At 47.9% G+C, this 142,809-nt stretch overlaps 6 protein-coding genes across 6 annotated transcripts in view; 3 read left to right on the top strand and 3 right to left on the bottom strand.

Annotated features, from left to right (window-relative positions):
- The window catches only part of LOC127586012 (nuclear factor 7, brain-like), a 19,800-nt gene extending 8,478 nt beyond the window's left edge, over nt 1-11,322 (top strand). Inside the window, exon 6 of the mRNA XM_052043782.1 lies at nt 7,859-11,322. Coding sequence (XP_051899742.1) covers nt 7,859-8,388 — 530 coding nt within the window. The 3' untranslated portion in view covers nt 8,389-11,322. The remainder of the gene's footprint in view (nt 1-7,858) is intronic.
- A 7,559-nt stretch (nt 11,323-18,881) lies between these two features.
- On the bottom strand, nt 18,882-24,985 carry LOC127586008 (zinc-binding protein A33-like). The gene is made up of 6 exons (XM_052043775.1): nt 23,323-24,985; nt 23,147-23,242; nt 22,475-22,708; nt 21,705-21,727; nt 21,496-21,614; nt 18,882-19,602 (listed from the first exon to the last, which is right to left on the bottom strand). The coding sequence occupies exons 1-6, from the start codon at nt 23,731-23,733 to the stop codon at nt 19,070-19,072; spliced, it is 1,416 nt and encodes a 471-aa protein (XP_051899735.1). The 5' UTR covers nt 23,734-24,985; the 3' UTR covers nt 18,882-19,069.
- LOC127585817 (uncharacterized) lies at nt 24,131-28,326 on the top strand. The gene is made up of 3 exons (XM_052043514.1): nt 24,131-24,486; nt 25,042-25,526; nt 28,258-28,326. The coding sequence occupies exons 1-3, from the start codon at nt 24,131-24,133 to the stop codon at nt 28,281-28,283; spliced, it is 867 nt and encodes a 288-aa protein (XP_051899474.1). The 3' UTR covers nt 28,284-28,326.
- A 3,344-nt stretch (nt 28,327-31,670) lies between these two features.
- LOC127585816 (uncharacterized) lies at nt 31,671-105,347 on the bottom strand. The gene is made up of 18 exons (XM_052043513.1): nt 104,931-105,347; nt 104,756-104,851; nt 104,092-104,325; nt 102,685-102,707; nt 102,470-102,588; nt 87,579-88,109; nt 86,262-86,350; nt 84,760-84,850; nt 74,837-74,929; nt 74,527-74,738; nt 74,365-74,426; nt 65,400-65,848; nt 49,161-49,660; nt 41,710-41,805; nt 41,048-41,281; nt 40,490-40,806; nt 40,275-40,393; nt 31,671-32,292 (listed from the first exon to the last, which is right to left on the bottom strand). Exons 1-18 carry the CDS (start codon nt 105,339-105,341, stop codon nt 31,760-31,762), a joined length of 4,209 nt encoding a protein of 1,402 aa, XP_051899473.1. The 5' UTR covers nt 105,342-105,347; the 3' UTR covers nt 31,671-31,759.
- LOC127586010 (zinc-binding protein A33-like) lies at nt 66,606-74,253 on the top strand. The gene is made up of 6 exons (XM_052043779.1): nt 66,606-67,013; nt 67,088-67,183; nt 67,606-67,839; nt 68,906-68,928; nt 69,027-69,145; nt 73,566-74,253. The coding sequence occupies exons 1-6, from the start codon at nt 66,606-66,608 to the stop codon at nt 74,096-74,098; spliced, it is 1,413 nt and encodes a 470-aa protein (XP_051899739.1). The 3' UTR covers nt 74,099-74,253.
- An 8,700-nt stretch (nt 105,348-114,047) lies between the features above and the next one.
- LOC127586003 (E3 ubiquitin-protein ligase TRIM39-like) lies at nt 114,048-127,406 on the bottom strand. The gene is made up of 6 exons (XM_052043767.1): nt 126,640-127,406; nt 126,465-126,560; nt 125,801-126,034; nt 124,682-124,704; nt 124,467-124,585; nt 114,048-115,401 (listed from the first exon to the last, which is right to left on the bottom strand). The coding sequence occupies exons 1-6, from the start codon at nt 127,372-127,374 to the stop codon at nt 114,872-114,874; spliced, it is 1,737 nt and encodes a 578-aa protein (XP_051899727.1). The 5' UTR covers nt 127,375-127,406; the 3' UTR covers nt 114,048-114,871.
- Between the last annotated feature and the right edge of the window lie 15,403 nt (nt 127,407-142,809).

Raw genomic sequence — 142,809 nt, 5'->3', positions numbered from 1 at the left:
AAAAACTTTGTTTTCCATGTCATCCACACAGATTATTTCATTACGACCGTGCATTGAGGTAGTACTATGGAAAACAATAACAGAATGCAGAAAAAAGTGTGACAGTTACAGAGAAAGTGCAGTGCAGGCAGACAATAAGGTGCAAGACCATAATGAAGCACACAGTGAGGTCAAGAATCCATCTTATCATATAAGGGGGACATTCAATCGTCTTATAACAGTGGGATAGAAGCAGTCCTTGAGCCTGGTGGTGTGTGCTTTCAGGCTTTTGTATCTTCTGCGCGATGGGAGAGGGGAAAAAGAGAGAATGTCTAGGGTGGGTGGGGTCTTTGATTATACTGGCTGCTATAAAGAGGCAGCGAGAAGTACCGACAAGAGTCCATGGAGGGGAGGCTGGTTTCTGTGATGTGCTGAGGTGTGTCCACAACTCTCTGCAGTTTCTTGCGGTCTCAGGCAGAGCAGTTGCCATACCAAGCTTTGATGCATCCAGATGGGATGCTTTTTATGGAGCATCGATAAAAATTAGTGAGGGTCAAATGGGACATGTCAAACATCTTTAGCCTCCTGAGGAATTAGAGGCACTGGTGAGCTTTGTTAGTTGTGGCATCCATGTGACTTGAGCATTACACATTGGTGATGTTCACACCTTGGAACTTGAAGCTCCCAACCCTCTTGAGTTCAGGACCATTGATGTAAATGGGAGCGTGTGCATTAGCTCCCTTCCTCAAATCAATGACCAGCTCTTTTGTTTTGCTGACATTGAGTGAAAGGTTGTTGTCATGACACCATGCCGTGAGGCTATGTAGTCCTTGCATCCCAACTGACAATTTTTTGAGATTCGGCCCACTACGGTGGTGTCAACTGCAAATTTGAAGGTGTAGTTAGAGCAGAATCTGGCCACGCAGTCGTGAGTGTACAGGGCGTAGAGTAGGGACTGAGAACACAGCCTTGTGGGGCACCAGTGTTCAGGATAATCGTGGAGGGGGTGTTGCTGCCTATCCTCACGGATTGTGGTCTGTTGATCAGAAAGTCAAGGATCCAGTTGCAAAGCGAGGTGTTGAGACCCAGATTTAGGAGTTTGGAGATGTGCTTGCTGTGTACAGTTTGGTGTCCTGAACTAAAAAGGACATAGCAGCATTGGAGGCAGTCGGAAGGAGATTCACCAGGCTCATTGCTGGGGTGAGAGGGTTGTCCTATCAGGAGAGGCTGGGCGGATTGGGTCTGTGTTCCATGGAGTTTAGAAGAATGAGGGGTGACCTTATTCAAACATAAAAGATCCAAAGGGGCTTGGCCGGGTAGATGTTGAGATGTTTTCACGAGTGAGAGACTCACGGACAAGGGGGCATATTTACAAGTTAAGGGGCCGGTCATTTAAAACGAAGGTGTGTAGAAATTTCTTCTCTTAGTCGGTGTGGATCTCTGGTGGCGTCACTATATGTTGACAGGCCGACTGGAGGAAATTCCATATTAGATCTAGTATTAGGTAATGAACCATGTCAGGTGACAGATCTCTCGGTGGGCGAGCATTTGGGGGACAGTGACCACTGCTCCCTAACCTTTAGCATTGTCATGGACAAGGATAGGAGCAGACAGGACGGGAAGTTATTTAATTGGGGGAAGGGCAAATTATGAGGCTATAAGGCTATAACTATAAAGCTGGAGTGTAAATTGGGATGACATTTTTGAAGGGAAATGTACGATGCAGATGTGGTCGTTGTTCAGGGATCTCTTGCAGGATGTTAGGGATAAAATTGTCCCGGTGAGTCGGAGAAAGAATGGCAGGGTGAAGGAACCATGGGTGACAAGAGAGGTGGAACAACTAGTTAGGAGGAAGAAGGCAGCATACATAAGGTGTAAGCAGCAAGGATCAGATAGGGCTCATGAGGAATATAGGGTAGAAGGAGGGAACTTAAGAATGGGCTGAGGAGAGCAAGAAGGGGACATGAAAAGCCCTTGGCGAGTAGGGTTAAGGAGAATCCCAAGGCTTTTTTCACGTACGTGAAGAGCAGAAGGATGACGAGAGTAAAGGTAGGACCGATTAGAGACAAAGGTGGGAAGATGTTCCTGGAAGCTGTGGAAGTGGGTGAGGTTCTCAATGAATACTTCTCCTCAGTATTCACCAAAGAGAGGGGCCTTGATGACGCCGAGGACAGTGTTAGTAAGGTTAAGGTTCTGGAACATGAAGTTATCAAGAGAGAGGATGTGTTGGAGTGGTTAGAAAATATTAGGACAGTTAAGTCCCCAGGGCCTGACGGAATATTCCCCAGGCTGCTCCGAGAGGCGAGGGAGGAGATTGCTGAGCCGTTGACTCGGATCTTTGAGTCCTCATTGACCACGGGGATGGTAACGGAGGATTGGAAGGTGGCAAATGTTGTCCCCTTATTCAAAAAAGGTAGTAGGGATAGTCCAGGGGATTACAGACCAGTGATCCTTACGTCTATGATGGGCAAGCTGTTGGAAAGGTTTCTAAGAGATAGGATCTATGAGCATTTAGAGAATCATGGGCTGATTCGGGACAGCCAGCATGGCTTTGTGAAGGGAAGGTCATATCTCACAAGCCTGATAGGGTTCTTTGAGGAGGTGACCAGGAAGATTGATGAGGGTAGTGAGGTAGATGTGGTTGACATGGATTTTAGTAAGGTGTTTGACAAGGTTCCACACGGTAGGCTTCTTCAGAAAGTCAGAGGGCATGCGATGCAGGGGAGCATGGCTGTGCAGATTCAGAATTGGCTGGCCTGTAGAAAGCAGAGGGTTGTGGTTGAGGGAGTGCATTCAGATTGAGGGCTGTGACTAGTTGTGTCCCACAAGGATTGGTTCTGCGACCTCTACGTTTATTAATGACTTGGATGAGGGGGTGGAAGGGTGGGTTAGCAAGTTTGCAGACGACACAAAGGTCGATGGTGTTGTGGATAGTGTGGAGGGCTGTCGGAGTTTGCAGAGGGATATTGATAGGATGCAGATCTGGGCTGAGAAGTGGTAGATCGAGTTCAATCCGGATAAGTGTGAGGTGGTACACTTTGGAAGGACAAACTCCACGGCGGAGTACAAGGTTAATGGCAGGTTACTGGTTAAGTGTGGAGGAGCAGATGGATTTAGGGGTTCATATCCACAGATCACTGAAAGTTGCCCCACAGGTGAAAAGGGTGGTTAAGAAAGCTTATGGGATGTGGGCTTTCATAAGTCCGGGGCTTGAGTTTAAAGAGCCGCAAGGTAATGATGCAGCTCTACAAAACTCTGGTTAGACCACACTTGGAGTACTCTACCAGTTCTGGTCTCCTCATTATAGGAAGGATGTGGAAGCGTTGGAAATGGTGCAAAGGAGATTTACCTGGATGCCTCCTAGATTGGAGAGTATGGATAATGAGGAGAGACTAAGGGAGAAAGGGCCTTATTCTTTGGAGAGGAGGATGAGAGGAGACTTGATAGAGGTATACAAAATATTAAGAGGAGACAGCCAGCGCCTCTTTCCCAGGGCACCGATGCTCAATACAAGAAGGCATGGATTTAAAGTAATGGGTGGGAAGTTCAAGGGAGATATCAGAGGAAGGTTTTTCACTCAGAGAGTGGTTGGTGCATGGAATACAATGCCTGGGGTAGTGGTGGAGGCAGATACGTCAGTCAAGTTCAAGAGATTATTAGATAAGCATATGGAGGAATTTAAAATAGGGGGATATGTGGGAGGAAGGGGTTAGATAGACAGGAGTGGTTTGAAGGACGGCACAACATTGTGGGCCGAAGGGCCTGTATTGTGCTGTATTTTTCTATGGTTTCTATGGTTTCTGGAATCCTCTGCCCCTGAGGGTGGTAGAGGCCTGATTGTTGGATGTATTTAAGGTGGAGATAGAGAAATGTTTATATGATCGAGGAATTGAGGGTTAAGGGGAACTGGCACAGAAGAGGACGATGCCAGCATAGATCAGTCATGGTCATATTGAATGAAGGGGCTGTTCCTGTGCTGTACTGTTCTATGTTCCATGTTCCATGTCTCGAAGAATGAGAGGAGATTTCAGGGAAACACAAAATTCTTTCAGGGCTCAACAAGGGATGCAGGGAGGATGTTTCCCCGATCTGACGAGTCGAGAGTCAGGGGTCACTGTCTAAGAATGGGGTGTACCCTCAGAGGATGGTGTATCTTTGGAATCCTCTGCACCGGAGGGCTGTGGGCCTCAGTCATTCATTGCTTTTAAAGTCTAGAGTCAAAGTCGTACAGCAGAGAAATGGGCCCCTCGACCAACCACTTCTGTGCCGACCTATTTCCCCATCCAAACTCTCCCCAGAATTGAAGTCCTCCGATTTAAACAACATCCTGGGGAATCTCCTCTGCACTCTCTCCAGCACAATCATATCCTTCTCATCGTGTGACGAGGAGAACTGGACGAAATGCACCGGGTGTGACCTAACCAGTGTTTTGTAAAGTTGCAAAATGACGTCCCGACTCCTACATTCTGCACCCCAACCCATGAAGGCTGGAACGTCATAGAGTCACAGAGCAATACAGCATGGAAACAAGCCCTTCGGCCCAATTCATCCATGCCGACCAGGGTACCCACCTGAGCTTGTCCCATTTTTCTGCATTGGGCCCAAATCCTTCCAAACCTTGCCGGTCATCATTTCTCTGCCCCAGGTCTCTTCTGTGCCAGTTCCGCAGAGCCCCCAATTCTCTAATGTTACAAAAGATTATCCACTTCATTTTCTACCACATTACAGAAGAGGAACTGCTGGAAGTCTTAAAATGCAGAAAGGTAGATAAATCCCCAGGGCCTGATCTAGTGTATCCCAGGATATTGTGGGAAGCTCGGGAAGAAATTGAGGGGTCCCATGTGGGGATATTTGTATCATCGATATCCATTGATGAGGTGCAAGAAAACTGGAGGGTGACTCATGTTGTGCCTTTATTGAAGAAAGGCTGCAAGGAAAATCCTGGGATGTACAGAGCGGTCAGCCTAACGTTGGTGGTGGGGACGGTAATGGAGGGGATTCTGAGAGACGAAACCTACATGCACTGGGAAAGGTACGGACTGATTAGGGGTAGTCAGCATAGCTCTCTGCATGGGAAATGTGTTTCGTGAATTTGGTTGAGTTTTTATAAGATATGACCAAGAAGATGGATGAAGGAAGTGCAGTAGACGTTGTCTACATGGACTTTAGCAAGGCCTTTGAAAAGGTACCACATGGTAGTCTAGTCCGGAAAGTTAGATCACATGGGATCCAGGGCGAGCTGGGCAATTGGATACAAAATTGGCTTTGTGGTCGGAGACAGTGGGTTGTGGTGGAGGGTTGTTTTTCTGACTGGAGGCCTGAGGCCTATGACCAGCGGTGCTCTGCAAGGATCGGTGCTGGGTCCGCTGTTGTTCATCATTCAGCATGGTTCATAAGTTTGTGGATGGGACTAAAACTGGTGCTATAGTGGACAGTGAAGTGGGTTATCGAAGATTACAACGGCACCTTGATCATCTGGGCCAGTGGGTCGAGGAATGACAGATGGAGTTTAATTCAAGAGAAATGTGGGGTGTTGCATTTTGGGAAGACAAAGCAGGGCAGGACTTACACAGCAATTGGTAGGGCCCTGGAGAGTGTTGCAGAACATAGAGACCGAGGGGCGCAGGTTCACAGATCCTTGGAAGTGGCGACACAGTTTGACAGGGTGGTGAAGAAGGCATTTAGCACGCTTACCTTCATTGGTCAGAATGTTGGGTACAGGAGCTGGGACATCACGTTACAGCTGTACAAGACTTTGGTCAGACCACGTTCCGAGTCCTGTGTACAAGTCTGGTTACCCTGCAGTAGGAAGGCTGTGATTAAACTGGAAAGGGTGCAAAACAGATTTCCAAGGATTTTACCGGGACTGGAGGGCTTGGTTTATAGGGTGAGGCTGGATAGGCTGGGACTTGTTTCCCTGGAGGCTGGTGGCTGCCAGAGGAAGCTGTAGAGGCGGGTACAGTTACAATGTTTGGAAAGACATTTGGACAGGTACATGGATAGGAAAGGTTTAAAGTGATAAAGGGCCAAACGCAGGCAGTTCAGCAACTTGGTCTGTACAGACGAGCTGGGCTGAAGAGCCTCTTTCGCCGCTGCATAGCTCTCTGATTCCATGATCTCCTCTTTGAATATCTCCAGTAACCACTCAACCCAATCCCCTCCCCTCCCCTCCCATCTGCCTCCCGTCTCCACCACCTCCCAGCAAGAGCTCTCGTTACCACGCCCGACCTCTCCATCCCCACCCACGGTCTCTCCACCCTCCTCACTCTCCCCACTCGCTCTCCCCGTCCCCACGTCGCTGCCCCACTCACTCCTGACATCCCAGGACACTGTCTTTCTACTGACATCTTTTGCAACCCACTGACTCCCACGGTTACCTTGGCTGCATCTCTTCCCACCCTGTCACTTGTAAGGATGTAATTCCCTTCTCTCAGTTCCTCCGTCTCCGCCGCATCTGTTCCCATGATGAGGTTTTCCACTCCAGGACATCCGAGATCTCTTTTTTTCAGAAAACTGGGTTTCTCCTTCACCACCATCAACGCAGCCCTCACCAGCATCTCCTCCATTTCCCGCACGACTGCCCTCACCTCATCCACCCCCACCCCCCGACATAACAGGTACAGGGTTCCCTTGTCCTCACCGACCACCCCAAGAGCCTCTGCTTCCAACACATCATTCTCCGCAACTTCCGCCATTACCAACGGGATCCGACCAGCAGGTGCATCTTCCCCTCCCCTCTCCACTTTCCTCAAGGATCTCTCTCTCTGCGACTCCCTTGTCCGCTCGTCCCTCCCCACTGATCCCCCTCCAGCACTGATCCCTGCAGCCATCCTAAATGTTACACCTGCCCCTACACCTCCTCCCTCACCACCATTCAGGGCCCGAAACAGTCCTTCCGGGTGAGGCAGCGCTTCACATGTGAATCCATCGGGGTCGTTTATTGTATCTGGTGCTCCCGGTGCGGCCTCCTCTCCATCGGTGAGACCCGACGCAGATTGAGGGATCGCTTTGTCGAGCACCTTCGCTCCGTCCGCCGGAACAGTCAGGATCTCCCGGTGACCAGACATTTCGATTCCACTTCCCATTCCCACACTGACATGTCTGTCCACGGCCTCCTCTGCTGCCACGTTGAGGACAGACGCAGATCAGAGGAACACTTCATATTCCGCCTTGGCCGTCTCCAACCTGACGGAAACAACGTCGATTTCTCTAACTTAAGGTAACCACTCCCCTCTACCCCCGTCCTTTGATTTCCCTTCTCCCTCTGGCCCCATTACCCCTAGTCTTTCCCCTGCCCCGCCCCCACGACCTGCCCCTCACCCACACCTTCCTCCCTCTGGTTCCCCACCTCCTTCCCTTTATTCCATGGTCCACTGTCCTCTCCGATCGGATTCCACCTTGTCCAGCCCTTTGCCTCTTCACCCGGTCACCTCCCAGCTTCTCACATCATTCCCACTTCCCCCTCCCCACCCACCTCCCTTCCCCCCTCACCTGGACTCACAGATCACCCGCCAGCTGCTCTCCCTCCCCCACCCTTGTATTCCGGCTTCTCCCCTCCCTTTCCAGTCCTGATGAAGGGTCTCGGCCCTAAACGTCGACTGTTTATTTCCCCTCCACAGACGCTGCGTGACCCGCTGAGTTCCTGCAGCGTTTTGCGTGTGAAACTCCCCGCCCCGTCCCAGGGTAAAAGCCCGGGAAGAAATTGGTTGTCCATCCGGTCTAGTTGGGTGAAATCCCGGGCAAGGTTTGTGTCGGCCGCCCGACAGTCCCTGAGGCCGAGCGGCCTCTCTCCCGGTGCCGGTGCCGCGGTGCCCGAGTCTCCCCCCGACCCCCGGGGACTCTCTAATTCTCTGCTTCTCTCGCCCCCCCCCCCCCCCAGTCTCTGTGATCCTGGATGTGGAAACGGCGCATCGGTGGCTCGATGTGTCTAAGGATCGGAAGAGTGTGAGATTGCCCCGGACCCGGGCGGATCTCCCTGAAACCTGGAAGAGGTTCAACTCCGGGACTCGTGTGCTGGGATCGGAGGGATTCACATCGGGGAGACATTACTGGGAGGTGGAGGTGGCGGGGAATCGGCGCTGGTGTCTGGGAGTCGCCGCAGAGTCTGTGGAGAGGGAGCGATATGTGCAATTGCACCCGGAGACCGGATTCTGGACCATCGGGCGGTTTGGTGACGAGTTTTCTGTGAACACCTCCCCTCCATCCCGTCTCCCTGGCGGTTCCATCCCCGGGAGGGTGGGAGTTTATCTCAGTTACGGGTCCGGGATCGTTTCATTTTACAGTGCGGACACCAAGTCCCATCTCCACACCTTCACTGGGAATAAATTCACGGAGAAACTTTATCCTTTCTTCGGGACTTGCGATGGAAACTGGCTGAGAATCTGCTCCGATTCCGCTCCGGGCCTGTAACAGGGTCGTGTCCCGGGACCGGCGTCAGGAGGAAGTCAGTGTAAATATAAATGTGGGGAGAGTGAAATAAACACGAATTGACATTAGAACTGTCGACCCATTAATTTTAACGCGTTAACTGCATCCGTCAGCTGAACAGAAATACTTCTGTGAAAATACAAAGATTGAGCCGCGGGCGGCGGCTCCCCCGGGTCCTAAAGTCCATTGGGTCAGTGAAAGTGGGAGTCGTCTGCTGGTCGTTGCTGGAGTAACAGCTATTTGCCCTTGCTCCTACTCTTTCAGCCGGGTTTGAAATCCTTCCTTCTCAATCTCAATAATAATTTTAAACGTGATTTTACTTTACTATGACGACAAGGAGTGCGAAAGCTATGGAAACCACTAAGGAAGATGATCCTCCTGTAACTCTGGAATCTATTTTCCGATTGCTTCGAAATCACATGGATGATTCTTCCGAGCAGCTTCGACAGCTTAATTCCAAGTTTGATTGTATTCAATAAACCTTAGATGATCATGACGAACGAATTAAAGTGAATGAAGCGTCTCTCTCGATTTTTGATGGGAAAATTGATGACTTGGAGATCCTTTGTAAAAAGCAAGCAAAATCTATTGAAAAATTAAAGCAGAGAGATTATCGACAGAAAACAGAAGCAGAAGAAACAACCTTCGTATTTTGGGTCTTAAAGAAGCAGTTGAAGGGAACCAGCCTACGGAATTCTTTGCAAATCTTGGCTCAATTATTTCCTACTATATTAAAATCTCAGCCTAAGATTGATCGAGCACACAGATCACCGTTGTACAAACTTCCTACTCAAGACAGACCCAGGTCAGTTATCATCTCACTCCGTGATTTTCAAATTAAGGAGCTTCTAATTCGTGACTCCCGTCAAAGAGGAATGATTAATTACCAAGATTACAAGATCAGAATTGTTGAAGATTACTCACCCGAGGTTATGAATGAACACATTAAATTTAAAAAGGTCATGTTGGAACTTTATCATGAAGCCTTTAAGCCTTCTCTCTATTACCCTGCAAGATGTAGAATTATTCTGAAAAATGGCTCGCAGAAATGGCTTCGTTCGCCCGAATAAGCTCAACATTTTCTGGAAGATGAGGATTGAATGATCTTGTACTTTTTTCCATGAACATTTACTGTTTTTACTCTTGGTAACCCCTTACTCATACTTTGAATGTCTATGTATTTTGATTTTTTGATCTTTTTTTGATATGTTACTTTAAATATATTCTTTGGAGATTTTTTACTAACAAGATTTAATAAGGATACATGTTTTTTCACAATTTTGTAACCACTTTTTTTTCAATTCATTGTTTTGACTGGGGTGGAAATAACTAACCTTGAAACTTAGAGAGCAGAATTGCTTATGTTTAATCTGTCTATAGCATTAGCTGTCGGGGGCCTATTGGCCGGTTTTCTGTCTTTGGGTGGTGGGAGGGGGGCTGGTTTCTCTCTCTGGAAGCTGTTTTGGGCTCTCAGCCAAGTCTGTTGCTTAGTTACCTTATCTGGAAGTCCACAGTTTGGTTTGAATCTACATTCCAGTATGGTTTGTTCATTATCTTTTTTTTTACTTGCATTTAAACAATATTAAAATGGATTCAGTTATTAATTTACTTAGTTTCAACGTGAAAGGGTTAAATCACCCTGTGAAACATAATAAGATTTTTGCCTATATTAAAAAATTTAAGGCTCCTATTATCTTTCTACAAGAAACTCATATACGCAACTGTGATATCTCACACTTCTTTAGTCAATGGAAAGGTTTGCAATTTCATTCCTCTTTCTGAGCTAAATCTAGAGGAGTCTCAATTTTTATAGATAATACAGTTTCATTTGATCAACATTAGGTAATAAGTGATACTAACAGTCGCTTTGATATGGTATCAGGAATAATAGATAATAGATTAATGGTATCTGCCAGTATTTATGCTCCAAACATGGATGACCCAGGATTTTTTGAACGATTTTTTGCACTTTTGCCAGATTTGAATCTTTATTTCCTGGTTTAATTGTTGGTTAGATTCAAGATTAGATAAGTCATCTACTAAACCAGCAGCTCTAAATAAATCAGCTTTATTTTTCAATCGTTTTTAATGAAATCTGGTGTCACTGATGCTTGGCGTTTTTTACATCAAGAAGATATGGAATATTCGTTTTTCTCTCACGTTCACCATACATATTCCAGGATTGACAATTTTTTATTGATAATCAAATGATTCCATCAGTTCGATTCAGTGAATATGAAGAGATTGCTCTTTCAGATCATGCTCATGTGTTTTTATCTTTAAATCTTCCTGGATTCCCTCAAACAAACAGATTTTGGCGTTTTAATCTAACTTTGTTATCTGATAAAGACTTTTTAAAATTTTTGGAGAAACATATTATTCTTTTCTTTAAAGAGAATACACCGGAAGAGACTTCTAGTCTTATTATATGGGATGCTTTTAAGGCTATTAGAGGACAAATTATTCCTTATACGGCAAGCATTAAGAAAAAAGCTAACAGAGAGAGAGTTGATTTAACTAATCAGTTGAAACTGTGAAAGATAGCTGGGAACGCAAGAGTTAACGACTGGCAGTGTGAGGGTTAATAGTATGCTTTTTAGTATGGTTTTCACTGTGAAAGGATTTTCAAGGTAAAGAATGATTTCATTATGGTGTGATTTAGTTATGTCTAGTTTTAATAGCAGGTGCAAGTGGGAAGAAGTAGTTTTTTTTACCTATAGCTTGTTCGAAACTTTATGTAAACAATTGCCTGTGTTAGAGTAGTTTCTTACCTAACGTCCCCATGAAAAAGGGTATAAAAATACGCTGTGGCCAAGCCTTCTTTGAGTGGGTCTCGGTATAGAGTTAGAGTTATATGGTTTACACCGTCTATTTTCCCACTCCCGCTAGCGAAAGCTAATAAAGCATTTATCGTAAGTTCTTTGGTTATGCTGTTGTCTGATTCTTTCCAGAAGCGCGGGTTGGCTTTGACAAAACTATTAGACCAAAAATATGCCTTGGATCCAGATCCTGCTCTATATAAAAGGCGAGTTGAAATTAAGTCTAAATGTGATCTTCTTTTAACATATCTATTTGAAAGTCAACTTTTAAAAGATAAAAGTCAATTTTACACTCATGGAGATAAAACAGGTAAATTACTGGCTAACCAACTAAAAACCTCTATTGCTAGACCACAAATTAAAGAAATTTGCAAAGCCAATGGTGAGAGGACAACTGATCATTTAGAAATAATTGATACTTCTAGAGAATTTTATTCTAACCTTTATAGTTCTGATTTTCCTAAAGATGATACCGTAATGAATATTTTTTGACCAATTAAACGTTCCTACACTCTATTCCAATAACCGAAAATGGTTGGATCAATCTATTCCTTATGAGGAAATCGCCAAGGTTGTACATTCTTTGCACTCTGGAAAGACTTCGGGTTCTGATGGATTTCCTGGAGAATTTTATAAGGCCTTTTCCCCTTTGCTTATACCTCACTTATGTTCTGTTTTTTTTCCGGATTCTTTTAAATTGGGTAGGATACCACAATCTTTTTATGAAGCCTCCATTTCACTCATTCTTAAGAAAAATAAGAACCCAACGGAATGTTCTTCATACAAATCAATTTCTTTACTTAACGTGATTGTTAAAATTTTATCTAAAGTTCTGGCTCACAGATTGAAAAATATTTTACTATCAATTATATCTGATGATCAGACTAGTCTTATTAAAAATCGTTATTATCATGTTAATGTTCATCGTTTACTGAATATTATCTATTCTCCCTCTAAGGAAATATCGGAATGTGTGATATCTCTGGATGCTGAGAAGGCCTTTGATCAGGTTGAATGCAATTTTTTATTTAAAACTTTAGAGAAATTTAACTTTGGGCCCAATTTCATTCAATGGATTAAATTACTTTATTTATCCCCATCTGCTCGTGTTCTTACTAACTTTCAAAATTCTGAACCTTTTAAACTTCAACACGGAACCAGAAAAGGATGCACTTTGAGCCCTTTGCTCTTTGATCTGGCTTTAGAACCTTTGGCAATTGCTTTTTGAGAATCTAGAGATATCATTGGTATCTTTAGAAGAGGTATTACCCACAAAGTTTTGCTCTATTCTGATGATTTATTACTCTTTATTTCTAATGTTGAGACCTCGTTACCGACTTTGCTTTCTCTACTTTCCTGTTTTAGCCAGTTTTCAGGATATAAATGGAATTTACACAAGAGTGAACTTTTCCCTTTGAATAATCTGATATCATTTGATAATAACCTTCTTTTTAAAGTTGTCAGAAATCATTTTACCTATTTGGGCGTAACAATTACTAAAAACTATAAACATATATTTAAAGAAAATTTTCTTACCTTACCGAACTATGTGAAAAGGGTTTTATCAAATTGGTCACCACTCTCTATATCGTTGATTGACCGAATTAATTCTATTAAAATGACTATTCTACCTAAATTTATAGACCTATTTCAGGCCCTACCTGTTTTTATTCCTAAGTCCTTTTTTGATTCTCTTGATTCAATTATATCTTCTTACATATGGAAAAACAAACATCCTAGATTAAATAAAGCTCACCTTCAGAAAGTTAGAAAGCATGGAGGATTAGCCTTACCTAATTTTAGGTTCTATTCCTGGGTAGTCAATATACGAAATCTTACGTTTTGGTTACATTATATTAATCATGAGGCTTGTCCAGTATGAGTTTCTTTGGAAGCTAACTCCGTTAAAATTTTTTCTATTATTTCTTTGCTTGGCTCTTCACTTCCTTTATCATTAAATAAACTAACTGATAATCTGGTAGTTAAACATGCTTTGAGGATTTGTTTATAATTTAGAAAATACTTTGGCTTATCAAGATTTTCTTTGTCTGGTCCCATTTTTTTCTAACTGTTTTTTAAACCTTCTATGACTGATGCTGTGTTTAAAGAGTGGGATAGATTGGGTATTACTTGTTTTCAGGATCTGTTTCTTGGAGGAAATCTTTCTTCATTTGAACAACTGTCAACTAAAATATTTACAAATTAGAGACTTTCTCCGATCTCAATTACACTCATTTCCTCTAACTCCTGATAAGAACTTACTAGACGTAATTTTTAATTTGAAGCCTTTTTATGATGGCTCAATATCCAATATTTATGACAGATTATTAGGAATGAATAAGGCTCCTTTAGATAGAATTAAAGTGCTTGGGAACAAGACTTGCAGATTTCAATTTCTGAGGAAACTTGCAATGAAATTTTTTAATTGGTCAATACTTCATCATTATGCGCCCGTCACTCTCTCCTTCAATTTAAAGTGTTCAGTAGAGCTCACGTGTCCAAAGAGAAGCTATCCTGTTTTTATTCGGATATACTGTATCTTCTCATTGTGATAAATGCGGTGATATATATATCGGGAACAGACGGTCGCCCACCTCTTTGTGGGCTGTGGGTTTGCGAGGAGGGTGTGGCAAAAGACGCGTGGCTCCTTGTCACGTTTCATCCTCAGCAGCAGCGTAACAGAGGATTCTCTGATCTACTGGCTGTTCCCGGGGACACACACACAGAGGGACATCAACTGCTGCTGGAAGGTCATCAACTCGGTGAAAGACGCCCTTTGGTCTGCCCGAAAACTGTTGGTCTCCCAGCACTGCGAGGTGTCCGTAGGGGAATGCTGCTGACTGGCACATTCCAGGCTGCAGGAGTACGTGCTGAGGGACGCACTGAAGCTGGGTGCAGCCAGCGCAAAGGCTCGGTGGGGAAGGCCGACAGTTTAGGGTTCTTCTGCCACAGGAGAAGGAGGGGCCGGGTCAGGCAAGGAAGCCGCTCAAATGTTGTAAATATGGGATTGGGGTATCACCCCAGGGAGCCACACGTGTGCCATCGGTGCTGTGTTTTTTTTTATATATAAAAAGGTAACACTAAGAATTGAACTGTTCACGAATGTAAAGGTTTGAACAGTTTTTTTTACTGTATATAATTTCTTGTATTATGAATAAAGTTTACTTTGATAGAACAATGCAATAACGGACAGGCTTGTTTAATTCACATGTTTTGGACATGTCAGAGTCTCAGAAAATACTGGATAGAGGTATTTCAAACTTTTCTGTGCTTTTTAAAATAAATTTTAAACTTAATCCTTTAACTGCATTAATTGGGATTGTTGGAGAAAAAGATATAAATTTGGAGACTTCTGATCTACACATTTTGGCTTTTCTTACTCTTATAGCCAGGAGGGCTGTGTTGCTTAAGTGGAGGAAGTTCCTCTGCCTACTCATGCTCAATGGTCACTGGATGTTATGTCATACCTAAATTTAGAGAAGATCCGTTGTTCAATTTCTGAATCTAACTTAGACTTTCAAACATTGCGGGGACCTTTTTTGAACTATTTTCAAAACCTTTGATCTGGGTGAAGGGTTTTTCCTTGTCCTTTTTTTCACTCAACAGCTTCGGTCTTCGTAGTGGGTTTAGATTGTTTTTATAACATAATTATTCCAATTTATTCGTTATTAATTAATTATCATTTTTGATTAATAATATAGAGTATTGAGATTTCAAGTACGATTTAACGCAACATATTTAGTAGAATTTTTGTCTTCGTTTTGATCCATGTACTCTGTATTTTCTTTGTGGAATTAATAAAAATATTGGAAATGAAAAAGAGGAAGTGGCGCCGGAGGCGGTGCTGACTGGAAGGGAGGGAGGTAAAGTTGTGGCGGGGGGAGGTGTAAATAGGAGGGAGGGGGTGAGATTGGAAATGACCAGAAGTGAGAGAAAGAAAGCTGAATGCTGGGAGTGTGAGATACAATCATCTGTCTCAATTCAGTGTCGACCCCCGAGGGCTGTCACGTGTCCAGTCAGAAGATGAGGTGCTGTTCCCCGAGCTTTGTGGAGACTCATTGGAAAAGTGCAGGAGACCAGAGGCAGAATTCAGCCTGAGAGCGGGATGGGGAATCAAAGTGACAGCAGCTGGAGGCTCAGGTCCCCCGTGTATTGGTATTGGTTTATTATTGTCACTTGTCCCGATCGTACAGGTCAATTCATTACACAGTGCAGTTACATTGAGTTAGTATAGAGTGCATTGAGGTAGTACAGGTAAAAACAATAACACTACAGAATAAAGTGTCACAGCTACAGAGCAACTGCTGTGCAGGTAGAAAATAAGGTGCAAGGTCACAAGGTAGATCTTGAGGTCAGAGTCCATCTTATCGTATAAGGGAACCATTCAATAGTCTTATCAGAGTGGGATAGAAGCAAGTGGTGTGCGCCCTCAGGCTCCTGTATCTTCGACCTGATGGAAGAGGAGAGAAGAGAGAGTGACCTGGGTGTGTGGGGTCTTTGATTATGCTGTCTACTTCACCAAGGCAGAAAGAGGTAAAGTCCAAGGAGGGGAGGCTGGTTTCCGTGATATGCTGGGCTGTGTCCATAACTCTCTTCAGTTTCTTGTTGTCCTAAGCAGAGTGGTTGCTGTACCAAGCTGTGATACATCCAGATAGGATGCTTTCTATGGTTCATCAATAAATGTTGGTGAGTGTCAAATGGGACAAACCGAATTTCGTTAGCCTCCTGAGGAAGTACAGGCCCTGGTGAGCTTTTTGGCTGTGGCATCTACGTGATTTGACCAGGACAGGCTATTGGTGATGTTCACTCACAGAAACTTGATGCTCTCAACCCTCCCGACCTCAGTGGACTGAAAGGGAGTGTTCTGGAAGGTTGAAGTGGTGAACGAGGGCAGGAAGCAGCACCGATACAGACATGATGTACCTGAGAAAGAGGTGAGGGAAGGGTCTGGCTGCGACTGAAACAAGGAATGTTCCACTCTTCTACAGAGAGGCCGGCAGAGCCTGGATTCCAACCGGTTCCCACATGGAACCAATAATTCGGATTTGCACTCAGTTTTTATGAAATCTGTTCCAAAGGAAAAACGCAGCAGGTCGGGCAGGATCTGTGGAGAGAGAAAAGGAGTCAGCGGTCCACGTCGGTGACGTCTGACGGAACTGATCCCAACGCTGCCTGACCGGCTGCGTATTTCAAGCATTTTCTGTTCGTTTCATTTAGTTTTCCAGCATCTACTTTTACTGAAATGAATCTGATGTTCCACCATTCTGGAAAAATACCGCTGTTGGTTCATCGTTGCTCATGAAGAGCTGGTCGCTGACTTCAGGAGGGGGGGCTGTGTCCATGCACCTGTCTACATCAATGGTGCTGAGGTTGAGAGCTTCAAGTTCCTTGGAGTGATGTCAGCAATAGCTTGTCCTGGTCCAACCACGTAGACGCCATGACCAAGACAGCTCACCAGCTCCTCTACTTCCTCAGGATTTTAAAGAAATTTTGTGTGTCTCCATTGACCCTCTCCAATTTTTATTGATGCACAACAGAAAGCCTCCTATCTGGATGCATCACAGCTTGGTATGGCAACTGATCTGCCTGGGACCGGAAGAAACTGCAGAGAGTCGCGGACACAGCCCAGTGCATCATGGAAACCAACTTCCCCTCCATACACTCTGTCTATACATCTTGCTGCCTTGGTGAAGTAGTCAATATGATCAAAGTCCCCACCACCTGGGTCATTCTCTCTTCTCCCCTTTCCCATCAGGCAGAAGGTACAGGAGCTTGAGGTCACATGCCACCAGGCACAAGGACAGCTTCTATCCCATGGTTATAAGACTACTGAACGGTTCCCTTATACGATGATATTGACTCTTGTCCTCGCAATCTACCTTGTTATGACCTTGTCCCTGCAATGCACTTCCCTGAAGCTGCGACATTTCACTTTGTATTTTGTTATTGTTTTTACCCTGTACTACCTCAATGCACTGTAAAATGAATTGACGTGTATAAACGGTATGCAAGACATGTTTTGCACTGTACAGCAAAAAAACCAGGTTCATTTCAGGAAAAAAAGCAAATGCTGGTAAATCGAAAAAAGAATCAGAAAACGATTGAAATACGCAGCCGGTCAGGCAGCTTGGACGTTACCGACGTGGAACGCGAACTCCGCTTCTCTCCCCACAGATCCTGCCTGACCCGCTGCGTGTTTCCACATTCCCTGTTTTCACAACAGTCTCATTTTCTTCGGAACAGATCTGATGTAAAATGAGTCCGGAACCCACTCTTCCCTTCGGTTTCTCCAGTTCTCTGTCTCCATGTCATGGAAAAAGCGAGTGACCAAAGTCCATGACAAGCCCGCGGTCTCCCTCGGCTGCTTTGACTGCGCTTCCTCCCACCCTGCTTCCTGTCAGGACTCCATTCCATTCTCCCGGGATTTCGGGCCCTGTTGCATCTTTTCTGACGGCACCTTCCCCACCAGTGCCCCCGGCGTGTCCTCCTTTCCCTCATCCCTGCTCCCTCGTCCACCATAGTTGAGCGGACACTCAAACACATCTCTTCTTCGCTCTCTCCGAACCCCCAGCCTCCACTCACCCAGAGCGAGCACAGGATTCCGCCGTCCTCGCCTTCCACCCCACCAGAGTCATGATCCCGCGATGTTGACCATCTCTTTGCCTCCACAGATGCTGCCTGACCCGCTGAGTTCTTCCCGCGTTTTGTTTGTTGCTCCACATTCCGGCATCTGCAGTCTCTCGTGTCTCCACCAGATTCCGCACTCAGTACATCGCCTTCCATAATCTCTGACAGCTCTAAGGTGTTCTCACCGTCAGACACATCGGCCCAACACTCCACTCTCGGCATTGCGAAGGGAACATTCCCTCCGTGATGCTCTGATCCCCTCTTCTCTCTCCACTGACACCCACTCCCTTCCCATTGCGCCTTCCCGTGCAACCGCAGCAGAGGCCACACCCGCACTTTTACCTCCTTCTTTCTCACCATTCAGAGAGCCAAACACTCCCCTGGGTGAAGCAGTGATTTACTTGCACCTCTTCCAATTCCGTGAGCCGCATTTGCTGCTCACAATGCGGTCCGCTCTACACTGGGTTACTGATCGCAGGCTGTGCGACCGCTTTGCAGACACTGCCGTCCGGTTCACACGGGGGAACTGAGCCTCCAGCTGCTGTCACTTTAATTCCCCATCCCACTCTCAGGCTGAATTCTACCTTTGGTCTCCTGCACTTTTCCAACGAGTCTGCACAAAGCTCGGGGAACCTCGCCTTATCTTCTGACTGAGCACGTTCCAGCCCTCGGGACTCAACACTGAATTCAACCGTTTCATATAATTAGCCCTTCCTTGTATCTCACATTTCCAGCACTCAGCTTTCTTTCTCTCACTTCTGGTCATTTCCAGTTTCACCCTCCCTTGTATTCACGTCTCCCGCAGTCACACCTTTACCTCCCTCTTCCAGACAGCGTCACCACTTCTGCCACTTTTCTGATCAGTGGCCTTTAGGACCCCAGGGAGCCGGAGAACTCAGGACCCGCAGCCCGCGGCTGCTGCTGAATCCGCGGAAGGGCGATTGTTTCAATCTTTATATTTTCACAGAAGTATTTCTGTTCCGTTGACGGATGCAGTTAACGCCTTAAAATTAAAGGGTCCAGTTCTAATATCAATTCGTGTTTATTTCATTCTCCCCGCATTTATATTTACACCGGTTTCATTTCCCGGCTCATTGGAGTTTTACAGTGTGGAATTTGGGGATTAAATGGGACCCGTTCAGCGCCAACCTGTTGTCAGCGGGGTTTCTGCCCCACAGCCCCGGAGCTCCTGACGCTGGTCTCGGGATCCGACCTATTTACAGACCCGGAGCGGAACCGCTGCAGATTCTCAGCCACTTGTTTTCATCCCATGTCCAGAAGAAAGGATAAATTTTCCCCGTGAATTTATTCCCAGTGAAGGTGTGGAGATGGGACTTGGTGTCCGCGCTGTAAAATGAAACTGTCCCGGACTCGTAACTGAGATAAACTCCCACCCTCCCGGGGATGGGACCGGCACGGAGACGGGATTCAGGAGAGGTGTTCACATGAAACTTGTCATCCCGTCTCCAGACGATCCAGAATCCATTCTCGGGCATCAGTTTGACATCCCCTTTCCTCTCCACGGACTCTGCGGCGACACCCACCCCCCACCACTGATTCCCCGCCACCTCCACCTCCCAATAATGTCTCCCCGATGTGAATCCCTCCGCTCCCAGTACACAAGACCAGACTGTAAACCTCTTCCCGGTGTCAGGGAGATCCCTCCGTGTCCCGGTCCGTCTCACCCTCTTCCGATCCTCAGACACCTCGAGCCACGGAGCCGCTGTTTCCACATCCAGGGTCACAGAGACTGGGGGGAGAAGCAGAGAAGCCCTTTGAACCTCATCAATAGCACGGCCGACCTGCTGCCTCAGCACATTCTCCCCGCACTGTCCCCTTGTCTCTTCATTCCCCTGATATCCAGAATGTTGTCCGTCCCCGTTTCAGATGAACTGCACGTCCACAGTCCTCCGGTGCAGAGAATTTCAAATATTCTCCAGTCTCTGAGTCCAGAACGTCTCCTTGTATCTGGTTTACGCGGTCTCCATCTGTCCCCACACAGAAAACACAGCATCCCTTTAACTGGTGACGTCAATCTTTGCTGAATTCCCTCTATGCCAAGTGCATCCTTTTATCGATACACAAAAAGATAAGAACACAAGAACATAAGAACAGGAATCGGCCATCTGGCCCCTGAAACCTGCTCCGTCATTCACTATGATCGGGTCTGATCTCCGCTGCCCTCAGCTGCTCTTTTGTGTCACTTCCCCGCCATCCTCAATTCCTGGATCTTTCAAATATTTATCCATCTCCTCCTTCAATATATCGAATGGTCTGGCCTCCTCCACCCCCTGGGGCACAGAATTACAGACATTTATTCTCGAGTGAGAGAAGACATTTCCACACGTATCAGTTTCAAAAGACCGGCACCTCATCTTGTAACTCTGTCCCCTTGTCCGTGACTCTCTCACTAATGAAAACACGAGACGTTGGGGATGTGGGGGAGATGCTGCCATTGGGATCGCAGCTTCTGACTTGTTGTCCTGTTTCTCGACTCGATAAAAGAGCTGCCCGGGGGGGGGGGGGGGGGGGGGGACGAGGATCTGACAACTGCAGAAACACTGGGGATTCAGTGGAGGGAGGTCCCGGCTTCTGAAAGGGCCGAACACTCCACCCACCCGCCTCAGCACGATCGGGTTTGTGGGGAGAGGAGAAATCAAGTGAACTAAATCTGTAACTGGAGCCTCAGTGTCCAACCACAGACTGTTCACAGTTTGATGGCCACAAATAGGTGTTGAAGTCCCTGGGGTTAAATATCCGCCAAACCTCTTTCCAGATCATCGTCCTGAGGAATCTCACCCTGGAGCCTGTCCGCGAACTGATGATGTGACGAGTCAGGTCAGAGGGCAGTTCAGTGCCACATAACAGGCAGACTGGGTAAGGGCGGCAGGTTTAATTCCTGAATGGAAATATGTGTCTGTGTCTCTGACTGTGTGTCCTACTCTGACTGTAAGTCTGTGTGTGTGTGTGTGTGTGTGTGTGTGTGTGTGTGTGTGTGTGTGTGTGTGTGTGTGTGTGTGTGTGTGTGTGTGTGTTGGGGGTGGGTTCCTCAAATCAAGGAATTCAATGAGTCTCAAGAGGATGGATTCGAGGTTATTGAGGGAACTGAGATGGTACATTGTGGAGGCTCTGGCCATAATCTGTCAATCCTTGTGTATGTGTGTGAGGGGATCGTTACCAGATCGGATAGGCTGTGCGTACTTCTCCCGAGATCCAATCTTGGGCTAAGGTCAATGCTCTTCTTCCGGTCTCATTCTTGAAATGCTTCACTGTGGTGGATTGAGAACAATTGAGTCCAACAGGGGGCAGACCTGAGTCAACCAGAGACTGCAGTCAGGGACAGGTCAGGCAGGGTTCGTGGCGCAGCTTTCCTGCTTTGAAGGATCCTGGTTTATTTCCACGACAATCCTCGTTTTTCTTCCCTCTGCTTTCTTTGAATGAATTTTAATTCTCCGACTACTGTGGTGGAATTCAGACTCATGTCTTGCGTTTGCGCAGTGTGCATGGGCTCAGGATGCAGTGGGTTTGGTGGCGGAATAAAACTTCAATTCCCCCTGAGACATTCTTACAGTCAGTCTTTGCATCTAATTATTACTTAATGCTGTATCATCAGCAAGGACAAAGGTAACTGTACAAGTTTTACCTCGCTTAATGGCATGAAACGATTCTCTCAACAATGTTTTCAACGAAAAGAGGTGATCGAATGTTTCAATCGGCAGGGCACCATCGGTCACTGACAGTAGTTGGGCCTCGTCACTCTCGCTGCAAATAGTAAACAGCTGGTTATAAACGGAGCATCAACAATTTTGAATTATTTTGCAATCCATCCATTCAGTCAAGAGTGCGTCCTACCTGCTCGTCCAATGAGCTTCCTCCTGAAATAAATGAAACACAAATCTGAATTGCCTGAGACTGACCGTCCACATCCCGACAGCAGGATATCGATACCATTTTTTTCATAAATGCCATAATAAATACGGTGAAGAGAATGCGGAAGTCACTGCCACGGGTGTAGTTGAAGCAGACAGCAGATATTTGATGCAATGGGGAAGTTGGATAAACACATGTGGGACCATGGAGTTGGGGACACTGTTGATGGATGTAGTGAATAGGTGGGAGGAGGCTTGTGCGGGTCAGTAAAACTGAAGGAGAAGTTGGCCGAATGGCAATGACATAGACTTGAAAAAGAAGACAGTGCAAACTTCCCTGAAGTAATTAATCTCCGCTGGCGAAAGCCGAGTATGGATGATAAATCTGAAGTGTGTGTAACGTTCTAGAATTCAAACTAAGTTCCCTCTAATCGACAGAGAGACCCTCACACCCACGCTCACGGCGTGTGACAGTAACTGGATTTTAATGTGAGTTTCCGGGGATATTATACGTGGGGATCACGGAAACGATCAACCAGCTCAGTGTGAAGATCAGAGTAACTCAGTCCCCGGAAGGTTGAAGACTGTCCTGTGATGCACAGCTATTGTCGGAGGCCGGTTTGGGGACAACAACAGCCCAGAACAGTCAAAATATCTGCCTGGTTTAAATTAGTTTACAACAATTCAAATATATCACTTCCCACTTTGTGACTGTGCACTTTCACTGAACCAAATTGTAATGTTATCTCTCACCTTGAGAAATATCATGCTGTCTTTTTGATCCATCCGTTCCTGTAACTTTGAGATTTCCTCCTGAACAGAATTTAAATTCTCCCGAATTTCTCGAAGATTTGTCTCCATTGGATTTAGAACCCTCTCCTCTTCTTCCCTGAGATCCCTGAGGAAGCGTTGCTCCTTCTTAGTGAGAATCTGGTGCAGTTCAGCAAATTGGGATGTGATGTGGGACTGAAGGTTGTGTGACTGTTCCTGTCAGATGAAAGGTGAAGATCAATTTACTATATTGCGTGCTGTATTTCCTTATGGCAGGGAAAATGACCATTGGGTCCATCGAGGTGTCTGTTCTCAGAGCAATCCCATTAATCCCATTCCCAGCCATTTCCCTCAAACCTATTCTCCATCATATGCCCGTAAAGTCCCACCTGATTCACATACCACCCACCTTCACGGGGTTAATGTACTGGAGTCAATTAACCATTCAACCAGCATATCTTTAAGATGTGGGTGAAAACCGTCGTGTCACCGGGAGAACATCCAAACTCAACGCAAATAGCACCAGAGGTCAGGGTCGAACCCAGGTCAGAAGAGCTGAGAAACAGCAGCACTACCTGCTGTGATACTGTGCTACCATCCATTGAAGGGAACAAAACTACATAAGATCAGAAATTCTGCACAGGGAGGCCTCACCCGAACTCCGGAAATCTTCTCTAACTGTTGCTGCTCCTTTTCCCGGATGTCTGATTTCTTTTTTGTGAGAGATTCTAAGGAAGATTTAACCTGGTCCTGGGAATCAGAGAGTAAAGGAGTTACACAATAAAGCCGAAACAAAGTAAACAGATGAGTAAAAACTGGGTTATTTTTACCTTGTAGATTTTAACAGCTTCTTTAATCGGCAGGAAGCGGTGCTCTCTGTGTTCCTGCGCAACTGCACAGATCACACAGATCAGTTTTTTGTCAGTTTCACAAAACAGCTTCAGTTCTTCCTCATGTTCCTCACAGTGAACTTTCCTTTCCTTCTCTCTCTGCTTCAGGTGTAGTTTTCGAGCTTTCTCGGCCAGTCTTGCTAAGAGCCGACTTGACCTGAGGGTGCGGTCTGCAAACTGCGCTCTACATTCCGGGCAGGAGTTTCTCGCCTCCCTTTCCCAGTAGCGTGTGATGCAGGAGCGGCAGAAGTTGTGCTCACACTGCAGTGACACCGGATCGGTGAAGAAATCCAGGCAGATGGGACAAATTACCTCCTCGGTTAAACTCTCAAAATGTTGTTTCGAAGCCATGTTAACTCCCCGCACCTCGTGATTCACAATCCTTTCACTTTCGAGAAGCAACTGAACCCCTGTAGTACCGCGATTGTCCACTACGTACTCTGCAGTGCTCGGGGAGTGAATGTTGTTTTGCGGCAAGTGTTCAATGTGAAGGTGTCTTGGCCACTTCCAACCAGTCTCAAGTGACGGAGAGATCAGGAAAACGACAAACGGCTCAAAATAAATGAATCCAGAAAGAAAGGCTTGTGACAGTTTGTGGCGGACAGAAAGGAACAGGTCCTCAAAAGAGGCCGACTGGGGTTTAGAACGCTGGTTAAATATCAATTTAGAGTCACTTTTAAAACAATTATTCTGTAAAAAAGAGAATATTGTGTTGCAAGGTGACAGGTACAGTGGCGATTACTGAGATATGGCTGCAGGAAATAAGGACTGGAAATTATGCGTCACAGGGTGGAACGCGTTTAGCTTTTCGGTGATTTCCACTGACATTCGTGAGAAGAAGCTTCCTGACTTCACCTACGTCCGGTCCAGCTCAAATGACACGTCCCGTCTCCCTCGTTCTGGACACGGCCGACAAGTGAAAAGAATTTCCCTCTCCCTGCCCTGGAAATCTCTTCAGTGCCTGAGAGGCGGCACACAGGACTGGATTCCCCACGCCGCCCAGCCTCACACTGATCATCAGGCGGCTTCCACAGCAGCGGTTCGTCCACAAGGTCGGTTCAGCCGGTTGGCAGGAAGCCATTGCATCATTGTCCGTCCAGGACGGTGGGAGATGCTGCGGTTGAACTAACTCTTATTTACCGAATTAAAGGCTCATGCAGATTCTGGAATTCCCGCAGGTTGCTCTTTTCCCCGCATGACAGAGGTCACTGGGAAATGACGGGGCGCTGGTCAGGGAAAGACCAAAAATTCCCCAAGTGGGAAAATAAGATTCACTGCAGCATCGATGTCATCACCTTCCAGTGCTGGGTCAGCTGACAAACTCTTGAAATCCATCTAAAGCATCTGTCCCAAACATCTGTCCGGAAGAGAACTGGGAACAGGTTTCATGCAGAACCTCCTGTCCGCATCTCCGTTCGGAGCCCGGGATCTCTCTCTCTTTCTCTCTTTACCCTTATCCCTATATTTGCCTCTTCGTTCTGGAATATACTCGAGAAAAATACTGTTGATAATAACGCCAAATGATGTGTGTGACCGAGTTTACTAACGTGCGGTTCACATGCAGAGGGCGATAAACGAAGCGAGTGAGAAAGTCGCTGCGGGGAACTCCCTGTGATCCCGGGAACAAACTCGGCAATTCCGTCAGATTGACATCTGCAGCTCACGGAGGCGCCCCGCACCCAGGGACAACCACATCCAATCAGCGATACCGCTGGGGAGCTGTCCCGGCTCTGATTGGTCGGGGACTGATCCCCGCCCAGTGAGTGGGCGGGACGCTAAGCGCCTGGTGCGGAGGGCGGGCCGGGGTTTGGAACAGGGAGCGAGTGGGCCCGGGGAGAGGCCGCAGATCGGGAGCTGCAGCTCGGGCAAAGGCTGCGACACCGGCCGGGGCCGCGAAACCTTTCCGTGCCGGGGGTGCAGAGACTGTGGCGGAGATTCCGTCAGATCTCTCAGCTACACGGAGGGTGAGCGGCCTTTCCCCGCCGTGGATCGGGGCCTGTTGTCTGCAGCTGCTCCTGAACCCGCCTCCTGCTGCTGGGAGCCGGGAGCTGCACCGCAGCGGCTGCTGATGGCGTCTCTGGGCCTCTCACCGCTCCCCTGTGGGATCCGACAGGCTGAAGGCCGAGTGAGAACAAGACGCAAAGGTAAAGTCGCGTTTTAGGAAAATAAGAACCAGGAGCGGGTGTGGGCCATTCGGCCCCTTGCGCCTGCTCTGCCCTTCCCTCAGAACACGGCTGATCTTCTCCCTCAGCGCCACTTTCCTGCACCATCCCCATCATCGTTGTGCCCTTTAATCCAGAAATCTTGTGGAGAGAATTCCAAAGCTTCATCGCACTCTGGGTGGGGAAATTTCTCCTCATCTCAGTCCCGCTGAGGCGACCTCTTATTTTGAGTCTGTGACCCCTGGTTCCACCCCCCAGCCAGGGGAAGCATCATTCCTGCCTCTACCCTGTCAATAGCCTGTCAGACTGTGTCTGTCTCAATCAGACCACGTCCTATTCTTCTAAATTTGAGATCGGCCCAGTCAGTGTAATCTCTCTGATCGCACTGCCCCACCCTCCAAATCAGTCTGGGAATCCTTCTCTTCATTTCCCTTCATCCCATCGACTGACTTTGGGAGGGAGACCAGATCTGTGCACAGTGTTCCATGTGCGGTCTCACCAGGACCACAGGTAACCTGAGAGGAGATCTTTATTCTTGTATTTAAACCTTCCTTCATCTCCAATGTTCTCTGTTTAATATAGAGCTCAAACACTGAACAGAAGAAACACACCCTCACCCATGATTTTTACTGGCAGGTGTTGCATCATGTTTTGCTGCGTACCCGCAGTCATGTATAAAGCAGAGAGAAGGCCACACAATCCTTGGTTAGGTGACCAGTGTCCCAATTTATCATTTGAGTGAGGCTGAGTGACAGATGGAGAGAAAGAGGCACTGGAAGACTGAGAGAAGGAGGGGCAGAAAGAAATCCCCACTGGGAGCAGTCTGTGAAAACCCATGTGGGAGATTTTCTGGTGCTACTGGGAAGGGTTTAAACTAGTGTGGCAGTGGGGTGGGGCCCTCAGCGGGTGAGTGGTTGATGAGAAGTCAGGGGATAAAATTGTTGTCAATGAGAGGAAAATTTAGTCACCAGGATAGACAGGAACACAGTTAAGGGAGAGGAAAGACCATTGGTTTAAAATCAAGAGGCTTGACAGGTAAGGCGGATGAACTCAGGACATTGATTGGGTCTGGGAACTGGGATATCACAGCCATAACAGAGACCTGGCTGAGGTGAGGGCAGAACTGGCAGCTCAATATTCCAGGATACAGATGCTGAAGGTGTGACAGAGGTGCAGGTAGGAGAGGAGGGTGAGTTGCCTTCTTGATTACATTGCAATGGTCATTGGACCCGATTTTTTGGGGGGAGTCATCTATTGATGCCATACTGGTAGAATTTAGAAACTAGAAGGGGATGGTCACACTTATGGGATTGTATTATAGGTTCCCCAATAGTCAGTGGGAATTGGAGGAGCAGATATGTCGAGAGATTGCACCTAGTTGTGAACATGATTGGGTTCTATTAGTGGGAGATTTTAACTTCGCTAATATTGACTGGGGCACCGATAGTGGAAAAGGTTTGTATGAAGTGGAATTTGTGAAGTTGGTCCAAGAAAGCTTCCTTTATCAATATATAGAGGGAACGACTAGAAAGGGTGCAACACAGGACCTCCTTCTGGGAAATGATTTCGGGTATGTGGAGGAAGTGTCTGTTGGCGAGAACTTTGGTTCCAGTGAGCATAATTCTATCAGTTTTAAAATAATTATGGAGAAGGATATGACTCGTTCACAGGTTAAGGACCCGAACTGAGGCAAATTTTGAATCCATCAGGCGGGACCTTTCAGTGGTTGATTGGGTGAGATTGTTTGTGGGGAAAGGAGTGTCTGCCAAGTGGGAGGCTTTCAAAAGTGTGATGTCAAGAATTCAGGGCCTGCATGTTCCTGTTGGGGTGAAGGGCAAGGCTGTCAGGTTTCAGGAACCCTGGTTGATGAGAGATATTGAGGCTCTGGTTAACGAAAAAGAGGGAGGCATGCACTACACGTAAGCAACTGGGAACTAGTGAATCTCTTGATGACTTCAAGAAGTGTAGGAATGGACAAGAGAGAAGTTAGGAGGACAAAATGAGGATACGAGAAGGATTTGGCATGCAGGGCGAGGCAAAATCCCGAGAGATTCTACAGGTATATTCAGGGTAAAAGGGTGGCGAGGGAGACAATAGGTCACCTTAAAGATCAGTATGGCCGTCTGTGTTTGGAACCAAAGGAAATGGGTGAGATTTTTAATTAATATTTCTCTTTAGTTTTGACTGAGGATATAATGTTAGAAGCTAAGGAAATTGGGGAAATGAGTGGTGATGCCTTGGACCACATCCGAGTTAGCATGGAGGAGGTATTGGAGGCCTTAAACGGCATTCAGGTGGATAAATCTCCAGAGCCTGACTTCATGCATTCTTGGACCTTGTGGGAAGCTGGAGAGGAAACTGCTGAGGCCCTTGCAGAGACTTTTGCTTCATCCCTGGCTACAGATGAGGTTCCGGAGGACTGGAGAGTGGTTCATAAGAACATAAGAAACGGGAGCAGGAGGCCATGTGGCCCATTGAGCCTACTCCGCCATTCAATAAGATCATGGCTGATCTGGCCTTGGACTCAGCTCCACCTACATGCCTTTTCCCCATAACCCTTAATTCCCCAACTGTGCAAAATATATTTAATTGCGTCTTAAATATATTCTTTAAATAAATAAATATAAATATGTTTTCTTCGGTTTTCCAACCCAACATTTGTTTTTTTTTAAATGAATCTGGTGTTCTGCTGTAACGTAAAAATTTACGGCAGTTGGTTCATCGTTGTTCGTGCCCTGAATTCCGAGAAACCGTCAATCCAACTCATGGATGTGAGGAAGTTCAGTTCATTGCAGTGCCGCTTTCAACCAGACGGTGGGGATGGCGAGCGGCCCAAAGATCTGTGCAGTTTCACGGCGCAGGATCCCCACCTGCTGCTGGGAACCGGTACTGCGGGAGGAGCAGGAACATAAACGCTGCAACTCTCCGCTGGGACATTACGGAATGTGGGCATCGCCAGCCAGAACTCCCAGAGGGAAAAGGAAACAACAGGAGAAACGTCGACACGGCTGCCTGATCTGCTGAGTTCCTCCAGCATTTTGTTCCTCCAGATTCCAGAACCTGCAGTCTCTTGTGTCTCCAGCTCGTTGTCTCTCCTTTTCCCTCACCATCATGGGTTGCGTTCCTGTCACTGTTGCTGCCCCCAGCTCGGTGAAGGCCTCGAGCATCGGAATCTGTTTATTTTCTCTGCTCCCGGTTCCCTTTCCCCCGGTAACTGTCCTCACTGGTTAATTAATCGGCCGTTCCTTCATCGTCGTTGGGTCCAAATCTCGCTGCGCAGCAGCACTGTGGGAGCTCCTTCACCACACGGACTGCAGCGTCTGAAGTGCAGTCGCTGGGGAGTAAATGCTGACCTTGCTGGCGATGCCCACGTTCCGTAAATATATTCGCCTGCCTGTCCCAGCCGAGACAGCATTTTCTGTTCCGGGTGCTCCTGCAGTACCAGTTGCCAGCAGCAGGTGGGGATCCTGCGCCGTGAAACTGCGCAGATGTTTGGGTTGCCCGCCATCCCCACCGTCTGGTCGAAAGCGGAACTGCGATGAACAGAATTTTCTCACATCCATCAGCTGGATTGACAGTTTCCCTGAATTCAGGAGCAAAAGATACGCTGCTGGAAGAAATCAGCGGGTCATTGTACGGGACGGTCGACGTTTCGGGTCGAGACCCTGCATCAGGACTCTGCATATTTGACCTACTGAGTTCTTCCAGCAGTTTTTTTTCTCCACAATCCACCATCTGCTGTCGTGTCTCCATGAATTCAGGGCATTATTGGCATTGGTTTATTATTGTCACTTGTACCGAGGTACAGTGAAAAACATGTCTTGCACACAGTTTATACATGTCATTTCATGACACAATGCACTGAGGTAGTAGAGGGTAAAAACAATAACAAAATACGGAGTGAAATGTCACAGCTGCAGGGAAGTGAATTGCAAGTAGACAATAAGGGGCAAGGTCATAACAAGGCAGATTGCGTGGTCAAGAGTCCTTCTCATCGTATACGGGAACCGTTCAATAGTCTTATCACCGTGGGATGGAAGCTGTCTTTGAGCCTGGTGGCATGTGGCCTCAGGCTCCTGTATCTTCTGTCTGATGGGAGAGGGGAGAAGAGAGAATGACCCAGGTGGTGGGGTCTTTGATGATGTTGGCTACTTCACCAAGGCAGCAAGATGCATAGACAGAGTGCATTGGAAGGGAGGCTGCTTTCCATGATGCACTGGGCTGTGCCCACGACTCTCTCCAGTTTCTTGCGGTCCCAGGCTGAGCAGTTGCCATACCAAGCTGTGATGCATCCAGATAGGAGGCTTTCTCTTGTGCATCAATAAAAATTGGAGAGGGTCGATGGCGACACATCAAATTTCTTTAAACTTCTGAGGAAGTAGAGGCGCTGGTGAGCTTCCTTCGTCGTGGCGTCTTCGTGGTTGGACCAGGACAAGCTATTGGTGATGTTCACTTCAAGGAACGTGAAGCTCTCAACCTCAGCACCATTGATGTAGACAGGTGCATGTACACCTCCCCCTCTCCTGAAGTCAATGATCAGCTCTTCATGAGCAACGATTTTTTTTCCAGAATGGTAGAACATCAGATTCATTTCAGTAAAAGTAGATGCTGGAAAACTAAATAAAACGTATAGAAAATGCTTGAAGTCCGCAGCCGGTCAGGCAGCGTTGGGATCAGTTCCGTCAGACGTCACCGACGTGGACCGCTGACTCCTTTTCTCTCTCCACAGATCCTGCCCGACCTGCTGCGTGTTTCCAGCATTTCCTCTTTTCACAACAGATTCATTTCCTTTGGAACAGATTTCATAAAAAATGATCGCAAAACCGAACTATTGGTTTCATGTGGGAACCGGTTTGGATCCAGGCTCTGCTGGCCTCTCTGTAGGATACGTGGAACATTCCCTATTTCAGTCGCAGCCAGACCCCTCCCTCACCTCTTTCTCAGGTACATCATGTCTGTATTGGTGCTGCTTCCTGCTCTCGTTCACCACTTCAACCTTCCAGAACACTCCCGTTCGGTCCACTGAGGTCGAGAGGGTTGAGAGCTTCAAGTTCCTGGGAGTGAACATCACCAATACCCTGTCCTGGTCAAATCACGTAGATGCCACAGCCAAGAAAGGGGCCTCTACTTCCTCATGAGGCTAACGAAATTCAGTATGTCCCCTTTGACACTCACCAACATTTATTGATGAACCACAGAAAGCATCCTATCTGGATGCATCACGGATTGGTACAGCAACTGCTCTGCTCGGGACCGCAAGAAACTGCAGAGAGTGGTAAACACAGCCCAGCACGTCACGGAAACCAGCTTCCCCACCTTGGACTCTCGCTGCCTTGGCGAAATGCCAGCGTAATCAAAGACCCCACACACCCAAGTCATTCTCTCTTCCATCAGGCAGAAAATACAGGAGCTTGAGGGCGCAAACCACCAGCTTCTGTCCCACTGTGATAAGACTATTGAACGGTTCCCTTAAACAATGAGATGGACTCTGACCTCACGATCTACCTTGTGACCTTGCACCTTATTTTCCACCTGCACTGCAGTTTCTCTGTAGCTGTGACACTTTACTCTGCACTGTTATTGTTATTACCTGTGCTACCTCAATGCACTCTGTACTATCTCAATGTAACTGCACTGTGTAATGAATTGATCTGCACGATCAGTACAGGTGACAATAATAAACCAATACCAATAACCGGGGGAACTGAGCCTCCAACTGCTGTCACTTTGATTCTCCATCCCGCTCTCAGGCTGAATTCTGCCTTTGGTCTCCTGCACTTTTCCAACGAGTCGACACAAAGCTCGGGGAACAGCGCCTCATCTTCTGACTGGGCACGTTACAGCCCTCGGGGGTCGACACTGAATTGAGACAGATGATTGTATCTCACACTCCCAGCATTCAGCTTTCTTTCTCTCACTTCTGGTCATATCCAACCACCCCCTCCCTCCTATTGACAACTCCCCCCGTCACAACATTATCTCCTTTCCAGTCAACACCACCTTAGATCCAGTGGACTTTAGGACCGGGGGGAGCCGCCGCCCGCGGTTCAATCTTTGTATTTTCACAGAAGTATTTCTGTTCCGCTGCCGGATGCAGTTAACGCGTTAAAATTAATGGGTCGACAGTTCTAATGCCAATTCGTGTTTATTTCACTCTCCCCACATTTATATTTACACTGACTTCCTCCTGACACCGGTCCCGGGACCCGACCCGGTTACAGACCCGGAGCGGAACCGGAGCAGATTCTCAGCCACCGGTTTCCATCCCAAGTCCAGAAGAAAGGATAAAGTTTCTCCGTGAATTTATTCCCAGTGAAGGTGTGGAGATGGGACTTGGTGTCTGCGCTGTAAAATGAAACTGTCCCGGACCCGTAACCGAGATAAACTCCCACCCTCCCGGGGATGCGACCGGCAGGGAGAAGGGATGGAGGGGAGGTGTTCACATAAAGAGCGTGACCATCCCGCCCGATGACCCAGAATCCGGTCTCCGGGATCAGTTCGTCCTCTTCCTTCCTCTGCACAGACTCTGCGGCGACTCCCAGACCCCAGCCCCGACTCCCCGCCACCTCCACCTCCCAGTAATGTCTCCCCGATGTGAATCCCTCCGATCCCAGCACACATTCCCAGTCTGTGAACCTCTTCCCGGTGTCGGGGAGATCCCTCCGGGTCCGGGTCCATCTCACACTCTTCCGATCCTCAGACACCTCGAGCTCCGGACTCGCCGTTTCCACATCCAGGGTGACGGAGACTGGGGGGAGAAGCAGAGAATTAGAGAGTCCCGGGGGTCAGGGGGAGACTCGGGCAGCGCGGCACCGGGACTGGCGGAGAGGCCACTCGGCCTCCAGGACAGTCGAGCAGCAGCTACACCGAATGGGAAGAGGTGTAGCCAAAGTATCTGTGGGAGTCAGTGGGTCTGTAAAAGATGTCGATGGCAGTGACATGTGGACGTGGAGAGTGAGTGGGGAGAGTGAGGAGGGTGGAGACACTGTGGGTGGGGATGGAGAGGTGGGGCGGGGTAACGAGAGCTCTTGCTGGGAGGTGGTGGAGACGGAGGCAGATGGGAGGGGAGGGGATTGGGCTGAGTGGTTACTGGAGATATTTAAAGGGGAGATCATGGAGCCAGAGAGCTGTGCAGCACCGAAAGAGCCTCTTCAGCCCAATGTCTGTACAGACCAACTTGTGGAACTGCCTGGGTTTGGCCCTTTATCACTTTGTACTTGTCCAAATGTCTTTCAAACTTTGTAACTGTACCCTCCCATCTGCCTCTGGCAGCCTCCTGCCCTCCAAGGAAACAAGTCCCAGCCTATCCAGCCTCACCTTATAACCCAAGCCCTCCAGTCCCGGTAACATCCTTGGAAATCTGTTTTGCACCCTCTCCAGTTCAATGACATCCTTCCTACAGCAGGGTAACCAGAACTGTACACAGGGCTCCAAATGTGGCCTGAACAATGTCTGGGATGATGTGGCCTGCGACAGAACATGAAGTCCCAGTGCTTGTACTCAATATTCTGACCGATGAAGGCAAGCGTGCTGAATGCCTTCTTCACCACCCAGTCTAAATGTGTCATCACTTGCAAGGAATGATGTACCTGCGCCCCTCTGTCTCTCTTTTCTACAACACTCTCCAGGGCCCTACCAATTGCTGTGGAAGTCCTGCCCTGCTTTGTCTTCCCAAAATGCAACACCCCACATTTCTCTGATTAAACTGCATCTGCCATTCATCGGCCCACTGGCCCAGTTGATCAAGGTTCCATTGTAATCTTCGATCACCCTCCTCATTGTCCACCATACCGCCAGTTTTAATCTCATCCACAAACTTACAAACCATGCTAAATGATGAACAGCAGCGGACCCAGCACCGATCCCTGCAGCACACCACTGGTCACAGGCCTCAGGCCTCCAGTCTGAAAAACAACCCTCCTCCACAACCCACTGTCTCCGACCACCAGGCCAATTTTGTATCCAATTGGCCAGCTCATCCATGACCATCCCCACCACCGACGTTAGGCTGACCACTCTGTACTTCCCAGGCTTTTCCTTGCAGCCTAAGGCACAACACGAGTCACCCTCCAGTTTTCTGGCATCTCACCCGTAGATATCGATGGTACAAATATCTCCACAAGGATCCCCACAATTTCTTTCTTTCCACAATGTCCTACGAGAAACTTGATCAGGCCCTGATCTACCTTTCTGCATTTAAAGAACTCCAGCACCTCCGCTTCTGTAATGCGGTAGAAAATGAGGTGGACAATCTTTTGTAACATTGGAGAATTGGGGGCTCTGTGGAACCGGCACAGAAGAGGCCTGGGGCAGAGAACTGATGACAGGCAAGGTTTGGAAGGATTTTGGCTCAATGCAGACACATGGGCCGAGCTCAGGTGGGCACCTCGGTCAGCATGTATGAATTGGGCCAAAGGTCGAGGTTCAGAATGTAGGAGTTGGGACGTCATGTTGCAACTTTACAAAACACTGGTTAGGTCACACCCGGTGCATTGTGTCCGGTTCTCCTCGTCACACTGTGGGAAGGATGTGGTTGTGCTGGAGAGAGCGCAGAGGAGATTCCCCAGGATGTTGTCTGGATCAGAGGACTTCAGTTCTGGGGAGAGTTGGGATGGAGAAATAGGTCAGCACAGACATGGTGGGTCGAAGGGCCCATTTCTCTGCTGTACGACTTTGTGACTCTGTGACTTTAAATGAACGGAATGACTGAGGCCCCACAGCCCTCCAGTGCAGAGAATTCCAAAGATACACCATCCTCTGAGGGTACACCCCATTCTGAGACAGTGACCCCTGACTCTCCACTCCTCAGACAGGGGAAACATCCTCCCTGCATCCTTCCTGTTGAGCCCTGAAAGAATTTTGTGTTTCCCTGAGATCTCCTCTCATTCTTCGAAACATGGAACATAGAACAGTACAGCACAGGAACAGACCCTTCACTCAATATGACCATGACTGATCTATGCTGGCATCAAGTCCTCTTCTGTGCCAGTTCTCCATAACCCCCAATTCCTCAATCTTGCAAACTATCTTCACCTTAAATACATCTAATGATCAGGCTTCTACCACCCTCAGGGGCAGAGAATTCCAGAGATCCACCACCATCTGAGAGAAGAAATTTCTACACACCTCAGTTGCAAATGTCCGGCCCCTTAACTTGTAACTATGTCCGCTTTTGTGTGACTCTCTCACTCATGAAAACATCTCAACATCTACCCGGCCAAGCCCCTTTGGATCTTTTATGTACAAATGAGGTCACCCCTCATTCTTCTGAACTCCATGGAACACAGACCCAATCCATCCAGCCTCTCTCGATAGGACAACCCCCTCACCCCAGGAATGAGCCTGGTGAATCTCCTTCCGACTGCCTCCAATGCTGCTCTGTCCTGGTTAGTTCAGGGGACCGAACTGTACACAGCAAACACATCTCCAAACTCCTGGATCTGGGACTCAACACATCCCTTTGCAACTGGATCCTTGACTTTCTGATCAACAGACCACAATCAGTGAGGATAGGCAGCAACACCCCCCCCCCCCCCCACGATTATCCTGAACAGGCTGTGTTCTCAGTCCCTACTCTACTCCCTGTACACTCACGACTGCGTGGCCAGATTCTGCTCTAGCTCTCCCTACAATTAGCAGTTTTCACCAGCGGAGTGGGCCTAATCTCAAAAAATTGTCAGTCAGAGTACAGGAAGGAGACGGAGAGCCTCGTGGCATGGTGTCATGACAACAATCTTCAGCTCAAATATCAGCAAAACAAAAGAGCTGGTCATTGTCTTCAGGAAGTGGGGCAGTGCACATGCTCCTGTTTATATCAATGGTGCTGAGGTCAAGACGGTTGAGAGCTCCAAGTTCCAATGAGTGAACATCAGCCATAGCCTGGTCCAACCATGTGGATGCCATGACTAAGAAAGCTCATCAGCGCCTCTACTTCCTCAAGAGGCTAAAGATATTTGAAATGTCCCATTTGACCCTCATTAATTTCTATCGATGCATCATAAAAAAGCATGCTATCTGGATGCATCACGGCATGGTATGGCAACTGCTCTGCCTGAGACTGCCAGAAACTGCAGAGAGTCATGGACACACCACAGCATATCACAGAAACCAGCCTCCACTCCATGGACTCATGTCTGTACTTCTCACTGCCTCAGTAAAGCAGCCAGTGTAATCAAACACCCCACCCACCCCAGACATTATCTCTTCTTCTCCCGTCCCAGTGGGCAGAGGATATAAAAGCCTGAAGGCAAGTACCAATAGGCCCACGGACAGCTTCTATCCCACCGTTATAAGACTACTGAACGGCCCCCTCGTACGATAAGATGGATCCTTGCCCTCACAGTCCACCTCGTTATTGCCTTGCACCTTAGAGTCTGCCTGCACTGCACTTTCTCTGTAACTGTAACACTTTATTCTGAATTCTGTTATTGTTTTCCCATGAACTAACTCAATGCACTGTCGTAATGAATTGATCTGTATGGATGCCATGGAAAACAAAGTTTTTCACTGTACCTCGGTACATGTGACAATAAAACACCAATTTCCTCCAGGTGCGATCTCACCAAGACCCTGTACAATTGCAGCAAGTCATCATTACTCCCAGACTTGCATAATAAAAGCCATACGAGGAATGGACTGGACAGAGGAGGTACAACCAGAAGGGAGGGTTTGCATCAATTACTATTTACAACACCTTTGTACTATCAGCAAATGTTGCTCCAACAGCGGTATACCTGAACATCACCCTCCTGTCACAGACAGGAGCTCAGACACTCTGTGATACTGTACACTTGTGTGGATATATGAGTAGACTTGAGAGGGAAATCAGGAGGGCTAAAGGAAAATGTGATAGTTCTGGCAGTTAAGATTAAGGACAATTCTATGAAATTCTCCAAGTCCATTGAGAGCAAAAGAGTAACAAGGGAGAGAATAAGGAAAGGGATTATCGGAAATGAACAGTGATGTCTTGGAACATAACCACAGTGCAAACAAGGAGGAGCAGGTGGTCTCAAAGCATATTACGGTGGATAAATCCCCGGGGATTATCCTCAGAGATTAGGACAAGGGAAGAAAATGCAGGGACCCTGGCAGAGAAATTTGCCTCACATTTAGCTCCAAGTGAGCTGCTGGAAGACTGGAGGGTGACTCATGTTGTGCTGTTATTTAAGAAGGGCTGCAAGTATAAGCTAGGGAATTGCAGGCTGCTGAGCCTAATATCAGTGGTGGGAAAGTTACTGGAGGAAATCTGAGGGACAGGATCTACCAGCATTTGGAAAGGCAAGGACTGATTAGGGACAGTCAGCATGGCTGTGTGTGTGGGAAATCTCACCTCACAAATGTGATTGAGTTTTTTGAAGAGGTGACAGAGGGGATTGAAGAGGACAGGGTGGTAGACATTGTCCACATGAACTTTAACAAGGCCTTTGTCAAGGTCTCACAAGGAAGACCAGTCCAGAAGGTGAGATCACATGGGATCCAGGGTGAGCAATCCAGTTGGATACAAAGTTGACTTGGTGGGAGGAGCCATAGGGTGGTGGTGGAGGGTTGTTTTTCAGACTGGAGCCCTGTGACCAGTGGTGTACCACAGGGATCAGTTCTGGGTCCACTGTTATTGGTCATCTGCATTAACGATTTGGAAGAGAATGTAGACGGCATGGTTAAATGTTTGCAAATGACAGCAAAATTGGTGGAATAGTGGAGAGTGGAGAAGGTTATCTAGATTACAGCAGGATCTAGATTAACTGAACTGGAACTGGAATTGGTTTATTATTGTCACTTGCACCAAAGTGCAGTGAAAAACTTGCCTTGCATACCGTTCATACAGGTCAATTCATCACACAGTGCATTGAGGTAGGACAAGGTCAACAATACAGAATGCAGAATAAAGTGACACATTTGCAGAGAAAGTGCACTGCAGGCAGACAATAAGGTGCAAGATCATAACAAGGTCGATTGTGAGGTCAAGATTCCATTTTATCATACTGGAGAACCATTCAAAGTCTTTTAGCAGCAGGATGGAAGCTGTTCTTGAGCCTGCTGGTCCATGCTTCCAGGCTTTTGTATCTTCTGCCCAATGGGAGAGGGGAGAAGAGAGAATGTCTGGGATGGGTTGGGTCTTTGATTATGTTGACTGGTTTACCGAGGCAGCGAGAAGTATAGACAGAGTCCATAGAGGGGAGGCTGGGTTCTGTGATGTGCTGAGCTGTGTCCACAACTCTCTGCAGTTTCATGTGGTCCCAGACAGAGCAGTTGCCATACCAAGCTGTGATGCATCCAGATGGGATGCTTTCTGTGGTGCATTGATAAAAATTGGTGAGGGTCGATGGAGACCAACCAAATTCCTTTCACCTCCTGAGGAAGTAGAGGCGCTGATGAGCTTTCTTGGCCATGGCATCTACATGGTTGGGCCAGGACAGGCTATTGGTGATGTTCACTCTGAAGAACTTGAAGTTCTCAACTCTCTCGACCTCCTACCATTGATGTAGACAGGAGAAACTGGGAAACCAGAAAAGTGGGCCAAAGAATGGTAGATGCAATTTAACTTGGACAAGTGCAAGGTTGTTGTGTGTTGGTACGTTAAACCAGGACAGGACTTGTACTGTAAATGGCAGAGATTGTTGTAAAACAGAGAGACCCAGAGGCACAGCAACATACTTCCATGAGAGTGGCAAGACAGGTAGACAGGGTGATGAAGAAGGTGTTTGGCATGCTTGCCTTCATCGGTCAGGGCATTGAGTACAGGAGTTTAGATGTCATGTTACAAGTTGTTGATAGACCACACTTGGAGTATTGTGTGCATTTCTGGTTGCCCAACTATGGGAAGGATGTCATTCCGCTGGACAGGAAGCTTCAGGAGCACATTACCAGGACTGGACGGCTTGGGTTATAAGCAGAGACTGGATAGGCTGCGGTTATTTTCCCTGGAGCTTTGGAGGTTGAGGGGTAACCCCTTATCGAAGTGTAGAAAATCATGAGGGGCACACATAAGGTGAAGGCTCACAGTCTATTTCCCAGGATTGCACAGTCTAAAATTAGAGGGAAAAGAATTATGATGGGAAAAGACTTAAGAGGGATCTGTGGGGCATCTTCTCACAGAGAGGGAGGTAGGGATATGGAATTTGTTGCCAGAGGAAGCTGTAGAAACAGGTTTAATTACAATGTTTAAAAGACATTTCGACAGGTGCATGGATGGGAAACGTTTGGAGGGATATGGGACATCGCAGGCAAATGGGACTTGCTCAGGAAGACTTCTTGGCCGGAAAGGATGAGATGGGGCAAAGGGCCTGTTTCCGTGCTGTGTAACTCTATGGCTCTAAAGAGCTGTCGATATGCTGGGGATGTGGGGGAGTTGCTGCTGTTGGGATCGCAGCTTCTGACTTGTTGTCCTGTTTCTTAACTCTATAAAAGAACCGCCCGAGGGGAGGAAATGAGGATCTGAGAACTGCTGAAACACTGGGGATTCAGTGGAGGGAGGTCCCGGCTTTGGAAATAGTCAAACACTCCACCCACCCCCCTCAGCACGGTCGGGTTTTTGGGGAGAAGAGAAATCAAGTGAACTAAAGCTGTAACTGGAGCCTCAGTGTACAACCACAGACTGTTCACAGTTTAATAGCCACAAATGGGTGTTGAATTCCCTGGGGTTAAACATCTACCAAACCCCTTCCCAGATCATCCTCCTGAGGAATCTCACCCTGGAGCCTGTCCGTGAACTGATGAGGTGACGAGTCAGGTCAGAGAGCAGTTCAGTGCCACATAACAGGCAACTGGGTAAGGGCGGCAGGTTTCATTCCTCAATGGAAATATGTGTCTGTGTCTCTGACAGTGTGTTCCATTCGGCTGTGCGTCTGGGTATGTGTTTCTGTGCGTGAGTGTGGGGGTGGGCGTGGGGAGTTGGGGATTGGTTGGATTAAATATAAGTGTGTGTGCACATTGAAGTGTTTGTGTGTTACTGTGCTTCTCCACATGTATGGTGTGTGTTGACATTGTGTGACGTGTGAGAGTTGCTCAAACGAATAAATTCACTGGGGCTGAAGAGAATGGATTACAGGTTACTGAGGGAAAAAACAACGTACATTCTGGAGGCTCTGGCCACAATCTACCAATCCTCCTTGTGTATGTGTGTGAGGGGAGCTTTGCCAGGCCAGTTAGGCTGTGTGTGTTCTCCCGAGATGAAATCTTGGGCCGAGGTCAATGCTGGTTGCTCTGTCCGCTCTCATTCTTGCAACGCTTCAATTGATAACAACTGTGAGGCTCGCGAGTCCAGTAGGCGGCAGACCTGAGTCACACAGAGTCCGCAGTCACCGACAGATCAGACGGTGAGTGGTGCAGATTTCCTCATCTGAAGGACTTGGGTGTATTTTTCTGACAATCCCGGTCACCACACTGATACCAGCTTTTATTCCCTATCATTTCATTGTGAATATTAATTCCACGGCTACTGTGGTGGGATTCAAACTCATGTGTTGGCGTGTTTGTGCAGTGTGGATGGGCTCAGGATGCAGTGGTTCATCTAACAGCCCGTGTATTGGTTGTATTGTGCTCCAGTGTCGGTGTGTTCAGGGATCTGACATCTCCAGCTGAGCATGTGACTGTGATGCTTCCCAGCAGGTGGGGTTGGTGCCAGATTAAAACTTCAGCTCCCCTTCAGCCCGTTACTACAGTCAATCTTTGCATCTAAGTTTTACTCAAAAGTGTCTCATGAAGAAGGACAAAGGAAACTGTATGTTTTACCTTGCTGAATTGTGTCAAATACTTTTCTCAACGCTGTGTTGAACAAAATGGGGTGATCGAATTTTTCAAACAGCAAGGCAGCATCAGTCACTGACAATGCCTGGTGCTCATCACTAATCCTGCAAATATTAAACAGCTGGTTATAAACTGAGCATTAGTGATATTTGATCTATTTTACAAATCCATATAGAGTTGCAGGAAAGACCATGTCCTACCTCCTCTTCCAATGAACTTCCTCCTGAAATAAGTACAACACAAATCTGAATTGACTGAGACTGACTGTCCACATCCCGACAACAGGAATTTGACCCAAGCTGCTGAAAATTCCCACTTCCCAACACTCACTCCCGCTGACACACAGAGAAAGAGGATATTGCAGAAGGGACATATAACCACATAGAACCACCAAGTAAAAAACCTCACTTCCCACAGATTGACAAAGGACCCTCACACCCACTGCACCAGACCCACTCACAGCTAGTGACAGAAACTGGATTTTAATGTGTGTTTCAGGGGATATTATACGCGGCAATCACAGAAACAATCACCAGCTCAGTGTCAAGATCAGGGTAACTCATTCCCGAGAAGGTTGCAGACTGTCCTGTGATGTACAGTTATTGTGGGAGGCCAGTTTGGGGACAACAACAGTCAAAACATCTGTGGTTTAAATCAGTTGACAACTATTGGTAAACACTGCACATATTTCAAATACATCATTCTGCAGTTTGTGACCATGCACTTTAATTGAACCGAATTGTAATGTCATCTCTCACCTTGAGGAATATCATGCTGTCCCCTTGATCCATCTGTTCCTGTAAATCTGAGAGGTCCTCCTGAATAGAAGTTAAATGCTCTTGAATCTCTCGAAGATTTTTCTCCATTGAATTTAGAATCCTCGCCTCTTCTTCCCTGAGATCTCTGAGTAAGCGCTGCTCCTTCTCAGTGAGAATCTGGTGCAGTTCAGCAAATTGGGATGTGATGTGGGACTGAAGGTTGTGTGACTGTTCCTGTCAAATGAAAGGTGAAAATTAATTTACTATATTGCTGTGCTGTATTTTCTTATGACATGGAAGGTGACTATTCAGCCCATCAAATCTATGCTGGTTCCTAGAGCAATCCCTTCAATCCCATTCCCTCACTTTTTCCCTGAAAAATATTCTCCCTCACTGGCCCATTAACTCCCACCTGCTTCAAATATCACCACCTTCATAAGGTTAATTGCAGTACCCAGTTAACTATTCAACCAGCATGTCTGTGGGACGTGGGTGAAAACCGTCATGGTCACAAGGAGAACGTGCAAAGTTCATGCAGAAAGCACCAGAGGTCAGGGTCAGGATCGAACCCAGGTCACCGGAGCTGTGCTACTCTGCGACTGGGCATTAAAGGGAACAAAACTTCACAACAAGATCAGAAATTCTGCACAGGGAGGCCTCACCCGAACTCTGGAGATCTTCTCTTTCTGTTGCCGCTCCATTTCCTGGACCACTGATTTCTTTTCTGTGAGAGATTCCAAGGAAGATTTAACCCGATCCTCGGAATCAGAGAGTAAAGGAGTTAGACAAAAACATAGAACACCACAGCACAGTACAGGCCCATCAGCCCACAATATTGTGCCGACATTTTATCCTGCTCTACGATCTATCTAACCCTTCCCTCCCACAAAGCCCTCCATTTTTCTATCATTCACGTTTCTATCTAAGAGTCTTTTAAATGTCCCTAATGTACCTGCCCCCACAACCTCTGCCAGCAGTGCATTCCACGCACCCACCACTCTCTGTGTAAAAAACTTACCCCTGACATCCCCCTTATACCTTCCTCCAATCGCCTTAAAATTATGTCCCCTCATGTTCGCCATTGTCACACTGGGAAAAAGTCTGACTGTCCACTCGATCTATGCCTCATGATCTTGTACACCTCTATCAAATCACCTCTCATCCTTCTCTCCAAAGAGAAAAGCCCTAGCTCGCTCAACCTATCCTCATAAGACATGCTCTCCAGTCCAGGCAACATCCTGGTAAATCTCCTCTGCACCCTCTCTAAAGCTTCCATATGCTTCCTATAATGAGACGACCAGAACAGAACACAATACTTCAAGTGTGGTCTGACCAGAGTTCTATAGAGCTACAACATCACCTCGCAGCTCTTGAATTCAATACCCCGACTAATGAAGGCCAACACTCCATACGCCTTCTTAACAACCCTATTGACCTACGTAGCAAACTTGAGGGATCTACGGACGTGGACCCCAAGATCCCTCTGCTCCTCCACACTGCTAAGAGTCCTGCCATTAACCTTGTATTCTGCCTTCAAATTCAATCTCCCAAAGTGTATCATTTCACACTTATCCGGGTTGAACTCCATCTGTCACTTCTCAGCCCAGTTCTGCATTCTATCAATATCCTGTTGTAATGTCCAGCAACCTTTTACACTATCCACAACACCACCAACCTTTGTATCATCAGCAAACTTACTAAAAACATGCCGTGCAGATTCAGGTCAGTTTATTGTCATATACTAATTTAAACTAATTTGGCAGGGGCTGGGATCCTAAGCACTAGAGAAACAAATGAGAGGCTAGAAAGCGTTGCAGATGTCAGTCAGTTGAATAGGCAGGACGGGCAAAAGAATGGGCAGGAGTGAGGAAAGCCTGCTGGATTAAACTACATTTATTTCAGTGCAAGAGGTCTGACGGGTAAGATGGATGAACTCAGGGTGTGGATAACTGTGTGGGAGTGGGATATTCTCACAATTACAGAAACAATTAGGGAGGGACAGGACTGGTACCTTAATGTTCCATGGTACAGGTGCTTTAGGCGGGGTACAGGTAGGGAAAAGAGAGGAAGGGGATTTGCATTTTTGATTCAGGTGAATGTTACAGCAGGAGTCAGAGCTTAAATATCTGGAGGATCATCCAGTGAGGGTTTATGGATGGAGCTGAGAAATGAGAAGAGGATGATCACATAGTTGGGGTTGTACTATAGGCCCCCAAATCATCAACGGGAATTAGAGGAACAAATATGCATGGAGGTTGTGCAGAGTTGCAAGTGTGATAGGATTGTCATTGCAGGGGATTTTAACTTTCCTTACATAGACTGGGACTCACATACTCTTAAGGGTTTAGATGGGGTGTAATTTGATTAGTGTGTCCAGGAAAGTTTCCTTGGGCAATATATAGAGGCCCCTACTAGGGAGAAGGCAAAGCACGACCTACTCTAGGGTAACAGGGCGGGCCAGGTGACTAAGGTGTCATTGGGGGAGCACATTGGGACCAGTAACCATAGTTCTATTAATTTTAAACTAGTTATGGAAATGGACAGAACTGGTCCACAGGTTCAAGTTCTAAATTGGGGCAAAATGAATTTTGATGGTCTGAGATGGGAGCTTGCAAAGGTTGATTTGAGCAGATTATTTGTGGGGAAAGGGACCAAAGGCAAATGGGAGGCTTTCAAAAGGTGAGAGAGTGAGAGCTCAAGGTCTGCATGTTCCTGTTAGAGTGATGGGCAAGGCTGGTAGGAGCAGGGAACCCTGGATAACAAGGGATATTGAGGCCCTGGTCAGGGAAAAGGAGGCGGCATGGGCCAGGTATAGGCAGCTGGGATCAAGCGAATCAAGAGGGGATGCAGGAGTGGACTCAAGAAGGAAATCAGGAGGGCAAAAAGGGGGCATGGGAGAGCTTTAGCAGAGAAGATTAAGGAAAATGGGGATGAGGTCTGAGGTCCTGAAGAATTAGTTTAGCGAGCTAGGCAGAAGGCTGAAGAACAGGACCTCGAGGGTAGCGATCTCAGGATTGCTGCCAGTGCCACGCGATAGTGAAGGTAGGAATAGGAGGAGATGGCAAATAAATGCATGGCTGAGAAGTTGGTGCAGGAGGAAGGGTTTTAGATTTTTGGATCATTGGGATCTCTTCTGGGGAAGGTGGGACCTGTACGGAGAGGACGGGTTACACCTGAACCTGAGGGGGGCCAATATCCTTGCAGCCAGGTTTGCTGGGGTGGTTCAGGAGGGTTTAAACTAGATTGCGAGGGGGAAGGGAACTAGGGGAGTAGGTCAGAGGAAGAAGGGGATGGGGAAAAGTCAGATCTGACAGGTACAGAGGCTTTGAGGAAGGAGAAGCAAGAGTACAGGCTATAAAAGTAGTAAGGTGGATGGGCTAAAGTGCAGTTACTTAAATGCGAGAAGCATCAGGAATAAGGGAGATGAACTGAGTGCTTGGATAAGTACATGGGACTATGATATTGTGGCTATTACAGCGACATGGCTGACATCGGGGCAGGAATGGATATTGAATATTCCTGGTTTTCTGTTTTAAAAGGGATGGGGGGAGGTGGAGAAGAGGAGGAGGGGTGGCGATACAGGTCAGGGACACTGTTACAGCTGCAGAAAAGGTAGATAATGTAGAAAGATCCTCTCTAGAGTCAATGTGGGTGGAAGCTAGGAACAAGAAAGGGGCAGTTACCCTCCTGGGAGTATTCTATAGGCCCCCCCGGTAGCAGTAGGGATACTAAGGAGCAGACTGGGAGGCATTTTTTAGAAAGATTCGAATATAACAGGGTTATTATAATGGGAGACTTCAACTTCCCAAATATTGATTTGCACCTACTTAGTGCCAAGGGTTTGGAAGGGATGCAGTTTGTTAAGTATGTCCAGGACAGATTCTTGACACAGTTTGTTGACAGACCGACTAGAGGGAATGCCATATAGATCTAGTTTTAGGTAATGAACCGGGACAGGTGACAGATCTATTGGTGGGTGAGCATTTGGGGGACAGTGACCATTGCTCCATAACCTTTAGAATTGCCATGGACAGGGATAGGAGGAAAGAGGACGGGAAGATATTTAATTGGGGAAAGGCAAATTATGAGGCTATAAGGCGAGAACTTGGAAGTGTAAATTGGGATGACATTTTTGAAGGGAAATGTACTATGGAGATGTGGTCAATGTTCAGGGATCTTTTGCAGGATGTTAGGGTTAAATTTGTCCCGGTGAGGCAGAGAAGGAATGGCAGGGTGAAGGAACCAATGTGTGAATGGGTGACGAGAGAGATGGAACAACTAGTTAGGAAGAAGGCGGCAGCATACATAAGGTGTAAGCAGCAAGGATCGGACAGGGCTTGTGAGGAATATAGAGTAGCAAGGAAGGAACTTAAGAAAGGGCCGAGGAAAGTGAGAAGGGGACATGGAAAGGCTTTGGCGAGTAGGGTTAAGGAGAATCCCAAGGCTTTTTTCTCGTAAGTAAAGAGCAGAAGGATGGCTAGGGTAAAGGTAGGTCTGATTAAAGACAAAGGTGGGGGGATGTGCCCGGAAGCTGTGGAAGTGGGTGAGGTTCTCAATGAATACTTCTCTTCAGTATTTACCAAGAAGAAGGGTCTTGATGATGCTGAGGACAGTGTTGGTGAGGGTAATTTTCTAGAGTATGTAGATATTAAGAGGGAGGATGTGTTGGAGTTGTTAGAAAATATTAGGACAGATAAGTCCCCGGGGCCTGATGGAATATTCCCCAGGCTGCTTTGTGAGGTGAGGGAGGAGATTGCTGAACCGTTGGTTAGGATCTTTAAGTCCTTGTTGTCCACGGGGATGGTAACGGAGGATTGGAGGGTGGCGAATGTTGTCCCCTTATTCAAAAGTGGTAGTAGGGATAGTCCAGGGAATTACAAGCTGGTGAGCCTTATATCTGTGGTGGGTAAGCTGTTAGAAAGGATTCTAAGAGATAGGATCTATGAGCATTTAGAGAATCATGGACTGATTAGGGACAGCCAGCATGGCTTTGTGAAGGGAAGATCTTGCCTCACAAATCTGATAGGGTTCTTTGAGGAAGTAACCAGGAAGATTGATGAGGGTAGTGCAGTGGATGTGGTCTACATGGATTTTAGTAAGGCGTTTGACAAGGTTCCGCATGGTAGGCTTCTTCAGAAGGTCAGAGGCCAAGGGATCCAGGGAGGCTTGGTCGTGCGGATTCAGAATTGGCTTGCCTGTAGAAAGCAGAGGGTTGTGGTGGAGGGAGTGCATTCAGATTGGAGGGCTGTGACTAGTGGTCCCACAGGGATCGGTTCTGGGACCTCTACTTCTTGTGATATTTATTAACAACTTAGATGAGGGGGTGGAAGGCTGGGTTAGCAAATTTGAAGATGACACAAAGATTGGTGGTGTTGTGGATAGTGTAGAGGGCTGTCGAAGCTTGCAGAGGGATATTGATAGGATGCAGAGCTGGGCTGACAGGTGGCAGATGGAGTACAATCCAGAGAAGTGTGAGGTAGTACACTTTGGAAGGACAAACTGCAAGGCGGAGTACAAGATAAATAGCAGGATTCTGAGCAGTATGGAGGAGCAGAGGGATCTGGGGGTTCATATCCACAGATTACTGAAAGTCACCTCACAGGTAGATAGGGTAGTTAAGAAAGCTTATGGGATGTTAGCTTTCATAAGTCAGGGGATTGAGTTTAAGAGCCGCGAAGTGATGATGCAGCTTTACAAAACTCTGGTTAGGCCACACTTAGAGTACCATGTCCAGTTCTGGTCACCTCATTTTAGGAAGGATGTGGAGGCGTTGGAAAGGGTGCAGAGGAGATTTACCAGGATGCTGCCTGGTTTGGAGCGTATGGATTATGAGGAGAGACTAAAGGAGCTAGGGCTGTTCTCACTGGAGAGAATGAGGATGAGGGGAGACATGATATAGGTATACAAGATATTGAGAGGAATAGATAGAGTGGACAGCCAGCACCTCTTTCCCAAGGCACCAATGCTCAAAACAAGAGGACATGGCTTTAAGGTAATGGGTGGGAAGTTCAAGGGAGATGTCAGAGGGAGGTTTTACACCCAGAGAGTGGTTAGTGCATGGAATGCACTGCCTGGGGAGGTGGTGGAGGCTGATACATTGGTCAAGTTCAAGAGATTGTTAGATAAGCATATGGAGGAATTTAAGATGGAGGGATATGTGGGAGGAAGGGGTTAGATAGTCTTAGGCGTGGTTTGAAGGGCGGCACAACAAGGTGGGCGGAAGGGCCTGTATTATGCTGTATTGTTCTATGGTTCTAAAATCCAAAGAGATTTTATGTATATTAAGGGAAAAAGAATAACTGGAGAGAATAGGTCCCCTCAAAGACAAAGGGGATAGCTGTATGTGGAGCTGTAGGAGATGGGAAAGGTCCCTTATGATGAGAAAGGTCCTTATTTCTCTGTTTTTTTTACCATGGAGATATACGTGAAAACTTCAGAACTAGGAAATGTGAATGGGGAGGTCTTGGGGATAGTCTGTATTACAGTAGAGGAGATGCTGGATGTCTTGAAAGGTATGAAGGTAGACAAATCTCCAGGGCCTGACCAGATTTATCCAAGGACACTGTAGGAAGCTGCAAAAGAAACTGCGGGAGATCTGGCTGAGATATTTGCATCATCATTGGCCACAGGTGAGGTGCTGGTAGACAGGAGGCTAGTGAATGTCATGCCTTTATTTAAGAAGGGCGGCAAAGAAAAACGCAGGAACTTTAGGCCAGTAAGTTTAACATCTGTGGTAGTTAAGTTATTGGAGAGGGTTCTGAGGGATAAGATATACGGACATCTGGGCAGGGGTTGATTAGTGGTAGTCAGTGTGGCTTTGTGCATGGGAGATCGTGTTTTAAGAACTTGATTGAGTTTTTTCAAGATGTGACAAAGAAAGTCAAGGAGTGCAGGGCGGCAGACGTGTTCTATGTGGACTTCAATCAGGCTTTTGATAAGGTTCCACATGGTAGGCTGCTCTGGGAGGTTAGATTGCATGGAATCCAAGGAGAGGTGGCTGAATTGGTACAAAATTGGCTTAATGTGAGAAAGCAGAGGGTGATGGTGGAAGGTTGTTTCTCAAACTGGAGGCCCGTGACTAGTGGTGTGCCTCAGGGCTCAGTCCTGGACTCACCTGTATCAATGATTTGGATAAGAATGTTTAGACAGTTTGCTGATGATGCATAGAAAGGTGGTATAGTGGACTGAAGAACGTTGTCAAAAATTACAGGGGGATCTTGATCAGCTGAGTAAATGGGCTGAGGAATGGCAAATGGAGTTTAATTCGGATAAGTGCGAGGTGATGCATTCTGAAAAGTCAAATCCAGGTAGAACTTTCACGGTGCATGGCATGAAACTGGCAGTACTGTAGCACAGAGGGACTTTGGAGTACAAGTACATGGCTCACTGAACATGGAGTCAGAGGTAGACAGGGTGGTGAAGGCGGCTCTTGGCATGCTGGCCTTCCAAAGTCAGGGCCTTGAGTATAAAACTTGGGATGTCATGGTGCAGTTGTACAGGACGCTGGTGAGGCCACACTTGGAGTATTGTGTTCAGGTTTCGTCGCCCTGCTAGAGCAAAGATGTAATTAAACTGGAAAGAGTGCAGTAAGTATTTACAAGGATGTTGCCTGGACTTGAGGGACTGAATTATAGGGAGAGGTTAGACAAGCTGGGTCTTTACTCCTTGGAGCGTAGGAGATTGAGAGGTGTATATCATGAGGGGCATAGAAAGGGTGAATGCACTCAGTCTTTTCCCCAGGGCTGGGTGATCAAGAACTAGAGGGCATAGGTTTAAGGCGAGAGGAGAAAGATTTAATAGGAACATGAGGGGCAAAAAGGGTTGTATGTATATGGAATGAGCTCCCCAGGGAAGTGGTTGAGGCAGGATCAATAACAACTTCTAAAAGACTTGGACAGGTACATTGATTGGAAATCTTTTGAAGCTTATGGTGCAAACGCTGGTAAATGAAACTCGCTTGGATGGGGCATCTTGATCAGCATGGACCAGTTGGGCCGAGGGGCCTGTTACCGTGCTGTAAATCTCTATGACTCCATGACTCTGTATACACAAGGAGGGAGACAAGTAACGCTGCAGTGAAGTAATCAGGTGATAAGAATGGGTTTGCTTTTACCTTGTAGATTTTAACAGCTTCTTTAACCGGCATGAAGTTGTGAGACTTGTGTTCCCGCGCAGCCGCACAGATCACACAGATCAGTTTCTTGTCCGTTTCACAAAACAGCTTCAGTTCTTCCTCATGTTCCTCGCAGTGAAGTTTACTTTCCTTCTCTTTCGGATTCAAGTTTAAATTTCGAAGTTTCTCAGACAGTCTTGCTAAGGCCCGATTTACCCTGAGGGTGCGGTCCGCAAACACCTCTCTACATTCCGGGCAGGAGTTTCTCTCCGCACTTTCCCAACACCGTGTGATACAGAAGCGGCAGAAGTTGTGTCCACACTCCAGTGTAACCGGATCGGTGAAGAAATCCAGGCAGATGGGACAAATTGCCTCCTCGGTTAAACTCTCGACCTGGCCTTTCGAAGCCATGTTAACTCCCTGCACTTCCTGATTCACATTCCTTTCACTCTCTGCGAGCTGCTGAACCCCTGCAGTACCGCGATTGTCCACCACACACGCTGCAGTCTCAGGGAATGAACGTCATGTTGCTGCAAGTGTCCAGTGTGAATGTATCCGGGCCACTTCCAACTCAACTCACATGAAGGAGGGGTCAGTAAGACATTAAATAAGCCTGGACAGAGCTGAAACCAAAAGAAGGGGTTGGGATAGTCTGTGAAAAGACAAAAAGGGACAGGGCCCGGCGCCAACGAGACCTCAGGTGTTTCTGTCGAGATGTTGCACCTGTTCGGCAGTGGAACCTGTCACCCGCATCTCCGTTCGGAGCCCGGGATCAGGACGGACGGAGACCTCTCTCCCGCCTCATCGGTGTTAAAAATAAAACTGAAATTGATTTTAATATCCATCTGAGCTCTCGCCTCTATTGCAACTGGCCTCAACTCAAACGACATTTGGAGACGCACTGCATCATTTGTCTCAGGGATGTTGAAAGTTGCTGCAACATTCACTCCAGTCTGTTCACAGGTGAAGATGCTATCGGTTTGTGTCACTTTCACGATGGTTCCGTTGCTGGTTGTACAGTTATTAAAATTCACTTTGTCTGTTGATCAGGAACATTGAAATTGTGCAATTCCCTGTCGGAAGCCTAATTGGCTGCACGTCACCCACCCCCGCGGCGTTGAAAATGCATTTTCCCTCCTTCTCCGCTTGTTATCTCTTCAAACCTGTGTCACATTGAACCTCCCACGGACGGAAACAGCTTCCCTCTATTGCCACTCTCCAAACCAGACCCGACCTTGGACACTCTGTCAACTCCCCGCTCAACCTCTCTGCTCCAAGGAGACCCAGCTCCCGCTGCTCCAGTCTCAGCCTGGACCCGAACCTGCTCGTCCCTGAAACCATTCCAGTAAATATCTTCTGCAACCTCTCTGGGACTTTCACTTCATTCCTTCGGTTTGGTGACCAGAAATAGACGCCGTTGTCCAGTTGGGGCCTAACCTGTGTTTAATACAGATTCGACATAATTTCCCTGCGTTTGTGCTTTGTGCCTTTATTTATGAGATCCAAGATTAACGCTGGTATCTCCCTCTTGCTTCCAGACTCCTGTACTAGGTTGTGGTCTGTGTCTCAGAAGATTAAGGACGACAGGGATCACTGCTGCCCGGTCACCCACGACATTTGTGACCTTGGCCTCATCAGTCACCTCAGCGCTGGAGTGGAAGCGAGTCATCCTCAGCTCTGGGAGACCGCTCGGGAAGGAGGAGGTGCATTTCTCTGTGCAGCCAGCAGGTGGGGGAATTGCTCCCAGTCAGATCCGTCCTGCACGGTTGGGGCATCACCCCCAGCGTGCGCTGCCCCGGGGATGCCAGCGCCGGGGACGAGACGGTCGCCCACCTCTTTGCGGCCTGTGGGTTTGCGAGGAGGGTGTGGCGAAAGATGCAGGGCTCTTTGTCACGTTTCATCCTCAGCAGCAGCGTAACAGAGGATTCTCTGATCTACTGGCTGTTCCCAGGGACACACAGAGAGACGGACATTAGCTGCTGCTTTAAGGTCATCAACTCAGTGAAAGACGCCCTTTGGTCTGCCTGAAAACTGTTGGTCTCCCAGCACTGCGAGGTGTCCGTAGGGGAATGCTGCTGACTGGCACATTCCAGGCTGCAGGAGTACGTGCTGAGGGACGCACTGAAGCTGGGTGCAGCCAACGCAAGGGCTCGGTGGGGAAGGACGACAGTTTAGGGTTCTTCTACCACAGGAGGAGGGGTGAGATCAGGCGAGGAAGCCGCTCAAATGTTGTAAATATGGGATTGGGGTATTACCCCAGGGAGCCACACGTGTGGCATTGGTGCTGTTTTTATATAAAAAAGGTAACACTAAGAATTGAACTGTACACAAATGTAAAGGTTTGAACGGCTTTATTATTGTATATAGTTTCTTTTATTATGAATAAAGTTTATTTTGAATAAAAAAATTGCTCCAGATATTCGCTCTCAACTCTCTGCTTTCACCCAGTCGAGACCGAATGTGCCAACAGACTCCAAGAGCACACTCAGTGCTCCCCCTATCCGGCGGCAGTTGTGGAGAATTACTCTGGTCCACACCCCATTGAGGTGGTTTCCTGTCTCCTCACCAGGGAGGGAGCGTCAGCACACTGGAGGGATCACGAGGAACAGAAGTCTGGGAACACAGTGCTTCAGCAGCTGTGCAGGAAGCAGTTAACAACAACAACTGGCACAGATCAGATAGACAGACAGAGTCTTTTTCCCTCAGGGTGGGAATGTCAAATACGTCTGGGCAGATATACAAGTTGAGAGAAGGTTTAAAGGAAATATATGAGGCAAGTTTTTTCACACAGAGAATGGTTGGTGCCTGGAACGTGCTGCCAGGGGTGGTGCTGGAAGCAGATACGACAGCAACATTTAAGAGGCATTTAGACAGACACATGAATAGGCAGGGAAGGGAGGGATATGAACCATGTACAGGCAAGTGGGATGAGATTGAATAGGCACAATGTTCAGCACAGATATCGTGGGCCAAAGGGCCTGTCCCTGTGCTGTATTGTTCTGTGTTCCATGTTCAGCAGTGATGGAGGAAGCAGTCAACAACAACAACTGGCATTTAGGTGCAGTCGCTGAGTAAATGCAGGAAAAATCCCCAAGCGCTCTGTAGTATGAAAGGCCAGAGGTTAGATGACAGTGACAACACTACTGACCCCCATGTTCGGATGATAGCATTGCCTATCAGGTCGGAAGCTATACCACTGTCAATCAGGGGTCCGGCTCCGCCCCATTAGGTAAACACCTTTGTCCTTGCTGGGTCACCCAGACCCCCAGCAGCATAAAAGTGCTGCATGTTTGGTTTTTCTTTCTCTTTTTCTTTGTCCAAGGATGTTGAGGTAAGCTGTGCACTACTTCAGGGAAATTCGTTAAGTACTCCTGAGACCAAAGAGCCAATGTTTGTGCAGAATCAGGGTGTCCAAACATTGTATTGTTTATTCCTTGATCATTTGTACCCAGTTATTGTGTGTGTGTGTGTGTGTGTGTGTGTGTGTGTGTGTGTGTGTGTGAACCTCACCCCCTGTCGCGATTTCCCTCCACATTCATGATCTCATGCTTGACAGTGTGCGAGTGTGCATCTGTTCCCATTCATTCTGTCCCGTGTTTGTCTTTGTTAATAAACCATTTTTAAATTACAAAGACTGTGTGTCCAGACCCTTATCTTCAAGATACCAAAAGAACCTTTCTCACAACACGCTCACACAGATGTATTTCTCAGTCAACATCTGACAGCAAGCCACATGCAGAGATATGAGAGGCGATCAGTAAAAGTCTGGGGCAAACACTGGGGATATCTTCTCCGGCAGTCCCGCAGTGTTGGCGGTGACTTGCTTCATATCTGGTCCAGCTGCGGTGTCTGATGGGGCCAATGTGGGACCTGCAGACTCTGCTGCAGGTGGGGCAGGAGGTGCTTGATGGAGTGGCTGGGGGTGGGGGGTTCACACCTTCCGGCGTTTGTGCTGGTCCTCCTTGTGCCTCTATCAGAGAGACTCGGAGTACTCTTGCCTTCCAGGATGCCTCTCCACCAGTGTGAGCTGTCCTGGGCCAGGAATTCCCACGGCTCAGTGAGGGTTTTGTTTTAAGTAAACTTTGGGAATGCCCTTGAAACGTTTCCTCTCATCTCCTGGGAATCACTTGCTGGCATGGAGCTGGGAGTAGAGTGCTTGTCTCGGGACTCTGGTGTTGTCCCTGCGGACAATGTGGCCTCCCCACTGGAGCCGGTTGTGCTGATCAGAGGCTCGGCGTTGGGGACGTTGGGTGGGGAGAGGACAGTGAGATGGGAGGGTGGGGACAGGACAGTGAGATGGGAAGGTGTGGAGTGTCAGCACTGGACTGGACCAGTTGGGCTGAATGGCCCATTTCACTGCTGGAAGTGAACCTCCCTGGTCCTCACTTCTTCTGTTGTTACGGCAGTGGGAAAGAAAGTCCCTCTTGGTAAAGCACGGGGTGCTGACCATAGGGGAGTCTCAGCTGTGTGAAGGCAGGTGCATCTTGCCAGCACGTCATGTCAGAGAACAACAATAGAACAGAACGTTTGAGTTACCGGAAAACAGCTCACAGTTCTCTGTCCGGCTGCACCGGGCAGGATGTGGTTGAAATGGTGGGAAGGCACAGTAACACTGTGAAGGGAATACAGTCCCAGTGGGAGAGAGACATGTGGGGTTTGGGATCTGGGACCCACTGCAAGGTCTGATTCAGAGCAAGGTGGATTCCCCAGAGACCCACCACACAAATTCCACCCTCACTCCCAGATGCAGGAGGCTGACTCCTTCTGACTGCAGGGGCCTGGGCGATGGAAAAGGGGAGAGGAAATTTGCACATTGAGTTACTGTCCTTTTTGCATGGAGGAAAGAGAGAGGTCTTGTACCTGTGTGCGTCCTTTGCAGTCTGTGACCACCTTGTTGATCCCTGCATGTGTGCTTCACATACGGACTGCAGTAAACGCTGCACAATGAGCGGTGTACACAATGGGGACAATAAACTCTGAACATGGAACAAAATTGGACGTGGTCCACACTGGATGCAGTGCACAGTGACCACAGTACACACTGTGAATGCAGCTCATAGTAAATACTGAATAAAGTTCACACACAAACCACACCACACACTGAGCACACTGAACAGAAATTATTCACTGTATGGAGAACGAACGCTGGGTTAAACACACACTGCATACACAGTGTACACTGGGGTCAATGCACGTGTAATACAGTCATCACAGTATCCTGGACACACTTTCTAGTTTGAACTGGATACAAAAACAATGAACACAACAAACTCTGCATATTATTGCATGCATTGGAGACAGTGTATTGAATGCAGTAAACACGGGGTACAGAGGATGCTCCACACAGAGTGCATTGGTCACCGCCTCCCTGTGGAATCCAACAGACTGAAGGCCAAGAAATTAAAAGACACAAAGGCGAGCTCGTGTTTTCAGAAGATCGGAACCTGGAGCAGGTGAGAGCCATTCGGCCCCTTGAGCCTGCTCTGCCCTTCCCTCAGAACACGGCCTATCTTTTACTTCAGTGCCAATTTTCTGCCCCATCATCGTTGTGCCCTTTAAATCCAGAAATCTTGCGGAGAGAATTCGAAAGATTCACAGCACTCTGGTGGGGAAATTTCTCCTCATCTCAGCCCTGCTGAGGTGACATCTTGTTTTGAGACTGTGACCCCTGGTTCCGCCCCCAGCCAGAGGAAACATCCTTCCTACCTCTACCCTGTGAGACTGTGTCTGTCTCAATCAGACCACCTCTTATTACAATAATTTTAAGATGGGCCCAGTCAGTGTAATCTCTCCGAGGACACTACCCCAGCCCACAAATCAATCTGGGAAACCTTCTCTTCAATCCCTTCATCCCACAGGCTGACTTTGGGAGTGAGACCAGTCCTTTGCACAGTCTTCCATTTGTGGTCTCACCAGGACCTCATACAGGAGATCTTTATTCTTGGATTCACACTACTCCGCATTGAAACCAACAATATGATTTCTGCCGAATTTGATTGCTCAAAGTTTAATCTTCAACGATGTTAATCCAATATAGAACTCAGACTGTGAACATATAAAACACACCCATACCCCATTATTTCACATGGCAGGTGTGGCAACATATTGAGCTCCATATCTAGCGTCAGAACAAGGCCTGCACATAAAAATAAATCACAAGGGGGATCCTGAAGGAGAGGAGGCTCAAGGTTGGGAGAGGTCGAGGGGAAGCTGGGGGAAAGTGAGGAGGAGGCAGTGGGTAATGTTTTCTGCACCTCAGCCCAACTGTGTGTGTGTGTGTGTGTGTGTGTGTGTGTGTGTGTGTGTGTGTGTGTGTGTGTGTGTGTGTGTGTGTGTGAGAGAGTGAGAGAGTTAAAAACAAAAGTGTCAGAGAGAAGGAGAGAGATAGATAGAGAATGGGAGCTCGCACACACTGAGGGACACCTACCCGTGTGTTCCTCTCTTTTTTTTGACTGTCAGCAAGCAAGTCATGCAATCCAATATTTAAAAGAATGTGTGGTGATCAAACTGAAACACAACCTTCTTCACTGTCTACTGTACCATATATTTCAGTAGCATTTGCAAATTCACGATCCATCCCACCTCCAGACTCATCCAAATCATTAAAATGAATGACAACAGCGGACCCAGCACTGATCCCTGCGGCACGCCACTGGGCACAGGCCTCCAGTCCGAAAAACAACCCTCCACTACCACCCACTGCCTCCCACCAACAAGCCATTTGTATCCAATTGGCGAGCTCACCCTGGTTCCCATGTGATGTAACCTTCCAGACGAACCTACAACGTGGTACCTTGTCAAAGGCATTGCGATCGTCCATGTAAACAATGTTACCGCCCTGCCCTCAGGAATCCGCTTGGTCATCTCTTCAAGTCAGTGAGTTGCGAATTCCCACACATAAAGCCATGCTGAATATCCCTAATCAGTCTGTGCTTTTCCAAATGCAGATGGATCCTGTCTCTCAGGATTCCCTCCAGTAACTTTCCCACCACTGACTTCAGGCTCACCGGCCTGCAGTTCCCTGGCTTGTCCTTACAGCCCTTCTTAAATAACGGCACAACATCAGCCACCCTCCAGTCTTCCGGTACCTCACCCTCGGCTCATGAAGATATAAAGTTTTTTAAAGAGGTGATGAAGATGTTTGATGAAGGTAGGTCAGCAGATGTTGTCTCTGTGGACTTAATTAAAGTATTTGACAAGGTCCCTCAGCACAGGCTGATCTTGAAATTCAAGACACGTGAGATCTGTGGTGACTTGGTAGATTGGATTACAATTGGCTTGGCCATTTAACACGGAGGGTAAAGGTGGAGGGGTGTTTGTCTGACTGGAGGTCTGTTACCAGTGGTGTCCCACAGGAATCAGTGCTGTACCTCTGTTGTTTGCAATGTATATGAATGACTTGGATGAAAATATAGATGGGGTGATCAGTAAGTTTGCAAATGACATGAAAATTTGTGGCTTTGTGAATAGTGAGGATGGTTGTAAGAGGCTTCAACAGGATATGGATCAGCTGGAAATATGGGCAGAGAATTAACAGGTGGAGTTTAATATGGATAAGTACGGGGTGTTGTACATTGGGAGATCAAATGCAAGCGAAAGTACACAGTAAATGGCAGGATCCTCTGGAGCATCGATGTACAGTGAGATCTCAGGGTGCAAGTCCATGGATCCCTGAAAGTGACAACACAAGTAGGTTGGGTGATAAAGAAGATGTCCGGCATGTTTGCCTTCATCAGTCGAGACTTTGAGTATAAATGTCAGAATTCATGCTGCAGCTGTATAAACTTTGGTCCGGCTCCATTTGAAGTATTGTGTGCAGTTCTGGTCACTGCATTACAGGAAGGGTGTGGAGGCTTTGGAGAGGTGCAGAAGAGGTTCACAGAATGTTGTCTGGATTAGAGAGCATTAGCTATAAGGAGAGGTTGGACAGCCTTGGGTTGTTTTCTCTGGAGCGGTGGAGGCTGAGGGGAGAGCTGACAGAAATATATCAAATTCTCAGAGGCATATATAGGTTAGACAGTGAGAGTCCTTTTCCAAGGTAGGAATACCAAATCCTAGCGGGTAAGGTGAGAGGGTCAAAGTTTAAAGGGGATGTGAGAGGCAGGATTTTTACACAGTGAGCGGTACGTTCCTGGAAAGTGCTGCCAGAGTGGTGGAAGCAGATAAGATCATGATGCAGATCCTGATGAGGCATTAAGACAGGCACATGAACAGGCAGGGAATGGAGGGTCATGGACAAATGTGATCAGTTTAATTTGGCATCATGGTCGGCACAGACATAGTGGGCTGAAGGGCCTGTTCCTGTGCTGTACTGTTCTATATTCAATGTTCTGAATATCTCAGCTGGGGCAGAATTTCTTCCCTGGCTTACCACAACGTAAGAAGGGACACTTGGTCTGGCCAGGGATTTATTCAGCTTTATGTGTTTAAGATTGCCGGCACCTCCCCTTTTGTCATGTTTCAGGACATTACTATTCTCTTCCCTGAATTCCTCAGCTTCCATGACTTTCTCCACAGATAGAAATACAGATGAGAAGTGTTTATTTAAGACCTCACCCACCTCCTGTGGCTCCACACATAGATGACCACACTGTTCCTTAAAGGGAGCTGTTCTCTCCCTAGTTACTGTTTTGTTCTTCATATATTAGAGAATCTTTCTGGATTCCCCTTTATCTTACCTGCCAGAGCTGTCCCGTGTCCTCTATTTGCCCTCCTGATTTCCCTCTTCAGTGCACTCCTCCATCCGTTATACTCCTCAAGGTATCGCCTGATGCCAGCTGCTTTCACCTGACGTATGTCCCCAACTTTTTCCTGACCAGAGTCTCAGTAACCCCAGTCAGCCAAGGTTCCCTGATCCCACCAGCCTTGCCCTTCACTCTGACAGGGATAGGCTGATCCTGAACTCTTCCTATCTCATTTTTAAAAGCCTCCAACTTGCCTCCCACTTGCCAGATGAGTGGTTACCTGTCATCAGCCTCTACCAATGCACCTTCACAAGTTCCATTCTAATACCACCAAAATTCACCTTCCTCCAATTTAGGACTCCACTTCTGGACAGTCCCATCTTTTTCCATAAATATTTAAAAACTCATAGAATTATGGTCACTGTTCCCAAGGATCTCCCCCACTGACACATCAACTACTTGCTTGGGAGGTGATGTGGTACTTCTGACAGGGACTATGGGCTTCCCTGTGCTTTTAAGGCAGAGACTCGAGGTCCTCAGTGCAATCCTGAATGCTCATTCATCAGCGGAGCAGTTATGGGCTGGGGATTCCCGGAAGTCTTTGAGGAAATCCTGGAGTGTTTTCCTCTGTGCACCTGGTACTCTCTGACACTCTGTTCTGAGCTCTGCTACAGTATGTCCCTGGAGTCTGGTCTCAAGCATGATTACGTGTCCTGCCCAACAGAGCGATTGAATGTGATTTGTGCCTTAACATTGGAATTTGAAAACTAAACTTAAAGCAACAAAGAGGTGGGGAAGCCGTACGCTGGCCTTTGTTGCAAGATGATTTGAATCCAGGTCTTATTTAATTACATCAAGTTCTTATAATAAGGACCTTACATCCGAGCAGGGCCGTACAGTCATGTCTGAGTCATCCTAGGATATCAGACACCTCACAATGTCACGTTGCCTCCAGATCCACCTTCTTATTGTGAAAATTGTTTGTGTGCAGTTTAAAGTATTTTAATCACTGTTCCACAGAATTTATATTTAACCACCTTTTCCCCCTCCTGCTCGACACCTCTATTTATTCCCCGGCCCCTTCTGTCCTTTCTCAGTTCAGTCTGTCCACTACTCTGAAGAACATCTGGAATAGAAGCAGGAGGAGGCCATTCAGCCCCTCACACCTGCTCTCCCATTAAATAAGATCAACACCACATCCCTGTGCTGATGCCATTTCCACTGATTCCCCCTCTTATCCTAAAATCTACCCATGTCTCTCTTGAACATACTCAGTGTCTGAACATCCACAGCCCTCTTGGGTTGTGAGCTCTACAGGTTCACAGCCTGCTGGGTGAATACATTTATTCTCATCTGAATGGCTGTCCCCTCACTGTGACCCCTCCTTCTCGGCACCCTAGTTACCAGAAACATCATCCCTGCATCTACCCTGTGAAGCCTGGAAGAAATTTGTATGTTTCGGATCGATCACCACACATTTTTTTTAACTTCTGGTTGGTATTGCATGATTGCTGACAGTCACACAGAGAGAGGTACATGCGGAAGTGGCCATCACCTTGTGTGCATTCCCTCTCTCCCTCCCTTACATACACACACACACACCCACACACACACACAAACACACACACACACAGAATTGGGTTGAGGCACAGAAAACATTACCCACTGTCCCCTCCTCACTTTCCCCCAGCCTCCCCTCAACCTCTCCAAACCTTGATCCTCCTCTTCAGCCTCTGTCCTGCCCCTCAACCTCCATGCAGCCTCCCTCGGACCCTTTCTCCTTCAGCCCTTTCACTCCACACCCTACTTACACCTCCTTCGTTTCCCGCACAGGCCACTCCTTCCGGCTCCTTCCTCTGGGCCTCGACAGCCTCTGCACCATCTCTCACCCCACCTCCATGTACTCAATCAGCCCAAGTCCTTTCCACTCACTCACTCTCCAGCCCAGTGAACACCTCCCCCCCCCCCCCCCCCAGGGAGTGAAAGGTCAACGGTCTTCACACACTGCTCGCAGTGTGGGTTTCTTTCAGCCCCACCGACTCTCGGACACTCCAGTGCCTCTTTCTCTCCATCTGGGACTGTGGGACATAGGATTATTCTATTACAGCTGTTTCCGAAACAGGGTTAAGCGATGGGCAGGACTGGCAGCTCAGTGTTCTGGGGTAAATATCCTACATGTGTGGTAGGTCAGAGAGGAGGGGGAGTGGCGATGTTGATCAGGGAGAACATCACTGCATTACCGAGAGAGATATTCCTGGCGGAACGTCCAGCGTGGCTGTATTGGTGGAAGGTAGAAATAACAAGGGGTGGGGAAACAAAATTTGTTGGAATTTACTATGGGACCCCAAAAGTCAGTGGGAATTAGCCCACATGTAGGGAGACTGCATTTAAATGTGGGAATATTAGGGTTGTAACAGGAGGCAACTTCAGCTTCCCTCATGTTGCCTAGGACAGACAGAGTGCTGAGAGATTTGACAGGGTAGAATTTGTAAAGCGTGTCCTGGAAAGTTTTCAAAAGCTCTATGTAGATGGCCCTTCCAGAGAGGGGGTTACAACTTGACCTCCTCTCAGGAAGTAAGGCGGGGCAAGTGGTTGATGTATCAGTGGGGGAGCACGTTGGGACCAGTGACCATCACTCTATCAGTTTTAAAATAGTTATGGAAAAAGATAGGACTCCACTTGTGGACCAGATCTAAACTGGAGCAAGGCTAATTTTGATGGTATTATACAGGAACTTATGACTGTTGATTGGCAGAGGCCGTTCACAGGTAAAGGCACATCTGGCAAGTGGGCGGCTTTTAAAATTGAAACAGGCAGATTTCAGGGTCAGCATGTTCCTGTTAGAGTGAAGGGCAAGGCTGGCAGGATTAGAAAACGCTGGTTGACAAGAGATATTGAGGCTCTGGTGCGGAAAAAGAAGTAGGCATGTGTCAGGTTAAGGCAGGTGGGATCAAACAAATCCCTTGAAGAGTCAAATGATGTTGGAGTACACCAATTCTCTTGGTGCAGGAGTCAGAAATCAGGAGGGCAAAAAGAGCACATTGGTCAGCTTTGGCTATGAGGTAAAAGGGAATCATAGAAGTTTTTTTAAGTATATTCAGAACAAAAGGGTAACTAGGGAAGGAAAAGGTCCCCTTAAGGATCAGTTTGCTCACCCATGTGTGGAACCACAGGAGATGGGCGAGGTCTGATTCCTCTTGTTGGTGTTTACTGTGAAGAAGGGCATGGAAGCTGGGGAATCCAGGGAAGAAAATAGTAATGTCCTGAAATATTTTCTAAGAGGAGGTGCAGGCAGTCTTAAACACATAAAGCTGAATAAATCCATGTGGCCTGACTAAGTGCATCGTCGGAACGTTCGGGAAGCCAGGGAAGAAATTGCAGGGGTCCTGGCTGAGATATTCAGAATACTGAACACAGAACAGGACATCACAGGAATAGGCCCTTCGGCATGGGATCCTGGGTGAACTCGCCAATTGGATACAAAATTCTCTTGGTGACAGGAGGCAGAGCGTGGTAGTGAAGGGCTGTTTTTCAGACTGGAGGCCTGTGACCAGCGGTGTGCCGCAGGGATTGGTGCTGGGGCCTCTAGTGATTCTTGTTGATATTAACAATTTGGATGAGAAGGTTGGGCCATGGTCAGTAAGTTTATGGATGTGAGGCGAGAGGGGGAAAAATTTAAGGAGACTGGAGGGGAAACCTTTTCCACACAGAAGGTGGTGGGTGTATTGAACAAGCTGCAACTGGAGCTGGTAGAGGCAGGTACAAATATCATGTTTAAAACACATATGGACAGGTATATTGACAGGAAAGGTTTGGAAGAATATGGTCCAAACACGGACAAATGGGACGAGCACAGATCGTCGCCTTGGTTGGCATCGATGAGTCGGGCTAAAAGGCCTGTTTCCGTGCTGTAGTTTAAAAAAAAAGAAATGGAAGCAATCCATCACTCGGCCTCACTCACGTGGGAAACTAGGACATCAGTCACCTCATTAAGGAATGCATGGTCGACCCAGTGTGATGTTTTGTGTTCTGTGTGCAGGGCTTGTTCTGGACCCAGATAAGCAGCTCAAAATATTCCAACATCAGCTATTTTAAATAATGGGTGTGTTTTATATGTCTGAGTTCTACATTGAATTAACATCAATGAAGATTTAAACTTGATCAAGAAAATTAGGCAGCAATCAGTCTCTTGACTTTAATGTAGGAGGGTTTGAATCCAAGAAAGATCGATATTGGATGCTGGTGAGACCACACATGGAACACCCAACATAGCCCAACAGGGTGAACAAATGTAATTTGGGCCTTAATATTGGAATTTGAAACTTAAACACATAGCAACAATTGGGAAGGTAAAAGTATGTTGGCATTCATTGCAAGTGGATTTGAACTTATATGAAACGTCTTACTGAAATTATATTCATGTCATTATCAAATAATAAATCACATAATTCTATTTCTTTTGTGTTCTGATGTATACAAATATATATTAACGCTTTGGATGAGAATGTGGGTGGCATGGTGAGTAAACCTGCGGATGACACCAACATTGCTGGTGTGGTGGACAGTGAGGAAGGTTGTCTAACGTTACAACAGGATCCAGATCAACTGGGAAGGTGGACAAAGAAGCGGCAGAAGGAATTCAACTCAGACAAGTGTGTAGTGATGCTTTTTGGTAAGTGAAACCAGGGTAGGATATACACAGTGAATAGCAGGGCCCTGGGAAGTGTCGTAGAACCTAGATACCTAGGGGAACAAGTACATAGTTCCTGTAGAGTGGAGATAGAGGTAGACAAGGTGGCGAAGAAAACATGTGGCACTGTTGCCTTCATCAGTCAGGGTATTTGTACAAGAGTGACGTCATGTTCCAACTGGACAAGACTTCGGTGAGAACACATTCAGAGCATTGCATGTGATTCTGGTTGCCTGGCTGCAGAAAGGATGTCATTCAGCTGGGAAGGGTGCAGGAAAGATTCACAACGATGCTGCCGGGACTATAGGGCTCGAGTTACAAGGTGACACTGGATCAATTTGGACTGTTTTAGGGGGTAAGTTCAGAAACATGGGGGGGGGGGGGGGGGGAGTTTTTTTTGCACAGAGAGTGGTGGGTGCCTGGAATGCGCTGCCAGGGGTGGTGGTGGAGGCAGATACAATGGGGGTTTTCAAAAGGCTCTTAGATAGGCACATGAATGTGCAAGAAATGGAGGGATTTGGACATTGAGTAGCCAGAATGCATGAGTTTAGTTGGGCATTTGACTGCAAATTTAATTGGTCTGGCACAACATCATGGGCCAAAGGGCTTGTTCCCGTTCTGTACTGTTCTATGTTTTCCCTGGACCAAAGGAGGCTGCGGGCTGACCTTATTGAGGTTTATAAAACCATGAAAGGCATGAATAAGGTGTGTGGTGACAGTCTTTTTCCAAGGGTAGAGAGAGTCTAAAACTAGAGGGCATCGGCTGAAGGTGAGAAGAAGGATTGCAGGGGACCTGAGGGGTAGTTTCTTTCCACACAAAGGGTGGTGAGTGTATCAGACAAGCTGCTGGAGGAAACGGGACGGGTCGGTATCATTATGACAGTTAAAATACATTTGGATGGGTTCTTGACAGGGAAGGTTGAGAGGGATTAGGGTCAAATGCAGGCAAATGGGACTTGCTTGGGAAAACACCTTGGTTGGCAGGGACGGTTAAGGCCAATGAACCTGTATCCCTGCTGTCTATCTCCGGGAGTCTCATTAGGAAAAGCAGGAGCTCACATCAGAGCAGGGCTGTGTAGGGGTGAAGTCATGTCTGAGTGATCCCAGGATATCCGACACCTCACAATGTCACGTTGCCTCCAGATCCGCCTTCTTCTTGTGAAAATTGTTTGTGTGCAGTTTAAAGTATTTTAATCACTGTTCCACAGAATTTATATTTAACCACCTTTTCCCCCTCCTGCTCCACACCTCTATTTATTTCCCAGCCCCTTCTGTCCTCTCTCAGTTCAGTCTGTCCACTGCTATGAAGAACATCAGGAATAGAAGCAAGAGGAGACCGTTCAGCCCCTCACACCTGCTCTCCCATTAAGTGAGATCAACACCACTTCCCTGTGCTGATGCCAGTTCCACTGATTGTCTTCATATTTAAAAATCTACCCAAGTCCCTCTTGAACACAAGAGTGGGTTGTGAGCTCTGAGGGTTCACCACCTGCCTGGTGAATACATTTATTCTTATCTGAATGTCCACCCTTCACTGCAACCCATCCGACAAGACACCCCAGTTACAGGAAACATCCCTGGACTCTTGTTTCTCTCTTTCACACACACACACACACACACACACACACACACACACACACACACACACACACACACACAGAGGCTCAGGCATTTACCTTTATCCACTGCCTCTTCCTCACTTCCACTCAGCCTCACCTGGACCGCTCTCAACCTTGATCCTCCTCGTCTCTGTATCTCCCTCCTTCAGGGTTTCCCCTGCCCTTTCGCCTCTTGTCCACACTTCCTCAGATCTCTCGCCGCCAACACCTTCACACTCCTCCCTGTGTTACACTCTGCTTGCTGCATCACACCTTCCTGTGATCCCTGCCGAGAGTTCTCCTTCCCACTCACTTCTCTGGGCCTCAGAACTAATTATTTCTCTCTTTATCCCACCTCCCTGTACCCCAAACTAAATTATTTCCACTCACTCACCCTCCAGCCCTGTGAACCCCACTGTGAGCCAAAAGGCCCCCAGAGGGAGGGAAGGGTCCAAGGTCTGCACAGACTGCTCCCAGTGGGGATTTCTTTCTGCCCCTCCTTCTCTCAGTGCCTCTTTCTCTCCATCTGTCACTTAGCCTCACTCAAATGATAAATTCTGACACAGCTCTCCCTTGCCTTCCCAGTGTGATTTCCTTTCTGAGTTGTGCACAGCCCCAGGTACATAGCTGAAAATGGTCCAACATCTGCCATTTAAAATCACTGTTTGAGTTCTATATTAAATGAAGAGCATTTAAGATGAAGGAAGGTTTCAATACAAGAATAAAGATCTCAAGTTATATGGGGTCCTCGTGAGACCGCACATGGAACACTGTGCACAGATCTGGTCTCCCTCCCAAAGTCAGCTGATGGGATGAAGGGAATGAAGAGAAGGATTCCCAGACTGATTTGGAGGGTGGGACAGTGCGATCAGAGAGATTACACTGACTGGGCCGATCTCAAATTTACAAGAATAGGACGTGGTCTGATTGAGACAGACACAGTCTGACAGGCTATTGACAGGGCAGAGGCAGGAATGATGCTTCCCCTGGCTGGGGGGTGGAACCAGGGGTCACAGACTCAAAATAAGAAGTCGCCTCAGCGGGACTGAGATGAGGAGAAATTTCCCCACCCAGAGAGCGGTGAAGATTTGGAATTCTCTCCACAAGATTTCTGGATTTAAAGGGCACAACGGTGATGGGGATGGTGCAGGAAAGTGGCGCTGAGGGAGAAGATCAGCCGTGTTCTGAGGGAAGGGCAGAGCAGGCGCAAGGGGCCGAATGGCCCACACCCGCTCCTGGTTCTTATTTTCCGAAAACATGACTTTACCTTTGCGTCTTGTTCTCACTCGGCCTTCAGCCTGTCGGATCCCACAGGGGAGCGGTGAGAGCCCCAGAGACGCCATCAGCAGCCGCTGCGGTGCAGCTCCCGGCTCCCAGCAGCAGGAGGCGGGTTCAGGAGCAGCTGCAGACAACAGGCCCCGATCCACGGCGGGGAAAGGCCGCTCACCCTCCGTGTAGCTGAGAGATCTGACGGAATCTCCGCCACAGTCTCTGCACCCCCGGCACGGAAAGGTTTCGCGGCCCCGGCCGGTGTCGCAGCCTTTGCCCGAGCTGCAGCTCCCCATCTGCGGCCTCTCCCCGGGCCCACTCGCTCCCTGTTCCAAACCCCGACCCGCCCTCCGCTCCCAGCGCTCAGCGTCCCGTCCACTCAGTGGGCCGTGCTCACCCTCCGGCCAATCAGAGCCAGTTCGGCTCCCCAGCGGGATCGCCGATGGGCTGTGGGTGTGTGTGGGGGCGGGCCGCCCTGGTGAACATCTGCCTGGCCTGCTGAGTTCCTCCAGCATCGTCGTGTTTTTCATTTGGATTCCAACATCTGCAGCCTTTTATTTCCCCCTCAGCTACTTTCTCACTGTCACCGTTTATCGCCCTCTCGATGTGAATTTTAATTGTATAAACATCGTTGCACACGTCCATTGGCGTTATCTTCAATGGTCAATATTCCCGCGTACATTTCTATCCGCAAGGAAGTCGCAAATATGGCGTTGAGGACAGAAAGACAATAGGTGTGTCACCGATGGAGCTGCTGCTTCAGCCGGATTTACCAGAGGTTTTCAGCTGAACCGGGACGGAAAGTTGATGGAAACAACGGTGAAGCTCATTCCCAGCCTCAGGAATTGTTGGTCCATCCTTGACCAGCTCTGCGTCAGCTGATTTTCCAGCGTCATCTAACACGACGGGAAGACAGCAACTTGCGGATTTCCAGAATCCCAGGAAGCTTTAATTCAGCTCCAGGGAAACCCTCGGTAAATAAGAGTTAATTCAACCGCAGCACCTCCCTCCAACCTGGACAATGATGCAACCTGCTAAACCGGCCTTGTGGATCGAGCCGGTGTTGTGGAAGCTGCTTGATGATCAGTGTCAGGCTGGGTGGTAAGTGGAGAATCTAGCCCAGAGTGCGTAGTGAACAATCGCGATTCTGCAGGAGTTCACCGAAAGTGAAAGGAGTTTGAATCAGGAAGTGCTGGAATTTAACATGGCTTCGAAAGACCAGGTCGAGAGTTTAACCGAGGAGGTAATTTGTCCCATCTGCCTGGATTTCTTCACCGATCCGGTGTCACTGGAGTGTGGACACAACTTCTGCCGCTCCTGTATCACACGGTGTTGGGAAAGGGAGAGAAACTCCTGTCCGGAATGTAGGGAGGTGCTTTCGGACCGCACCCTCAGGGCAAGTCGGGCCTTAGCAAATCTGTCTGAGAAAGCTCGAAAACTAAACATTAATCAGACAGAGACGGAAAGTAAACTTCACTGTGAGGAACATCAGGAAGAACTGAAGCTGTTTTGCGAAACGGACAAGAAACTGATCTGTGTGATTTGCAGAGATGCGCGGGAACACAGAGAGCACCGCTTCCTGCCGATTAAAGAAGCTGTTGAAACCTGCAAGGTAAAATCACAAAGATTTTGATCAGCTGATTACTTTATTGCATCTTTATTGTCTAACTCCTCTCTGATTCCCAGGACCGGGTGAAATCTTCCTTAGAATCTCTCACAAAAAAGAAATCAGAGATCCGGGAAAAGGAGCAGCAACAGATAGAAAAGATTTCAGGAGTTCGGGTGAGGCCTTCCTGTGCAGAATTTCTGATCTTGTTCAGTTGTTTTGTTCCCCTTATTGCACAGTATCGCAGCAGGTAGTGCTGCAGTTTCGTAGTTCTGGAGACCTGGGTTCGATCCTGACCCTAGGTGCTCTCTGAGTGGCGTTTCAAAGTGACCTGTGACCACGACTGTTTTCTCGCATATACCAAAGACATGCTGGTTGAATGGGTAATTGGCTACTATAAGGTGGGTGGTACATGAAACGATTGGGAGTTAATGGGCATGCGAGGGAAATTAGTTTCATTGGTTTAATTGGGGGAATGGGATTGATGGGATTGCTCTGAGAACCCCATCGACTTTGCTGAGCCGAATTGTCCCTTCCATGTTGGAAGGAAATACGAAACAGTAACACAATATATTAATCTTTACCTTTCATTTGACAGGAACAGTCTCGCAGCCTTCAGTCCCACATCACATCCCAATTTTCTGAACTGCACCAGCTTCTCACTGAGAAAGAGCAGTGCTTACTCATAGATATCAGGGAAGAAGAAGAGAGGATTCTAAATCCAATGCAAAAAAATCTTCGAGAGATTCAAGAGAATTTATATTCTATTCAGGAGGAACTCTCAAAGTTACAGGACCGGATAAATCAAAAGGACAGTGTGGTGTTTCTGAAAGTAAGGGATTACATTACAGTTTGTTTCAGCGAAAGTGCACAGCAACAAAACGCTGGAGGACTGTTCTGGAAAAAATAGATTTTTCCCAATAATTCAGAACTGATTTAAACCAGACAAAAGTTTTATCTGTTCTGGGGCTGAGCTGTTGTTGTCCTGAAACTAAATGACCTCCCACAATAGCTGTGGCTTACCCGGACATCCTGCAAGCTGCTTATGAGTGGGTTGCTGTGATGTTGACACTGAACTTGCGATCGTTTCTGTGTTGTCCAAGTTTAAGTGAAAGTCACATTAAATTTCAGTTAGAGTCACGTGCTCTGAGTGTGCCTGGTGCGGTGGGCTGTGGGGCACAGTGTCAGCGTGAGAACGAAAGTTCAATTCCAGAATGTGATAAACACACAGACACACACACACGTCAGATTTACCATCTGTATCCAGTTTCCAATAGCCCTGGCTAATTACATTCGGGAACATTGCAGTTTCTGTTTTTTTTACATCTATTGAGCACAGATTACATTCCATTGTACATCATGGACAGTCCATGTGGCCCTGTGGTCCTGTCAGCATCAGCTCCGCACAGCCCCACTCCCATCTACTTGCCACACCCATCAACGATGCCCAAATTCCATGGTCCACCATGTGTTTATTTGGCTTCCCTTTAAATGTATCTCCGATATCGGCTTCAACCACTCCTGGGGTAGCAAGTTCCACATTTTCATCACTGGATATATTAAAGACCACATTATATTTTGTTTTTGACTCCTGGTGTCCCCACAAATAGAAATGTTTTCTCCACCCCTACTCACTCAAATCCATCAATGTTCTGAACCTGTCTAGTCTTTCCAATAAGTTTCATCCACTCAGTAATGTTACAATGAACATTCCTTGTTATTTCTCCTGTGGTTTGATGTTCCTTCTGAAATATCCTCATTCTGTCATTTTGTCTACGGGATTGAAAGTGGGGAAATGGGAACTTTCAGCCACTTGTAATCATTTGGGTGAAATTCCTGCTGTTGGGATGTGGACGGTCAGTCTCAGTCAATTCAGATTAGTGTTTTATTTATTTCAGGAAGAAGTGCAACAGGAGATAAGGTAGGACCCAACCTTTACTGAGACTCTGCATGGATTCGTAATTTTCTTTTCAAAAATTGTTGATGCTCTGTTTATAACCAGCTGTTTAATATTTACAGAGTTGTTGATGAGACGCAGCTGTTGCCCGTGATAAATGGTGCCCTGCCGATTGAAAAATTTGATCATCTTTTCTTGTTGAACACAGTATTGAGAGAACAGTTTGATGCCATCAAGCAAGGTAAAATCTATACAAATTCCTTTGTTCTAGTTTATGGGATACCTTTAATTAATTATTAAATACGAACATTGTCTCTAATATTTGGCTGCAGGGGAATTGAAGTTTTATTACAGCATCAAACCTACCTTCTGGGAAGCATCCCTATCGCATAGTCAGTGGAGATGTCAGATCCTTGAACACAACCACCACGGGGGCACAGTACAACAAATACTGGGACTGTTAAATGAACAACTGCATCACGAACTCAACCATCCTTCAACAACACCCCAAGAGATGAGTTTCCATCCTACCATGGTAGTTGGGGAATGAAAATTCATCAAATACAATCATAGGGAATAAAAGCTGGGATTGTCATAGAAATAGACCTAGATCACAAAAGGAAATCTGCACCACTGTTAGTGAACCTACAAGGGAAAATGTTGTCTTATATCTGGTCCTGTGCAAGGAGACAGGTAAAATTAAGGATCTTGTAGTTTGGAATCCTCTTGGAAAGAGTGACCATAGTATGATTGAATTTCTCATGCAAATGGAGAGTGCAATAGTTTGATCTATGCCTAAACAAAGGAGACTACAATGGGATGAGGGAGGAGTTTGCTAGCGTAGACTGGGAACACAGGCTACATGGTGGGACAGTTGAGGAACAGTGGAAGACTTTCAAAGAGATTTTTCATGGTGCTCAACAAAAGTATATTACAGTTAAAAGCAAGGGCAGTAAGAGTGGGGAGAGCCAGCCTTGGATAACTAAGGAAATAAAGGAAGGCATCAAGCTAAAAGTTCATGCATACAAAGTCACCAAGAGTAGTTTGAGACTGGAAGAATGGTAAAACTTTAAAAAGCAACAAAGAACTACTAAGCCAGAAGGAAAGGGAAGATAGATTATGAAAGTAAACTGAGACAAAATATAAAAACAGATCGTAAAAGTTTGTATAATTATACAAAGTGGAAAAGGGTGGCTAAAGTGAATGTAGGTTCCTTGGAAAATGAGAAGGGGGATTTAATATTTGGTAATGTGGAAATGGCTGAAGCCTTGAATGACTATTTTGTGTCATTCTTCACGGTGGAGGACACGTCTAACATGCCATATAGAGATGTTATGGATGCAATGGGATGTGAGAACCTTGATACAATCGCTATCACTAAACAGGTAGTGATGAGCAAACTTGTGGGCCTAAAGGTAGACAAGAACCCTTGTCCTGATGGGATGCATCCCAGGGTACTGAAAGAAATGGTGGAAGTTATAGTAGACACACTTGTGATAATTTACCAAAATCTCTGGACTCTGGGCAGGTCCCTGCAGATTGGAAGACAGCAAATGTCACTCCACTGTTTAAAAAAGGATGTAGGCAAAAGGCAGGTAACTATAGGCCAGTTAGCTTAATGTCTACAGTTGGGAAAATGCTTGAAGCTATCATTAAGGAAGAAGGAGGATAGAAGTGGTTCTATCTGGATAGAAGTGGTTCCATCAGGCAGATGCAGCATGGATTCAGGAAGGGCAGGTCCTGTTATTTGAGGATATAATGAGTACAGTGGACAGAGTGGAACAGGTGGATGTTGTATGCTTGGATTTCCAGAAGGCGTTTGATAAGGTGCTGCAGGTAAAAGACATCCATAAGCTAAGGATGCATGGTGTTGGGGGCAATATATTAGCATAGCTAGAGGATTAGTTAACCAATAGAAGGCAGAGAGTTGGGATAAATGGGTGCTTCTCTGGTTGGCAATCAGTGGTGAGTGGGGTGCCGCAGGGATCGGTGCTGCGCCTGCAACTGTTCACGATATACATTAACAATTTGGAAGAGGGGACCGAGTGTAGCGCATCGAAGTTTGCTGCTGATACTAAATTGATTGGAAAAGCAAATTGTGCGGAGGATGTGGAGAGTCTGCAGAGAGATATAGATAGGTTAAGTAAGTGGGCAAGGGTCTGGCAGATGGAGTAAAATGTTGGTAAGTGCAAGGTCATCCAATTTGGAAGGAAAAATAGAAGATCAGATTATTATCTAAATGGTGAAAGATTGCAGCATGCCGTTGTGCAAAGGGACTTGGGAGTGCTTGTGCATGAATCACAAAAGGTTGGTTTTCTGGTTATCAAGAAGGCAAATGGAATGTTGACCTTCATTGCTACAGGAATTGAATTTAAGAGCTGGGAGATTATGGTGCAACAGTACAGGGTACTAGTGAGGCTGCACCTGGAGTACTGCATGTAGTTCTGGTCTCCTTACTTGAGGAAAGATATACTGACTTTGGAGGCAGTGCAGAGGATGTTCACCATGTTGATTCCGGAGATGAGGGGTTTTATCCTATGAGGAGAGATTGAGTCACCTGGGACTATACTTGCTGGAATTCAGAAGACTGAGAGGGGATCTTATAGAAACATGTAAAATTATGAAAGGAATAGATAAGATCGAGTCAGGAAGGCTGTTTCTACTGTTAGTTTAGACTAGAACTCGGGGACATAGCCTCAAGATTTGGGGGAACAGATTTAGGACGGAGATGAGGAGAAACTGCTTTTCCCAGAGAGAAATGAATCTGTGGAATTCTCTGCCCAGTGGAGGCTACCTCATTTAATATATTTAAGACACAGTTAGATTGGTTTTTGCATAGTAGGGGAGTTAAGGGTTATGGGGAAAAGGCAGATAGGTGAAACTGAATCCACAGCCAGATCAGCCATGATCTTTTTGAATGGCAGAGTAGGGTCGATGGGCCAGATGGCCTCCTCCTGCTCCTATTTCTTATGTTCTTATGTTCATTCACCCTGTTTGACCTGCATGTGACTGCAGACTCTAGTTGACTCAAGTCTGCCCCCTGCTAGGGTCACGAGCCTCACAAACCACTGCATTGCTGCATTGTAAGAATGAGACCGGCAGAAAAACCAGCAATGACCTCGGCCCAAGATTTGGTCTCGGGACAAGCACGGACAGCCTAACCAGCCTGGCAAAGCTCCGCTCACACACATACACAGGGAGCATTGACAGATTATGGTCAAGAGCCTCCACAATGTACGTTGTCAGTTTCCCCTGTAACCTGGAATCTTCAGACCCAGTCTTCATCTTCATCCTCTTCAGACCCAGTGAATTCATTGATTTGAGGAACCAACAGATATGCCACACACTCTCTCATCAATGCACAATGCACATATGGAGACACACAATAACATACGCATGCACATATGTACCTACCCACATGCACATATGTACCTACCCAGATACACACGCCCACTGATATTTATTCCAACCAACAGAGACAAACAAAATGGTAGACACACACAGACCAACGCACAAACACAGAGAAACACGTGGAAACACAGAAACAGATACCCAGATGCACGGTCAGCATGGGACACAGAACAGATTTCCTTCGTTTAGAAGTAAATCTGCCTACCTTCTTCAGTTTGGCTGTCCAATGGCACTTCCGTCTGAACCGACGTCACGTCATCAATTCAGGGGCAGTTGTGGGCGGCCAATGAATTCTGACTTTGATGAAGTACACATCCTGTGAATGATCACACACGGTCACAGACACACACAGCAGGTTTAGCACCGAATCCCACATCAGGAACAGGAGCAGGAGAAAGCCATTTGACCCCACATGCCTGCCGCACTGTTCATCAAGATCAAGGGTGATCGAACTGATGCCATCTTCTAGCATATTGGCAGAGTGGTGGACAGTCCATTTCGGACAGAGATAAGGAAACATTTCACTTGGATGGTGGTAAGTCTTTGGAATTCTCTGCATCAGAGAGCTGTGGAGGCTCAGTCGTTGAGTTTATTTGAATGAGAGACCAATGGATTTCTGTACATCAGGGAATGGAGAGATATGGCGATGGTGCAGGGAAATGATGGTGAGGTAGAAAAGCGAGCATGATGTTGACGCATGGCGGAGCTGGCTTGAAGGATCAAATGGCCTACTCCGGCTCCTGTTTTTTTTTCCCCAATGATTTCAGCATTATTGCAATACTCATTGACGGCATTTTTTTTCACAGCGGAGTTGTTCTGACGGGATGAAATCTGAGTTCATCACCATCCTGAAAAGTTTTTACCCTGGTGAACTGGAAAGACCCTGGTTGCTCCTGTCGGCCTGGGTTGAAATTTTCGTCCATATTTAGTCTGCGTTGCGTTAATGTTGGTTCACCAGGAGTTCAGTGCGTTCTTCGTTGCACACACTCGATCATTCCCGCCAGTGAATCTCTCGATCCTCCCCACTCTCCCCATTCGCTCTTCCCGACCGGACGCCGCTGCCTCTCCCGGCAATTCCGGGAAGCTCCCTTCTGCAGCCAGGGTAAAAAAACAAATCTGAGGGAGAAGTTTGTTGTCTTTTCGATGATGGTGTGAAAGTTTCTGTTTGCCACCCAATTGTGCCGGGGCCGCGCTTCCCGAGCCTCCCTCCGATCCTCGGGGACTCTCTAATTCTCTGTTTCTCCCCCCAGTCTGTGTGACCCTGGATGTGGAAACGGCGAGTTCGTGGCTCGAGGTGTCTGAGGATCTGAAGAGTGTGAGAGATACTAAGACCTGGAGGAATCTCCCTGACACCGGGAAGAGGTTTACAGAACTGCCGTGTGTGCTGGGATCGGAGGGATTCACATCGGGAAGACATTACTGGGAGGTGGAGGTGGCGGCGAATCGCGGCTGGAAGCTGGGAGTCGCCTCAGAGTTTGTGGAAAGGGAGGGAATTGTCGAGCTAATACCGGAAACTGGATTTTGGACCATCGGGCGGTGGGGTGATGCACTCAATGTGAACACCTCCCCTGAATCCTCACTCCCAGCCAGTCCCATCCCCGGGAGGGTGGGAGTTCATCTCAGTTACGAGTCTGGGACAGTTTCATTTTACAGCGCGGACACCAAGTCCCATCTCCACACCTTCGCTGGGAATAAATTTACGGGGAAAATTTATCCTTTCTTCGGGACTTGGGATGTAAATAAGTGTCTGAGAATCCGCTCCGGAACCGCTTCGGATTTGTGATGGGTTGGGTCCCGGGACCGGCGTTAGCAGCGGGGCTCGGGGGGTGTGGCGCAGAAATCCGATTGCCAAGAGGTTGGCGCTGAACGGGTCTCATTTAATCCCGAAATTCCTCATTGTAAAACCCCAATGAGTATGGAAATAAATATTTTCTTGCATCCGGTTCATACAGAACAATTCATTTGCTCAGTACTTAGAAACAGAAATGAACCAGAAAAAAATTCGAATCATAATAACGCCAAATAATGCGTGTGACCAAGTTTACTAACGTGCGGTTCACATGCAGAGGGCGATAAACGAAGCGAGTGAGAAAGTCGCTGCGGGGAACTCCCTGTGATCCCGGGAACAAACTCGGCAATTCCGTCAGATTGACATCTGCAGCTCACGGAGGCGCCCCGCCCCCAGGGACACCCACATCCAATCAGCAATACCGCTGGGGAGCCGGACTGGCTCTGATTGGTCAGTGTGAGCCCCGCCCAGTGAGTGGGCGGGACGCTGAGCGCTGCGAGCGGAGGGCGGGCCGGGGTTTGGAACAGGGAGCGAGTGGGCCCGGGCAGAGGCCGGAGATCGGGAGCTGCAGCTCGGGCAAAGGCTACAACACCGGCCGGGGCCGCGAAACCTTTCCGTGCCGGGGGTGCAGAGACTGTGGCGGAGATTCCGTCAGATCTCTCAGCTACACGGAGGGTGAGCGGCCTTTCCCCGCCGTGGATCGGGGCCTGTTGTCTGCAGCTGCTCCTGAACCCGCCTCCTGCTGCTGGGAGCCGGGAGCTGCACCGCAGCGGCTGCTGATGGCGTCTCTGGGGCTCTCACCGCTCCCCTGTGGGATCCGACAGGCTGAAGGCCGAGCGAGAACAAGACGCAAAGGTAAAGTCATGTTTTCGGAAAATAAGAACCAGGAGCGGGTGTGGGCCATTCGGCCCCTTGCGCCTGCTCTGCCCTTCCCTCAGAACACGGCTGATCTTCTCCCTCAGCGCCACTTTCCTGCACCATCCCCATCACCGTTGTGCCCTTTAATCCCGAAATCTTGTGGAGAGAATTCCAAAGCTTCACCGCACTCTGGGTGGGGAAATTTCTCCTCATCTCAGTCCCGCTGAGGCGACCTCTTATTTTGAGTCTGTGACCCCTGGTTCCACCCCCCAGCCAGGGGAAGCATCATTCCTGCCTCTACCCTGTCAATAGCCTGTCAGACTGTGTCTGTCTCAATCAGACCACGTCCTATTCTTCTAAATTTGAGATCGGCCCAGTCAGTGTAATCTCTCTGATCGCACTGCCCCACCCTCCAAATCAGTCTGGGAATCCTTCTCTTCATTTCCCTTCATCCCACCGGCTGACTTTGGGAGGGAGACCAGATCTGTGCACAGTGTTCCATGTGCGGTCTCACCCGGACCCCATATAACTTGAGAGGAGATCTTTATTCTTGTATTTAAACCTTCCTTCATCTTCGGTGCTCTCTGTTTAATATAGAGCTCAAACACTGAACAGATGAAACACACCCTCACCCATGATTTTTACTGGCAGGTGTTGCATCATGTTTTGCTGCGTACCCGCGGCCATGTATAAAGCAGAGAGAAGGCCCCACAATCCTTGGTCAGGTGGCCAGTGTCCCAATTTATCATTTGAGTGAGGCTGAGTGACAGATGGAGAGAAAGAGGCACTGGAAGACTGAGAGAAGGAGGGGCAGAAAGAAATCCCCACTGGGAGCAGTCTGTGAAAACCCATGTGGGAGATTTTCTGGTGCTACTGGGAAGGGTTTAAACTAGTGTGGCAGTGGGGTGGGGCCCTCAGCAGTAGAGTGGTTGATGAGAAGTCAGGGGATAAAATTGTTGTCAATGAGAGGAAAATTTAGTCACCAGGATAGACAGGAACACAGTTAAGGGAGAGGAAAGACCATTGGTTTAGAATCAAGAGGCTTGACAGGTAAAGCGGATGAACTCAGGACATTGATTGGGTCTGGGAACTGGGATATCATAGCCATAACAGAGACCTGGCTGAGGTGAGGGCAGAACTGGCAGCTCAATATTCCAGGATACAGATGCTGAAGGTGTGGTAGAGGTGCAGGTAGGAGAGGAGGGGGAGTTGCCTTCTTGATGAAAGAAACATGGCAACAGTCATTGGAGCCGATATTTTGGGGGGAATCATCCATTGATGCCAGATTGGTAGAATTTAGAAACAAGAAGGGGATGGTCACTCTTATGGGATTGTATTATAGGTCCCCCAGTCGTCAGTGGGAATTGGAGGAGCAGATATGTCGAGAGATTGCACCTAGTTGTGAACATGATTGGGTTCTATTAGTGGGAGATTTTAACTTCGCTAATATTGACTGGGGCAACGATAGTGGAAAAGGTTTGTATGAAGTGGAATTTGTGAAGTTGGTCCAAGAAAGCTTCCTTTATCAATATATAGAGGGAACGACTAGAAAGGGTGCAACACAGGACCTCCTTCTGGGAAATGATTTAGGGTATGTGGAGGAAGTGTCTGTTGGCGAGAACTTTGGTTCCAGTGAGCATAATTCTATCAGTTTTAAAATAATTATGGAGAAGGATATGACTGGTTCACAGGTTAAGGTCCCGAACTGAGGCAAATTTTGGAGCCATCAGGCGGGATCTTTCAGTGGTTGATTGGTTGAGATTGTTTGTGGAGAAAGGAGTGTCTGCCAAGTGGGAGGCTTTCAAAAGTGTGATGTCAAGAATTCAGGGCCTGCATGTTCCTGTTGGGGTGAAGGGCAAGGCTGTCAGGTTTCTGGAACCCTGGTTGCTGAGAGATATTGAGGCTCTGGTGAAGAAAAAAGAGGGAGGCATGCACTGCACGTAAGCAACTGGGAACTAGTGAATCTCTTGATGACTTCAAGAAGTGTAGGAATGGACTTAAGAGAGAAGTTAGGAGGACAAAATGAGGATATGAGAAGGATTTGGCATGCAGGGCGAGGCAAAATCCCAAGAGATTCTACAGGTATATTAAGGGTAAAAGGGTGGCGAGGGAGACAATAGGTCACCTTAAAGATCAGTATGGCCGTCTGTGTTTGGAGCCAAAGGAAATGAGTGAGATTTTTAATTAATATTTCTCTTTAGTTTTGACTGTGGATATAATGATAGAAGCTAAGGAAATTGGGGAAATGAGTGGTGATGTCTTGGACCACATCCGAGTTAGCATGGAGGAGGTATTGGAGGACTTAAACTGCATTAAGGAGGATAAATCTCCAGAGCCTGACCTCACGCATTATTGGACCTTGTGGGAAGCTGGAGAGGAAATTGCTGAGGCCCTTGCAGAGACTTTTGCTTCATTCCTGGCTACAGGTGAGGTTCCGGAGGACTGGAGAGTGGCTCATAAGAACATAAGAAATAGGAGCAGGAGGAGGCCATCTAGCCTGTCGAGCCTGCTCCGCCATTCAATAAGATCATGGCTGATCTGGCCGTGGACTCAGATCCACTTACCTGCCTTTTCCCCATAATGCTTAATTCTCTAACAATGCAAACATCTATTTAAATGTATCTTAAATATATTTAATGAAGTATTCTCCACTGCTTCCCTGGGCAGAGAATTCCAGAGATTCACTATTCTCTGGGAAAAGCAGTTTCTCCTCATCTCTGTCCTGAATCTTGAAGCTATGCCCCCAAGTTCTAGTCTCACCTAATAGTGGAAACAACTTTGCTTCCTCTATCTGATCTATCCCTTTCATAATTTTGTATGTTTCTGTAAGATCCCCTCTTATTCTTCTAAATTCCAATTGAGTATAGTCCCAGGTGTTTCAATCTCTCCCCAGAGGCTAATCCCCTCATCTCTGGGATCAACCAGGTGAACCTCCTCTGCACTCTCTCCAAAGCCAATATATCTGACCTCAAGTAAAGGAGTCAGAATTGCATGCAGTGTTCCAAGTGTGGCCTCACCAGCGCCCTGTTCAGTTGCAGCATAACCTCTCTGCTCTTAGATTCAATCCCTCCAGCAATGAAGGCCAGCATTCCATTTGCCTTATCGATAACTTGTTGTGCCTGCAAACCAACCTTTTGCAATTCAAGCACAAGCACTCCCAAGTCCCTTTGCATAAAAGAATGCTGCAGTCTTTCACCATTTAAAAAATAATCTGATCTTCTATTTTTCCTTCCAAAGTTTATGACCTCACATTTACCAATATTGTACTCCATCTCCCAGACCCTTGCTCATTCATTTAACCTATCGATACCTCTCTGCAGACTCTCCGCATCCTCTGTACAATTTGCTTTTCCACTCAATTTTGTCTCATCAGCAAACTTAGGTACACGACACTCGCTCCCCTCTTCCAAATCGTTAATGTATATTGTGAATAGCTGTGGGCCCAGCACCGACCCCTGCAGCACCCCACTCACACTGATTGCCAATCGGAGAAACACCCATTTGGGACCATTGTTTAAGAAGGGTGACAAAAATAAGTGAGGAAACTACAGGCCAGTGATTCTGATATCGGTTATGGGAGGGGATTCTCCCTGATTACTGATAAATTACTGGAGAGGATTCTGAGGGACAGGATTTACCAACATTTGGAGAGACCGGGTCTGATTCAGGACAGTCAGCATGGCTTTGTGCGTGGGAAATCGTGTGTGACCAATCTCTTGGAGTTCCTTGAGGAAGTAACCAAGAGGGTAGATGAGGGTAGGGCAGTGGATGTTTTCTCTATAGTCTTTAGCAAGACCTTTGACAAGGTCCCTCGTGGCAGGTCAGACTAGGAGGTTAAATCGCATGGGATTCAGGGGACGATTAATAACTGTGTCAGTGGCAGGATGGAGTGATGGTCGAGGGTTGTTTATTCGACTGGAGGCCTGTGTCTCGTAGTGCACATCAGGGGTCGGTGCTGGGACCTTAGTTTGTCATCTATATCAACAATTTGGATGTGAATGTACAAGGCATGGTCAGTAAGTTTGTGGATGATACGAAAATAGGTGGTGTTGTAGATAATGTGGAAAGAATGTTAAGAAAAATCACAGGGGCATCTTGATCAGCTTGGTCTGTGGGCTGAGGACTGGCAAATGGCTTTCAACCAGATAAATGTGAGGTTTTGCATTTTGGGAGATCAAACGAGGGTAGGACTTCCACAGTGAATGGTTGGGCCCTGGCGAGTGTTTTGGAACCGAGGGAACTCGGACTGCAAGTGCACAGTTCACTGAAAGCAGCATCATAAGTAGATAGTGTGGTGAAGAAAGCATTTGGCATGCTGGCCTCCGTCAGTCAGTGCACCGAGGATAGGAGTAGGGAAGTTATGATGCAGTTAAAGAGACATTGGTAAGGACACACTTGGAATATTGTGTGCATTTTACGTCACCCTGTTACAGGGAAGATGTTATTAAACTGTGAAAGGTGCAGAAAAGATGTACCAGGATGTTACCTGGACTTGGGAGCCTGAGTTGCAAGGAGAGTTTGTGTGGACTGGGACTTTATTTCCTGGAACGTAGGGGATTGTGGGGTAACCTGACAGAGGTACATGAGGGGCAGAAACAGGGGGAAAGTGTGAGGAACGGAGTTGACGACATAATATTGCTCTGTTTCTATTGAGAAATTTTAGTCCAGTTTTTCTTTTCTGTTTCTTTTGGGTTTTTTTGAATTTTTTTTAGCTTAGTTTTGTTTGATATATTGTTTATAATTTTTCTTATTGTTTTGGGGATTTTTTTTTCTTTTATATTTTATAATAAATCTTTTTCTGTGTGCGTGTCTGTGTGCGTGTGTGCGCGTCTGTGCATGTCTGTGTGTGCGCATCTGTGTGTGTGTGTGTGTGCATGTCTGTGTGTGTGTATGTCTGTGTGATAGAGCAGGAAAGAGAGAGAGAGATAACCTGTGACTCCTTCTAGGCTTCCCAGCTAGATGCAGAGATGATGTTTCCAGTAACTGGGGTGTCCAGAAGGAGGGGTCACAGTGAGAGCACGGCCATTCAGATGAGAATAAATGTATTTACCCAGTGGGTAATGAACCTGTAGAGCTCACAACCCAAGAGGGCCGTGGACGTTCAGTCACTGCCTCCCTCTTCCTCACTTTATGTGGACGTTCAGACACTGCCCCTTCCTCACTTCCACTCAGCCTCACCTGGACCTCTCTCAACCTTGATCCTCCCCGTCCCTGTATCTCCCTCCTTCAGGGTTTCCCTGCCCCTTCGCCTCTGCCCCACTTCCTCAGAGCTCTCACCAACACCCTTCCATGTGTTGCATCCTGCTTACTATTTGGCCCCTTCCTGTGATCCCTGCCTGGAGCTCAGCTGCTCCTAGAGTCAGCCAGACGCCTCTCAGACCCACCACGTTCAGTTCCCTGGCCAAGCAGCTGAGCGGGATCTTCAGGAGCCCGAGACCCAGGTGGGCGACGGGAACCCCTTGGAGGTTGAGCCTGCTGACCAGCTGCCAGACTGTCCTTCTCACTCACTTCTCTGAGCCTCAGCATTACTCCTTTCCCTCTTTACTCCCACCTCCCTGCACCCCAACCCAAGTCCCTCCCGCCCACTCACACTCCAGCCCTTGTGAGCCCTCCTGTGAGCCAAAAGGCCGCACCATGGAGCAAAGGGTCAACAGTCAGTCAAACATGATGGAAACAGGCCCTTTGGCCTGACTTGTCCGTGCAGACTGTCCCAGCTTGCCCAGCCAGCTGGTCCCACCTGTCCGCGTTTGGCCCATGGCCCTCTAAACCTCTCCTTTCCATGTACTTATATAGATGGCTTTTAAATGTTACTCATGTGCCTGCCTCAACCACGATTTCTGGTAGCTCATTCCAAACACGCACCACCTTTTCTGTGGCGAAGCTGCCCCGATGTCCCTTTTAAATCTTGTCCCTGCTCTTAAACCTCTGCCCTCTTGTTTTTAGCCCCCTCTCCCTGGGAAATAGCCTGTGCACTTTCTTTTTTTTCTTTTTCAATCTTTTTATTAGTTTTCAAATTAATACATTAATATATCAATGTTTCTACATGTAATACAAAGAGATCAGGAGAACAGTCATGACATGGATAATCATAAAGAACAATAAAGTATATAAAAAAATCTGTAGATCCAACGATCAGTTAGTGAATGAATATAATATAACAGCATAAAGGTAAATGCCTGAGCCTGTGTGTGTGTGTGTGTGTGTGTGTGTGTGTGTGTGTGTGTGTGTGTGTGTGTATGTCTGTGTAATAGAGGGGGAAAGAGAGAGAGAGATAACCTGTGACTCCTTCTGGGCTTCCCAGCTAGATGCAGGGATGATGTTTCCGGTAACTGGGGTGTCCAGAAGAAGGGGTCACAGTGAGAGGACGGCCATTCAGATGAGAATAAATGTGTTCACCCAGTGGGTAATGAACCTGTAGAGCTCACAACCCAAGAGGGCTGTGGGCGTTCAGACACTGAGGACGTTCAAGAGAGACACGGGTAGATTTTTGGATAAGAGGGGGAATCAGTGGAAATGGCATCAGCACAGGGATGTGGCCTTGATCTTATTTAATGGGAGAGCAGGTGTGAGGGGCTGAATGGCCTCTTCTTGCTTCTATTCCTGATGTTCTTCAGAGCAGTGGACAGACTGAACCAAGAGAGGACAGAAGGGGCTGGGGAATAAATAGAGGTGTGGAGCAGGAGGGGGAAAAGGTGGTTAAATATAAATAATTTAAACTTTCAGGCAAACAACTTTGATAATAAAATATTGGGATCTGGAGGCAAATGACGTTGTGAGGTGTCGGATGGACTGGGATTACTCAGACACGGCTGCAGGAAAACTTCCTGACCTCACCCCTGTACAGCTCTGCTCCGATGTAAAGTCCTGCTCTTCCTTATTCAACTCAGAGACAGACAGCACAGACACAGGCCTGTGGCCTAACTCGTCCCTGCCAACCAGGATGTCTTCCTGGGTAAGTCCCATTCGTCTGCATTTGGCCTATATCCCTCCAAACTGAACCAAATGTCTTTAAATGCTGTAATTATACTCGTCTGTACCATATCTTCTGGCAGCTCGTTTCATATACCCACCACTCTCTATGTGGAAAAACTTGCCCCTCAAGTCCCCCTTAAATCCTTCTGCTCTCACCTAAAACCCTGGGAAAGAGACTGTGACCATCCACATTATCCACGCCACTCGTGACGTCACAAACGTCAACACAGTCACCCCTCAGCCTTCTGTGCTCCAGGGAAAACACTAAGCCAATCCAGTCTCTCCTCAACTCAAGCCCTTTAGTCCCACCAACATTGTTGTGAACCTTTTCTGCACCTTTTCCAGCTGAAGGACATCCTTTCTTCAGCGAGGTGACCAGAACTGCATCAATACTCTCAGTGTGGTCTCAGCCAGCTGCAGCATGACAAACCAACTCACGCACTTAATGCCCCGACCGATGAAGGAAAGGGTGCCATCAGCCTTCTTCACCACTTTGTCGACCTGTGTCTCCAGTCTTGGAACCATGTCCGTGTTCCCCTGGGTATCTCTGTTCTACGACGCTCCCCAGGGCCCTGCCATTCACTGTGAATTTCCTGCCCTGGTTTAACTTCACAAGACGCATCACTACACACTTGACTGTGTTGAATTCCTCTGCCATTCCTTTGTCCACGTCCCCAGTTGATCTCGATCCTGTTGTAACGTTAGACAACCTTCCTCACTGTCCACCACACCACCAATGTTGGTGTCATCTGCTCACCATGCCACCCACTTTCTCATACAAATCATTCAGAGAGATGTGTAGACATAAGAACACAAAATAAGTAGTATGATGTGATTTATTATTTGATAATCTTACAAATATAATTTCAGCAAGACATCTGTTCAAATCCACTTGCAATCAACGCCAACAGAATGTTTACCTTCCGATTTGTATTTTTATTCCCAGTAGAACAGACTGTGTCCAAATAAAACACACTCACAGCCCATTATTTAAACTGGCTGCTGTTGCAATAGTTTGATTTCCGTATCTGGATCCAGAGCAAGCCCTGCACACAGAACACAGAACATCGAACATCACACTGGGTAGACCACGCATTCCTCACTGAGGTGACTGATTTCCCATTTGGGTGAGGCTGAGTGACAGATTCTTTATGACTATTTTGTTTTTGAGATATACAGCATGGAAACAGGCCCTTCGGCCTGACTCGTCCATGCCGACCAGGCCTACCTGTACCGATATCCATGTCCCTGTCCAAATATCTTTTCAATGTTGTAATTGTACCTGCCGCTACCAACTCCTCCTTGTGTGTGAAATAGTTTCCCCCCAGTTCCCCTTTAAATTTTTGCCCTCTTGCTTCGCATCTGCAAACCAATTAACCAAGCCCCCGGCATTCTCATCCAAATGGTTGATATAAATGACAAACAACGGTGGACCCAGCACTTGATCCCTGCGGCGCAGCACTGGTCCAGGCCTCAGTCTAAAAACCTGCCCCCTACTCCCATTGCCTGCCTCATGCCACCAAGCCAATTTTGCATCCGATTTTGTATCCACAGGGGAGTGTTTGGCTCTCTGGGTGGAGGGAAAGGGGGTAAAAGGGCGGGTGTGGCCTCTCCTGCGGTTGCACGGGAAGGCGCCATGGGAAGGGAGTGAGCGTCGGTGAAGAGAGAAGAGAGGATCAGAGCATCACGGAGGGAATGTTCCCTTCGCAATGCCGAGAGCGGAGAGCTGGGCCGATGTGTCTGACGGTGAGAACACCTGAGAGGTGTCAGAGATTATGGAAGGCGATGTACTGAGTGCGGAATCTGGTGGAGACACGAGAGACTGCAGATGCCAGAATGTGGAGCAACAAACAAAACGCTGGAAGAACTCAGCAGGTCCGGCAGCATCTGTGGGGAGAGAAGCGGAGTTCGCTTTCCACGTCGGTGGCGTCTCACTGGATTAATTCCAAGCTGCCTGACCGGCTGCGTATTTCAATCGTTTTCTGGTGCTTTCTTCGATTTTCCAGCTTTTGCTTTTTTTTCCTGAAATGAATCCGGTGTTCTGCTGTAACGTAAAAATTCACGGTAGTTGGTTCATCGTTGTTCGTGCCCTGAATTCCGAGAAACCGTCAATGCAATTTATGGATGTGAGGAAGTTCAGTTCATTGCAGTTCCGCTTTCAACCAGACGGTGGGGATGGCGAGCGGCCCAAAGATCTGTGCAGTTTCACGGCGCAGGATCCCCACCTGCTGCTGGGAACCGGTACTGCAGGAGGAGCAGGAACACAAAACGCTGCAACTCTCCGCTGGGACATTTATTGTTGACGGAATGTGGGCATCGCCAGCCAGAACTCCCAGAGGGGAAAGGAAACAACAGGAGAAACGTCAACTGTCCATTTCCCTCCGCATCGGCTGCCTGACCTGCTGAGTTCCTCCAGCATTTTGTTGCTCCAGATTCCAGAACCTGCAGTCTCTCGTGTCTCCAGCTCGCTGTCCCTCCTTTCCCCTCACCACCATGGGTTGCGTTCCTGTCCACAGGTCGGTGAAGGCCTGGAACATCGGAATTGTTCATTTTTTCTGCTCCAGGTTCCCTTTCCCCGGGTAGCTGTCCTCACTGGTTATTTAATCGGCTGTTCCCTCATCGTCGTTGGGTCCAAATCTCGCGGCCCCGCAGCACAGTAGGAGCTCCTTCAACACACGGACTGCAGCGGATGAAGTAGCAAATCTTCACCTTCGATGGGCAGTAAATGCTGGACTTGCTGGCGATGTCCACATTCCCTCAACAATATTGTCGTCAGCCTGTCCCAGCCCAGACAGCATTTTCTGTTCCTGCTCGTCCTGCAGTACCGGTTGCCAGCAGCAGGTGGGGATCCTGCGCCGTGAAATTGCACAGATTTTTGGGGAGCCCGCCATCCCCATCTCCTGGTTGAAAGCGGAACTGCGATGAACAGAATTTTCACACATCCATCAGCTGGATTGACTGTTTCCCTGAATTCAGGAGCAAAAATACATTGCTGGAAGAAATCAGCGGGTCATTCTGCGGGACGGTCGACGTTTCGGGTCGAGACTCTGGATCAGGACTCTGCATTTTTGACCCACTGAGGTCTGCCAGCAGTTTTTTTTTCTCCACAATCCTCCATCAGCGGTCTGTTGTATCTCCCTGAATTCAGGGCATTATTGGTATTGGTTTATTATTGTCACTTGTACCGAGGTTCAGTGAAAAACATGGCTTGCAAACAATTTTACAGGTCAATTCATTACACAGTGCACTGAGGTAGTACAGGGTAAAACATAAACAAAATACAGAGGAAAATATCACAGCTGCAGGGAAGTGTATTGCAGGTAGACACTAAGGTGCAAGGACATAACAAGGCAGATTGCGTGGTCAAGAGTCCTTCTCATCGTATACGGGAACCGTTCAATAGTCTTGAAACCGTGGGATAGAAGCTGTCCATGAGCCTGGTTTTATGTGCCCTCAGGCTCCTGTATCTTCTACCTGATGGGAGAGGGGAGAAGAGAGAATGACCCGGGTTGTGGGGTCTTTGATTATGTTGGCTACTTCACCAAGGCAGCAAGATGTATGGACAGAGTGCATGAAGGGGAGGCTGGTTTCCATGATGCACTGGGCTGTGTCCACAACACTCTGCAGTTTCTTGCAGCCCCAGGCAGAGCAGTTGCCATACCAAGCTGTGATGCATCCAGATAGGAGGCTTTCTGTTGTGCATCAATAAAAATTGGAGAGGATCGATGGAGACACACCAAATTTCTTTAAACTCCTGAGGAAGTAGAGGAGCTGCTGAGCTTTCTTGTTCATAGCGTCTACGTGGTTGGACCAGGACAAGCTACTGGTGATGTTGACTCCAAGGAACTTGAAGCTCTCAACCTCAGCACCATTGATGTAGACAGGTGCATGGACACTGACCCCTCTCCTGAAGTCAATGACCATCTATTCATGAGCAACGATGAACCAAATGCTGTATTTTTTCCAGAATGGTGGAACATCAGATTCATTTCAGTAAAAGTAGATGTTGGAAAATTAAATAAAATGAACAGAAAATGCTTGAAGTCCGCAGCTGGTCAGGCAGCGTTGGGATCAGTTCCGTCAGACGTCACCGACGTGGACCGCTCACTCCTTTTCTATCCACAGATCCTGCCCGACCTGCTGCGTGTTTCCAGCATTTCCTCTTTTCACAACAGATTCATTTCCTTTGGAAAAGATTTCATAAAAAATCAGTGCAAAACCGAATTATTGGTTCCATGTGGGAAGCAGTTGGGATCCAGGCTCTGCCGGCCTCTCTAGGATATGTGGAACGTTCCTTGTTTCAGTCACAGCCAGACCCCTCCCTCACCTTTTTCTCAGGTACATCATGTCTGTATCGGTGCTGCTTCCTGCTCTCGTTCACCACTTCAACCTTCCAGAACACTCCCGTTCGGTCCACTGAGGTCATGAAGGTTGACAGCGTCAAGTCCCTGGCAGTGAACATCACCAATAGCCTGTCCTGGTCAAATCACGTAGATGCCACAGCCAAGAAAGCTCACCAGGGCCTCTACTTCCTCATGAGGCTAACGAAATTCGGTATGACCCCTTTGACACTCACCAACATTTATTGATGAACCACAGAAAGCATCCTATCTGGATGCATCACGGATTGGTACAGCAACTGCTCTGCTCAGGAACGTAAGAAACAGCAGACAGTTGTGGACACAGCCCAGCACGTCACGGAAACCAGCCTCCCCTCCTTGGACTCTTGTCTTTACCTCTCGCTGCCTTGGCGAAGTGCCAACATAATCAAAGACCCCACACACCCAGGTCATTCTCTATTCTCTCCTCTTCCATCAGGCAGAAGATACAGGAGCCTGAGGGCGCAAACCACCAGCTTCTGTTCCACTGTGATAAGACTATTGAACTGTTCCCTTAAACAATGAAATGCACACTGACCCCACGATCTACCTTGTGACCTTGCAGCTTATTTTCTACCTGCACTGCAGTTTCTCTGTAGCTGTGATACTTTACTCTGTACTGTTATTGTTTTTACCTGTACTACCTCAATGCACTCTGTACTATCATCAATGTAACTGCACTGTGTAATGAATTGATCTGCACGATCGGTACAAGTGACAATAATAAACTAATACCAATAACCGGGGGAACTGAGCCTCCAACTGCTGTCACTTTGATTCCCCATCCCGCTCTCAGGCTGAATTCTGCCTTTGGTCTCCTGCACTTTTCCAACGAGTCTCCACAAAGCTCGGGGAACAGCGCCTCATCTTCTGACTGGGCAAGTTACAGCCCTCGGGGGTCGACACTGAATTGAGACAGATGATTGTATCTCACACTCCCAGCATTCAGCTTTCTTTCTCTCACTTCTGGTCATTTCCAATTTCACCCCCTCCCTCCTATTGACAACTCCCCCCGTCACAACTTTACCTCCTTTCTAGTCAAGAGCACCTTAGATCCAGTGGACTTTAGGACCCGGGGGAGCCGCCGCCCGCGGCTCAATCTTTGTATTTTCACAGAAGTATTTCTGTTCCGCTGCCGGATGCAGTTAACGCGTTAAAATTAATGGGTCGACAGTTCTAATGTCAATTCGTGTTTATTTCACTCTCCCCACATTTATATTTACACTGACTTCCTCCTGACACCGGTCCCGGGACCCGACCCGGTTACAGACCCGGAGCGGAACCGGAGCAGATTCTCAGCCACTGGTTTTCATCCCAAGTCCCGAAGAAAGGATAAAGTTTCTCCGTGAATTTATTCCCAGTGAAGGTGTGGAGATGGGACTTGGTGTCCGCGCTGTAAAATGAAACTGTCCCGGACCCGTAACTGAGATAAACTCCCACCCTCCCGGGGATGGGACCGGCAGGGAGACGGGATGGAGGGGAGGTGTTCACATAAAGACCGTGACCATCCTGCCCGATGCTCCAGAATCCGTTCTCCGGGATCAGTCCGACCCATCTCTTCCTCTCCACAGACTCTGCGGCGACTCCCAAACTCCAGCCCCGACTCCCCGCCACCTCCACCTCCCAGTAATGTCTCCCCGATGTGAATCCCTCCGATCCCAGCACAGAGTACCAGACTGTGAACCTCTTCCCGGTGTCGGGGAGACTCCTCCGGGTCCGGGTCCATCTCACCCCCTTCCGATCCTCAGACACCTCGAGCCACGGACCCGCCGTTCCCACATCCAGGGTGACGGAGACTGGGGGGAGAAGCAGAGAATTAGAGAGTCCCCGGGGGTTGGGGGGGAGACTCGGGCAGCGCGGACCCGGCACCGGGGGAGAGGCCGCTCGGCCGCAGGCTCAGTCGGGCGGCTGACACAAAACTTTCCCGGGGATTCACTCAAATATACCGGATGGACAACAAACTTCTTCCCGGGGTTTTCTCCGGGTCGGAGCGGGGAGTTTCACACACAAAACGCTGCAGGAACTCAGCGGGTCAGGCAGCGTCTGTGGAGGGGAAATAAACAGTCGACGTTTCGGGCCGAGACCCTTCATCAGGACTGGAAAGGGAGGGGAGAAGCCGGAATAAATGGGTGGGGGAGGGGGAGCTGCTGGCGGGTGATCGGTGAGTCCAGGTGAGGGGGGAAGGGAGGTGGGTGGGGAGGGGGAAGTGGGAATGATGTGAGAAGCTGGGAGGTGACCGGCTGAAGAGGCAAAGGGCTGAAGAAGGTGGAATCCGATCGGAGAGGACAGTGGACCATGGAATAAAGGGAAGGAGGTGGGGAACCAGAGGGAGGAAGGTGTGGGTGAGGGGCAGGTCGTGGGGGCGGGGCAGGGGAAAGAGAAGGAGTAATGGGGCCAGAGGGAGAAGGGAAATCAAAGGACGGGGGTAGAGGGGAGTGGTTACCGCAAGTTAGAGAAATCGACGTTGTTGCTGTCAGGTTGGAGACGGCCAAGGCGGAATATGAAGTGTTCCTCTGATCTGCGTCTGTCCTCAACGTGGCAGCAGAGGAGGCCGTGGACAGACATGTCAGTGTGGGAATGGGAAGTGGAATCGAAATGTCTGGTCACCGGGAGATCCTGACTGTTCCGGCGGACGGAGCGAAGGTGTTCGACGAAGCGATCCCTCAATCTGCGACGGGTCTCACCGATGGAGAGGAGGCCGCACCGGGAGCACCAGATACAATAAACGACCCCGATGGATTCACATGTGAAGCGCTGCCTCACCCGGAATGACTGTTCAGGGCCCTGAATGGTGGTGAGGGAGGAGGTGTAGGGGCAGGTGTAACATTTGGGACGGTTGCAGGGATAAGTGCTTGGAGGGGGATCAGTGGGGAGGGACGAGCGGACAGGGGAGTCGCAGAGAGAGCGATCCTTAAGGTAAGTGGAGAGGCGAGGGGAGGGGATGATGCGCCTGGTGGTGGGATCCTGTTGGGAGATGGCGGAGGTTGCGGAGAATGATCTGTTGGAAGCAGAGGCTCATGGGGTGTTCGGTGAGGACAAGGGGAACCCTGTCCCTGTTATATCGGGGGAGGGGGGTGAGTTGGTGGATGGGGTGAGGGCAGACGTGCAGGAAATGGAGGAGATGCGGGTGAGGGCTGCGTTGATGGTGGTGAAGGGGAAACACCATTTTCTGAGGGTGGAGACTGTGGGTGGGGATGGAGAGGTGGGGCGTGGTGACGAGAGCTCTTGCTGGGAAGTGGTGGAGACTGAGGCAGATGGCAGGGGAGGCGATTGGGCTGAGTGGTTCCCGGAGAAAAAGAGGAATCAGAGAGCTGCCCAGCGCCAAAAGAGGCTCTTCAGCCCAACCCAAATTTCTAACTGAACGAGTCCCATTTACCTGCATTTGGCCCATTATCACATTAAACCCTTCCTACCCATGTACGTCCAAATGTCTTTGAAAACTTTGTAGCTGTACCCACCTCTACAGCTTCCTCTGGCAGCCTCCTGCCCGCCAGGGAAACAAGTCGCAGCTGATCCAGTCTCACCTTATAACCCAAGCTCTCCAGTCCTCGGAAATCTGTTCTGCACCCTCTCCAGTTCAATGACGTTCTTCCGACAGCAGGAGAACCAGAACTGTACACAGGGCTCCGAATGAGGCCTGACCAACTTCTTGTCCAGTTGTAACGTGTTGTCCCAGCTCCTGTACTCAATACTCTGACCGAAGAAGGCAAGCGTGCTAAATGCCTTCTTCACCACCCTGTCTAACTGTGTCGCCAATTTCAAGGAACTATGTACCTGCGCCCCGCGGTCTCTCTGTTCTGCAACACCCTCCAGGGCCCTCCCAATTGCTGTGTAAATCCTGCCCTGCTTTGTCTTCCCAAAATGCAAAACCCCACATTTCTCTGAATTAAACTCCATCTACCATTCCTCAGCCCACTGGCCCAGTTGATCAAGATCCTGTTGTAATCTTCGATAACCCTCTTCACTGTCCACTATAGCACCAATTTTAATCTCATCCACAAACTTATGAACCACAAATTAAATGGTGAACAGCAGTGGACCCAGCACACCTGCAGCACACCGCTGGTCACAGGCCTCAGGCCAACAGTCAGAAAAACAACCCTCCACCACAACCCACTGTCTCTGACCACCAAGCCAATTTTGAATCCAATTGGCCAGCTCACCCTGGATCCCATGTGATCTAACTTTCCGGACTCGCCTACCATGTGGTACCTTTTCAAAGGCCTTGCTAAAGTCCATGTAGACAACGTCTACTGCACGTCCTTCATCCATCTTCTTGCTCACATCTTCAAAAAGCTCAACCAAATTCACGAAGCAGGATTTCCCATGCAGAGAGCCACGCTGACTATCCCTAATCAGTCCTTGCCTTTCCCACTGCACGTAGATCCCGTCTCTCAGAATCCCCTCCATTACCGTCCCCACCACCGATGTTAGGCTGACCGCTCTGTACTTCCCAGGCTTTTCCTTGCAGCCTTTCTTCAATAAAGGCACAACATGAGTCACCCTCCCGTCTTCTGGCATCTCACCCGGAGATATCGATGATACAAATATCTCCACAAGGGACTCTGCAATTTCTTCCTGAGCTTCCCACAATGTCCGAGGATATACTTGATCAGGCCCTGGGGATTTATCTACCTTTCCACATTTGAAGACCTCCAGCACCTCCTCCTCTGTAATGTGGTATTAAATGAGGTGGATAATCTTTTGTAACATTGGAGAATTGGGGGCTCTGTGGAACGGGCACAGAAGAGGCCTGGGGCAGAGAACTGATGAGATGCAAGGTTTGGAAGGATTTGGGCCCAATGCAGACACATGGGACCAGCTCAGGTGGGCACCTTGGTCGGCATGGATGAATTGGGCCGAAGGGCCTGTTTCCATGCTGTATCGCTCTGTGACTCTATGACATTCCAGTCCTCATAGGTCGGGGTTCAGAATCTAGCAGTTGGGACGTCCTGTTGCAACTTTACAAAACACTGGTTATGTCACACCCGGTGTATTGTGTCCAGTTCTCCTCGTCACACTGTGGGAAGGATGTGATTGTGCTGGAGAGTGTGCACAGGAGATTCCCCAGGATGTTGTCTGGATCGGAGGACTTCAGTTCTGGGGAGAGTTTGGATGGGAAAATAGGTTGGCACAGACTTGGTGGGTCGAAGGGCCCATTTCTCTGCTGTACGACTTTGACTCTGTGACTTTAAATGAACTAAATGACTGAGACCCCACAGCCCTCCGGTGCAGAGAATGCCAAAGATACACCATCAGAGGATGGTTCACCCCATTCTGAGACAGTGACCCCTGACTCTCTACTCCTCAGAGAGCAGAAATATCCTCCCTGCATCCTGCTTGTTGAGCCCTGAAAGAATTTTGTGTTTCCCTGAGCTCCTCTGATTCTTCGAAACAGGGAAAATGGAACATAGAACAGTACAGCACAGGAACAGCCCCTTCATTCAATATGACCATGACTGATCTATGCTGGCATCAAGTCCTATTCTCTGCCAGTTCCCCATTACCCGCAATTCCTCGATCATGTGAACATTTCTCTATCTCCACCCTCAGGGGCAGAGAATTCCAGAGATCCAGCACCGTCTGAGAGAAGAAATTTCTACACACCTCAGTTGTAAATGACCGGCCACTGAACTTGTAACTATGTCCCCTTGTCTGTGACTCTCTCATTCGTGAAATCATCTCAACATCTACCCAGCCAAGCTCCTTCGGATCTTTTATGTTTGAATAAGGTCACCCCTCATTCTTCTAAACTCCATGGAACACAGACCCAATCTGTCCAGCCTCTCTTGATAGGACAACACTCTCACCCCAGAAATGAGCCTGGTGAAACTCCTTCCGACTGCCTCCAATGTTGCTCTGTCACGGCTAGTTCAGGGGACCAAACTGTACACAGCAAACTCATCTCCAAAATCCTAGATCTGGGACTCAACACCTCCCTTGGCAACTGGATCCTTGACTTTCTGATCAACAGACCACAATCAGTGAGGATCGCCAGCAACACCTCCATCATGATTATCCTGAACACTGGTGCCCCACGGGCTATGTTCTCAGTCTCTACTCTACTCCCTGTACAGTCACGACTGCATGGCCAGATTCTGCTCTAACTCCATCTTCAAATTTGCAGTTGACACCACCAGAGTGGTCTGAATCTCAGAATATTGTCAGTTGGAATGCAAGGACGACATAGCCTCGTGGCCTGGTGTCGTGACAACAACCTTACCCTCAATGTCAGCCAAACAAAACAGCTCATCATTGATTTGAGGAAGGGGGGCGGTGCACACGCTCCCATTTACATCAAAGATGCTGAGGTCGAGAGGGTTGGGAGCTTCAAGTTCCAAGGAGTGAACATCACCAACAGCCTTTCCTGGTCAAATCACGTCGATGCCACAACGAAGAAAGCTCACCAGCGCCTCTAATTCCTCAGGAGGCCAAAGATATTTGACGTGACCCATTTGACCCTCATTAATTTTCATTGATGCACCATAAAAATAATGCTATCTGGATGTATCACGGCTTGGTACGGCGACTGCTGTGCCTGAAACCACAAGAAACTGCAGAGTTGTGGACACACCTCAACACATCACAGAAACCAGCCTCCTCTCCATGGACTCTTGTCTATACTTCTCATTCTCTCTTGATAGCAGCCAATATAATCAAAGACCCCACCCACCCTGGACATTCTCCCTTCTTCCCCCCTCTCATCGGGCAGAAGATACAAAAGCCTGAAAGCATGTACCACCAAGCCCACGGACAGCTTCTATCCCACTGTTATAAGACTATGAATGGCCCCCTTATATGATAAGATATACTCTTGACCTCACAGTGTGCCTCATTATGGCCTTGCACCTGATTGCCTGCCTGCACTGCACTTTCTCTGTAACTGTAACACTTTATTCTGCATTCTGCTGTTGTTTTCCCTTGTACTCCTTCAATGCATGGTTGTAATGAAATGATCTGTATGGATGGCATGGAAAACAAAGTTTTTCACTGTACCTCAGTACATATGACAATAAAACACCAATTTCCACCATCTACAGTCTCACCAAGACCCTGTACAATTGAGGCAATTCATCATTACTCCCAGACTTGCATAATAAAAGCCGTGTGAGGAATGGACTGGACAGAGGAGGTACAACCAGAAGGGAGGGTTTGCTTTTCACAACAGATTTGTATTATCGAGAAACGTTGCTCCAACAGTGGTACACCTGAACGTAACCCTCCTGTCACAGACGGGAGCTCAGGCACTCTGATGGTGTACACTTGTGTGGATATATGAGTAAACTTATGAGGGAAATCAGGAGGGCTAAAGGAAAATGTGATAGTTCTGGCAGTTAAGATAAAGGACAATCCTGAGGGATTCCACGTACTGTATATTGAGGTAAAAGAGTAATAAGGGAGAAAATAGGTATCCTTAAGGATCAATGTGGTCGTCTGTATGTGGAGCCTCGGGTAGGTGAAGGGGGAATATTACTCATCTGTGTTTCCCAGGGAGAAGGTCGTGGAAGCAAAGGAATTAAGGGACATGAACAGTTATGTCTTGGAACAAAACCACAGTACAATCAAGGAGGTGCTGGTGGTCTCAAAGAGCATATTACGGTGCATAAATCCCTGGGGCCTGATCAAGTGTATCCTCGGACATTAGGACTAGGGAAGAAAATGCAGTGGCCCCGGCAGAGATATTTGCCTCACATTTAGCCACAGGTGAGGTGCCGGAAGACTGGAGGGTGGCTCATTTAAGAAGGGCTGGAAACACAAGCCTGGGAACTACAGGCCGCTAAGCTGAACATCAGTGGTGGGAAAGTTACTGGAGGGATTCTGAGGGACAGGATCTACTAGCATTTGGAAAGGCAAGAACTGATTAGGGACAGTCAGCATGGCTCTGTGTGTGGGAAATGGTGTTTCACTAACGTGTTTGAGTGTTTTGAAGAGGAATGACAAGGACAGGGTGGTAGACATTGTCCACATGAACTTTAGCAAGGCCTTTGACAAGGTCTCGCAAGGAAGGCCAGTCCAGAAGGTGAAATCACATGGGATCCTGGGTGAGCGAGCCAATTGGACACAAAATTGATGGTGGGAGGAGTCAGAGGGTGGTGGTGGAGGGTTGTTTTTCAGATGGAGGCATGTGACCAGTGGTGTACCACAGGGATCTGTTCTGGGTCCACTGTTATTGCTCATCTGTGTTAACGATTTGGAAGAGAATGTGGAAGGCATGGTTAAATGTCTGCAAATAACAGCAAAATTGGTGGTGTAGTGGACAGTGGAGAATGTTATCTAGATTACAGCAGGATCCAGATTAACTGGACTGGAATTGGAATTAGTTTATTATTGTCACTTGTACCGAAGTGCAGTGAAAAATTTGTCTTGCATACCATTCATACAGGTCAATTCATGACACAGTGCATTGAGGTAGAACAAGGTAAAACAATACAGAATGCAGAATAAAGTGACACAGCTACAGAGAAAGTGCAGTGCAGGTAGACAATAAGGTGCAAGTTCATAATGAGGTGGATTGTGAGTTCAAGAGTCCATCTTATCGTACTAGGGAACTGTTCAAAAACTTTTAACGGCAGGATAGAAGCTGTTCTTGAGCTTGGTGGTAAATGCTGTCAAGCTTTTGTATCTTCTGCCTGATGGGAGAGGGGAGAAGAGAGAACTCCTGGGGTGGGTTGGGTCTTTGATTATGCTGGCTGTTTTACTGAGGCAATGAGGTATAGACAGGGTGCATAGAGGGGCGGCTGGTTTCTGTGATGTGCTGAGATGTGTCCAGAACTCTCTGCAATTTCTTTCAGTCCCGGACAGAGCAGTTGCCATGCCAAGCCGTGATGCATCCAGATAGTGCATCAATAAAAATAAAAAATGTCAAAGGGGACATGTGAAATTTCTTTAGACTCCTGAAAAAGATGCATCCAGATAGTGCATCAATAAAAATAAAAAATGTCAAAGGGGACATGTGAAATTTCTTTAGACTCCTGAAAAAGTAGAGGTGCTGATGAACTTCCTTGGCCACAGCGTCTCCGTGGTTGGACCAGGACGCACTATTGGTGATGTTCACTCCAAGGAACTTGAAGCTCTCAACCATCTCGACCTCGTACCATTGGTGCAGACAGGGGAAACTGGGAACATGGGCCAGGGAATGGTAGATGAAATTTAACTTGGTCAGCGAGCAGGGGTATTTGCCGACATAGTTAACCTCTCCTTGCTTCAGTCTGAGGTTCCCACACGTTTCAAGATCACTATCATCTCGGTTCCAAAGAAAAGCAAGGTAACATGTGTAAATAACTACTGACCAGTGGCTCTGACATCCATCACCATTAAGTGCTTTGAGAGGTTGGTCATGGCACTCATCAACTCCAGCCTACCAGACAACCTCGATCCACTGCAATTCACCTACCGCTGTAACAGGTCTACAGCAGACCCCATCTCCCTTGCCCGACACTCAGCTCTTGAGCATCTGGACAGAATAGACACCAATGTTAGACTATTGTTTATTGACTGCAGCCCCACCTTCATGTATCACTCTGTGACTCTGTGACTGTAATTCTGAGCAAACTAATCACCAAACTCCGAGATCTGGGACTCAAAATCTCCCTCTTGCGGTCCTGGGCAGAGCAGTTGCCATACCAAGCCGTGATGCATCCACATCTAACTGGATCCTGGACTTACTGTCTAAGACTGCAATCAGGTGAGGATCTGCAGCGACACATCTAGCACGATTATTCTCAACACTGGTGCCCCACAAGGCTGTGTCCTTAGCCCTCTACTCTACTCCCTATATACTCATGACTGCGTGGCCAGATTCTGCTCTAACTCCATCTACAAGTTTGCAGATGATGCACCGGAGTAGGCCATATCTCAAATGATGATGAGTCAGAGTACAGGAAGAGATAGAGAGCTTAGTGGAATGGTGTCATGACAACAACCTTTCCCTCAATGTCAGCAAAACAAAGGAGCAGGTCATTGACTTCAGGAAAGGGGGCGGTGCACATGCACCTGTCTACATCAATGGTGTTGAGGTCAAAAGGGTTGAGAGCTTCAAGTTACTAAGAGTGAACATCACCGATAGCCTGTCCTGGTCCAACCACATAGATGCCACGGCCAAGAAAGCTTACCAGTCTCTCTACTTCCTCAGGAGGCTAAAAAATTTGGCATGTCCCCTTTGACACTCACCAAGTTTTATCAATGCAGAACAGAAAGCATCCTATCTGGATGCATCATGGCTTGGGACGGCAATTGCTCTGCCCGGGACCGCAAGAAACTGCAGAGTTGTGGACACAGCCCAGCGCATCGTGGAAACCAGCCTCCCCTCCATGGATTCTGTCTATACTTCTCGCTGCCTTGGTGAAGCAGCCAACATAATCAAAGACCCCACCCACCTGGGTCATTCTCTCTTCTCTTCTCCCATCAGGCAGAAGATATGATGGATTCTTGACCCTACGATCTAACTTGTTACGACTTTGCACCTTATTGTCTACCAGCACTGCACTTTCTCTGTAGCTCTGACATGTTACTCTGCATTCCGTATTGTTTTACCCTGCACTACCTCAATGCACTGTGAAATAAATTGATCTGTATGAACGGTATGCAAGACAAGTTTTTCATTGTACCTCGGTACAAGTGACCACAATAAACCAATACCAAGTGTGAGGTGTTGCATGTTGGTATGTTAAACCAGGGCAGGACATACTGTAAATGGCAGAGATTGTTGTAAAACAGAGAGACCCAGAAGTAGAGGAACATCCTTCCATGAAGGTGGCAAGACAGATAGACAGGGTAGTGAAGAATGCGTTTGGCATGCTTGCCTTCATCATTCAGGGCATTGAGTACAGGAGTTGAGATGTCATGTTACAACTGTACAGGTTGTTGATAGTCCACACTTGGAGTATTGTATGCATTTCTGGTTGCCCAACTATAGGAAGGATGTCATTCCGCTGGATAGGAAGCTTCAGGAGCACATTACCAGGACTGGATGCCTTGGGTTATAAGCAGAGACTGGATTGGCTGGGGTTACTTCCCTGGAGCGTTGGAGGTTGGGGGGTGACCCCTTATCGAGGTGTATAAAATCATGAGGGGCACACACAAGATGAATGCTCACAGTCCATGATTGTGCAGTCTAAAATTAGAGGGAAGAGATTTATGGTGACAAGGGAGAGATTTAAAATGGATCTGTGGGGCATCTCACAGAGGGAGGTGAGGATATGGAGTTTGTTGCCAGAGGAAGCTGTAGAAACAGGTTTAATTACAATGTTTTCAAAGATATTTCGACAGGTACATGGATAGGAAACGTTCAGAGGGATATGGGACATTGCAGGCAAATGGGACTTGTTCAGGAAGACTTCTTAACTGGAATGGACGAGATGGGCCGAAGGGCCTATTTCCGTGCTGTGTAACTCTATGGCTCTAAAGAGCTGTTGACATACTGGGGATGTGGGGGAGTTGCTGACTTTGGGATCGCAGCTTCTGACTTGTTGTCCTGTTTCTCGACTCGATAAAAGAGCCGCCCGAGGGGAGGAAACGAGGACCTGACAACTGCAGAAACACTGGGGATTCAGTGGAGGGAGGTCCCGGCTTCTGAAATGATCAAACACTGCATCCACCTGCCTCAGAATGGTCGGGTTTGTGGGGAGAGGAGAAATCAAGTGAACTAAAGCTGTAACTGGAGCCTCAGTATACAACCACAGACTGTTCACAGTTTAATGGCCACCTTTACAGAATCAGCCCGGGAGACGTTAGAGCAGCAGGTCCCTCACAGGTCCAGGCTAATTTAGAAGGGCCAATATAAAGGAGGTCATGTCCAGTGGAGCGGCCATTTTGGAGCGGCCATTGTCAGAGTGGACAGAGTCAGTGAGTGGCTTTGGCACAACAGGCTTTGGCATCAAGAGGCGGAGGTCATCTGCAACGACACTGGTGAGTAGCTGATAAGTAAGGGTAAGGTTTACTTTTATTGTTGTAATCTTTTAATTAGACTACAGCTAGGTAGGGAAAAATAGTTCAGATGGAGGGCAAGGCGATGTGTTGCAGCTGCATGATGTGGGAGCTAGTGGACCCTGCTGTGGTACACGGTGACCACATCTGCAGTAAGTGCTTGAGGCTGGAGGAACTTCGGCTCAGAATCGATGAGCTGGAGTCAGAGCTTCAAACACTGCGAAGCATCAGGGAGCGAGAGAGTTATGTAGGTGCTGTGCATCGGGAGGCAGTCACCCCCCCCCCTTAGAGCAGGCACTTCTCAGGTCCAGGGGGCAGATAGATGGGTGACTGTCAGGGGAGAGAAAGAGAAAGGGAACAGGCGGACAGTGCAGAGGACCCCGGAAGATGTTGCCCTCAATAATTCCGCTTTGGATGCTGTTGAGGGGGATGATCTACAGGGATCAAGCATTCCTGGTCAGAGATACCATTACAGCTGCAGAGAAGGTGGATAATGTAGCAGGATCCTCTCTAGAGGCAGTATGGGGGGAAGTTAGGAACAAGAAAGGAGCAATTACTCTACTGGGAGTATTCTATAGGCCCCCTGGTAGGAGCAAGGATACTGAGGAGCAGATTGGGAGGCAGATTTTGGAAAGGTGCAACAATAACTGGATTGTTATGGGAGGCGTCAACTTCTCAAATATTGATTGGCATCTGCTTAGTACCAAAGGTTTAGATGGGGCAGAATTTGTTAAGTGTGTCCAGGACGGATTCCTGTCACAGTATGTTGACAGGCTGACTAGATGGAATGCCATATAGATCTAGTTTTAGGTAATGAACCGAGTCAGGTGACAGATCTATCAGTGGGTGAGCATTTGGGGGACAGTGACCACCACTCCCAAACCTTTAGCATTGTCATGGACAAGGATAGGAGCAAAGAGGATATAAGATATTTAAATGGGGAAGGGCAAATTATGAGGCAATAAGGCTAGAACTTGTGAGTGTAAACTGGGATGACATTTTTGAAGGGAAATGTACTATGGTGATGTGGTTGTTGTTCAGGGATCTCTTGCAGGATGCTAGGGATAAATTTGACCCGGTGAGGCAGAGAAAGAATGGGAGGATGAAGGAACCATGGGTGACAAGACAGGTGGAACATCTAGTTAGGAGGAAGAAGACAGCATACATAAGGTGTAGGCAGCAAGGATCAGATAGGGCTCATGAGGAATATAGAGTAGCAAGGAAGGAGCTTAAGAAGTGGCTGAGGAGAGCAAGAAGGGGACACGAAAAGGCCTTGGCGAGTAGGGTTAAGGAAAAACCCAAGGCATTTTTCACAAGTGAAGAGCAGAAGGATGACGAGAGTAAAGGTAGGACCGATTAGAGCCAAAGGTGGGAAGATGTGCCTGGAAGCTGTGGAAGTGGGTGAGGTCCTCACTGAATACTTATCTTCAGTATTCACCAAGGGGAGGGGCCTTGATGACGCTGAGGACAGTGTTGGTAAGGTTAATGTTCTAGATCATGTTGATATCAAGAGAGAGGAGGATGTGTTGGAGCTGTTAGAAGCTATTAGGACAGATAAGTCCCCAAGCCCTGACAGAATATTCCCCAGGCTGCTCAGTGAGGCAAAGGAGGCGATTGCTGAACCATTGGCTAGTATCTGTGAGTCCTTGTTGTCCACAGGAATGGTACTGGAGGACTGGAGGGTGGTAAATGTTGTCCCCTTATTCTAAAAAGGTAGTAGGGATAGTCCAGGGAGCTATATACCAGTGAGCCTTACATCTGTGGTGGGCAAGCTGTTGGAAAGGATTCTTGGAGATAGGATCTCTGGGCATTTAGAGAATCATGGTCTGATCAGGGACAGCCAGCATGGCTTTGTGAAGGGCAGATTATGTCTCGCAAGCCTGATAGGGTTCTTTGAGGAGGTGACCAGGCAGATTGATGAGGGTAGTGCAGTAGATGTGGTGGACGTGGATTTCAGTAAGGCATTTGACAAGGTTCCACATGGTAGACTTCTTCAGAAGGTCAGTGGGTATGGGATACAGGGAAGCTTGGCCGTGTGGATTCAGAATTAGCTTGCCTGTAGAAAGCAGATGTAGGAAGGTGGAGCGATTGCATTCAGATTGGAGGGCTGTGGCTAGTGGTGTCCCACAGGGATTGTTTCTGGGACCTCTATTTTTCGTGATTTTTATTAATGACTTGGATGAGGGGGTAGAAGGGTGGGTTGGCAAGTTTGCAGATGACACAAAGGTTGGTGGTGTTGTGGATAGTGTGGAGGATTGTCGAAGATTGCAGAGGGACATTGATAGGATGAAGAGCTGGGCTGAGAAGTGGCAGATGGAGTTCAATCCGGAGAAGTGTGAGGTGGTACACTTTGGAAGGACAAACTCCAAGGTGGAGTACAAGGTTCATGGCAGGATTCTGGGTAGTGTGGAGGAGCAGAGGGATCTGGGGGTTCATATCCACAGATCCCTGAAAGTTGCCTCACAGGTGGATAGGGTAGTTAAGAAAGCTTATGGAATGTTAGCTTTCATAAATTGTGGGATTGAGTTTAAGAGCCGCGAGGTAATGATGCAGCTCTACAAAACTCCGATTAGACCACACTTAGAGAACTGTGTCCAGTTCTGGTCACCCCATTATAGGAAGGATGTGGAAGCATTGGAAAGGGTGCAGAGGAGATTTACTAGGATGCTGCCTGGTTTAGAGTATGGATTATGAGGAGAGACTAAGGGAGCTAGGGCTTTACTCTTTGGAGAGAAGGAGGATCAGAGGAGACATGCTCTTTTCAATTGTTTTTTGTATCATGCTCACTTAGCAAGAGAGCGGAAGGTCTAGATTATATATTTTACTCCTTGTGAGAATAAATATAAACTGTTATTACTGTTATCGCGATCTCTCTGCACCATATGTATAATCATTAATGTTATATATATTAATTTGAATGAATTTGAAATTCAATAAAAAGATTGAAAAAAAAGAGAGGAGACATGACAGAGGTGTGCAAAATATTAAGGGGAATAGATAGAGTAGACAGCCAGCGCCTCTTTCCCTGGGCACTAATGCTCAACACAACAGGGCACGGCTTTAAAGTAATGGGTGGGAAGTTCAAGGGAGATATCAAAGGGAGGTTTTATGCCCAGAGACTGGTTGGGGCATGGAATGCGCTGCCAGGGGCTGTGGTGGAGGCAGGTACATTGGTCAAATTCAAGAGATTACTAGATAAGCATATGGAGGAATTTAAAATAGAGGGATATGTGGGAGGAAGGGGTTGGATAGTCTTAGGCGAGGTTTAAAGGTCAGCACAACATTGTGGGCCGAAGGGCCTGTATTGTGCTGTACTGTTCTATGATTCTATAAAATGGGTGTTGAAGTCCCTGGGGTTAAACATCTGCCAAATCCCTTCCCAGACCATCCTCCTGAGGAATCTCACCCTAGAGCCTGTCCATGAACTGATGATGTGACGATTCAGGTCAGAGGGCAGTTCAGTGCCACATAACAGACAGACTGGGTAAGGGCGGCAGGTTTCATTCCTCAATGGAAACGTGTCTGTGTCTCTGACTGTGTGTCCTACTCTGACTGTGCGTCTGTGTGTGTGTGTGTGTGTGTGTGTGTGTGTGTGTGTGTGTGTGTGTGTGTGTGAAGTGGGGGATTGGAGTAATATAGCTGAGTGTGCATATTGAAGGGTTTGTGTGTTACTGTGTGTCTCCACGTGTATGGTGTGTGTTGACAATGTGTGGCATGTGCATGAGTTGCTCAAATGAATAAATTCACTGGGTCTGAAGAGAATGGATTCCAGGTTACTGAGGGGAAATAACCACGTACATTGTGGAGGCTCAGGCCATATCTGCCAATCCTCCTTTTGTGTTTGTGCGTATGCGAGGGGAGCTTTGCCAGGCCAGTTAGGCTGTGTGTGCTTATATAATTCCTATAATTCCATTAGCTGAATATTAAGTGCCCAGCTACTGTGGGAGGATTCAAACTCATGTCTTGACATGCTTGTGCATTGTGGATGGGTTCAGGATGCAGTCGTTCATCTAACAGTCTGTGTATTGGTTGTATTGTGCTCCTGAGACAGTGTGTTCAGGGATCTAACATCTCCAGCTGAGCATGTGACAGTGACACATCCCAGCAAGTGCGTTTTGTGCTGGAATAAAACTTCAGTTCCCATTCAGCCCATTGTTAAAGCTTATCTTTGCGTCTATGAATTACTTAAAAGTGTCTCACAAACAAGGACAAAGAAAACTGTGTGCTTTACCTCGCTTAATTGTATCAAACACTTCCCTTAACGCTGTCTTCAACAAAAAGAGGTGATCGAATTTTTCAACTGGGAGGGCACCATCTGTCACTGACAGTGACTGCTCATCATCACTAATCCTGCAAATATTAAACAGCCGGTTATAAACTGAGTATCAGCGATATGTGAACTATTTTACAAACCTATGCAGGCTTTCAGTCAAGAGCATGTCCTACCTCCTCTTCCGACGAGCCTCCTCCTGAAATAAATAAAACACAAATCTGAATTGATTGAGACTGAGCGTCCACATCCCGACAGATTTGACTGGGCGGGAGTGGAGAAAGTATCTCTGCTTGTTGGGAGACCAAAAGTCAAAGATAAAATGGCAGGTGGTCTTCAATAAATCATGTCAGAAATGCAGTGAAGGGAAGGTGAAACTCACTGCCACAGGTGTGGTTGAAGCAGACAGCAGACACTGAATGTAATGGGGAAGTTGGATAAACACATGAGGGACCATGGAGTTGGGGGCACTGTTCATGGGTGTGGTGTGCAGGTGGGAGGAGGCTGGTGAAGGCGGTAAATTGATAGGATAAGATGGACCGAATGGCCTGTCTATGATGTAAAATGGGATATAATCCCATGAAGAAGATATCTGAAAAAGGAAACAGACAGTGCAAATTTCCCTAAAACAACAAACCTGATGAAAACCAAATATAGCTCATAAATCTGATGTGTGTGTCACATTCTGGAATTCAACCTCATTTCCCAATGATCCAGAGAGACCCTCACACCCACTGCACCAGCCACACTCACAGCATGTATTGTATTGGTATTGGTTTATTATTGTCACTTGTACCGAGGTACAGTGAAAAACATGTCATGAATACTGATCATACAGGTCAATCCATTACAGAGTGCAGTTACATTGAGTCAGTACAGAGTGCATTGAGGCAGTACAGGTAAAAACAATAACAGTACAGAGTAAAGTGTCACAGCTACAGAGAAAGTGCAGTGCAATAAGGTGCAAGGTCACAATAAGGTAGATCGTGAGGTCACAGTCCATCTTATCGTATAAGGGAACCGTTCAATAGTCTTATCACAGTGGGGTAGAAGCTGTGCTGAAGTCTGGTGGTATGAGCCCTCAGGCTCCGGTATATTCTACCCGATGGAAGATGAGAGAAGAGAGAATGACCTGGGTGGGTGCGGTCTTTGATTATGCTGGCTACTTCACCAAGACAGCAAGAGGGGAAGATGGTGTCTGTGATGCACTGGGCTGTGTCCACAACTCTCTGCAGTTTCTTGTGGTCCTGGGCAGAGCAGTCGCCGTACCAAGCCGTGATGACTGTAACTGGATTCTAATGTGAGTTTCAGGGGATATTATATGTGGGAATCACAGAGACAATCACCAGCTCAGTGTCCGGATCACCAGAATGCATTCCCGAGAAGGTTGCAGAATGTCCTGTGAGGTACAGATATTGTGGGAGGCAGGTTTGGGGACAACAACAGCCCTGAACAGTCAAAACATCTGTCTGAGCTAACTCAGTTGAAAATGATTAATAAACACTGCAGTCATTTTAAATATATCACGCTTCATTTTGTAACTGTGCTCTTTGATTGAACCAAATTGTAATGTCATCTCTCACCTTGAGAAATATCACGCTATCTTCTTGATTCATCCGTTCCTGTAATTTTGAGAGTTTCTCCTGAATAGAATTTAAATTCTCTTGAATCTCTTGAAGTTTTTTCTCCATTGGATTTAGAATCTTCTCCTCTTCTTCCCTGAGATCTCTGAGTAAGTGCTGCTCTTTCTCAGTGAGAATCTGGTGCAGTTCAGCAAATTGGGATGTGATCTGGAACTGAAGGCTGTGTGACTGTTCCTGTCAAGACAAAATGTGAAGATTAGTTCACAAAATTTCTTCGTTGTTTTCCCTTATGACATGAAAAGTGACTATTCAGCCCATCAAAGTTCATGCTGGTTCTCAGACCAATCCCATCAATCACATTCACTCACCTCTCCCTGAAACCTATTCTCCCCCACATGCCCATTAACTCCCACCTGATTCACATAGCACCCAGCCTCACCAGGTTAACTGCAGTAGCCAATTAACCATCCAACCAGCATATCTTTGGGGTGTGGGTGGAAACGGTCGTGGTCACAGGGAGAACATGCAAACTTCATGCAGACAGCACCAGAGGTCAGGGTCAGGATCGAACCCAGGACACTGGAACTGCGTTACTCTGCGATTGTGCATCAAAGGGAACAAAACTACACAACAAGATCAGATATTCTGCACAGGGAGGCCTCACCCGAACTCGGGAGATCTTCTCTTTCTGTTGTTGCTCCGTTTCCTGGACGGCTGATTTCTTTTTTGTGAGAGATTCTAAGGAAGATTTAATCTGATCCTGGGAATCAGAGAGTGAAGGAATTAGACAAGAAAGATGCAAGAGAGTAAACAGTTGATCAAAACCGGGTTATTTTTACCTTGTAGATTTCAACAGCTTCTTTAATGGGCAGGAAGCGGTGCTCCCTGTGTTCCCGCGCATCTCTGCAAATCAGACAGATCAGTTTCTTTTCAGTTTCACAAAACAGCTTCAATTCTTCCTCATGTTCCTCGCAGTGATGTTTACTTCCCCTCTTTATCGGATTCAGGTTTAGTTTTCGAGCTTTCTCAGACAGACTTGCTAAGGCCCGATTTACCCTGAGGGTGCGGTCCGCAAACTCCTCTCTGCATTCTGGGCAGGAGTTTCTCTCCTCCTTTTCCCAACACCGTGTGATACAGAAGCGGCAGAAGTTGTGTCCACACTCCAGAATAACCGGATCGGTGAAGAAATCCAGGCAGATGGGACAAATTGCCTCCTCGGTCAAACTCTCGACCTGGCCTTTCGAAGCCATGTTAACTCCTCGCACTTCCTGATTCAAAATCCTTTCACTTTCGGGAAGCTGCTGAACCCCTGCAGTACCGCGATTGTCCACCACACACGCTGCAGTCTGAGGGAATCAATGTTATTTTGCTGCAAGTGTCCAGAGGGACGGCAACGTGGCCATTTCCACATCAGGGAGGGATCAGAAAGACTGAACAGGTCTGAACACCAATGAAGCCGGAAAGAAGAGCCTGGTTCAGTCTAAGGCAGGACTGAAAGAGACCAGGCCTGAAAAGAGACACACAAGAGACTGCAGATGCTGAAATCTGTGGAGAGAAATACACAGTCGACGTTCGGGGTCGAGACAGTCCAGATGAAGGGTCTCGACCCGAAACGTCGACTGTCCATTTCCCTCCACAGATGCTTCCTGACCCGCTGAGTTCATCCAGCAGCCCGTTTTGTTCAGCTTGAGGGTTGAAGAGAAGCAGGATGGGGCGTAAAGCCGTGTTTAGATATAAATGTAGAGCAGCTATTATATAAGTGAATGTGATGCAGCGGGAGGTGTGGGGAGAATATTGTGTTGCGAGGAGACAGATGCAGCGGCGATGACTGAGGTGTCTGCAGGATAAAAGCACAGGACTGGACATTACACGTCACAGGGGGAAAACACTCAGCTTTTCGGTGAAGTCCTGATTTCCACCGCCCTTCGTGTGAAGAAGCTTCCTGACTTCACCCACGTCCGGCCCGGCTCCGATGTAAGGTCCGGTCTCCCTTGTTCTGGGCTGGGTCCACAAGTGGAAATTGTTTCTCCCTGCCTGCCCTGTAAACCCCTTCAGCCCCAGAGAGCCGGCACACTGGGCTGGATTCCCCACTTGTCGCCCAGCCTCACACTGATCATCAGGCGACTTCCACAACAGCGGCTCGTCCACAAGGAAGGTGGAGGGCGCAGTCTCCCTCTTAAAGACGGTTCAGATCGGGACAGCACACAAAGAAAATCCCAGACAGCTGGGATGAGTTTCTCGAACAAGTCAGTTTATTCAGGGCCTGTTACAGTGAACACTGGGGAACACCGAGTGTGAACTCAAAGGTACTCCACTATCCAACAAAAACGTCCGGCGCTTTACAGTATTTGTGTTACAACGGTCACATGCAGATTTTACTATTTCTCAGCAATTCGCCAGGAACCTACTTTCCTTTTTGGTATTTGACCGTTGTTTGTCTCTGCGGGAGCTGCCTCTTTCTGCCTGACAGCCATTTCCCCCGGGCTCTCTGTAATTTGCTGTTTTAGTTTATGATCTTGTTTTTCTGTCGTGAGTCTGCTGATCGAATGATAAACTCTCCTGCACTCAGTCTGCGCTCCAACCTCCACCTCTTGATCTTTGCTCCAACTTGCTCCGCCTTGCGGTCCAAACACTTCCCCGATCTGCCTGCTGCGCTGCTGCTTCTAACGTGACCTTTCAGCGACCTTCTCTCTGGGCCTTATTTTCCCATGATTTCCCAGTTTGTTCCACACAGAGATTGACCATATGATGATATTTCCCGCTTTCCTCCTGATTCCCAGAGATTCCTTCTTCAGATATCACTGCCTGGCCTTGTGTGGTGGGAATGTTACTTGCCACCTCTCAGCCCAGGCCTGGATATTATCCAGGTCTTGTTGCATTTGTGTTGTGGGCTGCTTCAGCTTTTGAGTTGTGCCAGCAGATGGTGCTGAACATTGTGCAACCATCAGTGATCATCCCTATTTCTGACGTCACGTTTGAAGGAAGGTTGTTGATGAAGCAGCTGAAGATGTTTGGGCCAAGGACACTACCCTGAGGACTTCCTGCAGAGATGTCCTGTGGCTGAGATGATTGGCCTCCAAACACTGCCACCATCTTCTTTTGTGTGTTACGAACCAGCAACAAAAGAAACACATTGAGCATGATTCAGTGTTAAAAACTATTTTATTAATCACTACTTATAATAATACGTAAAATAAAAGTAAAAATTTTAATATGTTAGAATTCAAAAATGTTAAACCTTTGACGTTAACCCCAAAACTAAACTCTTCGTGTGTGTGTGTGTGTGTGTGTGTGTGTGTGTGTGTGTGTGTGTGTGTGTGTGTGTGTGTGGCAAAGTCCAAAACTCCCAGTTCCGGAATGGTTCTTAAAGTTCAGTTCCGCAAGCCATAAGGTGAAACATGAGCAAGGGCTTCTTCAACAACCACCGTTGTCTGAAGATAAGACGTAGACATAAAGAAACATAGGGAGAGTAAATACGAAATCCAAATGTTCCACGATGGAACCCAAACAACACTCCAGTGTTTACTCGGTAGTGACTTCCTCACCCCGAAAAGCATCCGAACCGTGGTCGTCCACACACAAATACCTGTTTCCTTCTACAGGTCAGCAACAAAGTGAACTCCACCGGATTACTTCCAACTTCCATACGTGGATTTCTGTGGCAGACACAGTTATTGTTTCTCATCCATCGATAGAGAAAACAAGCAGGCTGGTGTCTCTCTCCCTTCTCTCTCTCTCCTTCTTCTGACCTCTTCAACAACGTCATTACGTCCTTTATCTTCTATTGACGTAAGCACGCCCCACACACACACACACACACACACACACACTCTCTATCTTAAAGGGACTTTCACTGAGTCCGTAACATGTGCCAGGTATGATGCCAACCAGTGGAGGGTTTTCCCCTGATTCCCATCGACTACAGGTTAGCCCCGGCTCCTTGATGCCATTCTCGATCAAATGCTGCCTTGATGTCAAGGGCAGTTACTCTCACTTCACTCTGGAGTTCAGCCCTTTTGTCCATGTTTGGACCGAGGCTGTAATGGGGTCAGGAACTGAGTGACTTTGGCAGAATACAAACTGAGCTTCTGTCAGCAGGTTATTATTCACCACTAGAAGCAGGGATTCTTCCAGAAGATTCTTCCGAGACATTCTTCCAGAATGCCTGTTTGTTGTACTGGATAAAGCCCTTGTCCACCTCCAGCTCCCGTCTCCGTGCGGCTCGTTCACAGACACAACAACTTCCAACATGCTTCCTCCTGGAGTGGAGCTATTCCCCAGGACCAATGGGAAACTTCTAAACGGCAATGCCTCCACTGCATCACCAAGGTCACCCCAACCTCACTCGCAGAACGTAGGGGACGCTTGCAAACGTGCACATTTGGACACCGAGCTCTTAAGTCATCGGAGGCTGTTTCACTGAAACATCTGGGAGAATGGGTCTCAACGTCCACAATGAGGGTCCTCCATCGACCTGCCCCCCCTGTACAGCAAGGCCTTCTGTTGACGAAGGTGTTTGACAGATCCTGACACATTTCCACAACACATGCGGGACCACAAGGGTATTGAGGCCGGTCTTCACTTGAAGGCAAACCCTTTCTTTGGTGTTCGCGTTGAAGCTCCATCTTATTTGGTATCCCAGAGTCATAGAGCCATACAGCACGTAAACAGGCCCTTCGGCCCAGATCATCCATGCTGCCTGTGTTGTCCAGTGAGTTAATCCCATCTGCCCACGTTTGTGGACTAGCAAACTTTTGTGTGAACTGATTTGTGAGTGTCAAAGGGGACATACCGAATTTCGTTAGCATCATGAGGAAGTAGAGGCCCTGGTGAGCTTTCTTGGCTGTGGCATCTACGTGATTTGACCAGGACAGGCTATTGGTGATGTTCACTCCCAGAAACTTGAAGCTCTCATTCCTCTCAACCTCAGTGGATCGAACGGGAGTGTTCTGGAAGGTTGAAGTGGTGAACGAGAGCAGGAAGCAGCACCGATACAGACATGATGTACCTGAGAAAGAGGTGAGGGAAGGATCTGGCTGCGACTGAAACAAGGAACGTTCCACATATCCTAAAGAGAGGCTGGCAGAGTCTGGATCCCAACCGCTTCCCAACATGGAACCAATAATTCGGTTTTGCACTCATTTTTTATGAAATCTTTTCCAAAGGAAATGAATCTGTTGTGAAAAGAGGAAATGCTGGAAAGACGCAGCAGGTCGGGCAGGATCTGTGGAGAGAGAAAAGGAGTCAGCGGTCCACGTCGGTGACGTCTGACGGAACTGATCCCAACGCTGCCTGAACGGCTGCGGACTTCAAGCATTTTCTGTTCGTTTTATTTAGTTTTCCAGCATCTACTTTCACTGAGATGAATCTGATGTTCCACCATTCTGGAAAAAATACAGCATTTGGTTCATCGCTGCTCAAGAATAGCAGGTCATTGACTTCAGGAGAGGGGTCAGTATCCATGCACCTGTCTACATCAATAGTGCTGAGGTTGAGAGGGTTGAGAGCTTCAAGTTCCTTGGAGTCAACATCACCAGTAGCTTGTCCTGGTCCAACCACGTAGACGCTATGAACATGAGAGCTCAGCAGTGCCTCTACTTCCTCAGGGGTTTAAAGAAATTTGGTGTGTCTCCATCGACCCTCTCTAATTTTTATTGATGCACAACAGAAAGCCTCCTATTTGGATGCATCACAGTTTGGTACGGCCACTGCTCTGCCTGGGGCCGCAAGAAACTGCAGAGAGTTGTGGACACAGCCCAGTGCATCATGGAAACCAGCCTCCCCTTCATGCACTCTGTCCATACATCTTGCTGCCTTGGTGAAGTAGCCAACATAAGCAAAGACCCCGCAACCCGGGTCATTCTCTCTTCTCCCCTCTTCCATCAGGTAGAAGGTACAGGAGCCGGAGGGCACATAAAACCAGGCTCATGGACAGCTTCTATCCCACAGTTTCAAGACTATTGAACGGCTCCCATATACGATGAGAAGGGCTCTTGACCACACAATCTGCCTTGTTATGACCTTGCCCCTTATTGTCTACCTGCAATACACTTCCCTGCAGCTGTGACATCTTCCTCTGTATTTTGTTCGTGTTTTTACCCTGTTCTACCTCAGTGCACTGTAATTAATTGACCTGTAAAATTGTTTGCAAGACATGTTTTTCACTGTACCTCGGTACAGGTGACAGTAATAAACCAATACCAATAATTCCCTGAATTCAGGGAGACACAACCGACCGCAGATGGTGGATTGTGGAGAAGCAAAACTGCTGGCAGACCTCAGTGGGTCAAAAATGCAGAGTCCTGATCCAGCGTGTCGACCCGAAACGTCGACCGTCCCGCAGAATGACCCGCTGATTTCATCCAGCAGTGTATTTTTGCTCCTGAATTCAGGGAAAGTGTCAATCCAGTTGATGGATGTGAGAAAGTTCTGTTCAATGAAGTTCCGCTTTCAACCAGACGGTGGGGATGGCGGGCTACCCGAAGATCTGTGCTGTGTCACGGCGCAGGATCCCCACCTGCTGCTGGCAACCGGTACTGCAGGAACACAAAATACTGTGTCCGTTGGGACAGGCGGGCGAATATATTATTCACGGAATGTGGGCATCGCCAGCAAGGTCAGCATTTACTGCCCATCAACCACCGCTGAGAAGGTGAAGATTTGCTACGTCAGCCGCTGCGGTCCGTGTGGTGAAGGAGCTCCCACTGTGCTGCGGGGCCACGAGATTTGGACCAAATGACGATGTAGGAACGGCCGATTAATTAACCAGTGAGGACAGTTACCCGGGGAAAGGGAACCGGGAGCAGAGAAAATGAACAGATTCCGAGTTCGAGGCCTTCACCGACCTGGGGGCAGCAGCGGTGACAGGATCGCAACCCATGGTGGTGAGGGGAAAGGAGGGACAGCGAGCTGGAGACACGAGAGACGCAGGTTCTGGAATCTGGAGCAACAAAATGCTGGAGGAACTCAGCAGGTCAGGCAGCCGATGCGGAGGGAAATGGACAGTTGACGTTTCTCCTGTTGTTTCCTTTCCCCTCTGGGAGTTCTGGCTGGCGATGCCCACATTCCGTCAACAATAAACGTCCCAGCGGAGAGTTGCAGCGTTTTGTGTTCCTGCTCCTCCTGCAGTACCGGTTCCCAGCAGCAGGAGGGGATCCTGCGCCGTGAAACTGCACAGATCTTTGGGCCGCTCGCCATCCCCACCGTCTGGTTGAAAGCGGAACTGCAATGAAATGAACTTCCTCACATCCGTGAGTTGCATTGACGGTTTCCCGGAATTCAGGGCACGAACAACGATGAACCAACTGCCGTGAATTTTTACGTTACAGCAGAACACCGGATTCATTTCAGGAAAAAAAAGCAAATACTGGAAAATCGAAGAAAGCATCAGTAAACGATTGAAATACGCAGCCGGTCATTCCCAGCTTGGAATTAATCCGGTGAGACGCCACCGACGTGGAAAACTAACTCCGCTTCTCTCCCCACAGATGCTGCCTGACCCGCTGAGTTCTTCCAGCGTTTTGTTTGTTGCTCCACATTCTGGCATCTGCAGTCTCTCGTGTCTCCACCAGATTCCGTACTCAGTACATCGCCTTCCATAATCTCTGACACCTCTCAGGTGTTCTCACCGTCAGACACATCGGCCCAACACTCCACTCTCGGCATTGCGAAGGGAACATTCCCTCCGTGATGCTCTGATCCCCTCTTCTCTCTTCACCGACACCCACTCCCTTCCCATGGCGCCTTCCCGTGCAACCGCAGCAGAGGCCACACCCGCACTTTTACCTCCCTCTTTCGCACCATTCAGAGAGCCAAACACTCCCCTGGGTGAAGCAGTGATTTACTTGAACCTCTTCCAATTCCGTGAGCCGCATTTGCTGCTCACAATGCGGTCCGCTCTGCACGGGGATACCAATCGCAGGCTGTGCGACCGCTTTGCAGACACTGCCGTCCGGTTCACACGGGGGAACTGAGCCTCGAGCTGCTGTCACTTTGATTCTCCATCCCACTCTCAGGCTGAATTCTGCCTTTGGTCTCCTGCACTTTTCCAACGAGTCTGCACAAAGCTCGGGGAACAGCGCCTATCTTCTGACTGGGCACGTTACAGCGCTCGGGACTCAACACTGAATTCAACCGTTTCAATCGTGAGTCCTTCCTTGTATCTCACATTCTCCGCATTCATTTTGTCTTCTCTCACTTCTGGTAATTTCGGATTTCACCGCATCCTCCTATTTCCAACTGCCCCAGACTCACCTTTACCTCCCGCTTCCAGTCAGCACCACCAGCTCTGGTGCCTTTCATAACGTGTCAGGGAAACTTAGGACCCGGGGGAGCTTCGCATATCTCACCATCCTGGACCTGCCGTCTTCTCACAGCTCCCATCGGGCAGGAGGTACAGAAGCCTGAAGTCCCACACCACCAGGTTCAGGAACAGCTACTTCCCTTCAGCCACTCGGTCCTTGAACCAACCGGCAAAACCCTCATCACTACAGTTTAGCAACACTGACCACTTTGATCACCTTACTCTGAAATGGACTTTGTTCTTTTTTGTTCTAATTGTGTGCAGTGTGGTGCCTGTGTTAACTTTATTCAGTATTTACTGCGAGCTGCATTCACAGTGTGTGTACTGTGGTCACTGTGCACTGGATCCAGTGTGGATCACGTCCAATTTTGTTCCATGTTCAGAGTTTATTGTCCCCATTGTGTACACCGCTCATTATGCAGCGCTCTCTGACATTACCTGCTGGCAAGATGCACCTACCTTCACACAGCTGAGACTCTCCTGTGGACACCGCCCCCCGCTTTACCAAGAGGGACTGATTCTGACTGTCTGCCCTATCTCTGCCTCTCGTAATTTTACAAACTTCTGTCAGGTCTCCCCTCAGCCGCTGCACCCGAGAAATCAACCTGGTTTGTCCAACCTCTCCAAACAACACCTGCCCTCCAATCCAGGCAGCATCCTGGCGAACCATTTCTGCACCTCTCCAGGGCCTCCACATCCTTCCGAAAACGGGGCGACCTGAACTGAATCCAAAACTCCAGATGCCCCCAACCAGAGTTTTATACAATTGCGTTCCCTGACTTTTGTTCCTTGTGATCCCCTCCGTCTGCTGACGCTCCGTCCCTGGTGAGGAGACAGGAAACCACCTCAAGGGGGTGTGGACCAGAGTAATTCTCCACAACTGCCGCTGGACAGGGGGAGCACTGAGTGTGCTCTTGGCATCTGTTGGCACATTCGGTCCCGACCGGGTGAAAGCAGAGAGTTGAGAGCGAATAACTGGAGCGATTCCCCCACCTGCTGACTGCACAGAGAAATGCACCTCCTGCTTCCCGAGCGGTCTCCCACAGCTGAGGATGACTCGCTTCCACTCCAGCGCTGAGGTGACTGATGCGGCCAATGTGGGAGCCGCAGTGTGGGATCAGTGTAAGCGGGTGGTGAATGGTTGCTGAGGACTCGGTGGGCCGAAGGGTCTGTTTCCGTGCTGAGAGGCCCTTCGGCCCAGCGAGTGACACGGACTCAGTGACACTGAGACCACCTGAAACAGGAACATCACCACAGAGGCCGGCGGGTCAAATGTATCTTGCTTTGAGAAGGAGGGTGAAATATTGTCCCCCGCAGGAGCCCTGGCCTTACTTGAGGGTCCTGCCTTCTGTAATATCCCACCGTTGTGGAGGGCGGGAGTTGGGTTTAGAGTTGAGCAGTGGGAGGGAGGGATGGACGGGATCGGAGGGACGGTGGGAGAGATCATCGGGATGTTGGGAAGGGGTCACGCAGATGATTGGAAGAGGTCGGATCAGACAGGTCATTGGGAGGTTGTCAGGGAGATAATGGGGAGGGGGGTGTCTGGGAAGGTGAGATGGTGATGGACAAATGGGGGAGGGGTTCGGTGATTTGTTTGGGGAGGGTCAGGTGATCGGGGAAGGGGACGGAGTAGATCATTCGGGGAGTGCGGGGGTTGCCAGCGACATGACGGGTGAGTCTGGAAGATCAACCAAGTGTCTCTGGCCGGAGGCCAGGTGATTGTGGGAGATGGCGGACAGGTGATTGGACGGGGGTTTGAGGATACTGGCAGCGAGGAGCGAGGGGCAATCGGTACAGGACTTATACAGTGAATGGCAGGACCCTGAGGAGTGTTATGGAACGAGGGAACTGGGAGTGCAAGTGCGTAGCTCACTGAAAGCGGCGTCACAAGTAGATAGGCTGGTGGAGAAAGCGTTTGACATGCTGGTCTTCATCAGTCAGGGCACTTGAGTATTGCAGTTGGGAAGTTGAAAAAACAAATAGCCTTTTTCCCAGGTCGGGTGTGCTAAAAACAAGAGGGCATTATTTTAAGATAAGATCTTTATCAGTCACATGTACATCGAAACACACAGTGAAATACATTTTTTGTGCAGTGATTTTGGGTGGGGGGGGGCAGCCCGCAAGTGTCGCCATGCATCCGGCGCCAACATAGCATGCCCATAACCTCCTAACCCGTACGTCTTTGGATTGTGGGAGGAAACCGGAGCACCCGGAGGAAACCCACGCAGACACGGGGAGAACGTACAAACTCCTTATGGACAGTGGGTGGATTTGTGGACTTTAGGACCCGGGGGAGCCGCCGCCCGCGGTTCAATCTTTGTATTTTCACAAAAGTATTTCTGTTCCGCTGACGGATGCAGTTAACGCGTTAAAATTAATGGGTCGACAGTTCTAATGTCAATTCGTGTTTATTTCACTCTCCCCACAATTATATTTACACTGACTTCCTCCTGACGCCGGTCCCGTGACCCGACCCGGTTACAGACCCGGAGCGGAACCGGAGCAGATTCTCAGCCAGTTTTCATCCCAAGTCCCGAAGAAAGGATAAAGTTTCTCCGTGAATTTATTCCCAGTGAAGGTGTGGAGATGGGACTTGGTGTCCGCGCTGTAAAATGAAACTGTCCCGGACCCGTAACCGAGATAAACTCCCACCCTCCCGGGGATGGGACCGGCAGGGAGACGGGATCGAGGGGAGGTGTTCACATAAAACTCGTCACCATCCCCCTCGATGGTCCAGAATCCGTTCTCCGGGATCAGTCCGACCCGTCGCTTCCTCTCCACAGACTTTGCGGCGACTCCCAGACCCCAGCCCCGACTCCCCGCCACCTCCACCTCCCAGTAATGTCCCCCCGATGTGAATCCCTCCGATCCCAGCACACGGGCCCCGACTGTGAACCTCTTCCCGGTGTCGGGGAGACTCCTCCAGGTCCGGGTCCGTCTCACACTCTTCCGATCCTCAGACACCTCGAGCCGCGGACCCGCCGTTCCCACATCCAGGGTGACGGAGACTGGGGGGAGAAGCAGAGAATTAGAGAGTCCCCGGGGGTTGGGGGGGAGACTCGGGCAGCGCGGAGCCGGCACCGGGGGAGAGGCCGCTCGGCCGCAGGCTCAGTCGGGCGGCCGACACAAAACTTTCCCGGGGATTCACTCAAATATACCGGATGGACAACAAACTTCTTCCCGGGGTTTTCTCCGGGTCGGAGCGGGGAGTTTCACACACAAAACGCTGCAGGAACTCAGCGGGTCAGGCAGCGTCTGTGGAGGGGAAATAAACAGTCGACGTTTCGGGCCCAGACCCTTCATCAGGACTGGAAAAGGAGGGGAGAAGCCGGAATAAAAGGGTGGGGGAGGGAGAGGAGCTGGCGGGTGATGGGTGAGGGAGGTGGGTGGGAAGCGATTGGGCTGAGTGGTTCCTGGAGATAAAGAGGAATCAGAGAGCTGCCCAGCGCCAAAAGAGGCTCTTCAGCCCAACCCAAATTCCTAACTGAACGAGTCCCATTTGCCTGCATTTGGCCCATTATCACTTTAAACCTTTCCTACCCATCTACCTGTACAAATGTCTTTGAAAACTTTGTAGCTGTACCTACCTCTACAGCTTCCTCCGGCAGCCTCCTGCCCTCCAGGGAAACAAGTCGCAGCTGATCCAGCCTCACCTTATAACCCAAGCTCTCCAGTCCCCATAACATCCTCGGAAATCTGTTGTGCTCCCTCTCTACAATGATATCCTTCCGACAGCAGGGGAACCAGAACTGTACACAGGGCTCTGAATGAGGCCTGACCAACTTCTTATACAGCTGTAACGTGTCGTCCCAGCTCCTGTACTCAATACTCTGACCGAAGAAGGCAAGTGTGCTAAATGCCTTCTTCACCACCCTGTCTAACTGTGTCGCCACTTTCAAGAAACTATGTAGCTGCGCCCAGCGGTCACTCTGTTCTACAACACTCTCCAGGGCCCTCCCAATTGCTGTGTAAATCCTGCCCTGCTTTGTCTTCCCAAAATACAAAACCCCACATTTCTCTGAATTAAACTCCATCTACCATTCCTCAGCCCACTGGCCCAGTTGATCAAGATCCTGTTGTAATCTTCAATAACCCTCTTCACTGTCCACTATAGCACCAATTTTAATCTCATCCACAAACTTCTGAACCACAAATTAAATGATGAACAGCAGTGGACCCAGCACACCTGCAGCACACCGCTGGTCACAGGCCTCAGGCCAACAGTCAGAAAAACAACCCTCCTCCACAACCCACTGTCTCTGACCACCAAGCCAATTTTGAATCCAATTGGCCAGCTCGCCCTGGATCCCATGTGATCTAACTTTCCGGACTCGCCTACCATGTGGTATCTTGTCAAAGGCCTTGCTAAAGTCCATGCAGACAACGTCTACTGCACTTCCTTCATCCATCTTCTTGGTCACATCTTCAAAAAACTCAACCACATTCACGAAGCAGGATTTCCCATGCAGAGAGCCACGCTGACTATCCCTAATCAGTCCTTGCCTTTCCCAGTGCACGTAGATCCCGTCTCTCAGAATCCCCTCTATTCCCATCCCCACCACCGACGTCAGACTGACCGCTCTGTACTTCCTAGGCTTTTCCTTGCAGCCTTTCTTCAATAAAGGCACAACATGAGTCACCCTCCCGTCTTCTGGCATCTCACCCGGAGATATCGATGATACAATTATCTCCACAAGGGACCCTACAATTACTTCCCGAGCTTCCCACAATATCCTCCGATACACTTGATCAGGCCCTGGGGACTTATCTACCTTTCTGCATTTTAAGACGTCCAGCACCTCCTCCTCTAATGTGGTAGAAAATGAGGTGGATAATCTTTTGGGGGCTCTGTGGAACTGGCACAGAAGAGGCCTGGGGCAGAGAAATGATGACAGGCAAGGTTTGGAAGGATTTGGGCCCAATGCAGACACATGTGATAGGCTCAGGTGGGCACCTTGGTCGGCATGGATGAATTGGGCCAAAGGGCCTGTTTCCATGCTGTATCGCTCTGTGACATTCCAGCCTTTATAGGTCGGGTTCAGAATGTAGGAGTTGGGACGTCCTGTTGCAACTTTACAAAACACTGGTTAGGTCACTCCTGGTGTATTGTGTCCAGTTCTCCTCGTCACACTATGGGAAGGATGAGATTGTGCTGGAGAGAGAGTAGAGGAGATTCCCCAGGATGTTGTCCGGATCAGAGGACTTCAATTGTGGGGAGAGTTTGGATGGGGAAATAGGTTGGCACAGACGTGGTGGGTCGAAGGGCCCATTTCTCTGCTGTAAGACTTTGTGACTCTGTGACTTTAAATGAACTGAATGACTGAGGCCCCACAGCCCTCCGGTGCAGAGAATTACAAAGATACACCATCCTCTGAGGGTACACCCCATTCTGAGACAGTGACCCCTGACTCTTGACTCCTCAGACAGGGGAAACATCCTCCCTGCATCCTGCCTGTTGAGCCCTGAAAGAATTTTGTGTTTCCGTGAGATCTCGTCTCATTCTTCGAAACATGGAACATAGAACAGTAGAGCACAGCAACAGGCCCTTCATTCAATATGACCATGACTGATCTATGCTGGCATCGTCCTCCTCTGTGCCAGTTCCCCATTACCCTCAGTTCCTCGATCTTTCAAATGTTTCTCTATCTCCACCTTAAATACATCCAATAATCAGGCCTCTACCACCCTCAGGTGCAGAGAATTTCCGAGATCCACCAGCGTCTGAAGAAAGTTCTAAAAACCTCAGTTGTAAATGACCGGCCCTTTAACTTGTAACTATGTCCCCTTGTCTGTGACTCTCTCACTCGTGAAAACATCCCAACATCTACCCGGCCAAGCTCCTTTGGATCTTTTATGTTTGAATAAGCTCATTCTTCTAAACTCCACGGAACACAGACCCAATCCGTCCAGTCTCTCTCCATAGGACAACCCTCTCACCCCAGGAATGAGCCTGGCGAATCTCCTTCCGACTGCCTCCAATGCTGCTCTGTCATGTTTAGTTCAGGGAACCAAACTGTACACAGCAAACACATCTCCAGACTCCTGGATCTGGGACTCAACACATCCCTTTGCAACTGGATCCTTGACTTTCTGGTGAACAGACCACAATCAGAGAGGATCGGCAGCAACACCCCCTCCACGATTATCCTGAACACTGGTCCCCAAAGGCTGTGTTCTCAGTCCCTACTCTACTCCCTGTACACTCGCGACTGTGTGGCCAGATTCTGCTCTAACTCCATCTACAAGTTCGCAGTTGAAACCACCGTAGTCGGCCAAATCTCAAAAAATTGCCAGTCACAGTATAGGAAGCGGACAAATAGCCTACTGGCATGGTGTCATGGCAACAACCTTTCCCTCAGTGTCAGCAAAACAAAAGAGCTGGTCATTGATTTCAGGAAGGGGGGGCGGTGCACACGCTCCCATTTACATCAATGGTGCTGAGGTCGAGATGGTTGAGAGCTTCACGTTCCAATGAGTGAACATCAGCAACAACCTGTCCTGGTCCAACCATGTAGACACCATGACTAACAAAGCTCACCAGCGCCTCTACTTCCTCAGGAGGTGAAAGATATTTGACATGTTCCATTTGACCCTCACTAATTTTTATCAATGCACCATAAAAAGCATGCTATCTGGACGCATCATGGTTTGGTATGGCAACTGCTCTGCTTCAGACAGCAATTAACTGCAGGGAATTGTGGACACACCTCAGCACATCACTGAAACCCACCTCCACTCCATGGACTCTTGTGTATACTTCTCGCTGCCTCTCTAAAGCAGCCACTGTAATCAAAGAGCCCCCCCCCAGACATTCTCTCTTCTACACCCCTCCCATTGGGCATAAGATGCAAAAGCCTGAAAGCCTGTCCCACCAAGGCCAGGGATAGATTCTATCCACTGTTCTTGGACTATTGAGCGGCCCGCTAGTCAGATAAAATGGATTCTTCACCTCACACTCTACCTCGTTATGACCTTGCACCTTATGGTCTGCCTGCACTGCACTTTCTCTGTAACTGTAACCACTTTGTTCTGCATTCTGTTCTTGTTTTCCCTTGTACTCCGTCAATGCACAGTCGCAATGAAATGATCTGTGTGGATCACATGGAAAACAACGTTTTTCACTGTACCTCAGTACATGTGACAATAAAAAACAATTTCCTCTGGCTACGGTGTCACCAAAATCCTGTACAATTGCAGCAAGTCATCATTACTCCCAGACTTGCATAATAAAGGCCGTATGAGGAATGGACTGGACAGAGGAGGTACAACCAGAAGGGAGGGTTTGCATCAGTGACTTTTCATAACACCCTTGTATTATCAAGAAATGTTGCTCCAACAGCGTCACCCTCCTGTCACAGACGGGAGCTCAGGCACTCTGTGATACCGTACACTTGTGTGGATATATGAGTAGACTTGAGCAGGAAATCAGGAGGGCTAAAGGAAAACGTGATAGTTCTGGCAGTTAAGATGAAGGACAATCCTGAGAGATTCTATTAAGTATAGTAAGAGCAAAAGAGAAACAAGTGTGAGAATAGGTCTCCTTGAGGATCAATATGGTGGTCTGTATGTGGAGCCTCGGGGAGGTGAGGGGGTGCGGTCTGAAATGAATATTACTCATCTGCGTTTCCCAGGGAGAAGGTTGTGGAAGCGAAGGAATTAAGGGAAATGAACAGTGATGTCTTGGGAAAAACCACAGTGCAAACAAGGAGGTGCTGGTGGTCTCAAAAAGCATATTACGGTGGATAAATCCCCGGGGCCTGATCAAGTGTATCCTGGGACATTAGGACTAGAGAAGAAAATGCAGGGACCCTGGCAGAAATATTTGCCTCCCATTTAGCTACAGGTGAGTGCCGGAAGACTGGAGGGTGGCTCATGTTGTGCCGTTATTTAAGAAGGGCTGCAAGGACAAGCCAGGGAATTGCAGGCTGCTGAGCCTAACATCAGCGGGAACGTTACTGGAGGGAATCTGAGGGACAGGATATACCAGCATTTGGAAAGGCAAGGACTGATTAAGGACAGTCAGCATGGCTGTGTGTGTGGGAAATCTCACCTCACAAATGTGACTGGGTATTTTGAGCAGCTGACAGAGAGGATTGACGAGGACAGGGTGATAGACATTGTCCACGTGAAGTTTAGCAAGGCCTTTGACAAGGTCTCGCAAGGAAGGCCAGTCCAGAAGGTGAGATCACATGAGATCCAGGTTAAGCGGGGCAATTGGACACAAAATTGACAGTGGGAGTAGCCAGAGGGTGGTGGTGGAGGGTTGTTTTTCAGATGGAGGCATGTGACCAGTGGTGTACCACAGGGATCAGTTCTGGGTCCACTGTTATTGGTCATCTGCATTAACGATTTGGAAGAGAATGTGGAAGGCATGGTTAAATGTTTGCCAATGACAGCAATATTGGTGGTGTAGTGGACAGTGGAGAAGGTTATCTAGATTACAGCAGGATCCAGATTAACTGAACTGGAATTGGAATTGGTTTATTATTGTCACTTGTACCGAAGTGCAGTGAAAAACTTGTCTTGCATACCGTTCATACAGGTCAATTCATCACACAGTGCATTGAGGTAGGACAAGGTAAAACAATACAGAATGCAGACTAAAGTCTCACAGCTACAGAGAAAGTGCAATGCAGGTAGACAATAAGGTGCAAAATCATAATGAGGTGAACTGTAGTTCAAGAGTCCATCTTATCATACTAGGGAACTGCTCAAAGTCTTTTACCAGCATAATAGAAGCTGTTCTTGAGTTTGGTGGTACATACTTTCAGGCTTTTGGATCTTCTGACCGATGGGAGAGGGGAGAAGAGAGAATGTCTGGGGTCGGTGGGATCTTTGATTATACTGGCTGCTTTACTGAGGCAGCAAGAAGTACAGATAGGGTGCATGGAAGGGAGGCTAGTTTCTGTGATGTCCTGCGCTGTGTCTACAACTCTCTGCAATTTCTTGCGGTCTTGGGCAGAGCAGTTGCCATACCAAGCTGTGATGCATCCAGATAGGATGCTTTCTCTGGTGCATCGATAAACATTGGTGAGGGTCGATGGAGACACACCAAATCTCTTTAGCCTCCTGAGGAAGTAGAGGTGCTGATGAGCTTTCTTGACCATGGCGATCCCTGGTTGGACTAGGACGGGCTATCAGTGATGTTCACTCCGAGGAACTTGAAGATCTCAAGACTCTCAACCTCGTCCCGTTGGTGCAGACAGGGGAAACTGGGAACGTGGGCCAGGGAATGGTAGATGCAATTTAACTTGTTCAGCTGCTGGGGGTATTTGCTGATATATTTAACCTCTCCCTGCTTCAGTCTGAGGTTTCCACATATTTTAAGAAGACCACTATCATCCCAGTCCTGAAGAAGATCAAGGTAACGTGCCATAATGACTACCGACCAGTGACTCTGACATCCACCATCATGAAGTGCTTTGAGAGGCTCGTCATGGCACGCATCAACTCCAGCCTCCCAGACAACCTCGATCCACTGCAATTTGCTTACTGCATAACAGTGGACCCCGTCTCCCTGGCCCTACACTCAGCTCTGGAACATCTGGACAGGAAAGACACCTCTGTTTGACTATTGTTTATTGACTGCAGCTTTGTCTTCAATACCATAATTCGAAGCAAACTCATCAGCAGTCTCTGAGACCTGGGACTCAACACCTCCCTCTTGCGGTCCTGGGCAGAGCAAATGCCATACCAAGCCGTGATGCATCCAGATGTAACTGGATTTTTGACTTTCTGACCAGCAGACTGCATTCATGTGATGATAGGCAGCAACACCTCCAGCACGATTATTCTGAACACTGGTGCCCCACAAGGCTGCGTCCTCAGCTCTACTCTACTCCCTATATATCCATGACTACGTGGCCAGATTCTGCTCTAACTCCATCTACAAGTTTGCAGATGATACCACCGTAGTTGGCTGTATCTCAAATAATGATGAGTCGGAGTACAGGAAGAGAGAGAGAGCTTAGTGACATGGTGTCATGACAACAACCTTTTCCTCAATGTCAGCAAAACAAAAGAGCTTGTCATTGATGTCAGGAAAGGTGGCGGCATACATGCACCTGTCTACATCAATGTTTCGGAGGTTGAGAGGGTTGAGAGCTTCAAGTTCCTTGGAATGAATATCACTTATCCTTGTCCAACCATGTAGACGCCACGACCAAGAAAGCCCACCAGTGCCTCTACTTCCTTAGGAGGCTAAAGAGATTTGGCATATACCCTGACACTCACCAATTTTTATCAATGCACCATAGAAAGCATCATATCTGGATGCATCACGGCTTGGTATCGCAACTGCTCTGCTCAGCACCACAAGAAACTGCAGAGAGTTGTGGACACAGCCCAGCGCATCACGGAAACCAGCCTCCCCTCCATGCAGTCTGTCAATATCTCTCGATTCCCTGGTGAAGCAGCCAACATAATCGAAGACCCCGCCCACCTGGGTCATTCTCTCTTTTCTCCTCTCCCATCAGGCAGAAGATACAGGATTCAGAGGGCACGTACCACCAGGCTCAAGGACAGCTTCGGTCCCACGGTGATAACACTATTGAATGGTTCCCTTAGACGATGAGATGGACTCTTGACCTCGCAATCTACCTTGTTTGACCTTGAATGTTATTGTCTACCTGCAATGCACTTACCTGCAGCTGTGACACTTTACTCTGTACTCCGTTATTGTTTTTACCCTGTACTACCTCAATGCCCTGTGCAATGAATTGATCTGTAGGAATGGTACGCAAGACAAGTTTTTCACTGCACCTCCGCACATTTGATAAAAATAAACCAATACCAATACCAAGTGTGAGGTGTTGCATGTTGGTCTGTTAAACCAGGGCAGGACATATACTATAAATGGCAGAGATTGTTGTAAAACAGAGAAACGTAGAGGTACAGGAACATAGTTCCATGAAGGTGGCAAGACAGGTAAACAGGGTGGTGAAGAATACGTTTGGCATGCAAGCCTTCATCGGTCAGGGCATTGAGTACAGGAGTTGAGATGTCATGTTACAACTGTACAGGTTGTTGATAGACCACACTTAGAGTACTGTGTGCATTTCTGGTTGCCCAACTATAGGAAAGATGTCATTCCGCTGGACAGAAAGCTTCAAGAGCACAGTACCAGGACTGGACGGCTTGGGTTATAAAAATAGACTGGATAGGCTGTGGTTATATCCCTGGAGCATAGGACGTTGAGGGGTGACCCCTTATTGAGGTAAATAAAATCATGAGGAGCACTCATAAGATGAATGCTCACAGTCCTTTTCCAGGATTGGGTCATTTAAGATTAGAGGGAAAAGATTTTTCCACTCTGGCTGTGCATCTAGGCATGTGTTTCTGTGTGTGTGTGTGTGTGTGTGTGTGTGTGTGCGTGCGTGCGTGTGTGGATTGCAACAAGTACAGGTGAGTGTGCACATTGAAGTATCTGTGTGTTACTGTGTGTCTCCACATGTATGTTGTGTGTTGACAATGTGTGGCATGTGTGTGAGTTGCTCAAATGAATAAATTCACTGGGTCTGAAGAGAATGGATTCCAGGTTATTGAGGGGACCTAACAATGTACATTGTGGAGGCTGTGGCCACAATCTGCCAATCCTCCTGTGTGTGTGTGTGTGTGTGTGTGTGTGTGTGTGTGTGTGTGTGTGTGTGTGTGTGTGTGTGTGTGTGTGTGTGTGTGTGTGTGTGTGTGTGTGTGTGTGTGGAGCTTTGCCAGGCCGATTAGGCTATGTGTGCTTATATAATTCCTATAAATCCATTAACTGCATATTAATTCCCTGGCTAATGCGGTAGGATACAAAATCATGTCTTCCCGTGCGTGTGCAGTGTTGCTGGGTTCAGAATGCAGTGGTTCATCTAACAGCCCGTATGTTGGTTGTATTGCGCTCCTGTGTCAGTGTGTTCAGCGATCTGACATCTCCAGCTGACCATGTGACAGTGACGCTTCCCAGCAGGTGAGGTTGGTGCTGGAATAAGACTTCAGTTCCCATTCAGCCCATTGTTACAGCTCATCTTCGTGTCTATGAATTACTTAAAAGTGTCTCACAAACAAGGACAAAGGAAACTGTGTGCTTTACCTCGCTTAATTGTATCAAACATTTCCCTTAACGCTGTCTTCAACAAAAAGAGGTGATCGAATTTTTCAACTGGTAGGGCACCATCAGTCACCGACAAGGTCTGCACATCATCATTAATCCTGCAAATATTACACAGCCAGTTATAAACTGAGCATCAGTGATATTTGAACTATTTTACAAATCCACACAGGGTTTCAGTAAAGATCATGTCTTACCTCCTCTTCCGACGAGCCTCCTCCTGAAATAAATAAAACACAAATCTGAATTGACTGAGACTGACCGTCCACATCCTCACAGAAGGAATTTCACCCAAGTTATCACGAGCTGCTGAAAATTCCCACGTCCCAACTCGCATTCCCGCTGACACACAGACAGAGGATATTGCAGAAGGAACATTGAACCACGGAACAAAGCACAAGGAATGTTTATGAAAGTTGTGCCATAACCTACAGGAAAGTCTGGACAGGTTGTGCATTTTTCTCTGGATATGATGTCAGGGATGATCACATGGAGGAATTTCAGATCACGAACGGATTTGATTGGGCGGGAGTGGAGAAAGTATCTCTGCTTGTTGGGAGACCAAAAGTCAAAGATGAAATGGCAGGTGGTTTTCAATAAACCATGTCAGAAATGCAGTGAAGGGAAGGTGGAACTCGCTGCCACAGGTGTGGTTGAAGCAGACAGCAGACACTGAATGTAATGGGGAAGTTGGATAAATACATGAGGGACCATGGAGTTGGGGGCACTGTTCATGGGTGTGGTGAGCAGGTGGCAGGAGGCTGGTGAAGCAGGTAAATTGATAGGATAAGATGGACCGAATGGCCTGTCTATGATGCAAAATGGGATATAATCCCATGTGGAAGATATCTGAAAAAGAAAACAGACAGTGCAAATTTCCCTAAAACAACAAACCTGATGAAAACCAACTGATAAATCTGATGTGTGTGTCACATTGTGGAATTCAACCTCAGTTTGCACTGATCCACAGAGAGACCCTCACACTGACTGCACCAGACTCACTTACAGCATGTGTCTGTAACTGGATTCTAATGTGAGTTTCAGGGGATATTATACGTGGGAATCACAGAGACAATCACCAGCTCAGTGTCCAGATCACCAGAACACATTCCCGAGAAGGTTGCAGGATGTCCTGTGAGGTACAGATATTGTGGGAGGCCGGTTTGGGGACAACAACAGCCCTGAACAGTCAAAACATCTGTCTGATCTAACTCAGTTGACAATGATTGGTAAACACTACAGTCATTTTAAATATATCACGCCCCATATTGTAACTGTGTTCTTTAATTGAACCAAATTGTAATGTCATCTCTCACCTTGAGAAATATCAAGCTGTCTTCTTCATTCATCCGTTCCTGTAATTTTGAGAGTTTCTCCTGAATAGAATTTAAATTCTCTTGAATCTCTTGAAGTTTTTTCTCCATTGGATTTAGAATCTTCTCCTCTTCTTCCCTGAGATCTCTGAGTAAGCGCTGCTCCTTCTCAGTGAGAATCTGGTGCAGTTCAGCAAATTGGGATGTGATGTGGGACTGAAGGCTGTGTGACTGTTCCTGTCAAGTGAAAATGTGAAGATTAATTTAGAAAATTTCTCTGTTGTTTTCCTTTATGACATGGAAGGTGACCATGCAGCCCATCAAAGTCCATGCTGGTTCCCAGACCAATCCCATCAATTACATTTACTCAGGTCTCCCTGAAACTTATTCTCCCCCACATGCCCATTAACTCCCACCTGATTCACATACCACCCAGCATCACGACGGTAACTACAGCAGCCAATTAACCGTGCAACCAGCTTATCTTTAAGATGTGGGTGAAAACGGTCCTGCCCAGGGGGAGAACATGCAAACATCACACAGACAGCACCAGAGGTCAGGGTCAGGATCGAACCCAGGTCACTGGAGCTGCGCTACTCTGCGCTTATGTATCAAAGGGAACAAAACTACACAACAAGATCAGAAATTCTGCACAGGGAGGCCTCACCCGAACTCCGGAGATCTTCTCTTTCTGTTGTCGCTCCATTTCCTGGAAGTCTGATTTCATTTTTGTGAGAGATTCTAAGGAAGATTTAATCTGATCCTGGGAATCAGAGAGTAAAGGAATTAGACAATAAAGAAGCAAGAGTGAAAACAGTAGCTCAAAACAGGATTATTTTTACCTTGCATATTTCAACAGCTTCTTTAACCGGCAGGAAGCGGTGCTCTCTGTGTTCCCGCGCATCTCTGCAAATCACACAGATCAGTTTCTTGTCCGTTTCACAAAACAGCTTCAGTTCTTCCTGATGTTCCTCGCAGTGAAGTTTCCTTTCCTTCTTTATCGGATTCAAGTTTAATTTTCGAGCTTTCTCGGACAGACTTGCTAAGGCCCGATTTACCCTGAGGGTGCGGTCCACAAACTCCGCTCGACATTCCGGGCAGGAGTTTCTCTCCTCCCTTTCCCAACACCGTGTGATACAGGAGCGGCAGAAGTTGTGTCCACACTCCAGTATAACCGGATCGGTGAAGAAATCCAGGCAGATGGGACAAATTACCTCCTCGGTTAAACTCTCGACCTGGCCTTTCGAAGCCATGTTAACTCCCCGCACTTCCTGATTCACAGTCCTTTCACTTTCGGGGAGCTGCTGAATCTCTGCAGTGCCGCGATTGCCCACCACACAGCACACACCACACAGGGAATCAATGTTATTTTGCTGCAAGTGTCCAGAGAGAAGGTAACGCGGCCATTTCCACATCAGGGAGGGATCAGAAAGACATTCAACAGGTCTGATTGCTAATGAAGCCTGAGGCTCGACTGAAAGAGACCAAGCCTGAAAAGAGATACACAAGATACTGCAGATGCTGGAATCTGGAGCCAAAAACGTGCTGCTGGAGGAACTCGGAGGGTCGGGCAGCATCTGTGGAGAGAAACAGACAGTCGACCTTCCAGGTCGAGACAGTCCGGATGAAGGGTCTCGACCCGAAACGTCGCCTGTCCATTTGCCTCCACAGATGCTGCCTGACCCGCTGAGTTCCTCCAGCAGCTCGTTTTGTTCAGCTCGAGGCTTAAAGAGATACTGACTGGGGTGTAAAACGGTGGTTAAATATAAATGTAGAACAACCATTAAATCAGTGAATGTGATGCAGCGGGGGTGTGGGGAGAATATTGTGTTGCGAGGAGACAGATGCAGCGGCGATGACTGAGATGTGTCTGCAGGATAAAGCACAGGACTGGACATTATACGTCACAGGTTTTTAAACACTTGATTAAAAACTGTTTTAGTTTATGATCTTGTTTTTCCGTCGTGACTCTGCTTATCGAATGATAAACTCCCTTCGACAGCTGCAAGAGAAATGCAGAGAGCAAAGACAACAGCTCTCCCTTGCTTTCATTGACCTCACGAAGCCCTTCGACCTTGTGAGCACAGACGGCCTGTTCAGAATCCTCACCAGGATTGGTTTTCCCTCGAGGCTCCTCAGGATAGTTCAGTCATTCCACACAGATATGAAAGGCGTCGTTCAGTTTGATGGCTCTTCTTCTGAGGCTTTCAACATCCGCAGGGGTGTGAAGCAGGGCTGTGTGCTGCCCCCACCCTGTTCGGCATCTTCCTCGCAGTAATGCTGAAGCACACCTTTGGAATATCAACAGATGGTGTCTACCTCCACACCAGACTGGACGGGAAGATGTTCAGTCTGTCCCAGCAAGGGCGAAAACCAAGGTTCGTGAAGTACTCATCAGGGACATGTTGTTTGCAGACGACGCGGCACTGGCAACACCCTCTGAAGAGCAACTGCAGAGCCTCATGGACAGCTTCTCAAGAGCCTGTCAGGATTTTAGTTTGGCCACCAGCCTGAAGAAGATGAACGTTTTGGTCAAGGTGTTGAGCACCCCCCCTGCCATTACCATCAACAACTACGAGCTGAGGTAGTCCACGAGTTCACATGTCTTGGCTCCACCATCACAGATAGTCTTTCCCTAGACTCCGAGATCAACATGGTTCAGACAAGCAGCCTCAACATTCGCCAGGTTGGCAAAGCGAGTCTGGAAGAACAGAAAGCTGACAACACGCACCAAGGTTGCAGTCTACAGTCCCTGCGTCCTCAGCACACAGCTTTACGGCAGCGAGACCTGGAGCCTCTACTCCAGACAGGAGCGGCATCTTAATGCCTTCCACCTTCATAGCCTGAAACGCATCCTGGACATCAAGTGGACTGACAGAGTCACCAACAATGAGGTCCTGACCCACACCCAGATACCCAGCCTCTTCACTTTTCTTCAACAACGCCGTCTCCGCTGGCTGGGCTACGTACATCACATACCATATGGGAGGATCCTGAAAGACCTGCTGTATGAGGAGTTTGTCTCCGGCAAGAGAGCGCAAGGACGGCACCATCTTCGCTTCAAAGATGTCTGCAAGAGAGACATGAAGTCACTGAACATGAACGTCAAGAGGTGGGAAGAAATTGCAAGTGATCGCTCTCACTGGAGGCTGGAACTACACAGAGATCTGAATCGAGGAGGAGAGAAGCTGAGTCTAGCTGCTGAAGAAAAGCACACTCGCCGGAAAAACAGCACCAAAGTAACACAGGAGGACAGTGCCTTCAAGTGCAGTCATTGCAGCCGAGACTGTCGCTCCCATGTAGGCCTCTACAGTCACAAATGATGCTGCTCTACCACTACCGACTGAAGCAAGACTCTCCATGCGCAGATCCATGGTCTCGTGAGACTAACGGATCCCACCACCTGGAAAAAAGACTATTTGTTTACTTAAATTCCCAACTCATTGCCCTGACTGATGAAGGCCAGCATGCCAAATGCTTTCTCCACCACCTAGCTACTTGTGACACAGCTTTCAGTGAGCTACGCACTTACACTCCCAGGTCCCTCTGTTCCAGAACACTCCCCAGGGTCCTGCCATTCACTGTATAAGTCCTATGCTGGTTTGATCTTACAAAATGCAATACCTCACATTTATCTGGATTGAAAGCCATTTGCCAATCCTCAGCCCACAAACCTAGCTGATCAAGATCTCCCTGTAATTTTTCATAACCACCTGCACTGTTGACAACACCGCCTATTTTGGAATGATCAGCAGACTTACAAAGAATGCCTTGTACATTCACATCCAAATCGTTTTTATAAATTACAAACAACAAAGTTGCCAGCACCGAGCCCTGTGGCACACCACGAGACACAGGGCTCCAGTTAGTGGAACAACCCTCGACCATCACCCTCTGCTTCTTCCCACTGAGCCAATGACGAATCCAATCCGCTATCTGCACCTGGATACCATGCGATCTGACCTTCCAGACTGGCCTGCCGTGAGGGACTGTGTCAAAGGCCTTGCAAAAGTCCATACAGACAACATTCGGTGCCCTGCCCCCATCTGCCCTCTTGCTTACCTCCTGAAAGAATTCCAAGAGTCTTGTAAGACATGACTTCTCACGCACAAAGCTGTGCTGACTGTCCCGAATCAGACTCGGTCTCTCCAAATGTTGGTAGATCCTGTCCCTCAGAATCCCCTCCGGCAATTTCCCCACCGATGTCAGACTCACCGGCCTGTAGTTTCCTGGCTTGATTTGTCTTCCTTTATAAAGGGGGTTGTTGGAGAGTCCCGACTGTTCACCTTTCTCCGTGTGGGTGCCTTCTTTCACTTTCCAGATTGCCCCTCGCTCCTCGCTGCCAATATCCTCAAGCCCCCGTCCAATCATCTGTCCGCCATCTCCCCCAATCACCTGGCCTCCGGCCACAGACATTTGGTTAATCATCCAAACCCACCCGTCATCTCCCTGGCAACCCCCACACTCCACAAATGATCTTCTCCGTCCCCTTCCCCGATCACCTGACCCTCCCCAAACAAATCATCGAACCCCTTCCCCATTTGCTCCATCACCATCTCACCTTCCCAGACACCTTCCTCCCCCATAATCTCCCTGACAACCTCCCAATGACCTGTCTGATCCGATCTCTTCCAATCATCTGCGTGACCCCTTCCCAACATCCTGCTGATCTCTCCGACCGTCCCTCCGATCCCGTCCATCCCTCCCTCCCACTGCTCAACTCTAAACCCAACTCCCGCCCTCCACAACGGTGGGATATTACAGAAGGCAGGACCCTCAGGCCAGGGCTCCTGCGGGGGACAATATTTCACCCTCCCTCTCAAAACAAGGTACATTTGACCCGCCGGCCTCAGTGGTGATGTTCCTGTTTCAGGTGGTCTCGGTGTCACTGAGTCTGTGTCACTCGGTGTCACTCGCCGGGCCAAAGGGCCTCTCAGCACGGAAGCAGACCCTTCGGCCCACCGAGTTCTCAGCAACCATCCACCACCCGCTTACACTGATCCCACACTGCGGCTCCCACATTGACCTCATCAGTCACCTCAGAGCTGGAGTGGAAGCGAGTCATCCTCAGCTGTGGGAGACCGCTCGGGAAGCAGGATGTGCATTTCTCTGTGCAGTCAGCAGGTGGGGGAATTGCTCCAGTTATTCGCTCTCAACTCTCTGCTTTCACCCGGTCGGGACCGAATGTGCCAACAGATGCCAAGTGCCCACTCACTGCTCCCCCTTTCCAGCGGCAGTTGTGGAGAATTACTCTGGCCCACACCCCCTTGAGGTGGTTTCCTGTCTCCTCACCTGGGAGGGAGCAGCAGCCGACGGGGGGGATCGCAAGGAACAGAAGCCAGGGAAGGCAGCTGTATAAAACTTAGGTTCATCTGGAGTTTTGGATTCAGTTCAGGTCCCCCGTTACAGGAAGGATGTGAAGGCCCTGGAGAGGTGCAGAAATGGTTCGCCAGGATGCTGCCTGGATTAGAGGGCAGGTGCTGTTTGGAGAGGTTGGACAAACAAGGTTGATTTCTCTGGAGCGGCGGCTGAGGGGAGACCTGACAGAAGTTTATAAAATTATGAGAGGCAGAGATAGGGCAGACAGTCAGAATCAGTCCCTCTTGGTAAAGCAGCAGGCGGTGACCACAGGAGAGTCTCAGCTGTGTGGAGGGAGGTGCATCCTGCCAGCACGTAATGTCAGAGAACGCTGCACAATATTCGGTGCACACAATGAGGACAATAAACTCTGAACATGGAACAAAACTGGATGTGGTCCACACTGGATGCAGTGCACAGTGACCACAGTACGCACTGTGAATGCAGCTAACGGTTAATACTGAATAAAGTTCACACAGGAACCACACCGCACACTGAGCACACTGCACAACAGAAATTACTGTATGGAGGACGAACGCTGGGTAAAACACACTCTGCTTACACAGTGTACACTGGTGTCAATACACGTTGTTCGCTTTGCACCAACTCTTCACCAACTTGCACCACAACTCTGCCAATCTTTGTGTCATCAGCAAACTGACTAATCAGACCAACTGTACTTCCATTCAAAAAAATTAAATCTTGCTGACTGGCTGTCCTCCTCCTGCTGGTCTGCCTGAGTTTCCCCCGGATGCTCTGGTTTCCTCCCAGATGCCAAGGAAGGGCAGGTTTGAAGGCTAATTGGTCAATGTAAGTTACCCCTCATGCAATCGGGTGGCAGGTGGAGACGATGACGAGGAGAAGGCGAGGGATAGATGAGGGGGGTAGGATGAGCGTGGGTGGCTGATTGACGCGCACGATGGACCGAAGGGCCTGCTTCCATTGTCGTATGACGAATTTGATTGAATTATTTGAAGAGGTGACCAAGAAGGTTCAGAGGGACAGGGTGGTAGTTGAGGTCCACATGGACCTCAGCAAAGCCTTTGACAATGTCCCGCATGGTCGGCTGGTCTGGAAGGTTACATCACATGGGTTCCAGGGTGAGCGGCCAATTGCATACAGAAGTGGCCCAGTGGAAGGAGGCAGAGGGCGGTGGTGGAGGGTTGTTACTCATACCAGAGGCCTGGGACCAGCGGAGTGCCTCAGGGATCGGTGCTGGGTCCGCGGTTGGTTGTCATCTAGATTAACGATTTGGGTGACAATGTTGTTAACATGGTGAGTAAGTTTGCAGGCGACACACCTAAATCAGTGGTGTATGGACAGTGAAGAGGGTTATCTCAGTTTACAAGGCGAGCTCAACCAACCTGGGACGTGGGTCAGAGAATGGCAAATGGAAGTTAATTCTGACAAGTGTGAGGAGCTGCACTTTAGTAAGTTGAACCAGGGCAGGACTTACTCAGTAAATGGTCGGTCCCCAGAGAGGAACCTCGGGCTACAGGTACATCGTTCCCTGAAAATGGAGACGCAGGTGGGCAGGGTGGTGAAGAAGGCGTTTGTTGCACTTATGTGTGGGCACTGAATGCAGGAGTTGGGACGTTATGTTACAGCTGTACAAGACGTTGGTGAGAATGCACTGAGGGGATTGTGTGCAGTTCTGGTCACCTCGATACAGGAAGGATGTCATGAAGCTGAAATGGGTACAGAAAAGATTCACAATGATGTTCCGAGGACTGGAGGGCTTGAGTTATCAGGAGGGACTGGATCGACAGGGACTTTTTTCCCTGGAGCGTAGGATACTGAGGGGTGATCTTACAGAGGTAGATCAAATCATGAGGGGCATAGATAAGGTGGGTTGTCTCAGTGTTCTTCTCAGGGTAGTGGAATCTAAAACTAGAGGGTAGAGGTTTAAGGTGAGAGGGGAAAGATTTGAGGGGAACTGAGGGGCAAGTGTTTCACACAAAGGGAGGTGGGTGTGTGGACCGGGCTGCCAGAGGAAGTGGTAAGAGGCAGGAACAATGACAACATTTCGAAGACATTTAGACAGATACATGGATAGGAAAGATTCAGAGGGATATGTCGAATGTGGGGACATGAGACGAGCTGAAGGAGACAATTTTGTCAGCATGGACGAGTTGGGCCAAAGGGCCTGTTTCCGTGCTGTATGACTCTGTGACTCCTTTATTCAGTGACTTTGAAATGGTGAGAATGTTCGGCATGTCAGGGAGCACCGCCGGAGTTTTAGGTTGACTCTGACCCATCATCAGCAATATTTAAAAGTGGCTCAGGTCAGAGATGGTTTCTGTTGTGGAGAAGACCGAAGGGTGGAGAGAACAGGGGGAATGTCTGTGGGACCAGCAGACAGCCAGTCACAAGTGGCGGTGCTACTGGCTGGGAGAGGTTAGTGACGGCTTGTTCTCAGCAGGTGCCTCAGGAGGGGCTGTGAATAGGGGGAGAAGGACGGAGAGATTGAACATTCCCTCAGGATCCGCCTCTTCCCCAGACACCAGTTCATAGAGTCATACAGCACTGAAACAGGCCCTTCAGCCCAACTTGTCCATGCCGACCAAGATGCCCGTCTCATCCAATCACATTTGCCTGTGTTTGGCCCATTTCCCTCTCAACTTTTCAGATACATATACTGGTGGGAGAGCTCACCCTCATCTACTTCAACATGATTGTGGAATCCTCTGTGTTCCTTCGAGAGATGGGCCTGCAAGGGAGCACTGCAGATGGGGGTTTACCCAAGCACTGAAATGTGACCTCAGTGGCTCTCTTTCTTGTTTATCTTATCTTCTCTTCCAGATCTCAACAGCATCTACCAGTAACTACATGCACTTATGACTCCATCCTCAACAGCTCCCAATTTCTCAGTTTGAGTTTGGTCGTTATCAACAGCTTCAGAGCTGTTGGGTATCTGCAACATTCACCGATGACACCACTGCTGTTGGCAGCATCTCAGATGGTGATGAGGAGGCGTACAGGAGTGAGATAGATCTGCTGGTTGTGTGGTGTCACAGCAGCAACCTCGCACTCAACGTCAGCAAGTCCAAGGAATTGTTTGTGGACTTCAGGAAGGGGAATTCGGGAGAACACACAGCAGTCCTCATTGAAGGGTTAGCGATGGAAAGGAAGAGCAGTTTCAAGTTCCTGGGCATCAACATCTCACTGTATCTGTCCTAAGCCCAACACATTGATGCAATCACAAAGAAGCCACTCCAGTGGCTCTTACCTCATTAGGAGTTTGAGTAGATTCGGAATGTCACTAAAGACTCTTCCGAATTTCTGTAGATGTACGGTGGAGGGCATTCTGACTGGTTGTATCACCCCCTGGTACGGAGGCTCCAATGCACAGGATTGCAAGAGGCTGCAGAGGGTTGTAGGCTCAGCCCAGCTCCATCACGGGCACAACCCTCCCCACCATCGAGGACACCTTCAAGAGGCAGTGCCTCAAGAAGGTGGGTATCCATCACTAAGGACCCTCACCATCCAGGATATATCCTCTTCTCATTCCTACCATTAGGGAGGAAGTACAGGAGCCTGAAGACCCACACTCAACCAATTCGGAAACACTTCTTCCCGTCCGCCATCAGATTCTGAATGGTCCATGAACCCATGAACACTCCCTCCTTTTTATTGCACTATTTATTTATTTTTGAAACTTATTGTATTTTAATTTTTTTTTAAATTTTATATTTTATTTACAGCATGGTAACAGGTCCTTCCGGCCCAATGAGTCTGTGCCGCCCATTTTAAACCCATGTTAACCTACCCGTACGTCATGGGAGAACGTACAAACTCCTTACAGACAGCGACAGGACTCGAACCCCGATTGCCGGCGCTGTAATAGCGTCACGCTAACTGCTACGCTACCGTGCTGCCCCTTTGTCTTTTTTATGTCTTTGCACTGTACTGCCACTGCAAAACAACAAAGTTCATGTCACATGTCAGTGATAATAAACCTGATTCTGATTTTGACACATCAACTGTTTAACACCACTCGATCTTTATTAATGCTTCAATACTCCAAGCAGTGATTTCCCTGCTAATTTCATTCGACTTCTTTCCCTTCAGTCTCTAACTTGAAACACATGCAATTAAACCTCAGTAGCTTCACGTTTAGATTGTTTTTCCCACGTCACAGATTTTCCTGACATCACAAGACTCACAGCTTGAATTTAAATCCCACCTGTGGCAGATGAACTGGCCAGGCTTACCATGGCCTGTCATCTTCTCTGAGTCGTGAATTCAGGGCTCCTCCTGAGTGTTGGTCCGAGGTGCTCACACACACAGCGCGGTTCAGTAAGGAGTTAAATCCTGTGGCATGGTTCCCTGAGCAGACTGTCCAAATCATCCGGCAGAACATTTCATCACCAGAACTCACCAACGTGCGCTAAGATGTGCGCTTGGCTGGCGGTGAGAGGGGCCCTCCCGGTCAGATCCTTCTTGGACCTTTGGAATCTCACTCCCACATGCACTGCCCTCGGGATGGCTGTGGTGAGGATGTGACGTCTCCCACCTCTTTGCAGACGGTGGATTTGCAAAGAAGATCTTCTTTGCAAGGGTCCTTGTCTCAGTTTATCCCAAACAGCTGCATAACAGAGGACCCTCCGATCTATGGACTGTTCCCAGGAGCACACACGCGTGTACGCGTGCGCGCACACACACACACACACACACACACTCTCTCTCTCTCTCACACTCACACACTCACACACACGCACGCGTGCGCGCGCGCGCGCGCACACACACACACACACACACACACACACACACACACACACACACACAGTGAAAGATCCTCTTTTGTCAACCTGAAGCTTGTTGGTCTTCCCGCACAGCAAGATGTCCGTAAGGGAACGCTTCCAACTGGCACATTCCAGGCTGCAGGAGTCCGTGCTGAGGGACTCACTGAAGCTCGGTGCAGCCAGTGCAGAGGCTCTGTGGGGAAGGACCACAGTCTCAGCTCCTTCCACTGCTGCACGTGGAGAGGCCAAGTCTGGTGGGGGAGCTCCTTAAACACGTAAAGTTTGTATCATCCCAAGATGCCACATGAGTGGCAGTGGTGCCCTGTAAACACAATGTGTGAACACTACTGATAATGTATAGACTGAACAACACTGTTATTGGTTTTCCTTGTATCACCTTGCACTGTTGTAATGAAATGATCTGTATGGATGACATGCAAAACAAAGTTTTTCACTGTACCTCAGTACATGTGACAATAATTAACAATTTACATATGTAAATATAACCTTGCGCACTGTTTTCATGTATTTCTGATTCTCTTCTATATATTTTTACAAATAGTGTTCAGTTTGAAATATTAAAACAAGTTAAATCCTGTTTCCCAGACCAATCTCCTTCCTGCTCCTTCAGTTTCCTTCAGTGAGATGACACCACATCGATGTCAGCATCTGACCCATTCTGTTCATCTTCGTCCCATTGCCACGGGGTTCTTGGACACTACACCGCTCCCTCCGTCTTCCACCTCACCAGTAGTGAAGCAGCCCAGTTGCTGGAACTGAGCCAATCAAGTGCACCGCAGCATCAGACTAGTTTCTCTTGACAGCTCGGACAAGACATCACGGCTCAAACCAGGTCAGCTCTTCTTCCTGAAGTTGTGGATGTCATTGCGATGCAACCTTTGTCACAGCCAAATGGCCAGTGTCTTATTTGGCCTCTGCTTACCCCTTTTCTCCCAACCTTTGACTGGTTTGTCTCCTGATTCCGCTGTTATCTGTTCCGTCCTGGTAATTGCTCAGATTCTCTTGAGAACTTTGTGGGCCATTATGCACCCTTGCATGTGGCAGCATTCAAATATTATTTTAAACTGGAAAAAATCATTTCTCTGTTCTTCAATGGTTGATTTTAACCCTTTGATGAACACAATATCCAGGCAGTTGGAGTGGTGGTGGGAGGGGGGGTTCTATTATTTCCCTTGAGGCCCCCACTTCTCATCAGCCCCATTCCCAATAAACCCACTGCCACAGGTGATGCCCCTACATATCGGAGAGGAAATTATTCCCTTGCTGCTCTTTCAGGCTTTGAGGCCAGAACTGTAGAGCTGTGGTGAAATGTCTGGATTAGCAGATGATCCTCAGACATAAATTCAAATCCCACCACAGCATCTGAAGAATTTCAATTCAAATAATTAAAGAAATAAACAGGTCTTATGAACCATAAGTAAATTGCGGTTAAAAATCCATCTGGTTCCTTCATACACTGCAAGGGAGGAAATTTTCCTTCCTAATGTGGTCTGGCCCCTATGTGGCTCTCGACCCACCTCCTGATTTCAGGAGCGATCAGGGATGGCAGTAAATGCTTCCCTTGAATGATTTTTAAAAAAATTTTAAACAAAAGATGTTGGAAACACTCAGCAGGTCGGGCAGCATTTGGAAAAGAAACAAAGTTAATGCTTCATGTCAATGTCCCTTCATCGGGACTGTGTCAGTTCTGGTTTAAAAGAAAACTTAAAGTGATGCCCCCTCAGGAGGGCACTGAGGTAACATCTCATTCTGTATCTTCCCATCCTGGGAGTTGGGTCAAAACAGGCCCTCCAATCTTCTGGCATCAAACTAGTTTCACACAAGGGTTCTAAGAAGGTCACTGGGAGGTTTGGAGCAAAGTGCTTTGCTTGGTGTTACATTGGTCAGCCCAACCTCCTGAGGATTAACACGCAAAGTGCTGGAGGAACTCAGCGGGTGAGGCAGCATCTATGGAGGGATATGGACAGTTGACTTTTTGCGTTGAGACCCTCATGAGGAATTTTGAATGAAGATTTGCAAGGCAAGCTTTTGACACAGAGAGTGGTAGGTGCCTGGAACGTTCTGCTGTGGGAAGCAGATACAACAGCAGCGTTTAAGAGGCATTTGGATGGACGCATGAACAGGTGGTGAAGGGAGGGGTGTGGACCATGTGCAGGCCATGGGGATCAGTTAGATTGGCATCATGGTCAGCACAGACATTATGGGCCAAAGGGCCTGTTCCTGTGCTGTACCCTTCTAAGTTCCATGTCCTGAGCTGAATTAAACAAGAAAGTATCATTCGGCTGACAGAGGTGATTGCCAGAAAAAAGGGCAGAGTTACCCTGCACTCTCTCTTCAGTTTCAGGTGAACATTTTCCAGTAAAACCGCCTTCTCTCACCTCCAGCAGTTTGATATAAATTCCACGCTGAGTCATTTCTGAGAACTGCACCCCCCCGCCCCTACCACCGCCACCACACACACCCACCCCCCCTACACACACACACACACACACACACACACACACACACACACACACACACACATATATACTGGGCCACTTTCTATCTATTTCTGGCTCACGCTGCTTTTGTCTCCTCTCACCTCGTTTAACCTCGGTGAGTGCTTCAACTCTTTGTTTTACTCACGGCACTTCCTGCAGCACCCGTCAGCAAGAGGGAGAGGGAACAGAGCCGACCGCTGTGTGGTGTCGGGAACAGGGCCTGTCACCGTTACTGAAACAACAGCAGGCCTCCTGATAGCTCAGCTTCAAAGAGAAAGAAGCTCTGTTACTTTCAGAGACAACAAGAGCACAGCACAAACATTTCCCTCCACTTATCTCTGTCCCTGCCTCCTCTGCTCTTTGCTCCTCTTTGCTCTTCTGGAGAAGGCATCTGACATGCTTGACATCATCGCCGGGGCATTGAGTACAAGAGTCAAGAAGTCATGTTGCAGTTGAATAAAACCTTGGTTCGGCCAACATAATCAAAGACCCCTCCCACCCCAGACATTCTGTCTTCCCCACCCACCCTTCCATCAGGCAGAAGATACAAAAGCCTGAAAGCACGTACCACCAGGGTCAAGCACAGCTTCTACCCCGCTGTTATAAAACTCTTGAATAGACCTCTTGCATGATAAATATGACCTCTGATCTCCCAATCTACCTCATCGTGGCCCTCGCACCTTATTGTCTGCCTACACTGCACTTTCTCTGTAACTGTAACACTATATTCTGCATTCTGCTGTTGCTTTTCGCTTGTACTACCTCAAATTACCTATGTTTTGAAATGATATGTATGGACGGCATTCAAAACAAAAGTTTTTCACTGTATCTCAATATTTGTGACAATAATAAAGCAATAAATCTGGGGGGAGGCGATGGGGAGCAAAAGTAGGGGTGAGGTAGAATTGGTATAAATGGACACTTGATGGGCAGTGTGGACTCGATGGGCTGAAAAGCCTGTTTCCACACGGTGTGGCTCTATGATTCGACATCCGTCCCAATTTGCCTCCCAGCAACCTCAGAACCAGAGTGGAAGCAAGTCACCCTCGATCCTGAGGGATCGTCTCAGGAGAGGAAGACCAGCTGAGTGCTGACAGCGAGGTCAGAGAGGTCAAGGTGAGAGTCTAAAGTGGTGTCCGAAATGAGGTGGAGAGGTTCAGGGAGTGGATTGCAGAACGTAGGAGGCATTGTGTGAGGGGAGTTCGAGACTGGAGACAGGGGATATGGAGGGGCTGTGTACGGGGAGGGAGCACAGAACTGGTCATCGATTTCTTTTTCATCCCAGGAGCCACGAGTATTGTTTTTATCAAAATGCATTTGCTTCATGCTGCCAGAGTGTTCACAGAGGGAAGGTGTGATAACTTGAACATATTGGCTCAATAAACCCTCGCTGATGAAGGGCAGCTGTGTTCCATGTGCTGCTGTTTACGTAAAATAATCCCATTTGCCAGGACATGGTGACAGATGGAGAATGAGCTGGAAAGTTTACATGATCAGCGGAGAAGTATGCAAGTTATTCAAAAGTAAATAAAAAGAAAACTTCAGATGCTGGAAGTCTTAAGTAACAACAGAAAGAATTGGAACACTCAGCAGGTCAGGCAGCATCTGTGGAACAAGAAACAGAATTAATGTTTCAGGTTGAGGAACCTTCATCAGAACTGTTGCTTTGACAAAGGGTCTTTGACTTTGAAACTTCAAAATAATCACTCTGTAAGAGTCTCATGCGATAAAGGATCTTTGATTCAAAACGTTAACTCTGTTTCTATCTCCGCAGATGCTGCCTGACCCGCCGATTCAGATCAGTTTATATTAGATTAGTTCTATACAGCAGGGTGCAATGAAATTCCTTGCTTGTGTGAAGCTCACAGAGTAAACTGCGTCTATGGTGACAATAAATACAACAATACGTGCAGCGATGAGGGCAAAATCAACAGAATGGTGCAAAATGTAGTCGTGCAAACTGAGGTAAGTGCAAAAAGCAATGCTGAAGTGACAATAACGGAAGTAGGAGAATTAAGGGTTGGAGAATGTGGCGGCACCACCGGGAAGGGGATTGGTTCAAGGTCTGAGAACAGTGGGGAAGAAGCTGTTCTCGGGTCTGGTCATCTGGGCTTTCAAGCTCCAGAAGAGAGAATAAGGAATGGCCAGGGTGACAGGCACCCTTGACGATAGCGCTAGGCAGATCGCTCCCAGCATTTTCTGCTGTAATTGCAAGTAATTGTCCCTGACTACCATGTCGCTCCGAGAAACTGAGGGGGGCTGGGTTTTTATTTCCATGTGTTCAATCATTTGGGATGTGGGTGTCATTGACAAGGCCGTCATTTACTGTCCCATGAGAAGGTGGGTGACACCGGTGCGGCTTGCTCAGTAATTTCAGGAGGCATTCTAAAAGTCAACTACATGGTGTGGTCTGGAGTCACATATAGTCAGACCAGTTAAGGACAGCAGATTTCCTCCCCTGCAGGATTTGTCACAACAATGCAGTAGTTGTGTCGGTCAGGACTAGATGTTATTCCAAATTCCAGATTATTGACTGAATTTAAGACAAAGTCGAATTTATTGTCATCTGCACAAGTCCATGTGTACACAGGTGCAATGAAAAACTTACTTGCAGCAGTATCACAGGCACAGAGCATCAGATAAGCAGTATTCACAAGAAAAACATACATTAAACAAATTATACACAATTTTTACTAGAAAGAACACAATTAGAACAAAAATAAAGTCAATTTTAGTGCAAAGTGATCAAAGTAGTCAGTGTTGTTAAATTGTAGTGATTAGGATTGTGCCGGTTGGTTCAGGAACCAAATGGTTGAAGGGAAGTAGCTGTTCTTGAACCTGGTGGTGTGGGACTTCAGGCTTCTGTACCTCCTGCCCGATGGGAGCTGTGAGAAGATGGCACGGCCCGGATGGTGGGGATCTTTGATGATGGCTGTTGCCTTCTGAGACAGCGCCTCCTGTAGATACCACCGATAGTGGAGAGCAATGTGGCTGTGATGTATTGGATTGAACCCACTACATTTTAAATTATGCTAAATTACATTCTAAAATACACTAAATTTCACGTCTTCTGTAGTGGGATTTCAACTGTTAATATTTACAGAATTTAACCACTACATGGATGGTGGCAGGGCTTTGGGTGGTGATGGATAGCGTGGGGTGCTGGGAGATGGGATGGTTGGGGGATTTTGTGGTGGTTGAGGGCGTGAGGTGTTGGGTATCTCCCTTTGTCTTGAAGATAGATAAAGATTCTGCTTCCACCCGTCTTTGGGGAAGAGAGTTCCAAAGACTTACCACCCTCTGAGAGAAAACGTTTTATCTCATCTCTGTCTGAAGTGAGTCACCCCTTATTTTTCCCACAAGAGGAAACTAACCCTCCATATCCACCCTGTCACGATCTCGCATGCAGCAATCATTCCCTCTCAGTCTTTGAAACACCAGCAAGTACAAGCCCAACATTTTCAAACTTGCCTCATAGCACAATTTTATCAGTCCGATAAACCTTCACTGGACTGTTTCCAATGCATTGATATCCTTCCTTCAAGAAGGAAATCAGCTGTGCACACAGTATTCCAGATGTGTCTCACCAAGGCCCCATACAATTGAAGCATAACCTCCCTACGTTTGTATTCAATTCCCCTCACATGAAGCTATTATGTTCTGTTGACTTCAAGATCTTCACTTTCTGACAAATTTCTATGGATGTATCGGAGAAAGCATTCTGACTGGTTGCATCACAGCCTGGTATGGAGGCTCCAATGCACAGGATCGCAAGAGCTTGTAGAGGGTTGCAGACTCAGCCAACTCCATCACGGACCATCGCAGACATCTTCAAGAGTCTGTGCCTCAAGGACCCTCACCACCCGGGACATGCCCTTTTCTCGTTACTACCATCGGGGAGGAGGTACCGGAGCCTGAACACCCACACTCAATGATTCAAGAACAGCTCCTTCCCCTCTGCCATCAGATTTCTGAACAGTCCATGAACCCATGAACACTACCTCGTTATTCCCTCACTTTGTACTATTTATTTATTTTTGTAATTTATCCACTTTATGTCCTTGGGCCGTACTGCTGCCGCAAAACAACACATGTCACGTCATATAAGTCAGTGATAATAAATCTGATTCTTATCTTGCTTTGGTACAGGGTGGGGGATGCATGGGGCAATTCTCACTATCACTAAACTGTGATCAATCCCCTCCACATAAGGATGGATTATTTTTAGTGTTGTCCCGATACAAGGGTCAGATATTTGTCGATGTGATAAACCACTGGGCTGACTTGACTTCCAGCACATCTCCACGGTAATGTTGATCAGGAACTCGTACACTGATTCACAAAAGCTCACCATTCAACTGCCTCATTGACAGCCACCAGTTGGAGGACTTTGTGTGTTGAACCTGCA

This window comes from Pristis pectinata, chromosome 34 (assembly GCF_009764475.1).
Source record: "Pristis pectinata isolate sPriPec2 chromosome 34, sPriPec2.1.pri, whole genome shotgun sequence".
Taxonomy (NCBI): domain Eukaryota; kingdom Metazoa; phylum Chordata; class Chondrichthyes; order Rhinopristiformes; family Pristidae; genus Pristis; species Pristis pectinata.
The sequence above is the reverse complement of the archived record's forward strand: the minus strand, read 5'-3'. Positions and strand labels throughout refer to the sequence as shown.

What these genes read in the sequence shown, in the direction of transcription:
- LOC127586008 (XM_052043775.1), bottom strand. Translation starts at nt 23,733, where the DNA reads ATGGCTTCGAAACAACATTTTGAGAGTTTAACCGAGGAGGTAATTTGT. An exon ending in AAGCTGTTAAAATCTACAAG is followed by an intron (nt 23,243 to 23,322) that starts GTAAAAATAACC and finishes TCTGATTCCCAG; the next exon opens with GACCAGGTTAAATCTTCCTT. An exon ending in GAAGCTCATTGGACGAGCAG is followed by an intron (nt 21,615 to 21,704) that starts GTAGGACGCACT and finishes TACTATTTGCAG; the next exon opens with CGAGAGTGACGAGGCCCAAC.
- LOC127585817 (XM_052043514.1), top strand. Translation starts at nt 24,131, where the DNA reads ATGGCTGCAGGAAATAAGGACTGGAAATTATGCGTCACAGGGTGGAAC. An exon ending in ATCATTGTCCGTCCAGGACG is followed by an intron (nt 24,487 to 25,041) that starts GTGGGAGATGCT and finishes TGACATCTGCAG; the next exon opens with CTCACGGAGGCGCCCCGCAC. An exon ending in AGTGAGAACAAGACGCAAAG is followed by an intron (nt 25,527 to 28,257) that starts GTAAAGTCGCGT and finishes AATTTACGGCAG; the next exon opens with TTGGTTCATCGTTGTTCGTG.
- LOC127586010 (XM_052043779.1), top strand. Translation starts at nt 66,606, where the DNA reads ATGGCTTCGAAAGACCAGGTCGAGAGTTTAACCGAGGAGGTAATTTGT. An exon ending in AAGCTGTTGAAACCTGCAAG is followed by an intron (nt 67,014 to 67,087) that starts GTAAAATCACAA and finishes TCTGATTCCCAG; the next exon opens with GACCGGGTGAAATCTTCCTT. An exon ending in ACAGTGTGGTGTTTCTGAAA is followed by an intron (nt 67,840 to 68,905) that starts GTAAGGGATTAC and finishes TATTTATTTCAG; the next exon opens with GAAGAAGTGCAACAGGAGAT.
- LOC127585816 (XM_052043513.1), bottom strand. Translation starts at nt 105,341, where the DNA reads ATGGCTTCGAAAGGCCAGGTCGAGAGTTTGACCGAGGAGGCAATTTGT. An exon ending in ATAGCGTGATATTTCTCAAG is followed by an intron (nt 102,708 to 104,091) that starts GTGAGAGATGAC and finishes TATTTATTTCAG; the next exon opens with GAGGAGGCTCGTCGGAAGAG. An exon ending in AAGCTGTTAAAATCTACAAG is followed by an intron (nt 41,806 to 49,160) that starts GTAAAAGCAAAC and finishes TCTGATTCCGAG; the next exon opens with GATCGGGTTAAATCTTCCTT.
- LOC127586003 (XM_052043767.1), bottom strand. Translation starts at nt 127,374, where the DNA reads ATGCTGCCCGACCCTCCGAGTTCCTCCAGCAGCACGTTTTTGGCTCCA. An exon ending in AAGCTGTTGAAATATGCAAG is followed by an intron (nt 126,561 to 126,639) that starts GTAAAAATAATC and finishes TCTGATTCCCAG; the next exon opens with GATCAGATTAAATCTTCCTT. An exon ending in ACAGCTTGATATTTCTCAAG is followed by an intron (nt 124,705 to 125,800) that starts GTGAGAGATGAC and finishes TATTTATTTCAG; the next exon opens with GAGGAGGCTCGTCGGAAGAG.